Source organism: Oryctolagus cuniculus, chromosome 4 (genome assembly GCF_051225735.1).
Source record: "Oryctolagus cuniculus isolate XC-2025 breed Fujian yellow rabbit chromosome 4, ASM5122573v1, whole genome shotgun sequence".
Classification (NCBI taxonomy): domain Eukaryota; kingdom Metazoa; phylum Chordata; class Mammalia; order Lagomorpha; family Leporidae; genus Oryctolagus; species Oryctolagus cuniculus.
The window spans coordinates 14,908,137-15,052,315 of NC_142870.1; the positions used below are offsets into that span (position 1 = coordinate 14,908,137).

General features: G+C 39.0%; 3 protein-coding genes and 2 pseudogenes across 3 annotated transcripts; 2 read left to right on the forward strand and 3 right to left on the reverse strand.

Moving 5' to 3' along the window:
• Window positions 1-71,068: 71,068 nt before the first annotated feature.
• KRTAP15-1 (keratin associated protein 15-1) lies at window positions 71,069-71,882 on the reverse strand. Its single transcript, XM_002716683.5, has one exon. It carries the CDS (start codon window positions 71,836-71,838, stop codon window positions 71,386-71,388), a length of 453 nt encoding a protein of 150 aa, XP_002716729.4. The 5' UTR covers window positions 71,839-71,882; the 3' UTR covers window positions 71,069-71,385.
• Window positions 71,883-75,884: 4,002 nt separating this feature from the next.
• On the forward strand, window positions 75,885-76,737 carry LOC100342724 (keratin-associated protein 14-like). The gene has a single exon (XM_008267218.5). It carries the CDS (start codon window positions 75,914-75,916, stop codon window positions 76,415-76,417), a length of 504 nt encoding a protein of 167 aa, XP_008265440.3. The 5' UTR covers window positions 75,885-75,913; the 3' UTR covers window positions 76,418-76,737.
• A 4,040-nt stretch (window positions 76,738-80,777) lies between these two features.
• LOC103350640 (keratin-associated protein 13-2-like) lies at window positions 80,778-120,788 on the reverse strand (annotated as a pseudogene).
• Window positions 90,149-90,672, forward strand: LOC127482985 (keratin-associated protein 13-2-like; annotated as a pseudogene).
• Window positions 120,789-126,106: 5,318 nt separating the features above from the next.
• Window positions 126,107-126,951, reverse strand: LOC100342466 (keratin-associated protein 13-1). Its single transcript, XM_002716681.6, has one exon. The coding sequence runs from the start codon at window positions 126,934-126,936 to the stop codon at window positions 126,385-126,387; it is 552 nt and encodes a 183-aa protein (XP_002716727.2). The 5' UTR covers window positions 126,937-126,951; the 3' UTR covers window positions 126,107-126,384.
• Window positions 126,952-144,179: the final 17,228 nt, after the last annotated feature.

A 144,179-nucleotide genomic window follows, 5' to 3' on the forward strand; every position in this document is an offset into this window, starting at 1 on the left:
ATTTTTAAAAAATGTGTACCCATTGAAATATGTTGGTATAGTCATTAAAGACATCCTTAGATTACTCCCTGGAAGAAATCACTGTGAGATTCTGACTTACGTAGTCTACATTTTTATTTCTCTCCCCAACACCTGCACAAGAACAGTAATAGGCCTATTTATTCCTTCTGGGACTGTATTGTAATTCTGGATTCAAAAATATATACTTTTAAAAAATCCTTTGAGGTTATTGTTAAAGGATTATTAACATTCAATTAACTGGATATCTTTTTTTATTAGGTTCAGAAGTTGGCCTCTCTCTCTCTCTTCTGAAATTCAGAAATGCTTGCTTTCCAGAGATACAAATCTTTTAAACATTACCTTTGTTAAAAAATTAAAATTAAATATAAACTACAAAACATTAGAAACATTCTGAACTAGATGAGTTCAATGTAGGACTCAAACAGCTCAGGAGTCAAGTTTAACTTGATGTCTTAACATCATGTAAGCTTTTTCTTAGTGATATTTGACACTATTTTTTAAAGGCACACATTTAAGAGAAAAAATACCATCATGCTTGCCTCAGATGATAAAGGGTAGGCACGAATGTGGAAAAATACAGACGTATGCAGTAATGAAGTTCAGATGTCATCTTAAGGTCATATAGCTGCTTGATTGCACTGTGCAGATGCTCTGAAGCCTAAACAAGGTCAAATTTATGTGAGTCTTGTTGTAAGAACAATCTTTGAACTTGCAGTTAATATTTCTCATTATGGATACAAATTAATCATAGGACTCCTAATTGAACTAAAAGTTAATTTAAAAGATTTTTTTTAGATGAAAGGTAACTTCATATATACTACCAAAGAGACTGTAATATTTGTTTCATGCAATTTCTTTTGAGGAGTGAAATGAATTAAGTAAATGATTTGTCACACCCACAGCCTTGTGTGTAAGATCTCAGCACTGTTATTAGGTTCATACTCATGAAAACACACTACCAACAGCAAACTAAGTCTTTCAACTTCTGATCTTATGCACTACTGCGGCAGTTACTGTAAAAGCCCAAATTATGGCTATGGAGGCCTCAGTAGTCTGGCTGTGACTATGAAGGCCACAGATATGGGTTATCCATCATGTTATGGAAGATACTGATTCTCTAATTTTTTCTTATGAGCCTGATATCTGACTCCATGAATTAGTTTGCTAAACTGACTTTAGTCATTGGTCCAGCCAAGATTATGCTGAATCTGTTAAAAAAAATTAGCACCTAAAGAGTTTCAGTACATTTATAAATAAATTGCTCCATCATATCTTCTAGATTTCATTAAAAAACTCTGTTGATCTGAGATAGCAAATACAGCATTTATTTAAGTTATTTAGCTCAATTATATTTGTTACTAGGTATAAATACCACAAAATATCTAATGTGTAGATCAATATACCTTCTTGTGTATTAATTACATACTTCATAGTTAGGTTGATAGATACAGACATATAATTAAATAATTTTGCATTAAACTGAATAATTATTACTGAATTATATAATGGTTCCCTTGCCTTTCATTAATTAAAAAAAGTGTGGTGGGACAGGCATTGCGGTACAGTGGGTAAAGCCGCCTCCTGCAGTGCTGGCATCCAGGCTGCTCCATTTCCCATCCAGCTCTCTGCTAAGGCCTGGGAAAGCAGTAGAAGATGGCTTAAGTCCTTGGGCCCCTGAACTTGCGTGGGAAGACAGGAAGGAAGCTCTTGGTTCCTGGCTTCGTATTGGCACAGCTCTGACTGTTGTGGCCATCTGGGGAATAAACCAGTAGATGGAAGACCTTTCTCTCTCTCTGCCTTTGCTTCTCTGTAACTCTGCCTTTCAAATAAATAAATAAAACTTTAAAAAAGTGTGGTAATTTTTAGACCTAAACTCAACACAAATTACAATTCAAGTAGAACATTTTAAAATATCTATTTATGCAAATAAGTAAGAGAGGCTTGTATGTTTTCAATTTCACATGATTCTTTTTATTGATGCAGTCCACAACACAAAAATAATCTGGCCCATCTTTTAAAATTTGTGCTTATTCAACCCTTTTGTGGCAAGAAAAGAATACTTGGAGACTAAAATCATTTAAATACATGTATTATTATAATATTTAATCAATTTAGTTCTTTATGTCATAGTTCCTCTGACATGAAATAATTTTTCATTTTCTTTGTTAGCAGGATTGCCATTCTCATGACAGTAGAGCTTTTTACAACCTAAAATGGAAAACAAACATTCAGATTTATTCAAGAAACAGATCCCTCTGAAACTTTTCATGATGAGATCAAAATTCAGCCAAATGAGGTGTTTTTTTTGTTTGCTTGTTTGGCTGGTTGATTTTTCATTTTGTTTTGTTTTTGCAAATTTAACATCAAAATGGCATATTCATGTAATAGCATAAACTGTAGCGGTTCTTTCTCCTTTCCTCCTTCCTTTCTTCCTTCCTTTTTCATTTGTTAGAATTTATGAAATTCGCAATACTGGTTAAAAAGAAAAACAACAGAAACTGAAGCTGGACCTCACAAGACACATTGTACAGTGCTGCCCCCTATAGTAGAAGTGAGAGAATGCTGGATAGCCCAAAATATCCCAACTGTCAGATCAGAATGAGAAAGCAGCACACTTGTATCCTGGTGCTCATCTCCACTAAGGTGATTCTGTTTTATATCACAATTTCAAATATGAATGCCATTTGGAAAGTTCTTGGAATGATTAACTCTTGAGGTTTTTCATTCTTCGATTTCATATCTCAGTTAGATACATTTATATACATCATACAAAATATAGTTATTTTAATAGCTATTAACCACTACAATGTCTAACTGAATTATATAGGCAAATTGTGATATCCTAATCATGCATTAGTTGTGATGCTGTATCTTCAAAATGAATCACCACTGAGAATTTTAAATGTAGTTTATCAACTGTTTCAAACTCAGATGAGAAATAATAATGAAATGATATTTGGATAAAAGAGATAGGAAAATGATGAGTTAAGCCATCTCCTGCAATTTGAATATAATAAATATGTGATATTGAGCCTTACAAAAGTGGCTTGTTAAAGTGTGTTTGGAAGTTTGTACAGATGATGGTAACTGTGGTAGCAACAGTAAATTTTGTTAGAATTCCTTATTAGTTCAATAAATTATTTTTAATTTCCTAGTCTATTGTTTAGAATAACTGAATATTCATTTTAGGAAATATATCTTTAATAAAATGCTTGTAAATCTCACAAAACTCAGCAACATGTTCACCGTCAAATAAATTAGGTAGATTCTCAGTGTTCCAAGTCAAGAGGCAGGTATTACATGAAGATTAATCATAGATAGGATAAACCCTGGACATAGCTAACTAATATTTTAAAGTTATAAATCAATATTTATTTGAACATAAATAAGATGGCAATTGGTATTAAAAGTATAGGAAAAATATACTTTGCGTTAATATTTGAAAAAACAATAATAGCTAACCAATTTAATGAAGCCAGTTGAGGAACTCATGAAGATTAAGCCAACTTTATTGAAATAATGTTGGTTGATTCTGTGATTCTGTGTTCTTTCACAATTGTGCCTTCATTTTGAATATCTGTGTTTTAACAGTTTTATTTATTATCTGAATGGCAGAGTGACAGGGAGACAGGAGAGACAGAAAGTGCATGAAAGAGAGAAAGAGAAAGAGAGAGAGAGGTATCTTCCATCCATGATATCACTCCCCAAGTGGCCCCAACATCCAGGTTGGCCAGGCTGAAACTAGGAACCAGAATCTCCATCCTGGTGTCCTGCTGAGTGGCAGGGACCCAAGTCCTTGGGCCACCATATCCTGCTTTGCTTCCCAGACCCATTAGTAGAAAGCTGGATTGAACACAGAGAGGCCAGGACTTAAAGCAGCAGATACACAGGATGCTGGTGTTGAAAATAGCAGCTTAATCAGCTACGAGGCAATGCTGGTCCAGATGATCTCGATTTTAAGACACAATTTTAACATTTTAGTAAGCCTTGGAGGTTGGGACAGTTTTTGAAAATGATTATTTAAAGAACAGTTAACATCATCAGTAAAAATCATTAATATTTCTTAAAAACCAAAAGGTACCGAAAAGAGACATAAAAATAAATGTTATGATAAAAATCAAGAAAAGATAGAAATGTTGATTGAGGCCAGTGAATCAAAGTCAGATAGAGAAAAATATTGTCAACTTTAATCTTTCACAGGCTGTTCCTTGTAGGTATGGATAGGACAGGACAGGAAGAAGAAAAGCTGAAATGAAGATGAAAATTAGGGTAGCACATGCATTAATGAAGAAGAGTAAAGAAAGGAAGGAATTGGCTACAGCACACACACACACACACACACACACACACCATAAGGGCAGTTGTAATAGGGAATTTTAGCAGAATTTTGAGCCTATTAGCAAGGAAAGTTGGAGGACTTGAAATGAAAACTGAACTGCCTCTCTGATAAGCCCACTTATGAGGTGGACTTTGTGCCCTCAGTTTCTGAAATTAATTGCTATATTAATACAAACAAAGGATTATGAAGCTCTTGTGTAAAGCCAAAAATACTTTAAAGGTTATTATGATTAAAATGCTAAAAATCAACATGTAAATAGCAACTTGACACAGAAAGACTTTAAAGCCTCTTTGATTTCAAATATTTTCATGTATTCTGAATATAGGCATTTCTAATGCCTATATATCACTATAATAAGTAATATTGAAATATTGAAATAAGTAATATTGAAAAATATGGATTTTATTAACATATGTAACTGAAGAAATTGTTGTGAACAAATAGTTGTGAATTAAGCTGTAGATGGACTTATCAATTTAGGAGATAATATTATAGAGGAGATATCTAATTATAAAAGGAACATCATCAAATGTAGATGATGTAATATACCTGGTAATGAGCAATTCTTTTTAGGGTTTAAAAGGTGTGTATTTTGAAGAGTCAGCTCTTTCTTCTTATAAAGGCAAAGCAATAAGTTCAAGGACTTCCTGAAGAGACATAAAGTAGCAGAAATATTTTAATAACAAAGGCCTCCTTCAGTGTCAGGAGACAGCATATTAATGAGTTGAAACATGAAATATAAAGCATAGAATAACACAAAATGAGGGAATATATGTGATTTATCACTTGGTCTGCACAGTGTGTATAAGGATCTCATTATACATGCTGACTTTCAAACTCAGGGTTTTACCTTGAATAGCAAACTATGTACACCACCCCTGACTGCCATGAACTACCATGGCAGTAACTGCAGGCAACTGGGCTGCAGATATGGAGACTTTAGTAGCCTGGTCTATGGCTATGGCCTTGGATGTAGCAGTTTCCACAAACTGGGCTATGGCTCTGGAGGCTCTGGCTCTGGCTATGGAGGCTATAGATAGAGCTGCTGCCACCCATCATACTATAGAGGCTATGGGCTCTCTAGCTGGAAACTCAACACTCCAGGCAATAAGAAGATAACTCAAATTTGATGCAATAACTTAACCCAGTAAAATCACCCAAGACTCAGTCAAAACTAAGAGCATTTAACATCTAAAATTCCAAGAATACATCTTCCATAAGCATTTGCTTCATATATCCTGATGTTTCATATTTGTGCTTCATTGCTGTAGTTCTTCACTGTTCTCCTACAATAATTTATTACAACTTAAGACAGCATATATGGGTGTTCACTTTTATTTGACTCAAAATAATCAAAAGGATTATTTGTAATTGTATCCAATTGACAAGGAAGAAGGCATACTACTATATAGTATATATATACTATATAGTATGCAGAATAAAATAAGTATATATCTACATATGTACAGCTATATATTTATAAATACATATGTACATGTATGTGTATGTGTATATGAATATATAAACTTCTTCCAAAAGTATGGCCTAGAACCCAGAAGAAAACATTTCATTTTAATTAATTTAAAGACTATGTCATAAAGTTCATGAAAAGCATTTCATTTTAATTAATTTAAAGACTATGTCATAAAGTTCATGAAAAAGTAGAACTAAAAGTGTCAGCTTAATTTAGTGTAAATTTCCTCATAGGAAGTGGAAATTCACATTACGAAAAATCCATGCACATCTTTCAACTTTCTTTGTGCTAACATAAATTCATATTTCAAAACCCATTTTCCATGATTTATCAAAATACTCTCATATATATGTAATCTGTCACATTCAGTTCAAAGGAGGTCTTTTTTCTTCCAAACACCAGGCCATGTCTTTTCCATGGTAATGTTTTTAATTAGAAAATATTGCTGTTTAGATACATCACTTTATATTTTTATAAACTTTCATATCTGAATTGAAGCCAACATAAAAAATAAATCTGTTTTGCCGAACTCTTTTATGAGTTCCAATAGTCTCTTAGTAGAGTTCTTTGGATTCCCTAAATAAAGAATCATATGATCTGCAAAGAGGGATAGTTTGATTTCTTCCTTCCCAATTTGTATCCTTTTTATTTCTTTTTCTTGCCTAATGGCTCTAGCTGAAACTTCCAGAACTATATTGAATAGCATTGCTGAAAATGGGCATCCCTGTCTGGACCAGATCTCAGTGGAAATGCTTCCAACTTTTCCCCATTCAATAGGATGTTGGCCGTGGGTTTTTCATAAATTGCTTTGATTGTATTGAGGAATGTTCTTTCTATACCCAATTTGCTTAGTTTTCATCATGAAAGGGTGTTGTATTTTTTTGAATGCTTTCTCTGAATCTATTAATTATATGTTTTTTCTTCTGCAGTTTGTTAATATGGTATATCACATTGAATGATTTGTGAACACTGAACTATCCCTGCATACCAGGGATAAATCCCACTTGGTCTGGGTGGATGATCTTTCTGATGTGTTGTTGCATTCTATTGGCCAGAATTTTATTGAGGATTTTTGCATCTATGTTCATCAGGGAAATTGGTCTGTAATTTTCTTTCAATGTTGCATCTTTTTCAGATTAAGGTGATGCTGGCTTCATAGAATTTGGGAGGATTCCCTCTTTTTCGATTGTTCTGAATAGTATGAGAAGTACTGGAGTTAGTTCTTCTTTGAATGTCTGGTAGAATTTGGTAGAATTCAGCAGTGAATCCATCTGGTCCTGGGCTTTTCTTTGTTGGGAGAGCCTTTAATACTGTTTCAATTTCTGTCTCAGTTATGGGTCTGTTTAGGTTTTCTATGTCTTCCTGGTTCAATTTAGGTAGGTTGCATGTGTCCAGGAATCTATCCATTTCTGATAGATTTCCCTGTTTGCTGTCATACAAGTCCTTGTAGTGATTTCTGATGATTCTTTTTATTTCTGTGGTGTCTGTTGTTACATTCCCTTTTTCATCTCTGATTTTATTGATTTTTGTCTTTTCTTTTTTAGTTAGTTGGGCCAATGGAATGTCAATTTTGTTTATTTTTTCAAAAAAACAGCTCTTTGGCTGATATTTTGTAATTTTTTTATTCAATTCTGTTGATTTCTTCTCTATGTTAATTATTTCTCTTCTCCTACTAGTTTTGGGTCCAGTTTGCTGCAGTTTTTCTAGATCCTTGAGATGCAATGAAAGCTCATTTATTTTTTGCCTTTCCAGTTTCTTGATGTAAGTGCCTTTTGCTATAAATTTTCCTCTTAACACTGCTTTTGCTGTATCCCATAAGTTTTGATACGTTGTGTTGTTATCCACATGTACTTCCAGAAAGTTTTTGATTTCTCTTTTATTTTCTTCAATGACCCAGTGTTCATTCAGGAGTGTGTTGTTCAGTCTCCATGTGTTTTCACACACTCTAGGGATTCCTGAGTTGCTAATTTCCAGCTTCATTCCACTGTGGTCTGAGAAGCTGCATGGTATGATTCCAGTTCTTTTGAATTTCTGAGACTTGCTTTATGGTCTAGTATGTGGTCAATCCTAGAGTAGGTTCCATGTACTGCTGAGAAGAATGTGTATTCTTCAAGTGTAGGATTAAAAGTTCTGTAGATAACTATTAGATCCGTTTGGTCTATAGTGTTGATTAAATCTGCTTTTTTCTTGTTGGTCTTTTGTCCGGTTGGTGTGTCTACTTCTGAAAGTGGAGTATTGAAGTCCCCAAGTACTATTGTATTGGAGTCTAAGTCTCCCTTTATGTCCCTTAATATATCTTTTAAATAAACCTGTGCCCTGTAATTAGGTGCATATACATTTATAATAGTTACATCTTCCTGTTGAATTGATCCCTTAATCATTATATAGTGCTCCTCTTTGTGAAAAAATATGAGTTTATTTGGACTCTTCAATGTTAAGAAAAATATTTATTAAAATGAAGCTTATCTCTGAATATACCTAGGAACTGAACTTCTTTTTTAAATCTCTATGATTGTAACTTTCTGGTCTACCATGGTTTACACGGTATTGTCCTTCCATGTTATTAGCACACTGGAATAGTGGGCACCTCACCAAGGAAATTAAAAAATTGCTGGCATCTCCTGTGAAGTTATCCACATTGAGGTGATGGCTGACTTGCACCTTTATATAACTTAACCAAGTGACTTTCAATTCTGACCCTCATTAAAGAACCAATCATTAGGCACAATTTTAACGGCTCAGCAGTTAAGATGCTGCTTTGGATACACTCATCTAATTTTGGAATGGGTTCAAGTCCTGGATCCACTTCTGATTCAGGTTTTTGATACTAATGCACAGTTAGAAGAAAACAGACCATGTCAATAATTTATGTCATTGTCACCTGGCTCCTGGCTTCAGATTGGTACAGCTCTGGCCTTTGCAGCCATCTGGGAAGTGAACCAGTAGATGGAAGACCTTTCTCTCCCTCTCTCTCACTGCCCCTGCTTCTCTGTAACTCTGCCCTTTCAAACAAATGGTTAAATAAATAAAGCAGTAAATCTTACAAAAAAGAATGAATTGTATATTAAATGAAAATTGATGAGTTCCTCCAAAGAAACTTTACATATTACACAATTTCATTTGGTCGCTATAGCCTAATGACTAATGGAAGAGGACACGTTAATATGTCAAAAGAAATATTAATGCATTTATTAAAAATGTTAGCCTAAAGACATTTACAAATGCTGTTTAGGATGTGCAGCAGGAAGCACTCATTCATTGCTTATAGGAGTACAAGGTGGTCAGCGATTTTGGAAGACAAGCTGCTGGCTTCTTACAAAGCCTACTATATAGGCTAGCAAGCACACCAATTGGTATTTTTTCACATGAGTTGAACACATGTGTCAATATGAAAACCAGAGCACAAATGTTTATAAAATTTTTATTCAAAATTATCAAAACTTGAAGCAACCAACATGCCCTTCAGTATGTAAATTGGTAAACAAACTGCAATGTATTCATACAATGGAATATTATCCAGTAATGAGAAGAAATTAGCTTGTAAGGAAGGACTCTTCAAAGCACATTGGGCCAGTGCCGCGGCTCAATAGGCTAATCCTCCGCCTTGCGGCACCAGCACACCGGGTTCTAGTCCCAGTTGGGGGCACCGGATTCTGTCCCAGTTGCCCCTCTTCCAGGCCAGCTCTCTGCTGTGGCCTGGGAGTGCAGTGGAGGTTGGTCCAAGTGCTTGGGCCCTGCACCCCATGGGAGACCAGAAGAAGCACCTGGCTCCTGCCTTTGGATCAGCGCGGTGCACCGGCCGCAGTGCACCGGCCACGGTGGCCATTGGAGGGTGAATGAACGGGAAAGGAAGACCTTTCTTTGTGTGTGTCTCTCTCTCTCTCCCTGTCCACTCTGCCTGAAAAAAAAAAAAAAGCACATTGCTAAGTCAAATAATTCTATGTTAAAAGAAAACCGTGTTTTGATTCCAACTACGTGACATTGTAGAAAAGGAAAAAATATCCAAACAGTGAAAAGATCAGCAGTTGAGAGTGGCATCGTGGCACAACAGTGTAAGGTTAAGGCTCCACTTTCAATGCCACCATCCATACTGAAGAGCTAGTTTGAGACCCAGCTGTTCCTCATCCAAACCCCCTTCCTGATAACGCTCTTGGAAAGACAATGTAAGATGGCTTGGATGCTTGGGCCCCTGACACCCATGGGAGAGGCCAAAATGGTACTCAGGGACCCTACTTGGGCCTGGTTGTTATGGTCATTTAGGGAATGAACCATCAGAGAGAAGATTCTCTCTCTCTCTCTCTTTCTCTATCTTTCTATTTCTTTTTTTAAATATTTATTTATTTATTTGAAAGTCAGAGTTACACAGAGAAAGAGAGGCAGAGAAACAGAGAGAGATAGAGAGAGGTCTTTCATCCACTGGTTCACTCCACAATTGGCCGCAACTGCAGGAGCTGAGCCAATCCAAAGCAAGGAGCCAAGAGCTTCTTCCAGGTCTCCCATGTGGATATAGGGGCCCAAGCACTTGGCACATCTTCTACTGCTTTCCCAGGCTATAGCAGAAAGCTGGATCAGAAGAGGAGCAGCTAGGACCTGAACTGATGCCCTTATGGGATTCCAGCACTGCAGGCGGCAGCTTTACCCACTATGCCACAGAACCGGCCCCTCTATCTCTCTATTTCTACATTTCAAATCAATTCTTCTTAAAAAAGATAAGCAGTTGTCAGAGTTGTTAGGATATTAGGAGACCAGAAGAAAGTACATGTGGCAAACAAGGGCAGTGAAAGTGAAGTTATTCTATATAATACTGCAGTAGTGTTTATATGACAATAAATTTGTTCATACCCAATATAAATGCTGAACTCTACTTTAAAATTATGGATTTTTATTCATAATAATATATCAACATTTGTAACATTTGTTCATTACTTGTGCTAAATATACTAGCATAACACTAATACAAGATGCTAAAAAAGGGGAAAAGTGATCAATTTCAGTTCACAATTGATCATAATGAAAGGACTAAGAGTCAAAGGGAGCACATAAACAAGTCTAGTACCTGCTAACACTAACCGATAGAATAAATAAAGGGGAGAGTGATCCAACATGGGAAGTGAGATACTCAGCAGACTCATAGAATGGCAGATGTCCTAAATAGCACTCTGGCCTCAGAATCAGCCCTAAAGGCATTCGGATCTGGCTGAAAAGCCCATGAGAGTATTTCAGGCATGGAAAGCCAAGACACTCTGGCAAAAGATCTCTTTGAGTGAGATCCCAGTGGAAAGAACAGGTCTTCAAAGAAGGAGGTACCTTTCTCTGAAGGGAGGAGAGAACCTCCACTTTGACTATGACCTTGTCTAAACAAGATAAGAATCGGAGAACTCAGAGGGCTTCCATAGCCTTGGAAACTCATGACTGGAGCATAGGGAGATTACTGATGCCATAGACAGGAGTGTCAATTGGTAAAGTCAACAACAGGAATCATTGTGCACTTACTCCTCATGTAGGATCTCTGTCCTTAATGTGCTGTGTATTGAGATTTAATGCTATAACGAGTACTCAAACAATATATTTCACTTTGTGTTTCTATGGGGGTGCAAACGGTTGAAATCTTTACTTAATGTATACTAAACTGATCTTCTGTAAAAAAAAAAAAAAAAAAAAAAAAAAAAAAAAAAAAAAAAGAAATTATCAACTCCCAACTTGACTCTCACTGGGATTAAACATGACAATAGGTCTGATCTGATTTAATCATCATTAAAAAAAATCATCTATTATTTTTCACTTTATGTTTCTGTGTGGGAGCAAACTGTTGAAATCCTTACTTAATGTATACTAAGCTGATCTTCTGTATATTAAGATAATCGAAAATGAATCTTGATGTGAATGGAAGGGGAGAGGGAGTGGGAAAGGGGAGGGTAGTGGGTGGGAGGGACGTTATGGGGGGGAAGCCATTGTAATCCATAAATCGTACTTTGGAAATTTATATTCATTAAATAAAAGTTAAAAAAAAACTCATTATTTAGTGAAGTAGTAAGCCTGTTTACTTTAATGTAAATTTAAAATATGTTGTCTCAAAAATTAATAAAAGACAGATGGGGCCAGTGTTGTAGTGTAGTGGGTAAAGCCAACATCTGTGATGCCAGCATCCCATACAGGTGCCTGTTCAAGTCCTGGTTGTTCCACTTCTCATCCAACTCTCTAATAATGTTCCTGGGAAAGCAGTGTAAAATGTTTCAAGTACTTGGGCCCCTGCTCCATGTGAAAGATCCAAAAGAAGCTCCTGGCCCCTGATTTAAGACTGTCCCAGCTATGGTTGTTCCAGCAGTTTGGGGAGTGAACCAGCAAATGGAAGATCTCTGTGTGTGTGTGTCTCTCTCCTTCTCTCTCTGCTACTGTGCGTTTAAAATAAATAAATAAATATCTAAAAAATTCTGGAACTTTAAAAAACAGAAAAGACAGAGAAAAGAAAGGTGGGTAGGAGGGAGAACGGGAAGGAAGGGAGGGAGTGAAGAAGGGAATATCATTATGTTCTTAGAATTGTGTTTATCTGTCACGCTGAATCCATTAAAAACTAATTGAAAGAGATGCTTTAAAGTAATATGATAGATTCTGAAGCTTTGTATTTCATCCATTTCTTTGGTTTGATTGTACATGAAGCATAGCAATCCAAGGAAATAAAGAGATAAAGAAAGAGTTAATTAAAAAAAAAACACTATTTCTTGGTCTATTGGTTAAGATCCTGCTTTATACATCTTCTTTCCATTTCAGAGTGCCTGGGTTTGATTCCTTGCTGCATTCCAAATTCCAGATCCTGAAAATGTGCAACCTGGAAGGCAGCAGGTAATACTCAAGTAATTGGAACACTGCCAACCATATGAAAAACCTAGATTGAGTTCTCAGCCCCTAGCTTTGGCCTGGTCCAGCCCCAGTTGTTGCAGGGGAGTGAACTAGTATATGTGAGATTCTCTTTTTCTCTCTCTCTCAAATAGATAAATAATTTAAAAATGCACCACTATCATATATGATTGAATAATATGCCTGTCTAAAAGGACACAGAGGGTATCATATGATCTTTTCAGGATATATAAGTACCCCTGTAAACATGCTGGCATTCACATTCAGAAGCTTTTCTTGGAAAAAAAAAAAAAAATTCACCATCCCTGACATCACAAGCTATGACGGCAGCTGGTGTGGAGGCCTGGGCTATGGCTATGGCAGTGGATGTGGCAACTTCAGCAGACTGGGCCATGGCTGTGGCTACGGAGGCTATGGATATGGCTGCTGCCGCCCATCACACTACAGTGGCTATGGCTTCTACTGAGATCCTGCCTCACTAACCCAACATCTGATGCCTCAAGAGAATTACCTACATTAACCAAATGCAACAAACAAGGTCACTTCTGACCAAGCCAAGCTGAATATTTAGCACCTATGATTTTAAGTATATTTATCCTCTTGCAATTCTCCATGTTGTGTCTCTTGGTGATCCAAATCTATATTTTCATATCTATGAAGTTTATTAATTTACTTTAAAATAAATAATGCTAATGTGAAATGGCATGTGTGGCATTTACTATTTAATTTTTATTTGATTGCTCTCTTATTTTGTATTTCCCTTCTTGAGTGTTTTCAAATAAACAATGTTGAAATAATGGCCAAATATCCATATAATTACTGCAAGTGAGATAATGAGGATTAAATCACTGTTCACATAAAACACATATTTTTAATTTTATAATTACAAAACTTACTTTTGAAAGACTTATTTATTTATATATAAGGCAGAACCACCAAGAGAGAAGGAGACACACACACACACACACACACACAGAGAGAGAGAGAGAGAGAGAGAGAGAGAGAGTTCTTCTATCCATTGGTTCACTCTCTAAATGGTCACAACAGCTGAAGCTAAGCCAGGTTAAAGCCAGGAGTACAGGACTACCTGTACCTCCCACATGGGTGGCAGGGACCCAAGCAATCTGGCAATCTTCCATTGATTTCCCAGACAAATTAGCAGGGAACTGGATCAGAAGTGGAGTAGCTAGGACAGCAACTGGAACACAAATGGTATGCCAGTGTCACAGGTAGCAGCTTAACCCACTGTGTCATAACACAGGACTGTATTGAACTTCTTTATCCAGAGTTAGGCAGAGTTGAACAAAAGTAGCTAGTACAAAGCTAAATTTAAATAGGATTATAAATATTAAGATTGTGACAGGATGGCTTTGAGTTTAATGTTTTCCCACATGACATAACCTGCCCTGGTGGTTATAGGTTATCTTGCTCGGTTGCTTCAAAGCAAGGATTGTTCCTTTGAGGGAAACAAGTTACAGATACCAGTCTGCTCCTCTGGCTGTAACCAGCATATTTCTGGCTTCTGAACTTCTGCTTGCTTGCTTGATAATGGCAAAGGCCACCAACATGTAGTCTCTGCCCTTAAAAACCCCCTGCCACTGCAACGCGGGGCTGTTTTCTCTGGACTTGTTCTGAGAGAAGGCAGTCGCCAGCTGACTAACAGAGACTCCTTATTTGACCTCAAAAGTCTCACTGTGTTTGTTTGTTTGTTTGTTTTCAGTTTTTATTTCTATGCAGACAGTGGGAGGGAGAGACAGAAAGGTCTTCCATCCCTTGGTTTACTTCCCAAATGGCCACAACAGCTGGAGAGCCCCAGTCAACTGCTGCACAGTCTGAAAAAATCATAACCATGCATCAGCAGGAAACAAGGAGAAACAAGAGAAAGAGAAGGAGTGAGAAGGAGAGAGAGAGAGGGAGGGAGGGAGAGAGGGAAGAAAGGAGGGAGGGAGGGAGGGAGCTATGTTTTTAATTGGTGTGCCCCATAACATGGTGAATTAGAAAAATTCAGATTTGTTTACTAAGCCCAGGAATATTTATTCAATCAACTAGTAAAATCTACCCTTTCAGTTGGTCTAATAACTTTACATTGACTAGATGAGACTATTAATAGCTCAATGATTTCATTGGAAAACCACATTACTTAGTTTGACAGGCACATCAAATAAAAGAATGTCTAAATGACATGTAAGCATAAAAAATTCACAATACCATTGTTTATCAGATGAAACCAAAGTAAGGGGTAGGTGTTTGTCTCAACTGCTTTAAGTTGCCTCTTTGGACACCTGTGCCTATATTGGAGCACTTGGTTTGAGTTCCTACTACTTTGCTTGCAATTCAGTTTCCCATTAATGTTCATCCTGGGAGGAAGCAGATTATGGCTGAAGTACTTGAGGCCCTGCCACCCATGTGAGTGATGTGACTTGAGTTACTAGACTTTGGCATTGACCTGGTCCAGCCCTACCTGTTGTGGGCATTTGAGGAGATAACCAGTTGGTGAAAAATATATCTCTGCCTTTCTCAATGTCCAAATATCTCTGTCAGTTTTTCATTAAAATAAAACTTAAAAAATCAAAGTATAATATTCAAATAATACTATATGCCCACAATAGTAATGCAGTGAAAGAACTTGAAAATTATCCGTGTGGGTAAAGATGTGGAACAACAATTAGGTTTAAACAAATAGGTTTAAACTTCAAGTAAAGGACATATCTGAGTTAAGCTTTTCCATGTTTCAGGTTAGCTTTAAGTGTAGTTGACTGGGAATCATCTTAGAAAATTTTGTTTTCAATGATTATTTTCTCAATCATGCCTTTCTACATCAGACCTATATTTTGGTTGATTGTGAAGAAATTCCCAGTGCTATCACTTGCTATGTGAATTTCAGAGTCTTTGGATGTACTCTCCACATTGAAACTTCTAATTGTAAATAGAGGCTAGTTAGCTATTTCTTGCAAGAAAAGAAAATGAATATATAATAGGCAAAGGGAATTAAAAGTTAAAACAATTATTTTAAAAATGAAAATATATATAAAGATTTGAAGATTAGATAAAATATATGAAAAGAGAGAGAGAAAGAGAGAGAGAGAGAGAGAGAAAGAAAGAAAGAAAGAAAGAAAGAAAGAAAGAGAAAGAGAGAGAGAAAGAGTGAGGGAGGGAGAAAAGGAAGGGAGGGAGAGAGGAAGGAAAGAAGGGAATATCATTATATTCTTAGAACTGTGTCTATGAACTACATTTATTCTGTTCTTCTTGTATCAATATCACATTAGCTTGGACAAAATAAAGTAACCAATGATAAAAAAATCATAAATATTTTACTATCTCTCCTAATTCGAATCTCTTCTGGGAATTGGGAGGTCACATGTACAGACCAGGGAAAGACAATGAATGCTATCTGTAATGGCTGGGGGAGATGTAACCTATATTTGTGATCCACCTTGAATGGATTATATGCCAAAGAGGGAATCAGGCTGTGAAAAGAGATCTTAAAGTTTGTAAGGCTACATATAAAATAGATTGGAATATGGTATTTTGTCTTTAATGTTTTAATAGTATGTCATATTGTTAAATCAAAATGGATTTTAAGAGTATTTTTCAAGTAAGTAAAACAAAAAAGAGAAAAGTGGTTATTGTCGCTCCCCCTCTTCATGGAGGAATGACACTAAACCCTGCCTAGGCTTCATATCCGAGTCACGGCACCATTATGTCGCTCCCCCTCTTCGTGGAGGAACGACACAGGACCCTGCGCTGTTCTTTCGTCTGCTCGGCCCTCCCCGGGTTTGCTGCTGGTTCTTCCCGGGTTGGCTACTGTCCCTTCCACCTCCGTGGAAGGGCGGTTCCCCCTGCCACATTCCCCACTTCCGCAGGGGAGCGGCACACCGCCGGCCGGCTCTCTCAGGGGCTGCACAGGTGTTCCCCTTAGATGTTCCCCTTAGATGTTCCTGGTGCATGCCGTCTCTCTCCTCCTTTATAGTCCTCCTCCGCCAATCCTAACTCGGCTGCCCACACGCCGAGTACGCTGCTCTCCTCCAATCAGGAGCAAGTCCTACAGTTTATTGGCTGAACTGGAGGCAGCTGTGTAGAAGCTGTTTTCTTCTCTCCCAGCGCCATATTGTGGGAGAGCAGATGCATAGAATAAGTCTTAATTCCAGTAACTTAGTCTAGTCCGAGTTGCTCCCCACAGTTATGATGGCCTATGTTCTGACAATAAAAAAAAAAAAAAAAAGTGAACGGCTCTATTTCAATATATTTTTTTCTTTAGTTCTTTACTGGTATACTCAGCAGGTGAGTGATACCCCCAGGCTTTCAAAGGCTTCTTTCCCTTTGAAAAAGAATCTGATTGTGATTTATAAGATACCTTTGAAAGTGTACAATATTACAGAGACTTGAATTTAGCCAAATACTTTCATTAAATCATAAAGAAGTGTAACAATTGAAGGAAAGACAGAGATGAGGCATACTCACCTTCAAAACATAACTATCAATTGTGTTATGCAATGTGTCAGTGAAGACTTTCATCTGTGGTCTAATATGTCCAGACATGCAAGATATAGCAACTTCTTAGAAAAGTTATGTGTTAGCAGACAACAATATAAATTCATATCAAGTGAGGGTACTACACAAAATTAACCTGAAATTAGGTGAGGACTATTTTATCTCATAATCTATCAGAATATATAAGCCTGCCCATGTTGTTGCTGACATTCAAACTCAAGATCATGCCTTGAGCAGCAATCCAATTTACCGTGCCTGACACAATGAGCTACTACCATCCCTATCACAAAGTACTGGGCCATGGTTATGAATCTAGCAGTTTCTATAGACTGGGTTCTGGAGACTATGGCTATGGCTACTGCTGTCCACTATGCTATGAATGATGCAGATTATTTGGATTCTACTAAACCACTGCCCAAGTATTCAAAATCTTAAATTATAAGGAAGTGTATAATCAGACTTCGCTTATTGGGCAATAAAAAATTATACCAAGTTAGCACCTCATAATTTCAGAAAATTTCAAAATTTTTCAAAATTTATACTTATATCTCCATCATATTCCCAGTAACCTCTACTTTTGTTGATCACCTTCCAATTAAATGCTCTAATTAGAAAACCCAATGTAATTTCTGTTTCACCTGTGACACTCAATTATGTACAAGTGATGACAGTTCCATTCTGCTCAATTTTCAGTGAGGGAAGCTATTCCTTGGCTAAGTGTTTTTTTTTTTTTTTTATGTGCCTTATAAGCATGCATATGATAAGTAAATAGGCAGTTCTGAAAAAAAGATAATTCTACATTGAAGTATAAAGTTTAAAATCATTAGAATTATTATTTAAGTTTTATTTCATTTATTTGAAAGGCAGAGTCAGAGGGGGGGGAGAGAGAGAGAGAGGGAGAGAGAGAGAAAGAAAACTATCATTCATCCATTAGTTCACTCCCCAATGGCTGCAATGGCTGGACTGGGCCAGGCCAAAGCCGGGAGCCCAGAAATCTATCCAGGTGTCCTATGTGGAGAGCAGGGCTCCAAGTACTTGAGGCATCTTCTGCTAACTTCCCAGGCACATTAACAGGGTGAAGGATCAGAAGTGGAGCAGACTTGTCTTGAACTGCTGCTAAGATATGGGAATGTTGGCATCTCAGGTCAACTTAATATCAATATATCAATCTATATATTTACATATCAAACATAGGCATTTTATGAAATTTGCTTCAAACTACTCAATTTATAAGTATCATGATGGAATTTTGATTTGGAAATAAATAAGAACAAGATACCTGGCTGATGACAAGCTTTGGAAATGAATACAAAATAAAATGTAAAGAGAAGTTTGATAAACAGAACTGATGTGTGAATAAGGCAAAGAGAAAATAAAGGAAGAAAAATGAGCTCCTTGGTTTCGCAAGTGAATTTTATTATGTAGATAGCTCAAAGGATATTTTGCAGCCTGATATATAACATCAAAATAGCTTCCTATTGTGTCTATCCATTACTTTGTATACATCACAGATGATCAGGTTTATTTACTCAAAATATTTTTTCATTTCTTAATCTGAAAATATATTTGCAATCAAGGAATTTGCTGGATTTATCTATTTGATTCTAGAGGGAGGTAAGAATAACAATCCATAGAAGAATATGAAGACAAGATAATACTTAATAGGAAGTCACTAATGAAATTGAATGATACAAAATTCTTAATAATGAATTTTATTTATGGAATTTTTAATTTTATGACTAAAGGACATTCTTTTTTTTTCATCAAAAAAGAAGAATGTAATGAATTCACTCTTACTAGGCAGCTAAGCAATTTCAAAAATTTTAATGAGTGTGTGCCTCTCCTTGTGTTAACAAACAGACTAATGAGTTGCCGCAGGTAAATTAGTAACTTTTAATGATACAAAATAGTGGTTACAGGTTGTATCAGACTTTCTACTCAGGGTATATAAGTGTCTCCTAACACATGCTGACTGACATTCAAACTCAAAATCGTGTCCTGAACAGAAACCCACTCACCACTTCTGACACCATGAGCTTCTACGGCAGGTCCTACGGAGGCCTGGGCTTCAGCTATGGAGGCTTTGGCAGCCTGGGCTATGGCTATGGATGCAGATGTGACAACTTCCGCAGACTGGGCTATGGCTCTGGACACAGGGGCTATGGATATGGCTCTGGCTATGGAAATGTCAGATATGGCCACCCATCTTACTATGGTGGCTATGGCTTCTCTAGCTTCTACTGAACTTGTGATCTAGTAAAACAACACTTTCTACAATTAATGCATTTGCTAAAACATTCCTAAGTCAGTCTTCTGAGGTTATCCTATGTTGTTTAATATATAAAATCTAAACATTTCAGAGAATTCTTTGTTATAAATGTTACATCATCTCTCCTTGAAGCCTTATTAGATTGCCTAACAGCTCATTTATGTTATATATTTTCAATAAATGATATAATTTGAAATAGAAAATATGGTTTCTATACCTCATTTATGTGTATATCCACATGTCAGTTTTACTAATTGTCAAGTCTGGTACAATACACATTCAATTATATGCATATGCTGCATGTAATACAATATATATGTTGACATATAAAATATCCTTAGCTTGAAAATAATAGAATTTTTATTTTTTTTCTCTTTGGGTACCTTAATTAAAGAACTTAATTTGACATTAAAAATCAACTATAAAATTTTAAGTATAATATACATTTTAAGAAATATAATTATTTTATAGTTTTCACATCTTAGGTGTTTCAATTTTTCAATGGAGTTCAAAATTATAAACTAATTCCCTCTTAAATATTTTATTTTCCTCTTTTTGCTTTATTGTTTAAAAAATAAAATGAGATACATGTTTGTTTATGAATGCTAGACATCTTAGTAAGTGTTTTTCAGAGAAACAGAACCAATGAGATACACATAAATAGATAGAAAGGATTTATAAGGAGGGATTTGCTAACACAATTATGGAGGCCAAGAAGTCCCATGACCTGCTTTTCACAACTTGGAGGCCCTGGAAACTCAGTGTTGTGACTCTATTCCGAGTGTGAAAGCCTGAGACCCACCGATGCTAATTGTCTAAGTCCCAGTCTGAGTCTGAAGGCCTAAGTAGGAGTGTGGGTATCCAAAGACAGAACAACAGAAGTCCCACTCAGGCAGGGAGCACATTCACCCTCCCTCCCTTCCCTTTTCATTGCATTCAGGTCCTCAACAGGAGAGTGGATGTCTGCCCATTAGATTCCACTCTGCCTATCAGTTCAAAGGCCAGTCTTTTCCACAGAAGCACACACAGATACAGAATTTTGTAAGCTAATTCACCATCCTTTAACCCAGTCCAATTGATACACAAAATTAATCATGATATTCATGTCACTAAATCTAATCAAAACAAAATTTCTTTCCATAAATCTCATAATCTGTACCCCTAATCTATTAGGGAAGATAAGCTCTCTTTAATAATAAGATATAATCCTATCTTATTCATAATCCGGTTTCATTTGGTTTGTTATGCATATAAAATAAATTTTAATAAAATAATTCTTTGACAAACTGAATAATAAAAGGTAAAATTTTGTCATACAGCTCATTTCATTCGCCCACTTATGGAAACATGTATTTTTCTTCTTCATCATCATCATCATCATCATGAAGGATTTGTAACCCAATAAGGACAATAAACAGATGCACCTTCACAAGGGAAAACACTGCGTAGCTTCAACAGATCAAAAGTACCATTTAATATAACATATATTCGACCTATAACTTATACAAAGTTAATTTATATATTGATACATTTATAATTTATATGTTAAATATATAAATATTGAATTTCAATAAAGTTTCATCCTTTTACAAAATGTCCCAAAATATTGTTCTCCTAAAACTTCATCATATTTTCAGGTAATTATGTGAACATAAAGATGTTTTTTTTTAAGTGCCTTTTTTAAAGATTTATTTAATTATGTGAGGATCAGAGTTACACAGAAAGAAAAGGAGAGGCAGAGAGAGAGAGAGAGAGAGAGAGGTCTTCCATCTGCTGGTTCACTCCCCAGAAGGCCTCAATGGCCAGAGCTACACTGATCCGAAGCTAGGAGCCAGGAGCTTGCTCAGGGTCTCACATGCGGGTGCAGGGGCTCAGGGACTTGGCATCTTCTACCTCTTTCCCAGGCCATAGCAGAGAGCTGGATCAGAAATGGAGCATCTGGGTCTCGAACCGGCACCCATATAAGATGCCGGCACTACAGGCAGCGGCTTTACCTGTATGAAACAGCACTGCTCCCAAAATATTTTTCATAAACTAAACAAAAGCAGTAAAATGGGAACAAAAATGGAACACAGAATTAAAGACTAGTAAGAACCATTTGAATTTTACAATAGTGTCCTGTAATTTTGCAAGCAGGAGTACTCTGAATATTTGATATTTCCCTATAATTAGCGGCAAGATTAGGATCGCAATCATGTTTTCTTGAGTTCCAGGTGCTCAAGTATAGTGTGCTATATTTTTTTTAAGATTTTTTACTTGAAAGTCACAGTTACACAGAGAGAGGAGAGGCAGAGAGAATGAAAGAGAGAGAGAGATGAAAGACAAAGTTACAGAGAGAGGTAGAAACAGAGTGAGAGGTCTTCCATCCTCTGGTTCACTCCCCAGATGGCCACAACAGCCAGAGCTGTGCTGATTCAAAGCCAGGAGCCAGGAGCTTCTTCCTGGTCTCCCACATGGGTGCAGGGGCCCAAGGACATGGACCATCTTGTACTGCTTTCCTAGGCCACAGCAGAGAGCTGGATCCGAAGTGGAGCAGCGCGTCTCGAACGGGCACCCATATGGGATGCAGAACTGCAGGTGGCGGCTTTACCCATTACCCCACAGCGCCGGCCCCTAGCGTGTCATTTAAATATATTTTCTCCTTAAATACTGTCATAAATTTTTCTGAAAATCTTTTTCAAATTATTATGTGAGCTAAACAATCACAACTGATATTATGGGTTTATTCATTTTCTTAGATTAATACCTGTGTTTCTTGAACATTTGTATTGTTCTGATAGAGAGACTTGAACCATTTAACTTTCAGTTTACCTGTTCCTAATGTGACTTACCAATGAGCAATATCAACATTCAACTATAGTTTAAAAGTATGTTTTTTTTTTTTCATTCAGTGTTATCATTGGTAGTGGTCTGTGTGCATATTCTACCAGAGTAGACTGAGCAGGGGACAAGGAGCTACATAACGCTACTGAACATTGAGTAGTACAGTTCGACTAAATAGACTAGAATTTTTACTGGATGTATTTTTCCCTTATTTGGATAACATTTTCTTTTCTTTTTTCTTTTTTTTAACAGATAGAGATAGACAGTGAGAGAGAGAGAGAGAGAGAGAGAAAGGTCTTCTTCCCGTTGGTTCACCCCCGAAATGGCCACTATGGCCAAACTACGATGATCCGAAGCCAGGAGCCAGGTGCTTCCTCCTGGTCTCCCATGTGGATGCAGGGGCCCAAGCACATGGGCCATCCTCCACTGCCTTCCCGGGCCACAGCAGAGAGCTGGACTGGAAGAGGAGCAACTGGGACTAGAACCTGGTGCCCATATGGGATGCTGGCGCCACAGGCAGAGAATTAGCCAAGTGAGCCATGGCACTGGCCCCATAACAATTTCATGGGCAGTTTTCATGAGGCTAGAAGCAGAAATCAATATAATTATTACTGTGCTTGACACCAAGTATAATCAATATTATCATATTTCATCCTGTTTAAGATTGCATTGATCCGTGTTTGAGGTGCGCGAAATGCTTTGAATTGATAATAAGAGGTCTTCACTTAACGAAATGAGAATATTTTTTATTCTTATAGAAACTTAGGTCATGAATTAAAACATATTCAAATATGATGGTAAAAATCTGATTTTGATATAATATGCAGACAAAAAATTATAATCACAGAAAGAAGATTCCAATGTAGCTTTATTTCACTGTATATATAAAAAATGATTTATTACATATTCTTCAAATTGCTTTTCCTGTTTTTTTAGCTAGTGAGTAAATTATGCATATTATAGCTCTGTGCTTTTTCATTTGATAATATATTTAGCATTTACTGTATTATTTAAAATTTTAATTTTTATCCCATATTATTTCCAAATGTAGAGACAGTCTCGTGCATCAAAAACAAACAGAAAAATTAATCAAATTCAGATGCTCTGACAGAGCTACCCAAGAAGAACATGAAATCCTTAATTGTTAATTATTCTACATGACTCATGGAAAATAAAAAAGTCATTTTATCAGTGATTTGATTTTCTGAAAAGGGAAATAAAAATGAAATTAAGTTGTGTCAAAGCAGCATAAGCCTTAAAAAGCAACATTAGTGTTGGTTTAAATGGTATTCTGACAGCTGAAATCTTGTGGGAGCACAGGTCCAGCCATAAAGCATTTTCTAGAATATTAATGAGTTTCTCATATTATTATGCTACATTTAGGCCTTGTTTTATTGTCAGTTAAAGTCATAGTTTTCATTCAAAAATACTTTTTGAGTTGCAACTAAATGCTTAGCTTTGTTCTGATGTTAGGTAAGACCAGTGGAACAAAGCTTTTGGGGAAAAAATATGTCTTCCAAATATTACACACAAATATCAACAGAATGATTATAGTCATACAAAATAAGAGTTTGTAGTCCCAGATTTCAAGACATGGGAACATCTGTGTGATTCTTAATCAGAGATGAGATCAGTCTTAGTTATTGTTAATTATATCTGTGGGCTGAGCTGAGGGATTCTGTGAATAGCAGGCCAACAATGATTCTGTGAATAGCAGGTCAACACTCTCTAAAGAGTTTCTGCATCTTTTTAATAATTCTAATTTATGTTTACAGAATTTATTGTTATTCTGTTGTACAAGTTAACTTACAAATTTGGATACTCTTAAGAATTGAAATATTTTAAAACAAGAAGTTTCAATATGTTAGAAAAATCTAGTTGATATCTTAGGAGACTGGCTGGTGATTGCCTGAAAACCAAAACTGGGCATAGAATAGGCAAAGAGAAGACAAAGGCAAATGCATAATATTGACTACAAACACCTAAATGGAAGGCATGCAGTGTCGACATTAGTAGATAGGTTGTAGCCAAAATCAGTTTACCTGCTTCATAGGTTTACCTGGGTACAATGATGAATAGTATAGGAGGAAAGTTAGGTAATGTTGGAAGCGAGATTTGAAAAAGATATAAGATCCACAGATTAATGAAAAAAGTTAAAGAGTGATTTCCCCATCCCCTGCTCTGTTGCTCTGTTGGGACTGGGGAACCTCGCCCGGGAGTGGAACCCCAATAAAAGCCTGTGAATTAATCGATTCGTCTGCCTGGGAAGATTTGTTACGCGCCGGACACCTTGCAGATGGTGCCGAAACACCTTGCTTGACCAACTGTAAGTAACTCCTCCCTTGCTCTCCCTCCCTCCTCTGGGTTGGCCCAGTCTCTGCGATCTCCGGCTAGCTCTCCGTCCAGACAGAGACCTCCAAATCATGCACACGTGGGCTCTGTTCTCCCAGCAGCTGTGGAGATGTCCCACCACTGGCTTGGCCCCGTAGAGGACTGACCTCTAATCCGTCTGCTGAAGTCTGGGACAGGGGACGCCTTGACCAAATTTCAGTAGATCCGGGCTACCAGGGAGACCATGGGATCTGGTCAATCCTGAGGGTGGGACTCAACATGCCCCCTGGCTTGCCTCCTATAGAACTTGAAGAAACTGGGACTGGCCCAGGACCTACGGTGTAAACACCTAATCTTCTCCACCCAGGCATGGCCTAATTACCTTGAGAATTTCTGCCGCAGGGAGAGAAAATGGTCAGAGGTCTCCTACGTCCAGGCTTTCTGAGACCTCCGCTCCCATCCTACTCCCTTTTCCCCTTCTTTCCTCTCTGCCTGCTCCACAGCCTAGGTCTTGCTGGCCAAGATCGGGCCCCCACCTTCTAAGGACGCCTCTTCTGTGTTACTGTCAAACTCTCCACCCTCCACCTTTTTGGACCCTCCTGAGTTCCTGGAGACCCCACAGCTAGCCAGGAACCTCCTGCCCCCATATGCACATTCTTCCTCCCTGCCCCACCCCATGTCCTGCCTCTCCCCGCCACCATTGCTGGAAGCCAGATAGCCATGTGGCCCAACCACTAGTGTCAAGCTCTCCACCCCCATCCTAATGGGATTCACTGTTCCTGCTTCCCTGGCCGCCCTCCAGCAAAGTTTTAAAAGGACCTGTTCCTGAACACGTGGCTCTCTAGCCTCCTCTGGTTTCCTTTCTTTGAATCTAGGAAGATCACTACCTTTGAAAATATTGCTTTCTAACTTGCCTAGTTTATTTTTGCAATTTATTTTAACAGGTTTCTGGGTAATCAGTACTCAATGAAACAGCAATGGGTAATTAGTACTTGTTTTAGATGAATGCAATTTTAATTGTTTTCAAGTAGAGATATATCAGCATCTTAAATCATTTAGGTGTAACTGCTAATTTATTGTAATCTTTTGTATGCTAAGCATGTTATATTCTATAAGAGTTTTTGGGTTACTTTATAAACTGTCCATGAAAAGAGTTCAACATTGCTTGGAGTAACTCAGGCTGAAATTTGATGTTACCTTAATCTTAATCTGAGATTTTTAACAGGTTATTTCAAAACATAAATCAAGGAAATTGGCAGATGGAAAACATCACAAGTATAGAAACATGCATTTGGTAAGGAAGGTTAAAAGGAAAGAGTTATTTTGAATAAAGAAAGGACAAGGTTTGTAAGATTGATTTCATCCTGATGGCTAGTTTACTCTAGACTGGAATGGAAATGATGGAATGTTTCAAGTAAGTTGAAGAGGGTGTGTGGAAGTCACAGACGGTTATGAAAGAAATCTTGGATCTTAATGAGAAAGCCACAGAGGCCTAAAGAGTTGGATGTTCTGTAAAATCCTACAGATGCTTTCAAAAAATGCTATGTGAAGTAAGCATGTGCCTCTTGTTGAGTTGATAATAAGTTTATAATTTTAAACGTGGCAACTTAAAGTTTTTTGTCATCCACAGCTTTATATATCAGATTTGCTGCTCATAAAATTAAAGTGTTGTTGGTTTTGTGCTTAGCTGTCTTCCTATAGGTTCTGATGCACTTTTTTCCAGCCACTTCTATTGTATTCAGTACTTTGGAGTGGTGCTGCAAACAAATGAAGCCAATAATGTATTATAGGTTCCAACTGAGTGAAAGTATGGTTAACTGAGGTTACTAAGAGCAGAAAGTAATTCGAATCAATTGGTAAATTAAAAAAACAGAGTTTAAAAAGCCAGTATTGACACTGCTATATTTGCTATCTAATGATTGAAACTGCTTTCTAAATTTTCATTTGATATTACTATTGTCAGTAAGTGATCTGGGACTTGAGCACCCCCTTGACTTGCATCCTCTGGTCTGCTTTAACAAAAACCATGAGGAAGAGAAAGCTAGGCATCATAAATGTAAAGATAGTTGGCAGCCTATTACAGGCAGCTCTGTATAGTGATCTGCCCTCAAGGAGACCCAACAGGCCAGTCCACTGCAGTGGCTTTCATTGTGGTAAGCCTGGGCTTCAGCAGAAATCAGCTTGTAAAGAGCCCTGGCATCTCCGCCAGCCAAGAGTTGGATCATTGAAAATGGACCTGCCCTGGAATCGAAGGACTTCAGGTCAGAGCCACAGATCTTACTGGCTCTAAGCTGAAAAGCCCTTCACTCGGCCCAGCTTCCAAGGTGACCACCGCTGCTGAGAGGAGACGGCCAAATAGGGTCAGCAACACTGCAGGCAGAACTGTAAATTTCCTGTTAGAGATGCCACCTGCCTTCTCCTGGCCAGCTCCCCTCCCAGGCCAGCTGGGTAATGGAAGTCAACAGGGTGCCTTCTCCAAGGAGGTTTCACACCTCCCTTAAAATGTACCCCATGTGAAGAGATAGTTAGGTCTGGGCCTCTTAACTTACAAGGCCTAAAGCCCACCAGATTATTATCAAGCCCCTTCTGTCAGGTTCTATTTGCCTCTCAATCAGCAAACTTAGTTGTGGCTTAGACAGCACCTTTCTTGAGTCCTCTAATAATGACTCTCCTTTGTTCTAGACCCTGTCTAGCCCACTTGGGCCTCATTCCTTTGTAATCATAACCTCTACTCTAACATCAATGACTCTACTCCCAACCTGTGTGTACTGATGGTCCTCTCCACTTAATGTCGTATACTTATTCAGAATTTCTCTACAGACAAACCGCTCTACCTGCAAAAGTTGAGTGGCCTTTCTCCTGGTCTTGGCTGGGATCAGATTTAAACCACGTCCATCAAACAATCCTCACAAGGGTCCAGAGACCTCCCTCATTTCCTCTCCTTTATGAAATCCTCTCATTGCTTTGTTAATGCCACTCTTAGTATCATTGGTTGCTATTCTCACCCTGACTTGTATACTACAGTGTCTGTTTAAGTGTTTACAGCAGGTGATAATGGAATGAACCAAGGCCTTCAGCAACCAGGCAGTCAACCAGATGCTTCTCCATCCATACATGCCTGTCCCTGTGGAGCCCCAAGATACCCACAGCGGGCCCCTGTAGACGACGTCCCCAGTCAGCAGGAAGTAGCCAGAGAGACTCATTGTCGCCCCCTTTCCTATCATCAAAAGGTCGGGATGGTAGCTTTGGGATCCACAAGGAGGGAAGGCCTACACTTCCGGGAATGGAGAGGCCTACTTCCGGGGAAGAAAGTCCTTGTCAAGGTCCCTGCGGGTGCCTAAAGGTCAACCAATGAGGATCAGACCCGCCTCAACCTTTAACTCCCATGCCCTGAATCTATAAAAGGAGCTCTCCCAATCTTTGACGTGCGACTTCCCTGGCCCTGCTCTGTTGCTCTGTTGGGACCGGGGAACCTCGCCGGGGAGCAGAACCCCAGTAAAAGCCTGTGAATTAAAAAAAAAAGAAAAAGAAAAATGTTAAAGAGAAAAATGCTGTACAGTGACAGACATAATCTATATTTGTGGCAACGTAGAGGCTAGAAATTACTAGGAAGAACAGATTCAGGATATAAAAGATTCCTGAAAGACTTTCCATTGGATAGTTTTTGATTACTTTGATAGACTTCCCACTTTTCAAAAAAAGATTTATTTATTTATTTCAAGGACAGAGTGACAGAAAGAGGAGAGAGAGGAAAGGGAAGAGGGAGGGAAAGGGGAGAGGGAGAGGATCTTCTACTTTTGTTTCACCACCCCACCCCCAAGCCATTGGGCTGGGTCAGGAGCTTGGAACTCAATTTGATCACCCACTTGGGTAGCAGGGACTCAAGCACTTAGGTCATCTTTCACTACTTTCCCATCTGCATAATCCAGAAGCTGAATTTGATGGGATGCTGGTGTTGCAAGCGGCTTAACCCACCACTGCCTCACAACATCGACCCCTGTGACTACCATTGTTCTATGTTAAACCAGAATAAATATTTTGGCAAACTGGCATATAAACCCAAGAAAAAAACATATTAACATGATGAAGCTCTGAAATTCTGCAAATAGGGTGACATTTTATTGTTGTTTTCTCTTGTATGAAGTTGGTAAAGCAAATCTTTCTTATTTCATACACTACAAAATATGGTTTTGAAAAAAAAGATAAGAGTGTTACCAGCCATTTCTTGAAATTTTGTAAAACCTATTATAATAAGTCTCTTTCTGTTTACAATGCTTGTGGTAACAATATATTTAATTTGAAATTCAATAATATGTAATGTTGGGGACTAGAGTTGTGGCACAGCTGGTTTGGGTCCTGGCTGCTTCACTTCCAATCCAGCTCCCTGCTAATATTCTTGGGAAAGCAGTAGATGTCACAAATCCTTGGCCCCTGTCATCCATGTGGGAGACCCAGAAGAAGTTCCTGGCTCCAGGTTTCAATATGGCCTACCCCTAGCCACTGTGGCCATTTATGGAAGGAACCAATGGATGGAAGATCTCCCTCTCTCTCTTTCTCACTTTCTCCCTATAACTATGCCTTTGAAATTAATAAAGAAATCTTAAAAAAATGAAGATATGTAATGTAACTGAGGGTAAGTGTTTGGTAAAAATGAATTTTATTTAGGGTTTAGTATACCTATACTTGAAATAAAAAGTAGTTTCTTCTAATGAAATTAAAACAACAAATTCAGGGAAAACCTAACTCTGTAATCAAATAAGCTCAAACAATCTTAATAAGCATTTTCAGGGGACAATATATTAACTAATTGTCTCAGGTACGCATGATTCATAGGATGATATAAAATGATGAACTCATGTTTTATCACAATCTCTGACCCGGGTTTTAAACTTTCCTTAAAATATGTTGATATTCACACCATGGATCTTGCCTTGAACAAGAAACCAAACTCACCACCCCTGACACCACTAGACACCACTAGCTCCAGACACTACTAGCTCCGGAGGTCTGGGCTATGGATATTGAGACTACAATGGCCTGGGCTGTGGTTATGGCTGTGGAAGTGGCAGCTTCTGTAGCTTGGGCTGTAGCTATAGCTAAAGGGGCTGCAGCTACAACTGTTGCTGTCTTTCATGAAGTGGAGGCTCTGGCTTCTAAGCGTCTACTTAATGAAGAGCAGAGAGAAAACATTCAAACATGTTTGGTCCTATCCTATGCTCTTATTCAGAAACATCTGCCCTATCTTCTGAGAACCAACTGATTTATAATTTGCTACCTACTTTTATGACTATTTGCTGTCCTTTGGTTTACAGAACCCAATAAAATTATTAAATATTATTAATAAGTCATTCTGATAATTTCTTCTCATTTTGGTTTAGCTTACTTACCATCATTCCCATGCTAATATCTTTCTACCAAGATCTTAGAAAGAAGTTGTAGTTTTCTAATTGATTCATTATTTAAAGTATAAATATTTTAGCTCTTTTCAATGAATTTGTTTTTACTACTTCAACATCTTCTGCAATTAATATATCATTAATTTACTTAGGAAGCAATGAGGTCTGTGCTTATGTAGTAGGTAATGTGTTTAGTTCACTATGATGCATAAGCTTAAGAACAAAAGGGTGTCATATTCTCAACAAATAATAGCCATTTGCCTCATTTACTCACTTTGGCTATTGGTCCCTCTCCAGTATGTATTAAATATTCCCAGAATTTCTAAGGGTAATGTCATTCTTATACATTGCTATTAGCTGAATCTTTCCTTGGTACTCTTGTCTTGCCAGGGATGCCTTTGTTTTATCCTAACCATTATCTTGGGAAAGTGGAGGAGATTGGAAGTATGGTTCATTTCCTGGCTTGAACCTCAGTCTACATTTGGCATCTGGTGATGGTCATTATGCAGCAGAAGACTGATCAACCTACCATGGCTATGATGCAATAGATCCTAGAGGCATAGTGTTCTACGGAAAGTAGGAGGAAGCAGAAGGAAGTTTTTCTGATTTGTTTTTACACTAGACCCTTTCATGAAGGTAGGATGAGATCAAGTCAAATGTTACTAACACATAAGATGCTTTCCTGCTAAAAGACCCTCTTGGTTGCCACCCCTGGCTCCATTACTCATTTACAGTCAAGGGACCTGGCTTTTAGATATCTTGGGATTTGTTCTCTCCCAGGGAGATCCTCAGTTTCTTCAGAGCGACTTTCTTTCAGTCTTCTTCTTCAAGGTTACTACTCCTGGGCAGGCATCTTGAAACCTCAGTCATGAACAGAGATTGAACCTTCATTTGTAAGCTACTTAACTAACAAAATGGCCAGAGAAACCTGTTCCACTAGCTTGATTGACATGACCAGACATGTCCAAATCTACTAAAATTAAATTTGAACCTCTGCTGCTATCTCTAAAAAACTCTTTTCATCCTGGTGTAAACCGAAAGGAAGAATAATCCAAGATCAACAATTTCTCAAAGAAAAACTGCTACCTTTTTACAAAAGTACTATACAGTTTCAATTTTGAATTAGGAAAACCAAACACAGATGTAAAGAAAAAATAAATAAGAAGGGAGGGGGGCAAAGTACTTTGAGAGAACCATTATTTGGAACATATTGTACTTACATGTGGTTGCACAATTGAATTTTCTTCAGATATTACATCTAACTAAGGATGACCTTGCATAATGTGTGCATTAGATTTAATTGCTAGTCTTACTTGAAAGCCTTTTTGATTTCTGATATGAACTGTCCAGATGCTATTAAATTTGATTTGTATCAAAATAAAACTAGTGTGTCTCATGAATGCCATAGCTTTTAGGAGCATACTGTAAAAGATATGCTTGCATTGGTTATGTTGTTAAAGTACTGGAAAATAAGGACATGAAACACATTTCTAAATTGTAGCCACTGAACAGCTCTTTGTGATAACTGAACTTTTGCAGATATAGATATAGATATATAGATATAGATATATAGATATAGATATAGATATAGATATAGATATAGATATAGATTCTATCATTAAGATAGTAGGACCTGCAGTTTTTCTGAATGTAAGTAGGGGTAAATCTCTGAGTAAAAATTACTGGTATTAATTTTGAAGAAGGCATAATTATTGAATGTATTGCTAGTGAACAGTGATTGTATAATTTAGGATCCCAGATTAATGTTGAAGAATAAAATTAGAGGCTGGCACTGTGGTTCAATAGGTTAATCCTCCGCCTGCGGCGCCTGCACACAGGATTCTAGTCCTGGTCGGGGCCCAGATTCTGTCCCGGTTGCTCCTCTTCCAGTCCAGCACCTGGCTCCCGGCTTCAGATCAGTGCAGTGTGCTGGCTGCAGCGGCCATTGGAGGGTGAACCAACGGGAAAGGAAGACCTTTCTCTCTTTCTCTCTCTCACTGTCCACTCTGCCTGTCAAAAAAAAAATAAAATAAAATTAGAAATTAAGTATTCCTTTGAAACAGGGATCCAAAATGTAAAATTTCTTACCTCTGTAGAAAAATATTTTAGAGACATAATCCTGATAATATCTTATTACAGTGCTAAAATGATCACAGGCACTCTAGTCATGAAAATCAATATTAAAACTTCTGAATTAATTAAAATTATGTTAATATGAAAGAACAGTTTAATGAATATTTTATCACATATATGTATAAAATAAAAATTCAATGTGAATTAAAGTCTTTCTTTTTATCTTGAGATATGTTTAACAAATAGAGTCATTGGCTGGCCTCTGACATTGGAATACTAAATTGAAGCTAGGGATCCACTGAATGCTCTAGCTAGACACTTGAAGATTCCAACGTAACAGCTTATAGGTTTGGATATATGTCTGTAAGCACCTTACTCTGGAGACTAAGAGACTAAGGACAAACTGTCCTCAAATAGTCTGTAAAACTTTTAAAAGAAATAGTTTAGGATTGTCTGGACAGAAATATGACTCTTATCCACTGGGTCCTTTGACTTGGGTAATGTGCCAAGAGGGTCAGTTTCCTCTTAGCCACCTGGAGCAACCTGGAGCAATCCCTTGGTTCTTTTTTTTTTTTTTTTTTTTTTTCCCATCCATGATTTAATTTAGTCTGAATAGTTACTGATTTTTTTTAAGTGAGGATTATTTTTTTTTACTTTTTCCCATATAAATCTTTTATTTAAGGTATAAAAACTTCATGCATTTCATAAATACAAATTTAGGAACATAGTGATCCTTCCCACCCTACCCAACCTCCCACTCACACTACCACCCTTCTTCCTCTTATTCTCTTTTTTTACTAAATCGATTTTCAATCACTCTATACACATAAGATTAACCCTACACTACTAAGTAATGAGTTCAAAAAATAATATGACAAAAAATGAAGCTGTTCTTCAACCATTGAGACAAGGGCTGTTCAAAGTCATCAAATTTCAAAGTGTCAATTTTCACTTCTATAGATTACCTTTTACGTTTTCTATTAGTTACCACAGATCAGGGAGAACATATGGAATCTGTCCTTTTGGGACTGTCTTATTTCACTAAGTATAATGTTTTCTAGTTGCATACATTTTGTTGCAAATGACAGGATTCTTTTTTTTTTTACTACTGTGTAGTATTCCATTGTGTACATATCCTAGAATTTCTTTATCTAGTCTTCAGTTGATGGATATTTGGGTTGATTTCTTTTTTTTAAGAATTATTTATTCATTTGAAAGTCAGAGTTACAGAGAGACAGAGACAGAGAGAGCGAGAGTGAGAGAGAAAGAGAAAGAGAGAAAGAGAAAGAGAAAGAGAAAGAGAAAGAGAAAGAGAAAGAGAAAGAAAGAGAAAGAGAAAGAGAAAGAGAAAGAGAAAGAGAAAGAGAAAGAGAAAGAGAAAGAGAAAGAGAAAGAGAAAGAGAAAGAGAAAGAGAAAGAGAGAAAAGTCCTTGATTTGCTGGTTCACTCCCAAAATGGCCACAATGGCTGAAGCTGAGCTGAGCAGAAGCCAGTAGCCAGGTCTGTCATGCAGGTGTAGGGGCCCAAGCACTTGGACCATCTTCTACTACTTTACTGGCTATGACAGAAAGCCGGATTGGAAGAGGAACATCCAGGACTCAAACTGGCACACATATGATGTGCCAGCACTGCAGGTGGAGAATTTACCCACTATGCCACAGTACTGGATTGATTTGATATCTTACCTATTATGAATTGAGCATAAATAAGCATAAATTGTACAGACAATTTTTTCATATGCTGATTTCATTTCCCATGGGTAAATTCCAGGAGTGGAATGGCTGAGTCATATGATAGATCTATATTCAGATTTTTGAAGTATCCCCATACTGTCTTCCACATTGGCTGGACCAGTTCACATTCCCACCAACAGTGGATTAGGGCAGCTTTTTCCCCACATCCTCACCAGCATTTGTTTTTTGTTGATTTCTAAATGGAAGCCATTCTAATGATGGATGTGGGGCAGGGGCGGGGGATTGAATTGAAACCTCATTGTGGTTTTGATTTGCATTTCCATGATGGCTAGTGAATCTGAGCATTTTTTCATGTGTCTGTTGGTCATTTGGATTTCCTCTTTTAAAACATGCCTGTTTAAGTCCTTTGCCCATTTCTTAACTGTGTTGTTTGTTTTATTGTCGTTAAGCTTCTTGAGCTCTTAATATACGCTGGTCATTATTCCTTTATCATTTGCATATTTTGTAAATTTCTCCCATTCTGTCAGTTGCCTCTGAATTTTGCTAAGTGTTTCTTTAGCATTGCAGAAACTTCTCAATTTGGTGTAAACCCATTTGTCAATTTTGATTTTGATTGCCTATGCCTCTGGGGTCTTTTCTAAGAACTCATTGCCTAAGCATGTTATGCAGGGTTTCCCCTGTGTTCTCTAATAATTCAATGGTATTGGGTCATAGATTGAGGTCTTTGATCCATTTTGAGTGGATTCTTGTGTAAGGTGTAAAGTAGGGGTTTGGCTTCATATTTCTGCATGTGGTGATCCAGTTTTCCCAGCACCATTTGTTGGAGAGATTTTCATTGCTCCAGGGATTGATTTTAGCACCTTTGACAAAGGTAAGTTGATTGTAGATGTATGGATTGATTTCTGGAGATTCTATTCTGTTTCATTGGTCTATCCATCTGTTTTTGTGCCAGTAACAGGCTATTTTGATTAGAACTACCCTGTAGTATGTATGAATCCTGGTGTTGTCATGACTTCAGGTTTGTTTTTGTGATATGATTGTTTTAGCTGGTTGGGGTCTCCTGTGTTTCCATATGTATTTCAGCATCATTTTTTCTATATCTGTGAAGAATGTCCTTGGCATTTTGATTGCTATAGTATTGAATCTGTAAATTGTTTTCAGTAGTATAGACATTCTGCTGATATTGATTTTCACTCCATTGTGTTCAGAAAATATACATTGTATGATTTCAATATTTTGAATTTGATGACTTCCTTTATGGTCTAGCCTGAGGTCTATCCTATAGAAAGTTCCATGCACTGCTGAGAGGAATGTGTATTTTCATCTATAGGATACATTTGGCCTTAGTTACTTTTGGCCTATGGGGTCAATTAACTATTGTTTCCTTGCTGATTTTCTGTGTGGTTGATCTGTCTATTGCTGAAAATGGGGTATTGAAGTCCCTCATTACTACTGTTTTGGAGTCTATGTCTCCCATTAGATCCATCAACATTTCTTTTTAGTAGCCAGGTGCCCTGTAATTGGGTGCATATACATTTATTAGAGTCACATCTTCCTGTTGAAGTGGTCCCTTAATCATTACATAGTGTCCTTCTTTGTCTCTTTTAACAATTTTTGTGTTAAAGACTACCTTGTCTAATATTAAGATGGCTACACCAGTTCTTTTATGTTTTCTGTTAACATGGAATATCTTTTCATCTTTTTACTTTCAGTCTGCATATATCTTTGTTGGTGAGATGTGTTTCCTGTAGGCAGCTAATAGATCAGTTTTGTTTTTGAATACATTCAGCCAATCTATATCTTTTAACTGGAGAGTTGTGTCCATTTACATTCAAGGTGACTATTGATAAGTAATAACTTGGCCCTGAGATTTTTCCATAAATATTGTTGTTTACTTTGGATTTCCTTTGTACTTTTACAGGGAGATTTTCTGCCTTCAACATCTTTCATAGTGATGATCATGTTTCCATGTTTCTGTTTTTCTGTGTGTAGCACATCCTTAAATATCTTTTGTAGGGCTGAATGAGTGGTGACAGATTCTTTCAATTCCTATTATTGGAGGTTTTTATTTCACCTTAACTCATAAATGAGAGCTTTGCATGGTACAGTATACTGGGTTAACAGTTTTTTTTCTCTTAAGATTTGGAGTATATCTTGCCATTCTCTTCTAGCCTGTAGGGTTTCTAATGAGATGTCAGCTTTGAGTCTAATTGGAAATCCTCTGAAAGTAATTTGGCATTTCTTTCGTGCACATTTTAGAATCTTTTCTTTATGTTTTACTGTGGTGAATTTGATTACAATTTGTCATGGTGAAGATCATTTCTGGTCATGTCTGTTAGGGATTCTGTGTACTTCCTGTACTTGGATGTTCCTTTCTTTCTCCAAATTAGGTAAGTTTTCTGTAATTATGTTACTAAAAAGTCCTTCTAATCCATCTCTCTTTCCACACCTCCAGGAACCTCTAAGACCTGTATGTTTGGTCATTTGATAGTATCCCAAAAATCACTGACAATGTCTAATTTTTCTAATTTCTTGGTTTTTTTTTTCAGTCTCATTGAAAAATTTTCAGATATATGTCTTTTACTTGAATCTTCTTTCCTCCTCCTCACTGAGTCGTTGTTAAGGCTTTCCATCACATTTTTCTTTTTCTTTTTCTTAATTAAATATGCAATAGAAACCATTAGTTCTTTTTTTAAAAGATTTATTTATTTATTTGAAAGTCAGAGTTACACAGAGAGAGAAGAGGCAGAGAGAGAGAGAGAGAGGTCTTCCATCCAATGGTTCACTCCCCAATTGGCTGCAATGGCCGGAGCTGTGACGATCTGAAGCCAGGAGCCAGGAGCTTCCTCTAGGTCTCCCACACGGGTGCACCGGCCAAAAGACTTGGGCCATCTTCAATTGCTTTCCCAGGCCACAGCAGAGAGCTGGATTGGAAGTGGAGCAGCTAGGTCTCGAACTGACGCCCATATGGGATGCCGGCACTCAGGCCAGGGCATTAATCCACTGTGCCACCACGCTGGCCCCACTATTGCATCTTTAATTTGCTCTATTTAACCCTTCATTTTTAATACTTCATTTTGATCTCTTTTTAAAATCTCAATTTCTTTCTTTTTTTAAAAAAATTTATTTGACAGATAGAGTTACACAGTGAGAGAGACAGAGAGAAAGGTCTTCCTTCCATTGGTTCACCCCCCAAATGACCGCTACAGCTGGAACTACACCAATCCGAAGCCAGGAGCCAGGTGTTTCTTCCTGGTCTCCCATGTGGGTACAGGGACCCAAGCACTTGGGCCATCCTCCACTGCTTTCCCAGGCCACAGCAGTGAGCTGGACTGGAAGAGGAGCAGCTGGGACTAGAACCTGGTACCCATATGAGATGCTGGTGCCATAGGTGGAGGATTAACCCAGTGAGCCATGGCGCAGGCCCCTTAAAAACTCAATTTTTTGAGAAAAAATATCATTTATGTCATGTATGAATTTCTTAATTCATGGATTATAAGTAATCATAGATCATTTTTCTTTTAAATTTTGTTTCTGATGTTATTTCAATCTCTTCATCTTCAAATTCTAAAATTGAAGTGTTGTTGCTTTCTTTTGGAGATATCATGTTATATTCCTTATTTTTGTTTCTTGAATTTAAGAATTTATTTTTGGGCATTTGTGAAGATTCTTGGTTTTCATTTTTTTTTTTTTTTTTTTTTGTTCCCCTCTAATGGCCTTTATCTTTGGACTATGCCTTTGTGGGTTAGTGGATTGTCTGTTTTTTTTTTTTTTTTCACTGAATACCTTGGAATGTACTAGGTGTGGCCAGGGAGCTCTATTCAGTGCTCTAGGGTGAGAGGAGTGTCTCAGGTGACATGGCCCCGGAGGCGACATCTAAGTTGGGAAGTTGGGTGTGGTAAATCTCCTGTTTTTTTTTTTTTCTTTTTTTATCAGAGTTGTTGTTTTGCTCAACTCTTGACATAGTCTCATGTTCTCCTCATCTCCTCCAAGGAGACCAAAGCCTGGGTGTTAGATCATTCGGTGCAATATTCATCTGCCCTGCTACAAGAACCACATTAAGGATTTTCTCACATTCCTCAGTGTGAGCAGGGATCCTGCAGCAATGCCCCTCACTAGGCTATCAGAGAGCCCCGAGCATGTGGAGCCACCCACAGTGACTGCCCAGAGACCACACATGCAGTGTTTTCACAGTCTCAGCACACAAGGCTCCCACATTCACTAACACCAATCACCCTTTTCAATTTTCCCAGCCAAATTCAAATGTCACCTCTTGGCTTGTTGCTGGACACAGACACAAGCTGGTGTAGCTGTTATGGATGTCCAAAATGGCACCAGCCTTCTCATCTAGTTACAAGATGCCAATTTCGGGTGATTGGGGAAAGAGAAATGTGCACCCCTTTTTTTTTCCCTCTAGAGTGACAGGTACACTGTCCCCTACAGGGCTCCAAGCGAGACTCATGCCAGGCTCTTCCTACAGCTTTATCACAAGTGGCTTGGCTGCTGCAGTCTGGTCTCACCTTGCTTTCCAAAGCGTGCTGAGACTCTCAGCTGCTGGAGTCCTGTGTTGTGTTCATGTTGGTGCTGCATGTCCACACCCTCCACCTTAGATATGCAGTGTCCCTCTGACTTACACGGAGTTTCCTCTGGAGTTTTCTCCTTAACTCCTCCCTGAGACTGCACTCTTTCCACTTTTTTTTTTTAATTTCTCCCCCTAGTCTAGAGCAGTAAGCTTATTCCCTATTCTACCATCTCAGAGTCTTGAGGGCTATTCTCCCTTGATTCTTTACCCGTACATTCCTTACCTATTCCCAGAAAATTAATCAGTAGCCTTCTTTTCAGCATATTATATTTCTGAAGATGCAACCAGTCATGTTCTACAGAAAATAATACCTAACATGAGAGGAATTTACTCATGCTTACTTAAAACTTGGATTTTCCAGTGTATGTTCACTGTGCAATAATAGAGAAAAATCTACTGACATGGAACAACATGTTCCATGTCAAATCATGACAAGAATTTGGCCACTTTGTAAGACATCCCAAGACTCATTAAAAGTCACTGGACTTGTGAATCCTAGGACTACATAATAGACATTATTTGAATAAACCTTATACTAACCTCTTTACAGAACCTGTGTGTTTTGGCTTGAAAAGAACATTTGGATTCTGTTGTCCAGTTTGTGGTTGACAACGGTGCTGGGATACATACAACCACTCAGGTTAGAAGTTGGAGATACTTCCTAGGTCTCTTCTATCAACTCTGGATTTGGGTAGTTGTCTTGTGCTATGTCTTTGACACACACTTGAGGGGTTTTCATTGTGTTGTGCGAGTAAACTTGCTGCCCATGATTCCAGTATCCCATATGGAAGCCTGTTAATATCCTAGCTGCTCCACTTTTCAGAAAATATTTTATTTATTTATTTATTTGAGAGGCAGAATTATAGACAGAGATAGTGAGAGACAGAGAAAGGTCTTCCATCTACTGGCTTACTCCCCAGATGGCCACAAGAGCTGGAGCTTGTTCACTTCCAAAATGGCCACAATGACAGAAACTGAGCAGACCTGAAGCCAGGAACTAGGAGCTTCTGGGTCTCCCATGTGGGTATAGGGTCCCAAGCATTTGGACCATCTTCTATTGCCTTCCCAGGCCATAACAGAGAGCTGGATCAGAAGAGTAGCAGCCAGGAAATGAATTGGCACCCAAATGGGATGCCAGCGCTTCAGGTGGAGGCTTAGCCTACTATGCCACATACAGACCCATGCTCTGCTTCTGATCCAACTCCCTCCTAATGGCTTGAGAAAAGCAGCAGAAGATGGCCCTAGTCCTTGGGCCTTTGCCATCCACGTGGGAGACCTGCAAGGGAGCTCCTGGCTCCTGGCTTTATCCTGTCCCAGTTTTGGCTATTGCAGCCATTTAGTAAGTAAACCAGTGAATGGAAGAGAGCCCTCTCGCTCTCTGTCTTTCCCTCTCTGAAATTCTGCCTTTCAAATAAATAAATCTTTAAAACACACACACACACACACAACTTCCTTCAAAAATGTTTTTCCAAGAACTTTTTGAAGTGTCTGTGTATATGAGTACATGTCTATATATTTATATATAATTTATCTATTAATTAGTTTATTTTATATCAATTGTATAATGTCCATAGTAATTATTTTTCAAATGCATTCTAGCCTATGCTTATAAATTCCTATCTAATCTGTGGACTCATAAAATGCCAAGCTTTTTTTTTTTTTCTTAAATAACCTTTGCTTAAAATGTCTCCCAATATTTCTTTTACATATTACCCATTATTCAGCTATTTAAATTAAAAAATGCAGAGGTCAGGCATCTAGAGTAGTGGTTAAGATGCTGGCTTCGATGTTTGTGTCCCCTATAAAGCTCCTGAGTTCAAGTACCAGCTCTGCTCCTGATTCCTGGATCCTGCAACGCACACCCTGGAAGGAAGCAGGTGATGGCTCACTTGCTTGAATTCCTGCCACCCAAGAGGGAGACATGAATTGAGAGCTGACTGGCTTCGGTTTGGCCCAGCCCTCATCACTGTGGACATCTGAGGAGTGAGCGAGTAATTGGGAACTCTGTGTCTCTGTTTCTGTCTCTCCTTCTGTCTCTCAATTAATTTTAAAAAAAGAGTACTTAATGTACAAAAATAAAACAATACAGCACTCAATATGATAAAATAGAAAGAGATCTAAGTTTAGTTAAAAAGCAAGCTACAGAGGAGCATGGGCCAAAGAGCATGGACCACTAGTTATGATATTCATCAAACATTGAGATAATTAATTCTTGTTATTAGTTAAATGAACCCTAGCTGTTGTCTGATGTTTGACCTTATATTAGCTAATTCTTCACCTCAGATTGTCTGATGTTTGTTTTTGGTGAGTTTAAATTCATCTTCACAATGCCAAGAATGTTATCTTCAATGGGGTGCTTTTGATACCAACAGTGACTGACCATGCCAAGTGCTAATGCCTCTTCCTCACAAAACCCTCCCATGACACCTTGTGGACTGCAATCCCTCACAGAGCTTCTTCACAGTACTTACCACCAGTTGGATGTTGTAGACTAGGTTGTTTACTCACGTAGGGAATATAAACTCCATGTGGTGAAGACTTCACCTTCTTTACTCACCTCTGCATCATAGGAACCTAAAAAATGCCTGTACCCCAAAAAGTATTTAATGAAGTATATGCCCAACAAATCTATCATAGCACTAATCTACTGATTATATATGTATATATGTTTCCATGTTACATTATGCACCCTTTCATTATAATAACATAATGTTACTGAATAAAAACTAAAAATAAGGTATAAATTTATACAGACAAGCAGTTTTATTCATCTTTCCAATAAATATCCACTAACTACCTACAATACACTAACTACTTTGGTAAGCACAGGGGCATAATAATAAGCTAGTTTCAACATAACTAATATTATAACATTTGTTAAATTGTTTGGTTTCATGATTGTAATATTTGGACTTCAAATATTATAAAGTATTATGCTATTATTCTTCTGATGTAATAGGTGAAGAAAGTAAAATTTGGAGACTTTTGATAACTTATCCCAAGTGATATAATAGTGAATTTTGAGGTGAGAACAATCCATGATAAGTTAAAAAGTACAGATGTTATGACCATAAGCATAAATTTTTATGCACCTGAAAAGATTGGACAAGTCACACTCTTTGTAAGAATGTCCTGTGTTTGTCATAGGGGACCGTTAGTCACATCAGAGAATCAGAGGCTGCAGCCAAAATCCCTAAGCTCCCTCTTTTACTTTCCAAAGTTACATTCACCTACTTTTTATCAACTCTTTCTGAGGAAGTTTCCCTAATTTTTTCTATTTTTCTGTTTCATCTTCTAGCTAATTTGTAAAGGACTACTTTAAAGGTTTATGGAAAATAGAATTAAAAGATAATTTTTAATGCAAACATATTTAGAAAATCATGCATTGCTTTTTCATAATGTGCATTTCCCATGAACATCTTGAATACCCCTAATATACTGTATTTGGTCTTCCTAAGTTAAAAATCCAGCTTTAGCTTACAAAAAAAAAAACTGACTAAATTTTTTTCTTTCTCTTTATATTTTGTTCTTCTAATATGCAAATGCTTCATAGAGGTTTGAAAACTAGAGCACAGTATCCTGGGGCAAAGATGGTCGTGTCAGAGAGGTCATTTCCATATTTGTTCATGTAAGGAAAGAGTGAAAATATGAGGTTAGTGAACAATGGAGGAAATGAAGTAAGGGGATACTTCAAAAAGCTTGTGGAAAACTTGAATTAAAAGGCAAGTTTATTTTGGTGCAAAGAATTTTAAAATCAATAGATTTTTTCATAGTTTTCAATGAACCTTTTGAAGACCACTTGTATAGTATGTGATCTAATATATATATATATATATATATATATATAATTTACTGCCACTCTTATTTGGATATCTCTGTATTTGACTTTGTAGATGTTTTTATTGCCATCATACAGTTGCAAAACACACAACTACAAATATCAGGGTTGTACAACACTAAGTTCCATACTCACACATCTCAGAACTGGAGAAAGTGAGATAGCTTTTTTGGGTTTACTCACATGACTGCAGGGTGGTTTTCTGTCTGTTAGGGTAAATTAGAGATTTGGCTCTGCTCCATATATATCTCATTCTCCAATTAGTCTGGGCTGGATGTGTTCTCATGTAGATGGTGAAATAGCTGCCTGCAAGCACAAGTGTGCTCAGAACTGGCATGACTCTATGTGCTAAACCATGTTGAATGACTGAGCCAGGAATCATGGAAGAACACCCCACTGTTATATTTCAAGATAATAGATGAGGCAAGGGGTGAAGCTTCATATTGAAAAATGAACTCCACTGTCTAGCCTGTCCTTTTGGAAATTCTTTTCCTTATCATTTATATGTCGTATAATCTTATCCACTAAGCAATCAGTTGACTCCTCTCTGCAAACTGTTGATACTCAAATCTGTATTTCCAAACTGATGCATTATCAGACTCAATAAGATGCCAGGCAAAATTTGAATTTCAGATAAATGCCAAAACTACTTTAGTGAAAGTACAGCCAAAATATTACATGAAGCATGCTCATCTTAAATAATGTGATTATTTATCTAAAATTCAAATTTAACTGGTACTCTACATCTTTACTTCTTAAGTATGGCATCTCTCCAATTCTAAGTTTCTTCTGATATTTATCTTCCTGAAGAATATTTCCAGGTGCTTGTTTACAGAAACAGCCAGGCCTCAACAAGTTCTAACCAATAGGTTATTCTTCCCACACGTGTAGCCTCCCTGCCTCACTACTCTCTTATTTTCAGCATTTCTCTCTAATACTTTAACATTAAAATTTCAGATTCAGGAAAATTATTCACTGTTCCTCTCTCTCTCTTCATTCATTGGCTACTGTATTTCTTCAATGTTGCCAATTATATGTTCCCTGAAGAGGTTCCATCAGCTCCTTCACTCATTCTCCCCAATTTCAGAACTTCTTAACCCTTTATCATAAGACTTTTTATTGAAGTTTCTCCTAACTCAACTTTTACTCCATTCACATCGTAAGATATGGCTATTATAATCTGGAAGCCTCAAATTTAATGTAAGGATGCTCAGCTTTCAATATCAAGTTGACTCTTGATTAACTCTATGACCTGGAGCTATTTATTTTATCGCATATTTGTTGCCTGTAAATAAAAAATAATGTCATTGTTTTTCCTTGTATTGTGGTAAGAATTAAATGAGCTGATGTTTGTAAAACATAGGAAGAATAGCCAGGTACAAAGCAGATAGTACACATTGGACATAGTAATTGCTATATTATCATAATACTTTATCTTCTTAAAATATAGTTTCTCCTGTTTTATCCCATAGAAACAGCTATTCATCCTATAAAGGTCTGCCCATGAAAAACACCCTGAAATCATGGTCAGTAGCAAATTAACAGTTTATCCTCAATTGTTTTCTTTCCACACAATTAGTCTGGTACTATGTGATATTGCTTATCTTTCTCCATTAATCAATAGTGAACTCTTTCATTGAAGTCTAGATTTACCCAACTTTAATGGCTGTAAATTGAAATTCCTTGCAGACTTGCAATTAAATGTCATTATTACAATATTAGATGTCTATTAAACTTGATATGTTCCCATTTTAAGTAGCATTTTTCACGCTATATTTTCCTGTTAAAACATGAACCGAAATGGTTTTCTAAAAAAAATTTAAACAGTTCATGTAAAACACTTCATTGCTTCCTAGGGAGACTGTAAATACATGATATATGTACAATAAATTATTAGAACACCCCCCTTCCCACTTCCAACAGTTAAATGTATTGAATCAAGAATCTCAAGCCCATGGTCCCTCCCTGGCTACTTGCTATCTCCTTTGCTATTCAAAGATAATAGGATATTACTTTTTAATAAGAAAAGAAGTAATTCAAGGAAAGATACCAAACCATTAAAACTTAGTTTTTAAAAAATTAAATTAATATAATGTGAATAGATTTCATGTATTTCATAATTACAGCTCTAAGAATTTAATGATACTTCCCTGCCAACCTCCCTTCCTCTTCCTTCCTTCATTTCTTTTAATTTTTGTGAAAGCATGCTTTCAATGTACTTATGATTACAGGCTAAATGCTCCACTAAATAAGGAGTTCAACTAGTAAAAATTTAGTATTGTTCTAGAAGTAAATATGAGGAGAAATAGGTGTATCCACTAAAAAAGAGTCCAACTAGTAAAAATCTACTTGTGTTCTAGAAATAAATGTAACAGCTATGTCAATGACACAGCAATAGCTTTGTTAGGATTTTTTTTTTTTTTTTGACAGGTAGAGTTATAGACAGTGAGAGAGAGAGAGACAGAGAGAAAGGTCTTCCTTCCATTGGTTCACTCTCCAAATAGCTGCCACAGCCAGAACTATGCCAATCCAAAGCCAGGAGCCAGGTGCCTCCTGCTGGTCTGCCATGCTGCTGCAGGCGCCCAAGCACTTGGGCCATCCTCCACTGCCTTCCCGGGCCATAGGAGAGAGCTGGACTGGAAGAGGAGCAACCGGGACTAGAACCCAGCACCCATATGGGATGCTGGCGCTGCAGGCGGAGGATTAGCCAAGTAAGCCACGGAGCCATTCTGTTAGGATATCATTTTTGCTATTATCGCCATGGTTGTCTTTATCCACACCACTGGGGTGAGTTGTAGTTGGTGTCATCTTTTCTGTTTTTTTGAAGTCACTTCTTTAGATAGATTCACAGTCATCATTTTCTCCTTGTTTAACTGTGAAGGATCCAGTACCAAGAGGAACATTTGTTTAGCTCAGCCTAACTAGCTTATTTAACACATCACTAAGAATAATGGGAGAAATTGTCTAGATCACTTTAAGGTCTGCATTGAGGGCTACAATACTTTCTCCTTCTTTTAAAATGGGAATAAGTCTTAAACATTGTGCAGCACTCCCCCCAAAAATGTCATAAATTTCAAAGACTCAGAGCTAATTTAGGGTAAACTTACATGGTTTATTTCACATCTAATTCAGTCCAGATTATAAGTTAATACATGGTCTTCTCAACTAAGTGAGATGAGTGCTACAGAAATCTTTTTTAATTTTTGATTATCCCTCCCAAACAACTCCTCCAGTTTTCTAGGATGACTAAAATCCTCTGGATAGGCCGGTGCCGCGGCTCACTAGGCTAATCCTCCGCCTTGCGGCACCGGCACACCGGGTTCTAGTCCTGGTCAGGGTGCCGGATTCTGTCCCGGTTGCCCCTCTTCCGGGCCAGCTCTCTGCTGTGGCCAAGGAGTGCAGTGGAGGATGGCCCAAGTGCTTGGGCCCTGCACCCCATTGGAGACTAGGATAAGTACCTGGCTCCTGCCATCGGATCAGCGTGGTGAGCCAGCCTCAGCACACTGGCTGTGGTGGCCATTGGAGGGTGAACCAATGGCAAAAGGAAGACCTTTCTCTCTGTCTCTCTCTCTCTCTCACTGTCCACTCTGCCTGTCAAAAAAAAAAAAAAAAAAAAAAAAAAAAGGAAAAAGAAAAGAAAAGAAAAAAATCCTCTGGATACAAATCTTCACCTAGCTTCAGGTCAAGAAACAGAGCCATGGTTAGAACTGAAAAAGTGCAATACATTTTTCCCCTTGACCCTGACATCATCAAGGACACCATTGTTGAGAAAGGAGACAGGAGGAAGAGAAAATGAAGGGAACTACGAGCCAGAGATGCAGTGTCAGGAGGACAGGCTCACTCCAAATGACACAATGAGAGAACTCACCCTCAGGAAATGGCATGTAGAAATTGACATCTTGAAGATGGATGTGGCAGGAGTGAGAGGTAGAGATGAAAAGGAGACATGATTTTCCTTATGGTCAAGGAGTCGACAAAGATAAACCGCCTGTTCAGAAACAGTTTCCCAAGCTTTGAGGTTACCGAGGTGTGTTATAGCAAAGGCCTATAAGAGGTGTCTATTTTGTTCCCCATCTGTAAGGCGTTGTGTATCAGGAGTGAGGCAAAATGATAAAACACAGGCTCTGGAGTCTGTTTACCTAACTCCCGATCCATATGCACTTCATATCCATGTCTTTGAACATATCATCATGTAAGCCCTCTAAACCATCTGTGAAATTAGCGTAATAATAGTATCTATCTCACTATGTGATTATGTTAAATGAATCCATATATCTACAGCTTCTGTCACATAAGATATGTTAATAAACAGCTAGTATTCTTACTATTATTATTGCCAGTGAAGGATGTGTCTGTCCCTGGTACTCAGTTGAAGTGGTTAACCACTTACTGGAGGTTGGTTTTGAATAATGATGAACAGACCATGATGTCTACATGAAATATCTTTTTAAAGAGAATATCAGAAGCAGTCATGTATAATTAGTGAACCAAAATAATCTTTTGAAATATGGTTAGAGTATTACCTCATATCCTGGAGTAGATTTATGAGAATCTCAACAAGGGTCAGATAAAAGACAAGGCTTTGAGGATGGAAAAATTACCTCTAATAGGCACAAAGTTGATTAAAGGAATAACTAAATTAAAACATGTTAATATGCAAAAGGCCCTCCTTTACTGGAATAATGAGAATATTAAAGGCTTTGGGGGGCTTAGGTGCTATTTGAGATGCAAAGACTTCAGATTTTACCAGCCTTACTTCTGACGGTTTATAAATTCATTGTGCAGAGAGTGACATTTAACATCAAGTAATGTGGCTTTTACTACCCAACTGAATTTATTCTAATAAAAAGAAAGCTATAGTCACTGGTAATCTAGGCTTCTCCAAAAGCTTTGGGATGTGTCCTGTGACCTCAGCAGCTTAGGCAATTGATCTAGTTTTGGCTGTGGGATGACAATTTTGGAAAAAATGGCAGGAGTACTATTATGGTCTCTGTCTGGTCATAGACAGTATATTTTCTCGGGAATCCATTTAACATCCATGAATGAGATGCTAACATTTAGTATTCAAGAGTTACGTCTATCTTTATTTCATCACTGGGAAATTTTTGGATCATTTGTAGACCAAGATATTTAAAGCATGACATTTTTAATTTCTCAAACTATTTTAGTGAATGAGTAGCTCAGTATTAAATTGTTGCAGAATAAGTCTCGACTCTGAGACCTTAGGTGTTGTGTTACAGTCATCTCGGCTGCCTAACTGAAAACTCAAGGAGACTACGTGGAGGGAGGTGTCTACGGGAAGGAAGAAGTAAACTCATGAAGTAGTCTCACGATGGTTCTTTAGGTGGATTCTTTTGTGTGAGGGTTCTAACATAGTTATGTTCCTTTAATAATTAGGTCACTCTGTGGCTATGGACAATGCTTTTTTTTTTCTTTCTCTCTCTTTTTTTAAAAGATTTATTTGAAAGTCAGAGTGACATAGAGAGAGGAAAGGCAGAGAGAGAGAGGACTTCCATCCACTGGTTCACTCGCCAGTTGGCCACAATGGTCAGAACTGTGCTGACGTGAAGCCAGGAGCCAGAAGCTTCTTCTGGGTCACCCACGTGGATGCAAGGAAACCAAGGCTTGGGCCATCTCCTACTGCTTTCCGAGGCCATAGCAGAGAGCCATATTGGAAGTGGAACAGCTGGGACTTGAACCTGAGTCCTTATGGGATGCTGGCACAGCAGGCAGTGGCTTTACCTGCTACACCACAGTGCTGGGCCCCAACTTTTTTTGAATGTCAGAAAATGTGGGAATACTATATATTTACATACATAAAAAGTAAACGCATGACAAATATTCAGGATCAGCATAGAAGGCAACTTAAAATCTCAGCTTGTGTCAGTCAAAACATTTTGACCAAGAAAATGATCACATAAATTGATTTTGCATCATGTGGAACAACAGTACATTAATTTTAATTTTTCTCTAATAATATTGATATATGAAAATTTCCTTGTCAGGCCAAAAACAATATAATTAGGACAAAAGACTTAGAATAGTAAAGAACAAAAGAATCTCAATAAAGATTACAGCGAAGAGCATTAAAATCAGGCTTCATAGACAGCCTGATTGACCCTTTTGATTGTTTTAAGTCTCAAATGTAGAAAATCAGTTTTATCCCCAGCTCATGAAACATGGTGGTTGTACTTATGCAGTAAAATTTTTAAAAAATATTTGCTTACTTTCTATTTGTGAGAGACAGTGGTGGGGATGGAGAAGGAGAAGAAGAAGGAGAGGGAGAGGGAGAGGGAGAGGAAAAGAGAGAGAGGGAGAGAGACAGAGAGAGCATTCCAACCCTCTGGTTAATACCCCAAATGTGTACCATGGCCCTGAGAAAGGCAGGTCAAAGTTAGGATGGAACTCAATCCAGGTATCCCTTGTGAGTGGCAGGGATGCAGGTATTTGAGCCAATACCTGATGCATCTCATGGTCTGCATTAGCAGGAAGTTGGCATCAGGAGTGAAGCCAGAATTCCAACCCAGGCACTCAGATATTGAATACAGGCATTCCAATTGGAATATTAATGGCTACACTATTAAGTCATGTTTTTTTCATTTGCTTGGCCTTGATTGAATTATTCAGAGCATTCTTTTTTAAATTTTTATTAATATAAAGATAAAAGATTTCATGTATTTCATAGATACTGTTCTAAGAAGATAATCATACTTCCTTCTCTCCCCATCTTCTTTCCTTCCCTTAGTGTTTCTTTGATTTTTGAAAAGAAATTATTTAAATTTACTCTATAATCACAAGCTTAATGCACTACTAAACATAATATTCCACAAGTAAAAAAGTAGAAAGATCACGGTTCCACAGGAATATAAACAAAGGCTACAAACAACAATCCAGTCACAAGATGTCCATTTTGTTCCTACACAATTTTTTTGATTCTGTTTTAACTGCCAAACATCAGAGAAAACAAATGATATTTGTATTTTCAGATTGGCTTATCTCACTAATCATACTGATTTCCAGCTGCATCCATTTTGTTGCAAAAGACAGGATTCCATTTTTGCTTTTTACAGCTGAGTAGTACTCCACAGTGTGTATATACCACATTTTCTTTATCCAGTCATTAGTTGATGAACACGTGAGTTGATTCCATATCTTAGCTATTGTGGGTTAAGCTGCAATAAACATGGGGGTACAGATAACTCTTTCATATGCTGATTTCATTTCAGTTGGGTAAATTCCATGGCCTGAGACAGTTGAGTCATATGGTAGTCAAGTTAAATCTTTCATAAAGACCATGCGAAACATGATTTTTCTCTCTCTTTTTTTCAAGAAATTGTGGTATATATATGACAATTTCTTTATCCAGTCATCAGTTGATGGACATCTGGGTTGATTCCATGTCTTAGCAATTGTGAGTTGAGCTGCAATAAACATGGGACTAGAGATAACGCTTTCACATGCTGGTTTCATTTCCTTTAAGTAAATTCCCAGAAGTTGCACAAACTTTTTCAAACAACTTTGTGCATGTGTGTGAGTGTGTGTGTGTGTGTGTGTGTGTGTATGATAAGCAAGGGGAAGCAAGAAGGTTCTTCCACTTTATGAAACTCATTCAATTTCTTGTCCTTTTTATCACAAAAGCAATAATTATGAATATAGCATTTGAAAAAGCAGATGTGTATGTATTGTATCAATAGAAGTCTATATTACATTTTGAAGGAAGATAATGTGTCTGAAAGGTTATTTCAGAATGTAACCTAAAAGCAGGAAAAAATCAACAGGAAAGTACTTTGTGTATCAGTTGATAGAACGTTACAGCTGGTTATTTCAGCTTGAGTGTTCATCGGCTAGTGTCACTGATGTTTTGAAGACATGATTCCAAATGCACCTCATCTACGTCTTTTTTGTTGAAACCCTAAAGGGAGTGAATTGAATCTTCAGATATCAATATGAGAGGTGAAGAGAAAACAGAAAAAATATTTTGCTAAATTGCCTTACTCTTGTCATAAAAAGTTAGCAACAGTAACATAGTATGAAGGAGTCCGCTAGTTTCTCCTCTATAACTGAGTGCTCACTGGGAATTAATCACAACATGTTTCATCTAGTGTTTAAAAAAATCAGCTTCTGGTAAGTTTAATAAACTCTTATTTATATAACCAATGTTCTTTTATTTGGAAAGCTTTTGTTTAATAAATATAAATTTCATGGGTACAGCTTTTGGAATATATTAGCTCTTCTCGCTATACTTACCCTCCCACCCCCAGTCCCATCCCACTTCCTACTCCCTCTCCTATCCCATTCTTAATTAAAATTCACTTCTAATTATCTTTATATACAGAAGACCAACTCTACACTAAGTAAAAATTTCAACAGTTTGTACCCACACATACACACTAAGTGTAAAGTACTATTTGAAGATAAGTTTTACCATTAATTCTCATAGTACAACTCATTAAGGACAGAGATCCTACATGGGAAGTAAGTGCACAGTGATTCCTGTTGTTGATTTAACAATTGGCACTCTTATTTTTGACGTCTGTGATCATTCGAGGCTCTTGTCATGAGCTGCCAAGGCTATGGAACCTTTTTTTTAAAGATTGATTTATTTGTTTGAAAGTCAGGGTTACACAGAGAGAGGAGAGGCAGAGAGAGAGAGAGAGAGAGAGAAGAGAGAGAAAGAGAAGTCTACCATCCGATGATTCACTCCCCAGTTAGCCACAACGGCTGTAGCTGTGCTGATCCTAAGCCAGGAGCCAGAAGCTTCTTCCAGTCCTCCCATGCGGGTGCAGGGACCCAAGGCCTACAGCCATCTTCCACTGCCTTCCCAGGCCATAGCAGAGAGTTGGATTGAAAGTGAAGTCCGGGACTCAAACCAGTACCCATATGGGATGCCGGTGCTGCAGGCCAGGGCGTTAACCCACTCTGCCTGCCCCTGGAAGCCTTTTGAGTTCACAAACTCCAACATTATTTAGACAGGGCCATAATCAAAGTGGAAGTTCTCTCCTCCCTTCAGAGAAAGATACCTCCTTTGATGGCCCCTTCTTTCCACTGGGATCTCACAGAGATCTTTCATGTGGGTCATTTTTTGCCACAGTGTCTTGGCTGTTAGGAGGTACCTCCTAACTAGTAAGATGGCATTAGTACCACCCAATTTAATGGGATTTGGAGTCTCATGGCAAGTTTTTAGCTTTATCCTTAGGGGTAAGTCCGTGGGAATGTATGCCAAACTGTACATCTCCTCCCTCTCTTATTCCCACTCAATTTTTATAGTGACCAGTTTTCAATTGGATTTAAACACCTATGAATAATTCTGTGTTAAGTAAAGAGTTCAATCAATGGTATTAATTAGCTAAAGAACATAGTAAAAAGAATAAAATAATAAGCTGTTCCTTGACATTCAGGACTAAGGCTGATCAAATCCTTGCTTCTCATAGTTCGGTTTCACTTCTATAGGTTTCCTTTTAGGTACTCAGTTAGTTGTCACAGATCAGGGAGAACATATGATTTGTCCCTTTGGGACTGGTTAATTGTTCTTATCAAACTGAAAAGTGCCTTGACTGGGGCTAGAAAAGTTGAGTAAAATTTCTAGACCTAAGTAAAATGACATATAATGCTCTCATCCATATTTGGTGGAATTCTTCCCTGCTGTCCAGATTCTATTTTCAGTGAAAGGTAAAGAAAATTCCATGGGTAGCTTAACAATGGGTCCTATAAGACAAAATAAATCTGGAGAAAAATGTAGAGAAAAAGAAATGTTTTACATTTTAATTTACATTTAATATAAGTGAATTATTTATTAAACAGCTATAAGGAAAATATTTTCATGTAAGAAAGTCATAATTGTAGAGAGAATCTATATCATGTTCTCATAATTCTAGACCCTCTAGAAGTCTTTGATACAGATAGGTTTATTGCTGTTCAGGTTTTTTTTGTTGTTGTTATTGTTGTTAAGGCAGAAAGATTTCAATGATAAGATATTCACACCAGATTACAATTGTTCTGTCACCTCTTTCGAAATCTCTAAAATCATTTTCAGAACCTTTTCATCCATTCCCTCTTGCCCTTATTACCCCCTAGATCTTATCATGATTTTTCCAAAACTACTCTTGGCCTGTCATCATATTATTCTTGGGTTCTCAAATTTCATGTCGACTAGTAGTTTCTACTTTAAATATTATTTATAGACCCATTGAGTACCATTTTAAACATGGAATAAGACTCTTCAAACTTTCAATTCATTATTCCTAAACCTAAACTCTATCCTTTGTGAAGCCTGACATTTCTGTTGAGAAAGAAACTGTTGCATATGAAGAAAAACACTACCTACTTTTCCAGGATTTGCATGCTTTGTTGGTTTTACCCCATTACTATTTCACCAAGATCTTTTAGACCTTACTAAGAAAAATTCCTAAAACAATCAGTGACACATCAAAAGTAATCAAAGACACATTAAAAAAGTTTTACAGTATTGCTTAATGTCTCAAGAAAAACTATTCATTAGAAAAAATATCTTCCTTTTATGTATTAAAACAAAAAAGGAACTTTTGAGACTAGTGTAACATAATCTCTGTTATACATAAAGTACCAGTGCAGTCTTCTTGCCTTAGTCTACAAAAAGAAACATATGTGTACTTACTTCTCTTATACACACATCTTTATTACAATTTCAGGACACATCCCAATGTACACATTGAAAAACTTCTTTTTTTGTTTTGTTTTGTTTTAGTGTTTTTTGTTTTGCTTTGTGTTAGTGTGTGGTGCACCAATGTTCTACAGAAAGAGATTTGTCAGCTAGCTGATTTTTGACACTTGAACTTGAAGGAAACAGAGGTTGTGCCTCTATAATGGAAAACATGATTTTCTATGTGCCTTGCAGAGCATAGTCTTTGTGAGGTGAGTACTGCATACAGATCAGAGTTAGGCAATGTAATGAAGAACAGCTACTGACATAGTTTCTGAGGTGTGTCATAAATCATACCCCATTTGCACTCTGAGAATGTCTCTGAGAATGTCTCACCTTATGTTGGGGGTCAAGTGGAATACTCATCTCCTATTAAATTCAATGCAAACAACAAAGCGAAGCTTAGTAGCTGTGTTGTGGTTTATTTCTCAAGAGACCCTAGTAATTATCAATAAAAAAATTCCTATATTACTCTCAGAAAGAAATATATTTTTTACAAGTGTTGCCTAGCAACATGGTTTTCTTAAGGAACAAAAAACAACTGTAGAAAATCATCACTTTGAACACTATATTATTATTACTTTACTGAAAGGGTAAAAGAATTGGCAAAAGGTGCTACCACTTGTGATCTCACTGTCAGTGTTAAACTAGTAATGCTAGCCTGTAATTTCCAATATTTGTCCACTCATGCAACAATTCAGATTTCACTGTACACCTGTTTAAGCTAGGCCTACACCTTGAATATAGTATCAATCTTTCACCCCATTTAGAACTTCATCCACTGTTTCTTAAGGAGGTAGAAGATTACAAGTAAAATGAATGCCATATAATGTAATTTATATATTAGTTAGTGGCAATAAGTTTAGAAAGGACAGTAATGTTGAAATAAAAATGTTGTTCATTTAAGCAGTTCTATAGTTATATTGGGCGCAACACACTAAATACTACTGGAATACCCAGTATGTAATTGAAAAAAAAAAGATTGATCTAAATGTTGTATTAATTAATTAATTAATTTATTTTTTGACAGGTAGAGTTGTAGACAGTGAGAGAAAGACAGAGAGAAAGATCTTCCCTCTGTTGGTTCACTCCCCAAATGGCCGCTATGGCCGGCGCTGAGCCAATCCGAAGCCAGGAGCCAGGTGCTTCTTCCGGGTCTCCCATGTGGGTGCCAGAGCTCAAACACTTGGGCCAACCTCCACTTCCTTCCCAGGCCACAGCAGAGAGCTGGAATGGAAGAGGAGCAACTGGGATTAGAACCCAGCACCCATATGGTATGCCGGCGCCTCAGGCGGAGGATTAATCAAGTGAGCTGTGGCGCTGGCTCCTAAATGTTGTATTAATTTTTAAAACCAAAAATAAAATTAGCTTCAAGTAGACTTACTTACTTAATGTTGAGGGGAAAATAAATAAACAAGTGCCCATGAAACATGAGAGACAATTTTATCATAATTTAAGTTGCACACTCATACAGCAAAGGATCTCTTCTGGGAGTGAAGACAAGAACAGGCTTAGGTAGTCTCTAGCATTTCAGCATATGAAAAGGAGAGCAAGAGCAGAAGCAAAGGCAAAGGGATAAAAAAGCGACTGGGGAAACTGATGAGCAAATTGGAGTGTGGTAAGAAATGAACTGACAACAGCAGCTTGAAACAAATGAATAGATTGTTATGTGAAAGGAATGTACTGAGAAGCACAGGTTTGGAATTGAGACAGAGGCAAGCGTGAGTCATGGCTTCCAACATCATCAGCTTTGTGTCCCAGCACACGTTATCTGTTTTCTCCAGCTTCTGATATCTATCATGAAGAGTTGTGAGCACTGAGTAAGATGTTTCATGCAAAGCCCAGATCACATACCGAGAGAGCAACAGAGCCAGGTGATTTATACAAACTAGACTACACTGGAGAACTCGGTGTGTCAAATTTCAAGCAATAGTTTAGGTTGCAACTTATTTTCACACAGACACACTTGGTCAGTGTATTCAATATCTAGGAATTGCCTTCCTTCCCAAAGAAGTAGTCTCTCTTCCATATTTCTTCAAGCTTGAGAACTTCTAGTAATTTCACTGTTAATAGAGACTAGGACTTAACAAATATTCAGATACTTTCTAAACCTCAACAAACAAAATAATGTAAGCACTCTGAAAAAAAGAATCTAATGACAATCTTCAGTTTGAAAGGGAGTGGTCAACTGCAGCCACCTGGAGACAAAATTCCCTCATAAAAGATTGCTACAGATTTACTAGCTTGTTGTCCTACAGGAGTCAGGCTGAATATACCAGATTGAAAAATTTAAGAATGACAGAAGCAAGGTGTATTTTAGTACTTCCATCTTAAAATGTTCAAAACGTATTCAAATAAAAACAAAACCCACTGGGTCAATGAACACATGTTTGTTGAAGATAATATAAAACAGTTACTGATGTGCAGAAGTGCTTAATAAGTACTCTGAATGATTGACTCTGAATGTTGAATGGATAAATGAGTGAATGAACACAGGTTCAATTAAGTCCAGAGATTTTGGCTTCTGAAGTTAAGGATGCATCGTGAGTCTTAACATATACTGAAGTGTAAATAAATACACACTACTGTTATTACCATTGGCAAAACACCAGGGGAAGAATGGTTAGTACAACTGTTAAAGAAGGCAATTCTGTTTTATTATTCAAACCTGCTTTGTGATTCAATGTAGAATCTAAACTGATGTGGAAAGGAATTACACACAGGGGAGTCATTGCAATATTGTCCAGGAAAAACTCTCACTGTCTCACAGAAAGAGAAAGAAAAAGTGCCTGTGCAGAATGTGATGAATCTGATTGGATGTGAAGGTTAAAGGAGAGATTAAATATTATACCAAAGGCCAAAAATTTGAGTCATTGTAACTGAAATAATGATTTCTATGAATTCAAAAAGGAGATACAGCCATAAGTTCACATTTTTAACAAGCTACATTTGAATTATTTTAGTCAAAGCATGTGGCAAAAGATGCCTAGGAAGTTGCTGATATTTGGGGCATTTTCTTGGAAGAATAGCTGCATTGAAATGCAAACCTTCACATTGTCCTGCCAAATCAATAGTTAAAAATGTGAAAATAGGTGCAATCATCTTGGGAAGGAACACGGAACTGAAATAAAACAGAGCAGGGTGTTCCATCTTGAAGAAATAGATGAAAGAAAGTAGAAATGGAATCCACGGTGAAATGATGACATGAGATCCAGGATGATGCCCAGTCCTCCAAATGCCTCCTGAAAAGTTCAAAGAAGCAGGCAGCTTCAAGTAGAAGTCAGGGAAATGGTCCACTGGTGTGCAGTTTAGAAAGGACAAGTAAATTTAAGAAAAAGAGGAAATGATGAAGGTTGGTTATTAGCGTGGCCTTGATGTCATCGGACCGAGCACTTCAAGAGGTGGGATGTGATCCTAGCCAATAAAATATTTGTAAATTGAGACAGTGAGAGAATTTCATAGTCTGCACTTTTAATTCTGGTGCTGATAATTTTTATAAGAATCCATTTTGGTTTTCACTAAAATTTGGTGAATTCAAGGGGAAATTTGATTTAAACATCAAAAGTAAAAAGAGCCCACAAATATCATGTCTTCAAAAAGTTCATGGAAAAAATGCATACTGTGAAAAAAACTATGCATGGACTCCAAAAAAATTGTTTTCACAAAATAGATACCTTTAAATTCAAAATTTCCACAAACCTTTCAAAGTCTATCATATAACATGACTGCCTAGGGCAAGCCTATTATCTGAGTCAGCACTTCTATGTTCTAAAATCAGCATTACTATGAATATCTTAGGTTATCACTGATCTATTGACTGGACTTGGGAAAGGTACTGGAATGTAAACTTTCTGAAGTCAGGAATCTTCCATGGCTGACACATCATAATTTCTCAAACATTGTTCATTGAGTGACTAACTGATGTAGATGTCTTTTCTGACTCATTTCTATGGGTCTATATGCATATGTATCATATTCTTAATTAGATTCTATATATCTTCATTAAAAATGAGTTTTGTAGATTTTTTTATTCTTTTGATTTCTCACAGTTCCTTTGAATACATGGGACATTTTGTTTTGTTCGTTTGTTTTTGAGAAAGGTGGTGCCAATTAATGGGTGTTATGCTGGAAACTACACCCAAATCCCTGGGAATTTCTTTAGCCTCTTTTCTTCAGTCTGGCAGCCTCTATTCTGTCTCTTTCAAGGTGGTCCCCAATTCCTCAATGACTGCAAGATTTTATCTGTGAGGTGACTGGCTACTGTGTTCTTTCCAGTACCTTTATTTCCAGCCAAAACTTTCTCCCTCTACCGTCTTACAAGGGAAGTTCTTTCAGATGCAGTAGATCCAGCTCAATGAATGTTATCCTCTGGGCAGAGAAACTCTGACTTCCGTCTTTGAGTTATGATCTGGTTTGTGATATTTCACCATGTATAAAAACTGGTCACTTTGCTACTAATTCATAAAAGCTCTGAACCAAGGATAGCCCTGTGGTGTAGCTGGTAAAGCCACCACCTGCTGTTCTGGCATCCTGTATGGGTGCCGGTTTGAGTCCCAGCAGTTCCACTTCCAATCCAGAAATCTGCTATGGCCTGGGAAAGCAGTGGAATATGGCCCAAGTGCTTGAGCCCCTGTGCCCACGAGGGAGACCCAGAAGAAGCTCCTGGCTCCTGGCTTCAGATCGGCCCAGCTGCAGCTATTGTGGCCATTTGGGGAGTGAACCAGTGGATGGAAGTCCTCTCTTTCACTCTCTCTCACCTCTGCCTCTGTAACTCTGCCTTTCAAATAAATAAATAAATCTTAAAAAAGAAAAGTAAAACTCTGAACTCACTACTAAATCTAAAGAAATTCCCAATCAATGCCCTGGCAGTCTTTTGGAAATGGATTACCTCTGAATATTAGTAATTTACCATTTTTTCATTGTAATTGTAACCTAATATCTCTATCTTCAAAATACAATGAATAGCATTCATAAGGTAAAATCTGTGTACAAGTACTAGACAGACAGTAAAGCACTAAATGAAGGTTAAGCTTTGTTAAGATAATTATTTGAAAGAATTAAAGCTTGCATATCCATTTGATTGTAACCCTTCTTACATCAGAAACGTAAGTAGATACATTGGGAAAGTTAATTTTTATCACATTGATTTAAACTTTCATTAGTATATATTCCCAATTTTTATTATTTTTAGGATAGACTCTAATTTTTTTCTCTGATATTATTACATCTACAGCTTGTAATTTTATCTGATGAAAAACATGTCCAGAAACCAAAAATTTGCTGTGGGCATCTTGTGACCTGATAGTTGAACCTTGCTTTAGTAGAAGCTTTGTTCCATTTACTGAGAAGGAGACAATGAACTCTTTTATAAAGGAATGGAGAATTTTTAAGATAAGTTTAAATAGAAAGATTTGGAATTAGCTATCTTAATAACTTCCCTGTGGATAATATCTATCTCAAACATTTTCAAATTATAAGATAGATAGATGATAGCTAGATAGCTGATAGACAGATAGATGGTAGCTGATAGGATGTGATAGGATGGGATAGGATGGGCTTGGATAGCACAGAAAATATTAGAGTTATTGAAAGTTTGGCTGTTCAGAGACAGAGCCACAAACATAGATGAGTTTTTGAAGTAAAAAATAAAAAGTCTTTTTCAGTGTAGGTCATAACACAGAAAACCTCTTCTCTACAGGAAACTTCAGTGGCACCCTTTTGCCCTGACTGAAGATCAAGGCCCAGTTAAGAGGATGGGGTAAACACAGTGGATCTGGTCTTGGATACATTTTTGAAATCTTACATGGAAGGGAAAGTTGCAATTCCCATGCAAAGTGTTAGTTTTAATCTTGCAGCATTTGGAAATAGTTTTTTTCTGGAACTAGATAGAGCCTACTGCTTCCAAAACACCTAATTGCACAGAGGTTTCCATTCTCTCTACCTCATTAAGAAGAAACTGTCATGAAAGTTATTTAAAGGCAAAAATATGTTTCTTCGTCTTTATAAACCCAAATACGTGACATTTAATAAACATTAAAGTCCAGTGGGGTGGGGGAGAACTCCCTGTTTAAAAGCATATAAACTAAAAATGTAAATATAACAGTGAACTGCCTTTACATTTGTTGTCTGCTTTACACCATATTACAAATGTTTTAGAAAATTGCCTTCTTTAATTTCTAGATTAATCCTGTCAAATAGAGGTAGACCCCATTTCAGTGGTTTTCACTTTGTTGTGCTTCGTAGATGTGCTATTTTTATAAATCTGAGCTTTTTGTCATCCCTGTGTTTAGCAATTATAGCTGCATTGCTTTTCCAGTAGCAAGTACTCCCTTTGTAGCTCTGTGTCACATTTTGGTAATTCTCATATTTCACACTTTTTCATTATTGTTACATGTTACAGTGATCTATGATTGATGATATTTGAAGTTAATGCTGTAATTATTGTGGGGGCATCACAAATTGTGCCCATATGATATGGCTTGCCAAAATCAAGGGGGGACCTCGTCGAGTCTGACATGCTGTCTCTCTCTGTCACGTTGGGTGCCAAATGTTGCTGTGGATTCATTCTGAGAGGAGGAGCACAGTGCGGGCAAGAGGCATGGAGTCACCACACAGACCCTGGGAGTCAGGTGAAAGTGGGCCAGAGGTGAGCAGCCTGCAGACTTGTTTATTTCAGTTGGTACAGCAGCTTATATAGCCAAGGCAGCCAATCTGGTCAAGGGGCGGTTTATGCCCTAACCAATCACAGCCTGTTGCCAGGCAGTTTCCAAAGCCATCCAATCACAGCCTGTTGCCAGGCAGGCTCCATTGCCATGTGGTTTCCGAAGCCATTCCTGAATAACTGAAGCTCGCTTGCCAGCGGCCATCTTGGCATGGCCTTCTCATTCCACCACAGTGGTGAACTTACTAATAAGCTTTGCGTGTGTTCTGCATCCTCCCTCAACAGTGTATTCTGCTTTCTGTTTCCCTTTCTCTCAGGCTACCCTACCCTGAGCCACAAGAATACTGGAATTAGGCCAATTAATAATTCTATAATAACCTCTGAGTGTTCCAGTGAAAGGGATATTAGCATTCCTCTCACTTTAAATCAGAAGCTAGAAAAGATTAAGCTATGCAAAAAAGTCATGTCAAAGTCAGACGAGGCTGCAAGTTGAGATTCGTGTGCCAGATACTTAGCCAACTTACAAATGCAAAGGGACAGTTCTTGAAGGAAATTGGAAGTGCTACTCCAGTGAGCACACAAATCGCAGGAGGAAAAAAATAGCCTTATTGCTGATGTAGAGAAAGTTTGAGTGCTTTAGATAGAAGATGAAACCAGTCACAACACTAACTTAAGCCAAAGCCTAATCCAGATCAAGGCCCTAAAGCTCTTCAATTTTATGAAGCCTGAGAGAGATGAGGGAGCTGTCGAAGAATAGTTTGAAACTAGTGGAGGTTGGTTCAAGAGATTTAAGGAAAGGAACTGTCTTCACGATATAAAAGTGCTCGGTGAGGTAGCAAGGGCTGATGTAGAAGCTGCAGGAAATCATCCAGAGAAACTCACTGAGATAATTGATGAAGGTGACTACGCGGAACAATATATTTTTGGTGCAGAGGGAGCAAGCTGCTGCTGGAAGATGACCTCTAGGACTTGCATTGCTAGAGAGGCGAAGACAGTGTCTGAATTCAAAGTTTGGAAGCACAGAATGATTCTCTTGTTAGGAGCCAGTGCAGATGACAAAACTTACCAATCTTACAATCGTAGCGTCTTGCCTGTGCTTTGTATTACAATGGAGAAACTTGTATGAGAGCATATTTGTTTATAACATGGCTTATGAAATATTTGAAGCCCACTGTTGAGAAATGTTGCTCAGAATAAACAGTTGCTTTCTTTTATTCTTTTTTTTTTGAAATTTATTTATTTCAAAGTCAGAGTTACACAGAGAGAGGAGAGGAAGAGAGAGAGAGAGAGAGAGAGAGAGAGAGAGAGAGAGGTCTTCCACCTGCTGGTTCACTTCCCAATTGACTGCAACAGCCAGAGCTGAGCTGATCAGAAGCCAGGTGCCAGGATCTTCTTCCAGGACTCCTACATGGGTACAGGGTTCCCAAGGACTTAGGCCATCTTCTACTGCTTTCCCAGGCCATAGCAAAGAGCTGGATCAGGAGTGGAGCAGCCAGGTCTCAAACCGGTGCCCACATGGGATGCCAGCGCTTCAGGCCAGGGCGTTAATCTGCTGTACCACAGCACCAGCCCCAACAGTTGCTTTAGATATCACTGCCCATTGATAGTACACTTGGCTACCCAACAGTCCTGATAGAGGTACATAATTTCTCTCATGCCTGTAAACACAATATCCATTCTGCAGCCTATGGATTAAGGACTAATTTCAAATACCAAGATTTGTTATTTAATAAAACATTTCACAAGTCTGTAGATGTGATCATGATTCTTCTAAGTAGTCTGGGCAAAGTGGATAAAAAATCTTTCAAAAATGATTCACCATTCTGGGAGACATTAAGAGCATTTCTAGGGGCTGGAGTGACTCCATGAAATGAGCTGCCGGCTGCAATGCTTGCATCCCAGATTGGAGTGCTGCTTCAAGTCTCCGCTGCTCCTCTTCAGATCCAGCTTCCTGCTAAAGTGCCTGGGAAGGCAGCAGAAGATGATGCTGGTGCTTGGGCCCCTGCCACCCATGTGGGAAACTGGATGGAATTCCTGCCCCTGCCATTGTGGCCATCTGGGGAACGAACCAGAAGATATAAGGTTTCTCTTTCTATCCCTCCTTCAAATAAATAAAAAATAAAACTTCTTTGTTTAAAAAAGAACGTTCATTATTCATGAATGCAAGTCAAAATATCAACACTAACAGGAATTGGAAGAAGCCAGCTTCAACCCTTTGGGGATGACTTTGAGAGGTTCAAGGCTTCAGTAGAGGAAGTAAATGCAGCTGTAATGGAAATAACAGAAGGAGTACAGTTAGAAATGGATCCTGAAGATTTGGCTGAGTAGCTGATCTCTCATGACAGAACTTTAATAGATGAGGAGTGGGTTGTTATGAATAAGAGTGGTTTATTGAGGTGTAATTTACTCCTGGTGATAATGCTATAAATATTAATGAAGAGATGACATATGACATAATTTTATTTGCTAAAGCAGTGTTAGGAAAGAGGATTCACTGCAGTTTTGCAAGAAATTCTATTGTGGGTTAAATGCTATTAGATAGTATTGCTTGCAATGGAAAAATCTTTTGTGAAGGGAAGAGTCAATTGATGCAGCAAATTTCATTCTTCCGCTTATTTTAAGTAACTGCCAGAGCTACTCCAAACTTCAGCAACCACCACACTGATCAGTCAGCAATAACTAACATGAAAACAAGACCTTCACCAGCAAAAATATTCTGAAGGCTAGGATGACAGCTGAAAGCTAGGATGACTTTTTTTTTAATTAATATATGTGCATTTGTAGGCATAATGCTGTCGCAATGTATTTTACCACTGTATAGTGCAAACATAACTTTCCCATGCACTGAGAAACCAAAAAATTCACATGACTCACTTGATAGTAATATCCACTTTATTACAGTGGTCTTGTCCCTGGCCTGCAATATTGCTGAAGTATTCCTGAAGACGATGATTTTATCCAATTGTAAAAATGAAGAAATTGTGGCTGGATATAAGTTATTACAGATCATCTGCTCATATGCCAGAAAAATCACACCTGATAAGTGAGTTTAAAAGAAAAATAAATCAATAAGTAGATTTCCCAAGAAGAATGTGTGGAAAGCAAGAGATGGAATATTAAGTTATTCTTCCATAACCCAGTTCAGAGAATACTAAACTTTCTAATCTCTCTTAGAGATTATTAAGTCATATGGGTTCCAGAAAATATTTTTCAAAAGGGCACACATTTTATTTTAATATAATTCATATTAATATTTTATATGTTAAATTATTAAATATATACTAAATAAAAATATAAAACAAATAATGGTTGTGTGAATCCATTGAAATATAGTGCATCTTTGAGGATTATGGGACACTGAATAAAGTAAACAGAAATAATCTAATTCTGTATGATAGAATTTGTGCAAAATTGTGATGTAAGGACAGTTTTAAAGGAATAGAATGGATTTTTCAACCAATTGACAAGGATCTTTAAGCAGCATGGTACTATAAGCCTGAAAACGTATAATTTATAACCACAGATTTTCATTATTGTCTCAATAGGATGAATATTCTGAATGTAGCATATAAAAGAATAATATCAAAATTAGGGTAGGATAGATGGATGAAGGCTGGCTGAGTGGATAAACACGTGTATAGATATAAGAAGTCTGTTGACATAATTACGGAGGCTGGAGACCTAGAAGACTTCAAAGTGTAATTCCAATCTTAGTCTAAAGCCCCGTGAACCAGGAGAGGGATCTGGAATGTGGATCCCAATGCAATGGCTGAAAACTAGTGTGTCAGTTCAAGATATCAGAAAGGAAAGAAAATGGGAAACCCCTCCTCCTTTCACTTTTTTTTTTTTTTTTTTCTATTCAGGCCCTCAATAGATTGGATGGTTCTTTCCCAGATTTGGGAAGGCAAACTATTTTGCAGCTGAATCTGTGGATTCCAACACTAATCTCATGTAGAAATATTTCACAGAAACACTAAAAATTTATGTTTAACTGGATATCTGGGCACCACTTGATCTATACAAGTAGACACATAAAATTAACTATTATAATCATGCTAGCTGAAATTATAATCAGTTTATAAGAACATATGAATTCAACTATATCATGCCTTTTTTTAATTTACATCCTTAGGACCAAGAATAAATCCTAATTTATTAGAAGGGAAAACAAATATTTCTTTAAATGAGATATGTAGTCTTTAATAGGTGATTGCTAGCATGAAATGTTTGGTAGAAGCAACAGAATTGAATTGAAATGTTGAGATATTGAGAGGTTAAGGTCTGTACTATCTGATATGAAGCTTGAGAAAGAAGAGACAGCTTATGATCAGCTCCATCATTGCTAGTACAAACTGTCAGGGTTGAAGACTCTTGCAAAGCACATATAATGATTGTCAGAAATGCAATAACTCTCCTAAAAGGTCCAGGGCATAGTAAGAGTCTATAAACAAGCAAATGGCTATAATTGGTCTTGATTATTTAAAATATACTGAGAAAATAATCTTACTTTTAACACTTGATCTATGATGAACATTAGTTGGTGTGATCCCAATAGATAATGTTGACATTTTTAGGTCACAGAATCAAGTAACAAAAACTTTGTTTTCTCTAGTGGCAATAGAACAATGTAAACATAAACACAAGTGCTTTTTTGTGTTCGGTAGTGGAATCATGTTGGCTAAATAGCTCACTATTATTTTAGACTCAGGAAATTGAAGTATATTTATTCTGAAATCATTCATAACATCTTATTCATGCATAGAACTGTATAAAATTACATTCAGATAGTTCTATAATTGTGGCTATGACCAATGTTCACAGTTAAGAACTCCAAAGTTCATTTCTAGAATACTCAGTGATTCCATACATGAATAATTTTGTACTCAGGAAACACTGAATAATGTCTGGAGATTTCTTTGTTTGTCACAAATGGTGGATGCTAATGGCGTCTAGTCAGGAGAGGCACAGGGATGATCAACATCTTAAAATACACAATACATCCCAGTTCTAACAATTCAAGTATCAATAGTGCCAAGACCTGTGGGAACTGCAAAGAAAGCAAATGCTTGGTTAATGCAAGAAACAGAGCAGAAAGGTAGAGACAGATAAAAGAAGATTTAAAAAAAAAAAAAAAGATAGCAAGGGAATGAAAGAAACGTGAGAAACTTGATGGCCAGAAACAACATAAGATCAACAAAGTGCTGGGGAAAGAGTCAGGGTGAATCTCAAGATTTAAAAAATTTAAAAAAGACATTAAGTGGAAAATAAAATGTCACCGGTGTTGACTTTCACCTCTCTATAGCCATTTAGTGTCACCTCCAAAAATTCAGAGGATACATAGAGGATATACATTTCCAAGAGACCCCAAGTGCTCCTCACATTTACCATGATAAATGACTTCACATCATCATACAAGATCCTCCTGAAATAATTGAAAATTCCCTTCCAACTGAACACCGCATCTTTCAATTCTGCCTTATTTCATTGCACCTTTCCTTGTAGGGAAGGATTTGTTGTATTCTGTAGGAAAAAAATTCTTGACATGAAAAAAATAATTCCTCATAAATCGTAAGTCTCTCATTTTAGAGAAGAAGAAATAAATACTCAGAAACATAAGCAGATCCAGATTTATAATGCAAGGTAAATTCTATCAACTATCCCACTCAGAATCTCAGGCAAAATAATGTCTTGATCTATGTCTATTTTTATAAGCATAAATTAAAATTAGGTAATAAGGTTTATTACCTTAGGATTCTGGAGCCTGTGAAGTTCAAGATCAAGGGAACAGCATATGGCTAAGTCCTTCATGCTGCCTTATTCAATTGCAGGAAGTATCGTCCCTTGGTCTAAAGATAAGAGTATTAGATACAATTCTGGACAAACTAGCATGTTGTAGATGAAAATCAGTCACATGAGGAAAAGATCCATTGAAGCCTAGAGTGTCAAGAAGTGACAACCTTTCAGGGAAATGTGGGATAAACACATAATCATGGGAGTATCGGCTTCAGGATTATTAAGTATGAAATGGCAAAATTCATCAATGCTCAGAGTCATTCACTAGACACTTTTGTTGGGAAATTTCACATGTAGCAATCTAGTATTGCAGTTAAGGGCGTAGACTGCATTCCAAATAGGAAGGGATTAAGTAGACTGTCATTTTTGTTTTGCTGGGAAATTTAATTAACTGACCCAATTTCCTCACCTCTAAAGTGGAGATTATATTAGAACCGGTCTTAAAGAATTGATTGGAGGTTAAATACTTTATATTCACTTACAAAAAGAAAAATAATAATACTAGATTTATTTATGTTATTCAAATTATTCAAACCTAGGAGAAGTTCTGTCCAGCTTTAAAAGCATATAACATCTCGAATGGAAAAAATTTGATGACCAAGGAATGCTTTGAATGTTAAAGAACATGACAGCTATTTATCATGAAGTTTGGAGATCTCAAATGATGCTCTAAATATATAGGTGAAGCTAAAGAAATGGGCTGAGAAGAATTACCTGATATATTTTCACTAGAGTTACCAGAAATTTTGGAGTCTGTTCAATATATAAGGGAAAAGGTGGCAAACCTTTTTTTCTGCAAATAGTCAACCACAAATAATTTAGGCTGTTAGAGACACACGGATTGTTTCCCCACTACTCAATTCTGCCATTGTATAGTGAAACCCATTATGGAATACACAAAGATATGACTGTGGCTGTGTTCCAATACATTTTATCTACAGAAACATTATGGTGATTGAATTTGGCCCACCAGTTGTTGGTTTGGTATCTCTGATACAAAGGTAAATTGTATAGAATATCATTTGTTGTGTGATAGTGTTCTGTTGGCTATAAATCTATGTTTATGAATTTCTAAGGTATTTTATGTAAAATTGTAGTTATTTAGATCACTTCATCAATATTGACCTGTGCATTGAGTTCCATTTGATATCTTTATGTAAAGGATGTTACATGTTATTCTCACTTGGCTACAAGTTTGGCAGAATTCTCAAAGCCAACAGATAAAATTTTTAAATGACGTAACATTTTAATTGTGGTCACAACCCCCCAAAAAGGGGGTGACAGCAGTTATACAATTCTTGAGAACCTTACTCTCATTCACAGACATCTATACACTTATATGAGAGAGAAGTTTTCTCTGAAGTGACTTTCATTCTGGCAGGATGATACCATACCCTTCAAGCACACACATATACTATCCCTTCCCCTTTGTGAGAGGTTACAAGGACCACTCCTGTGTGGTAGCTTGTCAGAAGGAAAGACAGTACTCATTACATACAATAATAGCAATATATTTTCTAGGTGCTCAAGAAAGCTTGTTCAATGAATACCTACTTTGAAAGCAATTTTCTGAATGAATTATATAAATAAATAATTTCTGATGGGATATAAACCTATTGACATGACATAGGTCAATATTTCAGCAATAACCTGTTTTATGTTCAGTTTAATAAATTAAACTGTGAAAACAACAACAAATAGAATTTATCTAATGAAGACAAATTAAAATACAGGATGTATTCATTAAATGTGCCATTTTAGAAGAAAGGAAGGAAGGAAGGAAGGAAGGAAGGAAGGAAGGAAGGAAGGAAGAAGGAGAGAGAGAGAGGGAGGGAGGGAGGGAGGAAGGAAGGTAGGAAGGAAGGAAGGAAGGGAGAGAGGAAGGAAGGAAGGAAGGAAGGAAGGAAGGAAGGAAGGAAGGAAGGGAGAGAGGAAGGAAGGAAAGAAAAAGAAACAAAATCGTTTGCCCTAGTGCCATGCATGACATTAGGTAGGAAACACTGAGTGTTTCTTGGGCCAGCATTGTGGCACAGTAGGTTAAGTCACTACCAGAGACGCCAAATATATGGGTTTTGGAGTACCAGTTCAAGTCCTGGATGTTCTGTTTTTGATCCAGTTCCCTGTAAATGCTCCTAAGTGTTTCCGTATCTTCTTCATTTTGGTGGTTATTAAGACCAGTGGTCTCATTTTAAAAAACTCCTGTGAGTCCTTAATAATGGCTGGATAGAAAGACACCTGCTCTAGGACCAAAGCGTACTTCCACAGACAATGCAGTGAGTATGCGTGAGTTGTGTGGGTCTAATCTTATGGGCCAAAAGGACCATCTTCAGATCAATGGCCATGAAGGCCACCTCTTGGTGAGCAAGCAGATCTAGGGAGAAGAAGGTGGGATCCCATGTAGCATTGGTGGATATACATTGAGGATGAAGAGCCAGGAAGAAATCACCACTAATTCCGTCATGGAAACACTTCCATGCAACAGGTTATGAGAAGCGTAGTGAAGAATTAAGAAGGCAGCTTCTAGAAAACACAAACAAATCTCCACAAGGGAAAAGGCGAGCTTCCAGATGTTTACATTGCAGTCATCAGATTGCACTGTTGTCACAAGATATCACAGATTGGATCGCTCAAATGACAGATATTTACTTCTCATAATTCTAATGGCTGGGAAGAGCAAGATGAAGATATTGACCAATTTAGTTCATAGAGGGCCTTCTTCCAGATGGGCAGATGGTACCTTCTCTCTGTGTGCTCAGTATAGAGAAAGAGGAAGAAAACTGTCTCATGGCTTTTCCTATGTGTGTGCTAATTCCAAACATAAGCATTTTATTCTGATAACCTAATTACTTCCCAAGTGCACCTCTTCAAACACCAGCTCTCTAAGTATTAGGATTTTGATTCATGAATTTGTAGGAAGAGACACAAACATTCAGCCCAGAGCATGTGATGACTGAGGATATTTCCAGACCAAAGCAGAGTACTAACTAAGCTGAAAGACTGCATCCCTATTAAGCAAACCTGTAATATCACCAATCTGTGAAAAAGGCAAAACTACATGAATTAAATTCCTTGTAGTTAGGAGGAATGTTATTATGACTGAGCTTTTGCCGTGTCTCTAAAGAGGGGTGTTAAAAGGGAGACTCTGGGCTCAAATGGTTTAAAGTAGATCTTCAAGATGGATAATTAAGCAGAAATGGGCAACCTTATTATGCCATGGTGGATTAGAATGAATGTGCATAGCCAAGAGAGGATACTGGTATGCATTGCTTGACATGCTAACTGCTGCTTAATTAGGGAATTGCTTATCCGGGTATGAAGACCACCGTCTATAATAAATCAATCTATAGGAATTTCTTGAAATGTATCATGAAATGATTTACTGGTTTCATCTCCCATTTTCTCAGCAAAAGTTTATTGAAACAAACAACTAAGTCATGTTGACACAGGTATTCAAAGGCACCACTTTGAGACAGACTGCCTTACTTGTCATTTCCTTCCCTCTCAATCTTTCTCTTTGACTTGAACAGAATGAGCAAGGAGCAACTTGCAAATGAATGAGAAGGTATAGGAAGGAGGTGTAAAAAAAATCGCCAACCTGTTCCAAACCACCTGTGAAATCACATGACAGATCAGAGCTGAGGGAAATGGGAGTAGCTTTGATGTGGTTACCAGACTGGTTTTTAATTTACAGTTGATTGGACTTAACTACTAGTATGAAATGAAAGTGTTTCTTAAGATCTTAGTGAGATCTTAGATCTGCTCATTGTATTGTTCAGGGATTCGGGGAAGTTAAAACCTCCAGATCAAATGTGAAACTCAATGGTGTCAGAAAAATGAAGTAGTTTCCTGATTTTACCCTAGTGAATTCAGTTTGATAAATACATCCGTTAAAGTAAAAAAAAAAATAACTGTTAAAAAATATGGATTCTCTCTCATTTTCATTTGCAGTATTTCATGGGTCCTATAAATATTCTGTCATGATAATTAACTTTTTGATGAAAGAAAGGGAAATAAATTATGCCACGTGCAACTCATAGACAACTCCACATTATAATTCATTCTTTCACCGGTGTTTATCAGTGTTTTACTTTGCTTTAAATTGAACAAATATCATGAATATAAAAGCTCTTAAAATGTGCCTATCACAACTCCTGCTTCAGAAGGCATTATGGTCAGAATGTCATCAGCAGTCATGTATTCCAGTAGTTACATTTGTGCCTAGGTCATGTTGTCCTCTACTCCTGATCATTGACTGACCTAGCCAGGAATACTGAGGCAAGGTCATTGCTGGGAGATGAGGGACTCCCTTGATGGGTATCTTGCAAAACTTTCTTAGAGTTTCCCTGAGGACTTTTTTTAGCTCTGTAATCCCCCCTTCCATTCTATGAAGTTTATGGACATGCGACACACCCCTACAGTAGGATGGGTCTCAGAGACCTCTCCATTTTCCCTGACTGGTATTTTCACCAAGTCCTTTTCAAGTGTAATAACATTTGGTAGTTCTCCAATGGATACATTAAGTCAGAATATATGCTGTTTTTTTTTTAAATGAAGTAGTACTATATTCTTTCTATATTTTATAAAAATTTGACATGATTGCTTCACATACTCCTAGTGAAGTCCTTATTGTTTCTGGCTTTCCACTGAATCTTTTAAAATTTATTTATTTGAGAGAGTTATAGACAGAGAGGAAGAGATAGAAAAGTCTTCCATTTGCTGGTTCCCCTCCCCAAATGACTGCAATAGTCAGAGCTGGGCTGATCTGAAGGCAGGAGCCAGGAGCTTTTTCTGGGTCTCCCATGTAGGTACAGGGGCCCAAGCACTTGTGCCATTTTTCGTTGTTTTCCTAGGCCATAGCAGAAAGCTAGATTGGAAGAGGAGCACCCAGGACACGAACCAGCATCCATATGGGATGCCAGCACTGCAGGACAAGGTATAGCCTACTGTTTCACAGATCCAGCCCCTCCACTGAATTTTTTAAAGAACTATTTATTTATTTATTTGAAAGGCAGAGTTACAGAGGGGAGAGAAAGAGAGAGGGAAAGAGAGAGAGAAAGAGAGACAGAGAAAGAGAGAGAAAGAGAGAGAGAAATATCTCCCATCCACTTGTTCACTCTCCAAATGCTCACAACGACTAGGGCTGGGCCAGAATGAAGCCAGGTATCAGGAACTCCATCCATCACTCCAAAGTAGGTGCTGGGGCCCAAGCACGTGTTCTGTCTTCCACTGCTTTTCCAGGTACATTAGCAGGAACCTGTATTTTACGTGGGACAGCAGGAACTTGAATCAGTGCCCATATGGGATGCCAGTCTTGTAGGTGATAGATTAGCCCACTGTATCAAAACACCTGCCCCTTCCTACTGAATCTTATGTTTCAGTTCCCATTAGTGCACTTACCAAATTCTGGTAACTTAAAATTTTCTTGAAAGCAGAGACTTTGTCTTTGTTGAGCACAATGTCTGGTATATAACTGAAATGTAATACTTTTTTCTGAATTTCAAACTGCAAAAAATGTTCTGAAGGAAATATATGAACAAGTGTACTTATTAGGAGATCTAAATCTTTCAAGACATGAGATATGTTGTACAATTAAATTTCAATTCAAACTTCCTTTTTTCTGCCCAACAAAATACTAGGGAAACATATGAAACATAGAAAATCACAAAATGTTTACCTAATGAACACAGTTGCAAGTATGGGGTGACTTTATTACATGTATCATATAAGTCAAAGAAAACAAAACGCCAGTATTCATGATAGAGAAATAAGTTTATTTAAAATATATCTACTCAAAATAAACTTGGTTGAAAGAATTGTAGAATAATGAGAGAATCCGAGAAATATTTTTGAGCCCTGCAATGAGAATCAAAACTCAAGATACAAGGCACTTCAGATTTAGGAGCGGTCACAGGTCAAAGTTACTCTCTCCACGGTAAATCATATACTTCAAGGATGCTGTTGATGATGAGATCTAGGGATGAAGACTGTCAATGATCATAGATATTGTGAAGAATGAGGGTTAATGGTCCATAAAGTGCAGAAATAATCATGAATCAATGAAGAATACTTAGTAACTTGATCCAAAACAGCGAGAGCCAAAGGCTGGTTGGTAACAAGTAGAATGGGAGCTCCTGGATGAAAAATAACTTGGACGGAAGAAGTTGGACCCACAGCCCACAGAGTGGAAGCCAGTGTTTCCATAACCAAAAGAACCAAAACCAGCATTTCCATGTCCAAAAGATCCAGCGTGATTTGTCTGGCAGGGGCTAAAGAAGATGGAATTCTTTGGGTGGTAGAATGATGTGTGGCAGGGCCTGGTCACAGTGAAAGATGTCTGGAAGCCAGTGGGCTCAGAGAAGGTTTCCTGACAGGTACCTTGGAGAGAGGATCCCACCTGGTAGGTTCTTGGAGAATAGACTACATTGGTGGGGTAGAAAGAATCACAGGTGGAAACTGAGTTCCCCAGATAGTTTCCAAAAGAGCGGGAGGAGAAGTTTCCAGAGCTGCAGTTGTAAGACATGTTGCCAGATGTTCTGGGTTCAGCTGAGCTGCAGGGAGGAGTGAGTGTGACTGCTGCCTTCAACATAGGGACACTTATATACTCCAGCAATGGGTGTAGGACCATGTGCCCCATTTAATGAGAATACTTAATTAGGCTCCAGTCAAAATGAAATGCATTAACCTTCAAAGAACTTTTTTATGAATGCAGACTTGTAAGTGACAGAATTTCATTAGTTTTTCAAAGCAATTGTTCATGAAACAAAAATGCCATTTCTCATTCATCTAGCTCGGGTAAAATGAAAACCACCATAATTGTGCCTATAAGACTGATGTTTCATTAACCATGTGCATCAAGATAGTGGGTCAAGAGGACAACACAATGCGAATTCTGCTGTGGTTAAAGCTTTGAAAAGTACTCTGTAGCCTGCAAGGGACATTTATATTGCTTCAAATTAAGAAACTCAATTGAGAACAGAAAATAAAAACTTCAGTATCAATTCTTTCTACTAAATCGTGTCAAGCTTGTAGAAGAAACAACCCAATAACAACTTTAATTGGTAGAAATACTAAATGAGTGTCTGTCACATATGGTTTAGGTCTCCTTTCAACACAAGCAGCCACACTGTTCTTACATACACAAGTATTTAGAAATAAAGATGTTTTGAAAATTAAATTGTAAGCCAGAAATCTCTTGCTACAAAGTTGACTTGTTTCTTGATAGAACTCAAGAAAAATCTAGATTATAAATACCATCCATATCCCTAAAATAGAAGTAAATTTTGTTTGTTATAGAGAAGATCAACAACAAAAAAAGAATAAGCACTATATATAAAATATGGACCTTCATTCCTTTCTTTCCTCTCAGGAAGTGAAATGGGGTTTTTACTACAGGAAATAAAGAAAAGTAAGAAGTGAGAAGAATGTGTACCTTGTATAGACTTCACAGAAACATCAAGAATTTGAAGAATTCCTAGATACAGATGATCTTTATAAGGTCAAACAACATGACAATATGAAACAGAGACTGAGTGCCTTTGGGATGGCTGACACGGTGCAAGTGTAAAGTGGCATGCATGAGGGAGCTTCAAAAATTCATAGGTTGCTTATAACTAATACATGGAAGAGACATCATCTGAATGAGAGAAAAGTTATCAGACCAAAAATTAATATCCACTGTATATCAGGAACTCAAAAACTCAAAAAACAAAAATCTAGCTAAGAAATTGGCAAAGGACTTGAAAAGACACTTCTCAAAGGAAGACATACAAATGGTCAACAAATATATGAAAAAATGATAAGCATCACCAACCATTAGGGGAAATATAAATCAAAAACACAATGAGATTGCCATTCCATCCCTGTTAGAACAGCTATTACCAAAAAGACAGAAAATAACAAATGTAGACACTGATATGGAGACAGGAGAACACTTCGCTGGGAATGTAAATGAATACCTCCACTGTGGGAAACAGGATGGATATTCCTTATTCTGAATAGTTTACAGCAATACTAAAACTTCAAATATAAACTTCTTTGTATAAACCTATAAAACATAAGTGTTTTAAATGTCCATAAATGTTACAGATTGGACATGTAGAAATAGATAAATGAAAATAATTGGGGTAGTTGGGGCTCACTTGGTTAATCCTCTGTGGCTCCGGCATCCCATATGGGCGCCGGGTTCTAGTCCTGGTTGCTCCTGTTCCAGTCCAGCTCTGTGGCCCAGGAGGGCAGTGGAGGATGGCCCAAGTGCTTGGGTGCCTGCACCTACGTGGGAGACCAAAGAAAAGCACCTGGCTCCTGACTTCAGATCGGCGTAGCTCCAGCCATGGCAGCCATTTGGGGGGTGAACCAATGGAAGGAAGACCTCTCTGTCTCTCTCTCTCTCTTTCACTGTCTAACTCTATCTGTCAAATAAAAAAAAAATAATTAGGGTGGTGGAAGCAAGAAATAGAACTGCCACATGATCCAGTGATCCCACTACTGATTATAAATCCAATAGAAATGAAATCATTGTATGAAAGACATACCTGTTTCACCATGTTATGGCCAAGATATTGATTCAATCAAGGGGTCATCCAGATGAATGAATGTGGTATACATACACAATGAGATATTATTCATTCACAAAAAGATGATATCCTGGCATTTCCATTAAAATTGATGGAACTGGAGGACATCATGTTAAAAAAAAGAATCGAGACATACAAAGACAAGTACTGCATGCTCTGCCTTACATGGGGAACCAAGAATCTCAGTTTGAACACAGAATACTGATTATAGGAGGCTGGGAAAAATGGGAGGGGTATAGAAGGAATTTGGACAATGACTGCCAAATCAGAGTTAACAATACCTTCCTAGTATTATACAGAGTAGGGAGGAGACTAATTCACAGTAAAGCTACCACATATTTTATGAAGCAAAATAGAAGGAGCTAATAAACCACAAGCTAAGACACATTCTATGAAGTTAGGATTAGTGAGTGGAAGTTTAAGCTGAAAATGTAGAACAAGTGACTTTTTCAGGTAATGTGATTCCATCTTCATGGGATTGGGAATATCAATCATGATGTTATAAATGGGATTCCAATCTGATAGAAGACCAAGTGTAGGCTGTATGAATCTGGACATTTTCAGTACAGAAATCTATATCTAATCATGTTTCATTTATAAGGTAACATGGTTTGCTCTCTATTTTATGTAATAAACAATTCTTGTGAGAATCTCAATTAGATGTAGCAAAAATCATTCTAGTAGATTCCAAACCTTCCATTTTATTTGTAAATAAAATATTGAACATCAAAACATACACATAAATATTTAACACAACTAAATTGAATTTGCTCATTTCATTCAATGTCATCTGTTCTACTATAAGCAATCTCTGTGGAAGAATGCTCTATGAAATCAGATATTAAGTAATTTTGACTATACAGACATTCCTGTTCTAAAGTGGTGTGAAACGCTTTTCTATGAAACATACACGTCAAATGCACAGAAGCCACAGCAAGATAAAACTTTTCAATCTCTGCTCTACCTCAAGGTATCAGTCTTCATTACACTCTCACATGGAAGTAGAATAAAAGTCATATAGCAAGAAAAAAGATGACCACGATTGTAGAAATTTTGTAATACTTGTCAGAAACATCTGAAAACAATTTAAGTCAAAGTGATGTATGCTGCTTCCTGAGGCAAAAGAAGAATCTCCTTCCACCCAATATGTCAAGGCCATTACCTTAGAAACTGTCTGTGGAAAAAGGACATTTCAAGATTCTAGGGACTCTTGTTAGTGGGAAAGGCTGTAATTGGAGATAGAAAAGCATTGAACATTTGCCACATGTTTTGTTCTTATATTAATATTTCCTCATCATCTGAGAAGAATAATCTCTAACACTGCAAAAATCATAAAAACTGTGCAGTTTCTAACACAGCCATACAAAGAAAAATCTACAACTGTCTATCATCTGCACAGAGTTTTAAGCAGGAATGGGGGAAATAAATAAATCTCTCAGTTAAAATCGTACTGAAATTATCCAAATTGATATCTGATAAAAAATTAGTATGTCATGCATGTCACCGTTGCTGCTTTCAGATGACACTATTCATTAACTAAGATTGCCACTTTGCTGCAACAATCGATGCATGTTTTTGTTTAAAAGAAGTGACCGTGAATAAATCCATAAGAACTTTGTTAACCAGATGGCAACAGTTTTGAGACAGATTGTGAAAGGCGTATGAATTATTTTTAATTAAGCCTGCTTCCCTCAGCCCATACACTGCCTACCTCTAAAGCAATTCTCTGAGTGATCTGCAGGCTGACCTTTGCTAAAGGAAGATGAATAATAGCTTTGAAGATTCAACACTATTACCTGAATTCCAAGGCAGGAACATTACTGCGCATTGCAGTTTAAAACCACACAGACTACAAATGCATGACTATGGCGATCTTTTCAATTCAATTAAAAGCAGCAGGTAACTTGTTTTCATGTGCCCTAAGGATGACACACCCACTCATCAGGGTATATAAACGCCACAGTCCAAGATGTGACATTCGCACTCCGAACCTTGTCATTGTAAGTCTCGCCTTCTGCCACCATGTCCTACAACTGCTGCTCTGGAAACTTCTCCTCCCGCTCCTTTGGAGGTTACCTGCGCCATCCAGGCTCTTCATGTGGCTCTTCCTACCCCAGCAACGTGTTCTACAGCACGGACCTCCAATCTCCAAACCACTACCAGCTGGGATCTTCTCTCCATAGCAGCTGTCAGGAGACCTACTGTGATCCCAACAGCTACGAGGAGTCCTGTGGTGTGGTGTCCAGCCCCTGCCATACATCCTGCTATCGTCCGAGGACCTCCATTTTCTGCAGTCCCTGCCAGACGACTTTTGCTAGACCTGTGGGCTTTGGGTCCAGGGGCTTTCACTCTTTTGGTTGTGGCTCCCCATTCCTGGGCTGTGGATCCCATGGTTTCCAGTCAGTGGGTTGTGGTCCCCGCACTTTCTCGTCTATAAATTATAGATCCAATTTTTACCGCCCAACCTACTTCTCTTCCAGAAGCTGCCAGTCCATTTCTCACCAGCCAACTTGTGGCTTCCACTGATCATGAATTTAAGGAGTCAGAAATTTAAAGCTGATACCCAAGATACCAAGATCTATACAATAAATATCCTATCTTATCACTAGTCTACAAATTTGACGTTTACTGTTACTCATCATAGATTAGGAATAATTTAAATTTCAATCTCTTGAAAACGGATCCATTGGGAAAAGATGCCAAAACTGCTTCCGTGTAATTATACAGACATGCAATCCTGATTCTTGCTTCTTTTTAAATGTATCTCCTTGTGGTTTCTCTTACTGAATCATTTTAAATTTTACAAATGGAAAATACAACTTTAAATAAAATTATGTTGCATGATATCTGCATTTCTGCTTTAATATGGTTTGCGGGGCCGATGCTGCGTCATAGCAGGTAAAACCACTGCCTGCAGTGCCAGCAACCCATATGGACGCTGGTTCAAGTCCTGGCTGCTCCACTTCCAATCCAGTTCTCTGCTATGGCCTGGGAAAGCAATAGGAGATGGCCCACACCCTTGGTCCACTGCACCCTCCTGGGAGATGCAGAAGTTCCTGGCTCCTGGCTTTGGATTGGCGCAGCTGTGGACATTGCGGCCAGCTGGGGAGTGAACCAGTGGATGGAAGACCTCTCTCTCTCTGCCTCTCCTTCTCTGTCTGTGTAACTCTGACTTTGAAATAAATAAATCTTTTTTAAAAAAATGATTTGCTTTTTTGCCTTCAAAACTATTTAAAAACAACTGAGTTTTTTTGTATCTTAGACTTATTATTCAAAACTTTATCTTTTTAAAATATTTATTTATTTATTTGAAAGCATTACACAGAGAGAGAAAGAGAGGCAGAGAGTGAGAGAGAGAGAGGTCTTCCATCCGCTGGTCTGCTCCCCAGTTGGCCGCAATGGCTGAAATTGCGCTGATCTAAAGCCAAGAGCCAGGAACCTCTTCCTGGTCCCCCATGCAGCTGCAGGGGCCCAAGAACTTGGGCCATCTTCTACCCCTTTCCAAAGCCATAGCAGAGAGCTGGATGGGAAGATGGGAAGTGGAGCAGCTGGGACTTGAACCAGTGCCCCGCTACAGCACAAGCGCCAGCCCCTCAAAATTTCAACTTTTATGAGTGAACTTACCCAGTTTCCTTTCTGATTTGGAAGAAATCTTTTCATCATCCATGTTTATCGTACTCATTAATGCTTCGCATGGTGGAAGGAAGAACACATATTTTTAAAACTACAACAAGCTAATAAGCTGTGACCTACTTTATAGAGAGACAGAAACTTCAGTATTTTATGAAAAAATGATTATAACTTACAATGAGTATTAAATTGACTACATCACATAATTTGGGAAGGAAAGTTAATTTTATAAAATATTTTTTAAAGTATGTGAGAATTTGAAATGAAGACATACAGTAAGAAATCAGATATTAGAAAGGTAAATTGGATAAGGTTCCTGTTCTCTCAGCCATTCTGACAGATAAAAGATCCAGTTTCTCAATAAAACCTCACACATCCCAAAATTTATTAGCAAGTACACCCCAAGTTGTTCATATAATCAGTTCTATAAACATGATGAGATACGAAAGTACTCTTGCTTTTCTACTTGCTTCATTGATAGCACTTGTTTGAAAAACAAAACAAAATGAAAAGTTCAAAAACCAGTGCAAGCTTTCTCTATTAGAGGATTCAACAAACCCTCCAGGAGCCATTAATTACAAACCAGAAGTTATACCATAAGCATTTGGTCAAGGGCAATGCTATTAAAGGTACAAAATATGAATACATAAAACACATAATAATAGCTTAGATTCTTAACCACAGGGTAGCCATAGATCTATTTATTCTTTTCTATCTCAGCAGTGGCATTTGCCTCTGTTTTTTTGTTTTGTTTTGTTTTGTTTTATATATTATCAATAATCTTATTAACATATGTGATGTATTGTTTACAATAATATATGAATATATACATATTCACTTTTTTTGACAGGCAGGGTGGACAGTGAGAGAGAGAGACAGAGAGAAAGGTCTTCACCCTCCAATGGCCGCTGTGGCCGGCGCGCTGCGGCTGGCGCACCGTGCTGATCCGATGGCAGGAGCCAGGTACTTCTCCTGGTCTCCCATGGGGTGCAGGGCCCAAGCACTTGGGCCATCCTCCACTGCACTCCCTGGCCACAGCAGAGAGCTGGCCTGGAAGAGGGGCAACCGGGACAGAATGCGGTGCCCTGACCGGGACTAGAACCTGGTGTGCCTGTGCCGCTAGGCGGAGGATTAGCCTAGTGAGCTGCAGCGCCAGCCTACATATTCATTTTATTTATTTGAAAGGCAGAGTTGTACAGAGAGAGGGAGGGAGAGGAGGGCAGAGTCAGAGAAACAGATCTTCCACCTACTGGTTCACTTCCCAAATAGCCACAACAACCCAGTCTAGGTCTGCAAAAAGCCAGGAGCCTGTAGCTCTATCTGCATCTCCCATGTGGATGGGAGGGGCCCAGGCACTTGAGCCATCTTCTGCTGCTTCCCCAAGTGCGTTAGCAGGGAGATAGAAAGGAAGTAGAGCAGCTGGAACTTGAACCAGATCTCTGATATGGGATGACCACAGCATAGGCGGCGGCTTAACCCACTAAGCTAAAATCCCAGCCCCCTGTATTTTATTTTTTGTATGGTTTCATCTAATAGAGTAGAAGCTTCATGTACAATGAATAGAGGTTTTACATCAATTAATTGTTAAAACCGGAAGATACAGTGTCTCTTCATGTCTGACTTCTCATAATGCAAATAGAATAACCACTTTTATTTCAAAGAGAGCTTGCAGAAGGATCAGTTGAGAAACAAAGACTATCATAAATGATTGATAGGACAGTTTCCATGCTCAACTCTTGGTGGAGGTTCATTTTTTTTTTTTTTTCAGACCTAGCCAGCAGTGGTGCTAAAGCCCTTTCTAGCCAGCAAAATATAGTGACATACACCAAGTCAACACTAGGTGGAGGTAGTGGGAAACTTGAGAAATCCAGATCGGGCATACATGACGTCGGATACGAAATTGAGGCTGACACAAGTGCATAAGGAATAATCCAAATGCTCTTGCTAAGGGGATTGGTCACATATTTTGTTGCTTCAATCTACAATTATTTTGTTGTTTATTGATGTCTTTTTAAAATTATTTATTTATTTGTTTATTCCACTGAAATGGGGAGAAAGAGAGAGATAACTCCCATCTTCTGGCTCACCAAATGCCCACAATAGCCAAGGCAAAGCCAGTTCAATCCTAGGAGCCAGTAACTCCACCTGGGTACCCCACATGGGTAGCAGGGACTCAAGTACTTGACCTATCACCTGCTGCCTTCTAGGGTACACATTAGCAGAAAGGTAAAATCAGAAGTAGAACTAGGACTCAAACCCAGGCATTCTGATCTGGGATAAGGGCATCCCAGGTGATTTCTGAATCAGTTTGTCAAAATACTCTTTTCTTATTTAAATTAAAGGAAAAGGTCCTTTTTGGATAATGAACCACAATAAAAATTGATTTCTATTTTTAAAAAAATTAAGTATCGAATTTCTACTACAAAAGCAAATTGATAGTGAGCACATAATTTATACAACAGTATGATGACATCCAACATGAGGTTATATATCATTGACAAGTGAAGTAAAACATATAATTTTGTGGAGCATATATCAATATTCACTTCAAAAGTGAATCTTTTAGAAGCGTTTTCACTAGCAGGTGCAAAAGATATGCCATTATGTCATTTTATGCATGCATTTTCATTTAGGTAAATAACTTTTAAGTAGTTCTCATTTATGTTGAAGTCTAAGTCTCTCTGTTCAGCAGGAGTTAGTATCACCTGCTGACTGCATTTAATCCTAACTAAGACCACTGTGAGTTTCCTTACGCATGTCCAGAGGTGAGACTCAGGAATATCTCACCTGTGGGAGTTCCTGGCACTTATGCCCACCAACAAAGAGCAAAGTCCTTGTTCTTACAACTTAACTCTCATTTTTCTCTTGACTGAAAATCCACTAAGAGATACTGGATGTTTAGTTAAGTTTTAATCTCAGTATACAGCACATTTGAAAAATATTTCTTATTTTCTGAATTTATAGTTTATCTACTAACTTCTTTGTTTTCTTATATTCATATAACTATGTTTTTCACCCTCAAATAATCCTCACTGCTGGTTTCAAGGCTTCACATGCAAAACACTATGTCTTACAAGATATTATTACTTCCTGTAGGGTATATAGTCAAAGTCAACAGAAATTTTCTCAAAGCTACCAAATTATATGTGCCCAAAAGCAATTTAGAGAATAACATTGATGTTCATTGAAATTTCCCAAATTCTTGAATACAAAAACTGCAGGCAAAATAATAATGACTTAAGACAATATACTTGGATATCAGATTGCATACATTTATTATATTAATTTTTTTGCTTTGAATTGCAGTTTAATGTAAATCAAATAGCATACATCTATCAATCATTTAGATATTAGGATTTAATCTTGGATTACTCCTTAATTTTAGAGTCTGCCAGAAGATGGCGATGCAAGAAGCAGGTGATGGAAATAAAAAGAGAGTGGCAGGTGGTGAGAATGAAAACATTGGCTGTATTGAGTAGAGATCTTGACCTCAATAGTCAAAAAGACACAGACATGTAGCAAGAGAATCACTAAGACCAAGATTCACAGGTTGGTCTCTAACAAGATGACTGGCAGGTCCTAGCAGTAAAATATCTTGGGAAACAGAATCTGGAGCCATAGCTCAGGGAAGGGAAGCCACAGACTCTATAACGCTGGAGTCTGAAGTCACTGAATCCGCAGCATGGGGAGTAGCAGCTCCTTGATCCACAGCCCAGGGAATAAGGATGTCCAGATCCACAGCGTAGTGGGTGGCAACTGCTGGAACCAAATCCCAGAAACCCAGCGTAAGTTGTCTTACGCTGGTAGGGACTGTAGAGCACGGAGGTCCTCGGGAGGTAGCAAGGCATCTGGAAGGGTCTGGATACCACACAGGAGGTCTGGCAACTGGTGGGCTTGTAGCAGGTCACCTGACAGTCACTGTAGAGATAAAAGCCCAGCTGGGAGGTGCTTGGAGAGAAGAGGTTAGTGGTGGGGTAGGAAGAGGAACAGGAGGAGGAGACTGGGTAGCTCAGGTATCCTCCAAGGGAGCCAGAGAAGTTTCGAGAACAGTGGTAGTTTTGGAGTTTGAATGTCATCCTTTTGGACAAGGGCATTTATATACTCTCAGCGGTAGGTGTGGTACCCAACAGGGTCATCTCTTACGTATTTGTGCTCCCTCATTTACTAGGGATAACTCTGCAATCTCTGTAATTGCAGTCACATTGGAATAGCTTTCCACATACTGTTTTATGGATGTCATGAGTCTGTTGTTGCAGCCAGAGCTAATGAAGCACTTCCATGTCAGAAATGCTGTGACTGTTTTACATGAATGCTTGTCCCATCATGGCAAGGGAGTTCCTCACTTTCCCTTTGTTACCTTCCACCTGCACCTGTTTTCTATATACTCACAGCTGGCCCTGCTGGTGGACGTTTTCTTCCCAAAGAGTGTGGAATGAGATAAGTTTTTCACCTGATACAATAGATCAATTTCCCTCAGGAGTAAAACACTCATGAAAACCATCCACCTTGTCACTATTTATTTCCGTTCTCCAAATTACTGTGTGATAACAGTAATAAGAAGCTAATACATGAAGCACACCGTAACATAATGTGTCTCAAAGCCAACGAAGAAACACCAGAAACAGACAAAATCTAACGTCTAAGACAAAAGTGGCTAGAAAGTGAAACAGACCTTGCCATGGATTTAAAGGCTAGGTGACTAAATATGGTTTAGGGAAACATTTACAGAGGAAATCAATCTGGGCTGATCTGCAGATAGCAAGAAGCCAAAAACTTGCTTCATGGAGGGAGAGAGGAAGTGTGTTTTATGTTTTCTATTGTATTCTTAAATGATGATGGGTGTACTTCCAGTACTTTTAAATTAAAACATTTGAAATTAGCATATCTTATGAATTTTGATATATTCTCCTTTTTATCATTGACATTTCTGATTATCCTTTATCCTCTATTCTGTCTCTAGATTTTCATAGCAGAAATTTTCAAGGTTTTTTTTCCACTTGTATGGCAAGCACCACTCTTGATTTTCCTGCCTAGATATGTAGAATTTTTCTTTCCTGGTTCACTTTTTCTTCTGCACAGTACACTAATCTCTCTCCCTACCTCTTTCTCTTTCTCTCTCTGCCTCTCTCCCTCATCTCCTTATCACTCCATCTCCTGCTTATTTTTTTTCTGTGTTTGATTTTATATTTTCCTTTGTGCTTTGTCATATTGTATTGCTTTTCTGTTTGCCATTGGCAAACTAAGAATTCAAAAGTTGAAAACCTGTATAAAAGATTTATCAAATGCTTAGAGTATGAACAGCCATTTCATAAGTCCAGTCACAAAATATTCTGTGTTGAAAAGCAACTAGTCAAATTCTATTCAGGGCCAAAAAATTTACTTTCTTTGATAATGACACTACATTTTTTTTCTAATTTTGTCTTCTAGTAAAATCTAATTAGCTTATAATAATCTTAAAATATCAATTTTCCTCAAGTAAAATGTATAGAAATATTTAAAAGTAACATAATGTACACTTGCTAAAAGAAAAAGGAATGAGAAAAATCCAGATACACTCAATTCAAATAGACATTCTGAGATTCTCATATTTTCTGTTCTTTAAAACCAGGATCCACATCTTCTTTCTTCTAAAGATTTCTCTATTCTCTTGAAAGGCAGAGTTACAGAGAAAGAGAGAGATATCTTCCAAAGCTGTTTCACTCTCCAAATCTGCAGGAGCTGGGCCACTCTGAAGCCAGGAACCAGGAGTTTCTTTCGGGTCTCCCACATGGGTACAAGAGCTCAAACACTTGGGCCATCTTCCCCTGCTTTCCCAAGCACATTATCAGGGAGCTGGATTGGAAGTGGAGCAGCTAGGACTCCAACTGGAGGCCACATGGGATGCTAACGCTGCAGGTGGTGGCTTTACCTACTAAGCCACAACTTCAGCCCCAATCTACATCTTCTTGCTTTGTTCCTTAGCAAGGACTAACCCATCTCTACAATAACATGGGTACTGTACCATATCTGCTTGTTTGTCCCAACTATAACTGTTAAAAGTAACTTCAAGATAAAACTTAATAGCATCACAGAGAACATGAATTCATCTGACAAAACTGGGGGATTTAGTGAATTTGTCCCCAGTTTCTACAGCCTCCTTGTCCAGAGGACCTTCTCTCAATAAGTCAGTTAATATGAAAGGAGATTGGGGGGGGGGGGGCTGTGCCTTGGCACAGCAGATTAATCCTCCACCTGCAGCACCAGCATCTCAGATGGGTGCCAGTTCTAGTCCTGGCTGCTCCTCTTCCAATCCAGCTCTCTGCTATGGCTTGGGAAAGCAGTAGAAGATGGCCCAAGTACTTGGGCCTCTGCACCCATGTGAGAGACCAAGAAAAAGCTTCTTGCTCCTGGCTTCAGATTGCCACAGCTCCGGTCATTGTGGCCGTTTGGGGAGTGAACCAATGGAAGAAAGACCTCTCTCTGTCTCTCCCTCTCACTGTTTGTAACTCTACCCCTCAAATAAATAAATAAAATCTTTAAAAAATATGAGAAGAGGTTTTCTTCCCTTCCCTTAGCCTCTAGGTCTCTTAAACTTCACCCCCAATAAGCTGATATAAGGTTAAGAAGAATGTGTGGCCGTATCAACTTTGGACCTAATCGACCTCAGAGATAAAATTATTTGTTCTATAAAATATATATCCTCATCATTGCTAATTTTTACTGAGCTATTTGTCATAATTAAAAACTTGGATATTTCATATAAAATTTAGGACTCTAGAGTGTACATCTGGCAGCTTCTGACCATTTTTATGCAATTTCTCATCACAGGGCTATAGATGAAGTGTTTTTTGTTTGTTTGGTTGGTTTTGGTTTTTTGTTTGAGGTGTTTTTGCAGCACAATGATATCCATAGCTGAAAGTTACAACTTTTGGCACCTATCTACTTCTTTTAAAATTACCACTTAAGGGGCCGGTGCAGTGACACAGCGGGTTAAAGCCCTGGCCTGAAGCACCGGCATCCCATATGGGTGCCAGTTCTAGTCCCGGGTGCTCCTTTTCTGAGCCAGCTCTCTACTATGGCCCGGGAAAGAAGTAGAGGATGGCACGAGTCCTTAGGCCCCTGCACCCATGTGAGAGATCTGGAGGAAGCTCCTGACTCCTGCCTTCAGATTGGTGCAGCTCCAGCCATTGCGATCATCTGGGGAGTGAACAAATGGATGGAAAACCTCTCTCCTTGTCTCTACCTCTCTCTGTAACTCTGTCTTTCCAATAAATAAAATAGATCTTTTTAAAAAAGAAATTACTAGTTAACCCATACCTAACATGCTGACAATTTTGCTTTTACTAATCCTATAGTTGTTAAGCTTAATAAACAATAAACAATTCTTCTCAGACAAAAGATTTTCTTTAGCCATCGCTGTGGTGCAGCAGGTTAATGCCCTGGCCTGCAGCCCCAGCATCCCATGTGGGCGCTGGTTCAAGACCCGGCTGCTCCACTTCACATCCAGCTCTCTGCTGTGGCCTGGGTTAGCAGTGCAAGATGGCCCAAGTCCTTGGGCCCCTGCACCCACATGGGAGACCCGGAAGAAGCTCTTGGCTCCTGGCTTCGGATCGGCGCGGTTCCAGCCATTGCGGCCAACTGTGGAGTGAGCCATTGGATGGAAGACCTCTCCCTCTCTCTGCCTCTCCTCTCTCTGTGTAACTCTGACTTTCAAGTAAAATAAATAAATCTTTTAAAAAAAAGATTTCCTTTAATTACTATATAGGATAATTATTGCCACAAAATATGTTCTTTTGTATTATCTAATGTAAGTTAGAGGCTTTTTGAACACCGTATTTTCAAAGATATTTTCTCTTGGAAACAGTATGGCTGCTTTTCTTAAGCATGGTTTAGGGAATCCTAGGATACATTTCTCCCTATAAAATATCCTTTTTTTTTCCTCTAGGGATAGTTACATTAAAATTTTACAAGTTGGAAAAAACAAGAAAGGCTTCCCAATAAATGAATTAATGAGGCACCCATGTATTTGTTTTTCTATAATTATCTAGAAGCAATAATTAAAAGCATGAATTCAAATACCAGCTCTTTGTTTGGAAGATGATCCCACTAAATACTCCAGGGATTGGAAGGCATGCAAGATGATGGACACTTATAAGCCAGGTGCGACTCGGGGCAACTGAAGTACAATCCTACTGGTGAATTTCCTGCAGAGGGACTCAGCACATTCTTTTGAAGTGAACAAAATTTAGGGCAGAGTTTTACAAATGTCTTTAATTAGTCTAGAATGTTCCCATGATGTCCCTTGGGATATAGACAGGGAGTTGACACAACCTATTAGGTTGTCACCTTGAAAAGCACATGAAGATGAACTGGAATGAGATAGCACAGAAGAGAAAAGCAGAATGTTATTAAGGCACATGATGAGTTTAAGTAATATGTGGTGATGCCATGTAAAGCAAGTGTATGAGAAATGGAGGATAGGCCAGGCATTTGGCAAAGTAGGTAAGACACCTCTTGGGATGCCCCATCCTTTATCATAGTGCCTGACCTCATTCATGATTCCTATTTCCTGCTAATGCACACAATGGGAGGCAGCAAATGATCTCTTAAGTAATTGAGTTCCTGAAACCCCTGTGGGAGACCTGAATTGAGTTACTGGTTCCTCACCCTGGCTTGGCCTAGTCATAGCTATTGCAGAAATACGAAGTGTGAACAGTAGATGGAAGATCTCAGTCTGTCTGTCTCTCTGCCTTCCAACTAAAATAAATAAATAATTAAAAATACGAAATAGCAGACAAAGATATAAGGACAGACTAGATACCTACCACATAGCACTTGAATTTCCAGAATTTCAGTAGTTGTAATTTACTACAATTTAAATGTCTGTAACAGATATTTTAATTTTTTCAAACATTGAAAGGCAAAACCACAGAGAAAGGGAAAAGCAGTGGGAAAAAGATCTTCTATCTGCTGGTTTACTCCACCAACCACCACAACATCCTGCACTAGGTATGACCAAAGATAGAAACAAGAGAGTCCATCCAAGTCTCCCACATGGGAGCACTTGGGCCATTTTCTTCTACATTCCCAGGTGCATTATCAGGAAGCTGGACTTGAAATGAAACAGCCAAGACTAGAACTGGTGTTCATATGGGATGCTGTAGTCACAGACAGCAACTTAATCTGCTGTATCATACCACAGGATCCTGTAACAGATTTTAAATGATCATTCTCACTGTAGTTATTTACTCATTTTAATAACTCCTATATATTTTGAAAACAAATGCTTAAAATCACATAAAATTATCAATTGTGCATTCCTTCAAATTTTGAACCATTCTTCTCAACAAGAGTAGAGATATTTGGTAAAATACATACATTTGTGTGTGTGTGTATGCATGTGTGTGTGTATGCATGTGTTTGAAAACTTGAGAGAATTACTAAACCTCTGCAGTGACGGAGATACACCATGAGCCAGAACTGATGTCAAGAGAAACACATGCTCTGGAGTTGTCACTCCCTTAAAGTCATATGCTGACTTTGAGACTAAAGTGATGAAAATGCTGAGAAAATTATCCACCAACTCATAGGACTAGGGAAACAAAATTAGAATTCAGGTCCAACAAGAGAGTTATGGCCCTGGGAAACATCCCAGATTTAAAGAATCAATTCTTAGAAGTAAAATTGAATTGCAAACAGACAGCTGCTTAAGAAGACTGAAGCCCAGGTTTAAATGATCTCAATCCCTGATCAGATTAAAATTATCTAGATGCTGGTATCCTTATTCTAAGCAGCCTGCCAAGAAAAAACAAAAGTAAGTAAATTCTCTCTGAAATGCATTTTTACATGAAATATATATTATTCTTTCAAAACATGAAAAGAATATAAGAAAAGATGAAATCCAAGGGGACGCCAGAAAATAAAATCTGAATCACAAGAATCATATAAGACATCTATGCAAACCAGATGTTAAAGACGTACACCAAAAATTTAATTACATCAAGTAAGAAGAGATTGTTATCAAGGAATAATTATATCTAAAGAATGAAAGATGATGTTGGAATATTGAGAGGAAACTGAACATGGCATAATAGAACTTAATCAACATTTCAGATGTTTACAATATTGAACGTATTTGAAAAACTTGATATATGGTTTTTTAACAAGAGATGAAACAATTACACAGATAATTAGTAAACTGATGTTTGATCAGGTGGATATTTTCAACTAAATCACAAAGTGAAAAAGATTAAAAATAGAGTAAACGAGTTATATACAATCTACTTAAAAAATTGTACCTAACGTGTAATTAGAATATAAAAGGAAATGAAGGGAGATGGAGGCAAAAATAATATTTGAAGAGACTAACAGTTGGGAACTCACCAATATTGTTGAAAGCATCAATTTACATGTGAAATAGTAATGAGAAAAGTAGTGTTGATCTGTCCTGAGGTGGAGGTGGCTGAAAGATACACTTTAGCAGACATTGGACAGTCTGTATATAGGTTACAAAGCTAAATTCCAGATTTTTGTTGTTGCTGTTATTGTTTAAGTCATGAAGCAACTGAAATAATTTTCTGGTCTAAAATTTTTTATTTATTTGAGAGGCAGAGAAAAATAGAGTCCCATTTGCTGGCTCACTCCTCAAATGCCTGCCACAGTCAGGGCTGGGCGGAAATTGAAGCTGAGAGCCCAGAGTTCAATATAGATCCCTCAGGAGGGTGGCAAAGACTCAATTGTTAGGGCCATCATCACCTCCAAGGGTCTGTATTGTCAGGAAGTTGCAGCAAATCCAGAGTTGGAAATCAAACCCAGGTTCTCTAATGTGAGATGAGGGAATTTAACATCTAGACCAAGTGTTCACTCCCTGAGATAATTTTCTTTGTTAACTCTCGTTTGGCACACTCAAGACAAAATCTCCAGTCTGAAATCTTTGCTAAACATCAACCCAACCAATTTTTTTATTTAAAAAAAAGTGTAAACAAGAGTTCTAGTCCTGGTTGGGGCGCCGGATTCTGTCCTGGTTGCCCCTCTTCCAGTCCAGCTCTCTGCTGTGGCCCGGGAGGGCAGTAGAGGGTGACTAAGTGCTTGGGACCTGCACCTACCTGGGAGATCAGGAGGAAGCACCTGGCTCCTGGCTTCGGATTGGCGCAGCACGCCAGCCGTAGTGGCCATTTTGGGGGGTGAGCCAACGGAAAAGGAAGACCTTTCTCTCTGTCTCTCTCTCTATCTCACTGTCTAACTCTGCCTTTAAAAAAAAAAAAAAAAGTGTAAACAAGATTAAATATGTTCAAATGTTTCACATTTTTTTTTTCTTCCCCTGAAGTTTCCTTGAGAGAAGGCTGAGGGAGCTGTCAGACTGGGATGTGCATTTTACCTAATTAAGGAAGAGAAGGAAAAAAGTCCCTGCACCTGTCTAGGTAGGGGTAGATTCCTGAGACCTTTGGAGAAACTCCCAGAAAACGTTGGTCACTAAAGGAATGTAGTGTCTCCCAGGAATCTTATTCATTGTGCTCAGTCATGGACTGGGAGCAGCCCATGAAAAGTAAGGTTTCTGCATAAATGCTGTGTTTGATTTTGGAGCACAGGGACTAGGGCTATTGGTGAATTAAGCTTCCCGTAGCTTTAGGCTTGAAAAGTGAATTCCTCAAGCTAGCGCAAACTCAGACGAAAATGTATTAGGGGCCGGCGCCGCGGCTCACTAGGCTAATCCTCCGCCTGTGGCACCGGCACCCCGGGTTCTAGTCCCGGTCGGGGCACTGGATTCTGACCCCGTCGCTCCTCTTCCTGTCCAGCTCTCTGCTGTGGCCCGGGAAGGCAGTGGAGGATGGCCCAAGTGCTTGGGCCCTGCACCCACATGGGAGACCAGAAGCACCGGGCTCCTGCCTTCAGATCAGCGAGGTGCGCTGGCCGCAGCACACTGGCCACGACAGCCATTGGGGGGTGAGCTGACGCAAAAGGAAGACCTTTCTCTCTGTCTCTCTCTCTCACTGTCCACTCTGCCTGTCAAAAAAAAAAAAAAAAAAAAAAAAGAAAGAAAGAAAGAAAAAGAAAAAGAAAAAAGAAAATCTATTAGGGCGGCAGGATTCTTCTCAGACACATTACATCTAAAACTCAATTATCACTTGCTCTATCTTGAGGTTTACCACTCTGATTCTCTTCATAAGGGTCCAAATTGGTTGGTTTTCTTTATTGTTCTATGTATCAACATTATTTACTTTGTCTCCATTGAAATGTATCTCTCTGTACTGGATATAGACACATTGGGTAATAGCATGTAAGCAGTAAAAAATAAACTTGGAGAACTCATAACAGCCAGGAACAAAACACATGAAAATTATGCCAAGAGGAAAAAGAACCTGGAGTAATTGTGAACTGTAAAACAGTCATGGCATCTCTGACACAAGAGGAGCTCACTAGCTTTGTACTGCAACAGCAATATTCAGCATCCATAAATACCATAAGCGGAACACTATTCAAATGCAATTAAAAAGCTACACATATGGGAATGAGGGAGCACAGATATGGAAAGGATGCTCTCTTGGGTACCACACCTCTTACTTATACCATATAAATGCCCCTGCTCAAAGGTGGCAATCAAACTCAATTTTCTCAGTTAAGCTGAGCTGAACTCACATCTCTGTCATCATGTCCTCCAACTACTGCTCTGGAAATTTCTCCTCCCACTCATTTAGGAGCTCCCTGCACTACCCAGCCTCCTCTTGTGCCTCTTAGTACTCCAGCAGCCTGGTCCATAGCAGTAGCCTCTGTTTTCCCAGCAGCTACCAGTCGGGCTCCTCTCTCTACAGTGGCTGCCAGGACACCTGCTGTGAGCCTCCCAGCTGCTGGCCATCCCAGTATATAGCCCCTGCCAGACATCCTGCTACCGCCTGAGGACTTCCATACCCTGCAGTCCCTACCAGATGATGTACACTGGGTCTTTGGGCTTTGGGTCCAGAAAACCCTATTCTTGGGACTGTGGGTGAAAGAGCTGCTATTCTCCAGACTGTGGATCCAGTGGCTTCAGATCCCTGGGTTATGGAGTATGTCACTTCCTTTCCCGGGGTTATGGATCTGGAATCTACCGCCCAACCTATTTAGCTTCTGGGAGATCCCGATCTTCTTGCTACATACCCAAGTATGAATCATCCTACTGTAGAGCAGCTTGCTGAATTTTCACATAATTTAAGCAAAATGTCTCAGTGTCTACTTAGAGTGCCATGATAAGTAACCTATCTTGTCATCAATTCGTCACCCTTTCTTTGACATTAAGTGCTGGCTGACGACCTAGCTCTTTCAGAATGAAATTACTGAGTGATCAAGTCTAAAGTCAAATATCTGTACTTCTAAAACAAATGATTCATTCATATATATATATATATATATATGTTATTCTTGGAAAATGTGTGGAAGTTCAGTCATATTTGACATAATAAATTCATTCACTCTTGAATCCAAAATTTTCTTACTGTGTTTTATTAGTTTTCAACATTCAATTTGTTATCTGTCTTGGGAGCTACAGGATTTGAGTTCCTTTCCTAGGCAATCCACTTCTTTTAGAAATAGTATCAGGCTTGGCATACAGGGAGATTCTCTGGTCGCTACATGGGTCCAAATGACTTACACTGAATCTCAAAGATTTGGTTCCAACAGATGCCACTTCCTGGGTTATATTGGGCTGTGGATTGACTGACTTCAGATCCGTGAATTACAGGATCTGTGATTTCCATCTCCTGAGTTTCAGAGCCAGTGTCTAACCTTCAATATGTTTTCCCACTAGAAGAGCCCATTTACTTTGTCACTGGCCATTCTGTAGATCTGGCATTTACTAACTAGTTGAGTCATCAAACCCATTTAAGAAAAAATATTATTTAAAACAAATTACTTATTTATTTAATTTGAGTAAGGGGAGACAGAGAAGAAGAGAGATAGAGAAAGAGAAAGAGAGAAAGAGGGAGGTCTCTTATTTATTGTTTCATTCCTGTGGGGAGCAACCTGGACTGGACTGAGTTACTGGAATTAAGACTTGTTCTATGCATCTGCTCTCCCACAGTATGGCGCTGGGAGAGGAGAAAACAGCTTCTACACAGCTGCCTTCAGTTCAGCCAATAAACTGTAGGACTTGCTCCTGATTGGAGGAGAGCAGCGTACTCGGCGTGTGGGCAGCCGAATTGGGATTGGCAGAGGAGGACTATAAAGGAGGAGAGAGACGGCATGCACCAGGAACATCTAAGGGGAACATCTAAGGGGAACACCTGTGCAGCCCCCGAGAGAGCCGGCCGGCGGTGTGCCGCTCCCCTGCGGAAGTGGGGAATGTGGCAGGGGGAACCGCCCTTCCACGGAGGTGGAAGGGTCGGTAGCCAACCCGGGAAAAACCAGCAGCGAACCCGGGGAGGGCCGAGCAGACAAGGGAACAGCGCAGGGTCCTGTGTCGTTCCTCCACGAAGACGGGGAGCGACATAATGGTGCCGTGACTCGGATAGGAAACTTAGGAGGGAAGAAACGGGAAGAAATGGGAAAATATCGGAGAGAGAGACTAGCAAACAGCCTAGGGAAAAGCCGGACGAAAAAGGTGCCGGAAGAAGCTATTGAAAGCCTAGGCATAGACTCGAATACGGACTACGGGGGGAAGCTGGGAGAAATCTCTAAGATCGAAAGCGAAAGTGAAAGCTAGAACAAACAGATTTGGATACGGACTGTGGGGAGAAGCCAGGAGAAATGAGGGAGGAATATTGTTGGAAGAAAACTTAGGGAAACATACCGGGTAGAGAAAAATGTTAGGGAAATTGAAGCCGTGGGGGGCAGGCCGAGGTGGAAACGTAAGCCAGTTTGGAATTCTTTAAGTCAGCCCGGGGGGCAAAAGGCGAAAAGTTAAACCAGAAGCGGAAACGTAAGCCAGGTTGGAATCCGTCTGATTAGCCCGGGGAGCAAAGGACGGGAAGCCAAATCGTGGGGCGGAAACGTGAGCTGGGTTGAATTCGCCAGGTTAGCCCGGGGAACTTAGATTGAATGCTAGTGGCGGAGACGTGAGCTGGGGCTGTGTGACTCGCGGAGGCTGCCGCACGCAGAGAGAGCGTGCGGGGCACAAGTAGATAGGGAACGCTGGGCTAGTGCGAGACCTCGGAGTGCGCGCGAAGCCGGGAAGCTGCGAAGCCACGCAGATGAGAGAAGCGGGCTGAAGCGGCTCAGAGCCGGGAAGCCGCCGCGGGGCGGGTGCCAAGAAGCAGCCTCGGGGCGGGCGCCAGGAAGCCGCAGGGATAAGAGAAATAGAAGTTTAGAAGTAAAATGAGAGAAATAGGAATGCTGGAAGATAGAAGTAAAATAGGAGAGGTAGGAATGCCCGGAGATAGAGAAACAGAAAAATAAGGCCTCCCATCAACATGGCAATGAGAGAGCTTGGATTCGGTCTGCCTGATTAGGGAAGTGGTGAGCACCTGCGGGCGGCTAGCAGCTTATACGCCGCAGGTCACCGAAGACAGGCACGTTATTAACATCAATAGTCTCCCCACAATACCGCAATGAGAAGGCTTGGATTCGGTCTGCCTGATTAGTGAGGCGATGAGCACCTGCGGGCGGCTAGCAGCTTATGCGCCGCAGGTCACCGAAGACAGGCACGTTATCAACACCAATAAGTCATCCCACAACATGGCAATGAGAGAGCTTGGATTCGGTCTGCCTGATTAGGGCGATAAGCACCAGCAGGCGGCTCGACCAGAGTATGAGCCGCAGGTCACCGAAGATAGGCACGAATCAACACCAATAGGCCTCCCCACAATATGGCAATGAGAAGGCTTGGATTCGGTTTGTCTGATAGGGCTTGTAAGCACCTGCAGGCAGAGCAGAGCATGCGCTGCAGGGCACCGAACACAGGTACGCATCAGCGCCTAGAAACCTCCTCACAACATGGCGAAGAGAGGACCCGGATTCGGTTTGCCTGATTGATAGGACTTGTAAGAACCTGCGGGCAACTCTAGCAAGCAGAGCAGAGTGTGTGCCGCGGGACACCGAAGACAGGCGCGTATCAACGCCAAAAATAAAAAGAAAGGGGGATCTGTGGGGAGCAACCCAGACTGGACTGAGTTACTGGAATTAAGACTTGTTCTATGCATCTGCTCTCCCACAGTATGGCGCTGGGAGAGGAGAAAACAGCTTCTACACAGCTGCCTTCAGTTCAGCCAATAAACTGTAGGACTTGCTCCTGATTGGAGGAGAGCAGCGTACTCGGCGTGTGGGCAGCCGAGTTGGGATTGGCAGAGGAGGACTATAAAGGAGGAGAGAGACGGCATGCACCAGGAACATCTAAGGGGAACATCTAAGGGGAACACCTGTGCAGCCCCCGAGAGAGCCGGCCGGCGGTGTGCCGCTCCCCCGTGGAAGTGGGGAATGTGGCAGGGGGAACCGCCCTTCCACGGAGGTGGAAGGGTCGGTAGCCAACCAGGGAAAAATCAGCAGCGAACCCGGGGAGGGCCGAGCAGACAAGGGAACAGCGCAGGGTCCTGTGTCGTTCCTCCACGAAGACGGGGAGCAACAATTCCCCCAAAAGGGCTGGGTCAAGCTGAAGTAAGTGTCAGGCATTCATACCTCTCACTTTAGTAGCAGGGACCCAAGTACTTGAGCCACTGCTGCCTCTCGGCAAGCATGGTAGGAGAAGCTGTAATCAGGAGCTCAGGCACTCTGGTATGAGATTTGGTTGTCCCTAGCAGTAGCTTGACCACTGCAACAAACACACTCCGAGAAAAACAGATTCTCTGGTAAGATTGATTTTCTCTACTAGAAAGTGTCCTAAAATTATTGATCACCAGCTCCGCTTTTCTCTTAGTCCTTAAATACTGGCTAGCAAATTAACTCTGTTAGACAAGAGAGTTAATAAATAAACCAAGCTGCATTGCTGATAGTATTGATAGTTCTTGCGTTTCTATTTAAAATACATGGGAAGTCAAATAATGATGTTTCAATAATCTTTCCATTCCACTGTCCAAGTATGAAGCTAACATTGTTATTTACAAGGGCTGTACTGAGTAGGAATTGTATTGAGATTACTGTGACCTTGTGCTTTGAAATCCTCATATTGTGGAGGATGTACATAGATTTTGTTTGGGTCTTAAGTATTTTCTGCTCTTTAAGAAGGAGTGTTCTGGATGCCCAATGTTTCCAGGCATAATCTTCCTCTTAGGCATAAGCCAAATATGGTTAAATTTGTCCACTTAATGATTATGACATTCATCTCTGATAAACATGGATGAGAAGTTTTCTGAGTTCAAGAATACATTTTAGATTTACATGAGGAAGCCTGTGTATAAAGGAAATTCAAATGAAAGACTAGTCTGTGGGTGTAAATTTGCAAATAAACAACACCTATAAGCTATGTTTAGTGTCACTTTCTTTCATTTGTACCCAAATTACTATTTTTAATCTTCTCAAATCATATCCATTTTTATTAAGCAGGGAAAATATTTAGATAGAAAAAAAATTAGGCTTAGTATATGTGATTTTTTAAAGATTTATTTATTTATTTGAAAGTCAGAGATACACAGAAAGAAGGAGATGCAGAGATAAATAGAGAGATAGAGATAGAGATAGAGATAGAGATAGAGATAGAGATAGAGAGAGAGAGAGAGAGGTCTTCCATCTGCTGGTTCACTCCCCAATTGACTGCAACAGCTAGAGCTGAGCCAATCCAAAGCCAGGAGCCAGGAGCTTCTTGTGGGTCTCCCATGTGCGTGCAGAGGCCCAAGGACTTAGCCATCTTCTGCTTTTCCAGGTCATAGCAGAGAGCTGGAGCAGAAGTGGAACAGCCTGGACTCAAACCGGCACCCATATGGGATGCCAGCACTGCAGGGGGTGGCTTTACCTACTATGCCACAGTGCTGGCCCCAACATGTCGCTCCCCCATTCGCGGAGGAACAACACCAGACCCTGCGCTGTTCTTTTAATCTGCTTGGCTCTTCCCGGGTTAGCTGCCGGCCCCTCCCCCTCCGTGGAGGGGCGGCACCCCCCGCCGCTTTCCCCGCTTCCGCGGAGGAGCAGCACACCACCGGCCGGCTCTCTCGGGGGCTGCTCAGATGTTATCCGGATGTTCCCGGTGCATGTTGTCTCTCTCCTCCTTTATAGTCCTCTTCCAGCAATCCATGCTCTGCTGCCCACACGCCGAGCACGCTGCTCTCCTCCAATCAGGAGCAGGATCAGCTCCTGCAGCTTATCAGTCAAATTGATGAGGCAGGTGCGTAGAGGTTGTTTGCTCCCTCTATCAGCGCCATATTGTGGGAGAGCAGATGCATAGAATCAGTCTTAATTCCAGTAACTTAGTCTAGTCTCAGTTGCTCCCCACACCAACAGGTGTGAATTTTTACTTGGTTTATTTTCTAACATGTAAACTTAATCTATCTGAAAATACCCAAATTTTTCCATCATCAAAAATGACTGTTTCAGTTGTGTCTTGGAATCAAACTATATAGGCTTCTATTCTCTCACATACAAGTGTTATAAAAAAAATGAAGTACTATGATAGTATGATATTAACAAGATATACTATTTATATAGAACAAGTGATGTTCAAATATTTTCCTTCTTTATTTTATAACATCATAAAACATTCTCTGAAATTAGAAAAGGAACAGAGAGTATTAGATATTTGGCAAAAACCTAGTCTTATAAATGTTACACTCATCATTTTCTCTTTACTTCCTCTTTTTCTATTAAAGTAATAAAATATGAAATAATAAAGGAACTGTAGAGTTCATCAAACTCAATGTACTGATTCTACAGTGGTAGAAACTGAAACAGAAGAGTTGGAATTTAAAATCACATAGCAACATATAGGGCTATGAGTAGAACTATTAATCTCCTCTATTCAACTTATTTTACTGTCTTTATCCAACTGTAACATTCTGTCTCATCCCCTCTCTTCTGTTATTTGTCTCCTCTCTTTCTTCTTTTCATTTAACATGTTTAGGAAATAATCAAGATGTTAAAACAAAAAAGGGATAAAATTCACAAGCAATTATAAAGATTAAAATGGCAAAAAGTAAAATTCTCTCTAAAGTCAATTTGTTTCAGAACGTCATTTTTGCTTTTTAAATGATCCAAGTTACTCGTAGTCTTCACCCAGGAGAGGTGATCAAGTTTCATAGTCCCAAGCATAGATGGTGGCAGTGCTTTCGTAAGCAGCAATTGTAGTTCTTCTCCCAGCTGAGGTTTCTTCTGTTATTAGCTCCAGATTTCAGATGCAAGAATGGATAGTTTCTTAGCTTTCAGAAATGCACTAGAAATAATGCTCAACTTATGGTGTTTTTACATGGGTTTTGGACTTTCTATATGCAAAAGCCATGCACATTAAATAGAACCACTCTTCGAGTTTGAAGTTTGATCTTTTCCCCAGTTAGCAATATGCATTAGGTTTCTTTTTTGTGATACTGGGCAGCAGCAAGCTATGCATCCTAGTTAGCCCCATCATCAAGAGAGGAAACAACTGATCCTCCACAAAGCATTGTGTCACTAAGTCATGATGTTATGTGGTTAGGTTTATTAAATGCATTTCCATATTGTGATAGTTTCAATTTATGATGAGTGTACCAGGATGTAACCCTCTTTCCAGTAGAAGGGTTTCCACAGTGTCTTAGTTTCCTATTGGACTCTTAACGCATTTGATAAACCTGGTTTAAACAATACATATTTATTATTTATAATTATGTAGGTTAAACTGTTGATAGTCTTACCTAGGTAAACTCCAGATGTTGGCTAGGTTGTATTTTCAGAATCCATGTAGGAGAATCTATTTCCTTGTCTTTCAGAAATTCTAGATGCCACTTGAATGTCTCAATTATGCCTTGCTTTTTCTCTCTTCACATCCAAGTCAACTCATTCACATATTACACTCCTCTTATCTATTCTGCTATATTACTCCCACACAGGATATTTAAGATTACATTGTGCCTACCTGTGTAATCTAAAATAACTTCTCTAGAGTCAGAACATTATCAGTTTGAATATTATCTGCAATATAATGTCTTCTTTGCCACCTAAAGTAGCATATCTACAAGTTTCAGGATTTAGGATATGAACAACTATGAGAAGATATTATCGTTCCTACAAAAACCAGTGAACAAGAAACTATAAAAGCAACTCAATTGATGACACATAGGTGACAACAGTATGATGAAAGGCTCGTAAACAGTAAGATTCAATAATGTAGACTATGAATTTGTAAATACAAGAATCACCCTTTTTGTTGAATATGGTTATCCCATTTCAGGTTGATAGTCTAGAAAACCTTATGATTTTACAGTAAACTCATGAGTTGATGCCATGCTATTATCACGCTGGAAGCCCACCTTCCCTCATTCTAAGTCTCTGACAATACTCTATATGTCCCAGAATGTAGATTTTATTTTCTCTTTATTCTAGTAACAAAGGGTACTATGGAAAATTGTTTCTTCCAATTTTCATCAAGTTAATCCCACTCTCCACAATTAGCATGAGACCAGAAGGCACGTTCTTAGATGATGACCAGCTGCTTCCTCTAAGCCAACTTCCTTCTGCTGAATGCTTCAGCAAGTGCAGCAGTGGTGTGGATTTTGAACTCAGCAGCCTAGGTGGGATACACCTGCTACCCACACCATTTTAATTATAGAAGTGCTGATCATCTGTCTACCAACTGGTCTGCAGTTCTGATTTCCAAGTATTAATGTACTAAGATCCCTAGGATATTGTCTCCAGAAATATTTCTAGGAACTTGATTTCAATAATTTCTAATTATTAATGCTTACTTCAATGAGAGATTAGTGAACAGCTTTGTCGAAACACCCTCTCCAAATGTTCTTCTTTTTAATTTTTTTTTGTTAAATCTGTCTTCAGAGTGCATTGTCAAACATTTTTTTTCAGTATAAACATCTCTAATCTGAACTTCTTCAAAATCTGAAATTTTTTGGATTTGATATGATATACCTAGTGCAAAATCCCACACTTGGCTTGACAAGCCAGGTTACAGTTCAAACACAGGAACACTGAACACATGGTATAAAATTACCCTCAGTATATGTAGAAAAGATTTCACTGAAGCATAAATGATTTTTTTTGTTCAGACATGAGTCCAATCTTCAAAATACCTCGTAATGTCCATACAAATATTCCAATGTGTGAAATACTTTTGGACCCAAACATTTGAGACAAAGTATTCTCTATCTACACCATCAGGGTTTTTTTTTAAATGTTATTTAAGTTATACAAGTTTCATGTATTTCATAGATACAGATTTTGGAACATAGTGATACTTCCCTCCTACCCCCCCTCCCACCCATGAACCAAGACTTCTTCCTCCTCCCTCTCCCATTCCCACTCTTAATTTTTCCAAGGATCTATTTTAAGTTTACTTAATGACCATAAGGTTAATCCTACACTAAGTAAAAGAGTTCAACAAATAGTATGAAAAAATAAATAAAATTTTTCCTCAACAGAAGAAATGAGGGTTGTAAACAATCATTTAATCCCAAAATGCCAATTTCACTCATATACATTTCATTTTAGGTACTCTGTTAGTTACTTTGGATCAGGGAGGACATACAGTATCTGTCTTTTTGGGACTGGCTTATTTCATTAAGTATAATGGTTTCCAGTTGTGTACATCTTATTACAAAAGATAGTATTTCATTTTTTAGAAGTGAGTAGTACTCCATGGTGTATATATATATAACATAATTTCTTTTTCCATTCTTTAGTTGATGAACACCTGGGTTGATTCCATATCTTAGCTACTATGAATTGTGCTGAATATGGGGGTACAGATAACTATTTCAGGCTCTGATTTTCTTTTATATCATCAGTTTTTACAATGCATTAATTAAGCCTTTACCATGAGCCAGAATCTCTGTTGTGGAAATATTTTGTTGAATATATTAAAGACTTATTTATAGGGTAGGCATTGTGGGTCACTGCCTGTGAAGCTGGCATCCCATTATGGATACCTGTTTGAGTCCTGGCTGCTCTACTTCCAACTGAGCACCGTGCTAATAACCTGGGAAAAGCAGCAGAAAGAATGCCCAATTAGTAGGTGTCTTGCCCCAACATGGGAGACCAGGAAGAATCGCTTAGCCCCTTGGCTTTATCCTGGCCCAGCCCTGGCCATTGTAGCCATCTGGGGACTGAATCAGCAAAATAAGATGGAAATCCTCTCTCTGTCTCTCCCTCTCTGTCTGTAACTTTGACTTTCAACATTAAGAGGGAGGAGGAAGAGAGAGACACAGACAAAGAGAGATCTTCCACCCATTGTTTCACTCTGCAAATGGCCTCAGCAGCATTGTCTGGGCCAGGTGATGACAGAAGCCAGGAACTTCATCCTGGGCTCCCACATGAGTTACAGAGGCCCAAATACTTGGGGCATCATCTACTGCCTTCCCAGGCACATTAGGGAGATAGGAAAGTAGTATCCAGAACTCCAATCAGCACTTCAATAAGATGCCAGGAAAGTAATGATCGGATGAACACACTGGCTCCTATTGAACATGTTTAAAAAAAAATAAGATCTCATCTTTTCATTAATGCCTAGAGATGTATAATATTAAGAAAATATTTATAGTGTGTGTTCTAATTGGGTTGAATGCATAACTGAAAAAGTAATAAATGCCCATTTAATTATAATAATGATGACCTGGGAATCTTGTGTTCTTGATGTTGAATTATACATCAAGGAAACATCTCTTTGTCTTAGAAGTCAGGAAAAGTTTTCCATAGGTATAACATTTGAAATAGCTTTCAAGAGAAGTACATATGTGATGGTTGGAGATGTATTTTTAGAACCAAAATCTTGAGATATGCCTTAGGCTGCATTGGCTAGTCACTGAGAAAAAAGAAAATAATGAATTGAAGTTAAAACACAAGGTATTGTGGAGCCATTGTCTACAGATTTTTGAGGTTTGATTTAGTGCTACAGGCTTTATTTTTTTTTTTGTTTTAAAGATTTATTTATTTATTTGTTTGAAAGTCAGAGTTGCACAGAGAGAGAAGAGGCGGCGGGGTGGGGGGTGTCTTCCATCCACTGGTACACCCCCAATTCCCCGCAAAAGCCGGAGCTGCGCTGGTCTGAAGTCAGGAGCCAGAGCATCTTCTGGATCTCCCAGGTGGGTGCAGGGGCCTAAGGACTTGGGCCATCTTCCACTGCTCTCCCAGGCCATAGCAGAGAGCTGGATCGGAAGTGGAGCAGCCAGCATTTGAACAGGTGCCCACATGGGATGCCGGCACTGCTGGCGGCTGCTTAACCTGCTATGTCACAGTGCAGGCCACATGGCTTTCTTTTTGATTCTAATTAATTTGTTGAAAAGAATTTTTCTCATTTAAATTGATGTGATATTTGAATAAAATATAAAATTACAGCACACATGTAGATTACAGCACACATGTAGATGACAGCACACATATAGCTCCAATCTATAACTGTTTGTTCTGTTCCACTGATTTAAATATCTATATTTATTTCAATACTGTAATACCTTAATATTCATCTTGCAATTATAATTCTTGCTTTCAATATCATTCTCGCTCCTTTGAATTTTATAAATCTTGGGATTTTAAAAACATTTATTTATTTGAAGGCAGAGTTACGAGGGAAAGAGAGAGATCTTTCATCTCCTAGTTCACTCTTCAAATAACCACAATGGTTAGGGCTGGGCAAGGCCAAAGCCAGGCCCTGGAGCTCCATGTGAATCTCTGAATTGTGTGCCAGGGACCTAAGCACTTGGGTCATCCTCCACTGCTTTTCTATATGCATTAACAGGGAGCTGGATCAGAAGTGGAACAGCAGGGACTTGCAAGCACTCAAATGATTGCCTGCTTCTCAGGCAGTGGCTTAACCTGTTGCACCTCGGTGCTGGGACTAGATTAGTTTGTTTTTTAATACTTGCATTTTTTGGTTAGAATGTGTTGAATTTATAAGTTAGGTATAATAAACATCTTTCAATATATATCTTTCCATTTGTTGGATTCTTCTTTTTGCAGCTTATTGTTTTTAATGTGGGAAACTTGATATCAAAATATATTTTTAGAATCTAAATTTTAACACTATTATAACATATTTTAGATCTAATTTTCCATACATTTTTGTTTTACATGTATAAATAAAATACTTCTCTATAGTAAGTTTATAGATTTATTTTTAAAGATTTATTTATTTATTTAAAAGTCAAAGTTACACAGAGAGGAGAGAGGCAGAGAGAGAGAGAGAGAGAGAGAGAGAGAGAGAGAGGTCTTCCATCCATTGGTTCACTCCCCAGTTGGTCACAACAGCTGGAGCTGCACCCATCCAAAGCCAGGTGCTAGGAGCTTCTTCCGGGTCTCCAACATGGTTGCAGCGTCCCAGTGACTTGGACCATCTTTTACTGCTTTCCCAGGCCGCAGCAGAGAGCTAGGGAAGTGAAGCAGCTGGGTCTCGAACCAGGGACCATATGGGATGTCAGCGCTTCAGGCCAAGGTGTTAAACCACTACACCACAGCACAGGCCCAATTGATAGATTTCTTGCAATTTTTTTCTGTGTAAATGATCATGTCATTTGTGAATAAATAGTTTCACTACTTCCTTGATGATATTTGAACTTCTGTCTTTCTTATAGTGTTCTGAGATCTGCAATACAATGATTAGAAATGTTGTGACCATCTGGGTGATTTTATGTGTGTGTGAGTGCGTAGTGTGGGTGCATTCTCCTCTTCTTACAACATTAGAAAATATGGATCTCTTCAGTTTTAATTACCTGTTGACCAGGGAGATATGTGAAAAATGATGGCTTTTAATTGTCGCTCCCCCTCTTTGCGGAGGAACGACACCAAACCCTGCCTAGGCTTCATATCCGAGTCACGGCACCATTATGTCGCTCCCCGTCTTCGTGGAGGAACGACACTAAGCCCTGCCTAGGCTTCATATCCGAGTCACGGCACCATTATGTCGCTCCCCGTCTTCGTGGAGGAACGACACAGGACCCTGCGCTGTTCTTTTGTCTGCTCGGCCCTCCCCGGGTTTGCTGCTGGTTCTTCCCGGGTTGGCTACCGTCCCTTCCACCTCCGTGGAAGGGCGGTTCCTCCTGCCACATTCCCCACTTCCACGGGGGAGCGGCACACCGCCGGCCGGCTCTCTCGGGGGCTGCACAGGGGTTCCTTCAGATAGATGTTCCCCCTTAGATGTTCCTCGTGCATGCCGTCTCTCTCCTCCTTTATAATCCTCCTCTGCCAATCCCAACTCAGCTGCCCACACGCCGAGCACGCTGCTCTCCTCCAATCAGGAGCAAGTCCTACAGTTTATTGGCTGAACTGGAGGCAGCTGTGTAGAAGCTGTTTTCTTCTCTCCCAGCACCATATTGTGGGAGAGCAGATGCATAGAATAAGTCTTAATTCCAGTAACTTAGTCTAGTCCGAGTTGCTCCCCACATTTAATAATCTAGTTAATTTAGAAGGTATCTGCAGCAACACGTGCTCTGTCATCCCCAATGGGTCTAGGAACTCCCTTTTCTAACTAATCTAAGCTCAAGAAATGGAGTCTCTAAGCATAGCTGTTTACTTATTGATTTTTCCCGTAACAAGATTTCTATTCTGCACTCTTTAAACTTCATTATAAATCAGCTTAGCCTCAATTTCAAAAGACTAAAGAAATCTTTATTCGGGGATAGAAGAATTTTAAGGGAAACAATATTTTAATGAACTAAAATGTTGGAACTATTTTAAATATCAAAATCAGATGAAGTATGAGAATATATATAGATAAATAGGAGAAGTTGAAGTAAAGTAATCAAAGCAGAGAAGAAAAAATGTGTATCTTATGTCCGGGGGGCATCTTAATTCTGTTTACAGTAAAGTGAGATTTAATGATGAATGAGAGACAGAGCTCACAGTATAGGATGGATATCACCAATGTTGGGTGTCATTAAACAAAGATTTATAGTCATTTCATTCAAATTAGGGATAAACGCCTTCTAGTTGGATAACCTTCATCCACTCTGTTAGCTTAGTCACACTGCTTTTCTTCACTCTGCACTCAAACTGCAGAATACATTAACTGGGAAACTTTGTTGACTTCTCACACAGTTATCTCCTTGTTAGATTTTCTTGCATGTTGCAGAACTGCCCATTAACAGCACCGATCACTATAGTAATTAAACAAATTTGGCTAAAATCAATTAACTCTGATGAGTGATAATTCAGAGAAACAGGAACCAGGTTTGGAAATTTCTCAAAGTAGCATATGAATGAGTGTAACTTTCTTTAAAATATAACAAAATAACTGTTCATCATAAATTCCCTAAGACCAGGGCCAGACGAATAATATTTTATCACTGACTGTGACAGACAAACTGCTTGACAATGTGCTACTGAAGCATAACTAATAACAATTTAAAAGTGAAAAAAATAATGGAGGAACAAACCTGTTGTCTGTAATCATTACTGTATAAGAATAAATCAAATGAGTTGATGAAGTCAATTTCATAAAAATGACTCATGATGAGTTTCCTGGGAAACTAAGTATATTCATTTCTAGAAACTAGTACTACATGTTGGTTAGTAGAAATGTGACCACCAGTTTCTGAAAATAACATTCGTTGTGCAACAGGAGCTTGGGGCTTGCAGCCCTATAGTAAAGATTCATAGAATTTGTGAATGTAGTAGAATGGACCAGGAAGTCAACAAGAGAAACTGGAAGTCTGACAGGGACAGAACCTCTGAGAGGTCTCACAGGAATCTGATGGTGATCAAGGTTGCTTTTACACAGACCTGCAGGTCCAGAATCATTATTGGTAAGCTGCTGGAAAATAGGGAACACCATGTCTTGACACTGACAGATTTAGAATATTGCAGAAAAAAATGGGGGCCAGGGAATGGCTCTTTATACAGAAGTTTTCTTTATGCCATAGGGACAATTTCTTGAGTTCTGATGATAAAGTTTTTACACTTAGGTGCTTGTATCCTAAAATAAGATATTATGCTTAGCTACAAGTTAAAATATTACAAAAATTTGGGGGCCGGCTCCCTGGCTCACTTGGTTAATCCTCCACCTGCGGAGCTGACATTCCATATGGGCACCGATTCTAGTACAGGTTGCTCCTCTTCCAGTCCAGCTCTCTGCTGTGGCCCAGGAAGGCAGCAGAGGATGGCTCAAGTGCTTGGGCCCCTGCACCCACATGGGAGACCTGGAGGAAGCACCTGGCTCCTGGCTTTGGATCAGTGCAGCTCCTGCCATAGCGGACATTTGGGGAGTGAACCAGTGGAAGGAAGACCTTTCTCTCTGTCTCTCTAAAAAAAAATGCACAAATTTATTGGCTGATTGTCTTTCCTAATTGTATGTGAATACTTCATTGTATTATTGTATAATTACAAGTGAATCTGTCCTAAATTTATCTTTAAAAGAAAGTTTGGTTTTCTAACTCAAGCATTTACAGGGGACAAACAACACTTTCACATCTGAAATACACAGATAATTTTAATTATGAGAGATAGCTCCTGCTCCCTATCAAGCACCTTTTCATGATAGTGTCTTTATATCTGTTTTCTGAAAATCTAAGATGAATCCTACCCACATTTGGGGAGTTTTACATGAGGATGAGTTGGATTTTTACACTTAGAAAAATCATGAAAATTAAAGCAAAATAAAATTTATTTCCTAGGGGAGCATCTGACTTTCCCATTTCAATTCTGTGAGGAAGAGCTAACAGAAATGTTTACATTTTCTCTCATACTTTCAGTCCCTTTAGATTTACTAGTAAACATCTAAAAATTATTGTCTCAAGCAACCTGGGTTTGATGATGATGGCAGTGATTATGGGGAGGAGGAAAGCAAGGAAGAAGGGCAGGCAGAGGAGAGAATAGGAGACCACACAGTACAACCAAAACTAAAGAAATCAGGAACCATGGCAGCTGTCCTGCGTCTGCTGGCCTGACATAGAAACTGATCCTTCTGGGGCTCGAGTCTCTCATCTATGTATGAAGTAAGTTCCTTAAAGAAATGGCACTTTCATCAAGTCTATAATTCTCTCTGAGTTTCTATATTCTCATTTGTGGGAGGTCCTTAGAAGATAATGAATGAGGGGATTCCAAGATGGCATGTGATCCAGGGATTCTACCAGAGGGAAAAATCTGTTTCTCCACTAACTTTGAGTCTGGTAGGGTGGATTAACAGGGGGCGCAGTACCCACATAGGATTGTGAGGTGCCCTTAGCCTCTCAACACATCACAGGTTTGGTGGAGCACCCACAGGCAGCAGGATTTTGCCTCTCTGTGGATGAGACAGGCTAGTGATCAGGTCAGTGACTGTGACAGCCTTGTGTTCTGAGACTGGATATTCTGTGACTGCAAGACAGGACATACAATATAGCTGTGTCTCTAGGCAGTCAATGTGAGTGGGTGCACACACTCAGAAATCCCCAGTTGCCTGGAATGTGTCATTGCAACAGGATCTGTTTTTTGTTTGTTTGTTTGTTTTGTTTTTGTTTTTGACAGGCAGAGTGGACAGTGAGAGAGAGAGAGAGACAGAGGGAAAGGTCTTCGTTTTTTCCATTGGTTAACCCCCCCTCAATGGCCGCTGCGACCGGTGCGTTGCGGCCAGTGCACTGCGCTGATCTGAAGCCAGGAGCCAGGTGCTTCTCCTGGTCTCCCATGCGGGTGCAGGGCCCAAGGACCTGGGCCATCTTCCACTTCAGTCCCGGGCCACAGCAGAGAGCTGGACAGGAAGAGGAGTGACTGAGACAGAATCTGGCTCCCCGAATGGGACTAGAACCCGGAGTGCTGGTGCCACAGGCGGAGGATTAGCCTAGTGAGCCGTGGCGCCAGCCCATTGCAACAGGATCTCTGCTCACACTTAGAACTACACAAATCCTGGCCAGCACTGAGGCTCACCAGGCTAATCCTCCACCTTGCGGCGCCGGCACACCGGGTTCTAGTCCCGGTCCGGGTGCCAGATTCTGTCCCAGTTGCCCCTCTTCCAGGCCAGCTCTCTGCTGTGGCCAGGGAGTGCAGTGGAGGATGGCCCAAGTCCTTAGGCCCTGCACCCGCATGGGAGACCAGGATAAGTACCTGGCTCCTGCCATCAGATCAGCGCAGTGCGCTGGCCACCGCGCTGGCCGCGGTGGCCATTGGAGGGTGAACCAATGGCAAAGGAAGACCTTTCTCTCTGTCTCTCTCACTGTCCACTCTGCCTGTCAAAAAATAAATAAATAAATAAAAATTAAAAAAAAAGAACTACACAGATCCTTTGTGTTGTTCTTACAGTAGTACAGATGCATATTGCAAGCACTGTGGGCTAACACCCAGGTATTGATCACCTTGGAGTAGAGGAGGGAAGGGTGTGATTATGCCAACAGAGGTGATCATACTCTCCCACCTGCAGACAACAGAGATCTACCACACTCTGGATACTTGCTCCACCCTGGAGCACTGATCACAGCTCCCTGGCCACACTCAGCACATGCCTTAGAGTATTCACAGAATGAACAGACACTCCACTAAGCAACAGAAGCATAGATCAAAGATAAAAACCATCAGAGGAAAAAAAAAAAACAAAAATAATTATCAGAAATGCCTAAAAACAAATGCAGAAATTCAAGAAACAAGAATAAGGAAGACAACATGACCAATCCAATGGAACAAAACAGCACTTAAATATTAGTGAAGATGCAGAGATTGATGATATGTCTGCAATGGAATTCACGAGATTAATCATAGGAATACTCAGAAGCAATGGGAAGCAGTTCATGACTAAAGAAATAAAAACCTGGCATGAACAAAAATTTTCCCATTAAATTTTGATTTTGAAAGGAAATCTAAATGAAACATTAGAAATGAGAAATTCATTGCATCAGATAAAATGTAGAATGGAAAGCCTTAACAACAGCGTTGGTGATGCAGAAGAAATAATACCTGAGCTAGAAGACAAATTTTTGGAAATTTTTCAGTCAGACCGAAAAAAAAAAGAAGAAATTAAAAAATTAAAGCAGTGTTGGTGATATATGGGATACTATCAAACATATAGGTCAGAGGAGTTCCTGAAGGCATGGTAAGAGAGAATGGATTAAAAGACCTATTCAGTGAAATAATTATAGAAATATCCCTAATTGGAGAAAAAAAGGGACATTCATGTACATCATGCACATAGAACTCCTTTTAGATATGACTACAAAAGGCCTTCACCATGACACATTGTAGTTAAATTCTCCATAGTAAAACATTGAGAGTAGATTCTAAAATATGCATGGGACTTACTAAGGGTCTCCAATTAGACTGACAGCTTACTTATCAGAAATCTGATAGGCTAGGAGAGAATGGAGAGAGATAGTCCAAGTTTTTTTTATGTCCCCCAGAAATATTTTGTGTAAGAAATAAAACTTTAGAAACATAGTGATTCTCTCCACCATACTTGCCCTCCCATCCACAATCACACTCCTCTTTCTCCTCCCTCCCCTATTCTCATTCTTATTTTTTATTAAGATCTATTTTCATACACATACGATTAACACTACACTAAGGAAAGAGTTCAACAAGTAGTATAAAAAAATAGTTCCTCAACAGTTGAGACAAGGGCTGATCAAAGTCATTGCATCATAAAGTTTTATCCAATTGGTTGTGAACATCAGGATTTTATTTTTTTCTGCTGTGTAGTACTTCATAGTGTACATATCTCAAAATTTCTTTAGCCAGTATTCAATTGGTGGACATTTGGTTTGAATCCATATCTTAGCTATTGTGAATTGAGTTACGATAAACATGGGGGTACAGATAACTCTCACATATGCTGATTTCATTTTCCTTGGGTAAACTCACAGAAGTGGGATGGCTGAGTCATTTGGTAAGTCTATATTCAGATTTATGAAGTATCTCTATACTTTCTTCCACAGTGTCTGCACCAGTTTACATTCCTAACAACCCTGGATTAGGGTATGTTTTCCCCATTTCCTCACCAACATTTGTTATTTGTTGATAGCTGCATGAAAGCCATTCTAATGGGGCTGAGGTGAAACCTCCTTGTGGTTTTGATTTGCATTTCCCTGATGGCTTGTGATCCTGAGCATTTTTTCATGTGTGTGCTGGCCATTTGGATTTCCTCTTTTGAAACATGCCTGTTTAAGTCCTCTGCCCATTTCTTTCTTTTTTTTTTTTTTTTTTTTTTTTTTTTTTTTTTTTTTACAGGCAGAGTGGACAGTGAGAGAGAGACAGAGAGAAAGGTCTTCCTTTTGCCGTTGGTTCACCCTCCAATGGCCGCCGCGGCAGGCGCGCTGCGGCCGGCGCACCGCGCTGACCTGATGGCAGGAGCCAGGAGCCAGGTGCTTTTCCTGGTCTCCCATGGGGTGCAGGGCCCAAGCACCTGGGCCATCCTCCACTGCACTCCCTGGCCACAGCAGAGAGCTGGCCTGGAAGAGGGGCAACCGGGACAGACTCCGGCGCCCCAACCGGGACTAGAACCCGGTGTGCCAGCGCCGCTAGGCGGAGGATTAGCCTAGTGAGCCGCGGCGCCGGCCCCTCTGCCCATTTCTTAACTGGGTTGTTTTGCTGTTGTTGAGTTTCTTGAGCTCTTTATATATCCTGAATATTAATCCTTTATCAGTTACATATTTTGTAAATAATTTCTCCCATAGTATTGGTTGCCTCTTCACTTTTCTGAGTGTTTCTTAGGGAATGCAGAGATTTCTCAATTTGACGTAATCACATCTGTCAGTTTTGGATTTGATTGCCTATCCCTCTGAAATTTTTTCAAGAAGCCAATGTCCTGCAGGATTTCTCCAATGTTTTCTAATAATTTGATGGCATTGGGTAATAGATTTAGGTCTTTAACCCATTTTAAGAGAATTTTGTGTAAAGTAATGCTTCATATTTCTACAGGTGGAGATCCAGCTTCCCAGCACCACCTGTTAAAGAGACTGTTCTTGCTCCAGGAATTGATTTTAACTCCTTTGTCCAATATAAATTGGTTGTAGATGCATAGGATGATTTCTGCAGTTTCTATTCTGTTCCATTCATCTATCCGCCTGCTCTTGTCCCAGTACCAGGCTGTTTTGATTATAACTGCCATTTGTATGTTTTGAAATCAGGTATCATGATAGCTTTGGCTTTGTTTTTGTTGTATAAGACTGCTTTAGCTATTTGGGGTTCCATATGAATTTCAGCATTAATTTTTCTATATCTGAGAGGAATGCCCTTGGTATTTTGATTGGTATCACATTGAATCTGTAAATTCTTTTCAGCAGTATGGACTCTTTGGTGATATTGATCCTTTGAACCATGAACATGAAAGATTTTTCCATTATTTTATGTCTTCCTCTATTTATTTCTTTAACATTTTTTAATTCTCATCCTAGAATGTAGGCTCTATGGTTGGGTGACGGCGTTCTTTGACAAGAAGCACCAGAGACAGTTTCAGTGAACATGTCCATTTATTAGCATTTAGGCACAAGTTTTATAGGGCAGACAAAGGGGAGTGGCTAGCTCAGGGTAGCAATAATAATTCTATAGGATAAAGCCAATACTGCAGCAGCTATGCTTCTCCAATCAGCTTGAAGGTCATGTAGCCCGTGAGACTTCCAGGTGGTCTTATGTGTCTGTGCCACATCTGGGAGCTGTTTATTTAGCTGACAATTACAGGGACCCTCAACAGGAAGCGGGGATGGGGGAAATGTGCCTGGGGCCCCTGCCACCTGCCAGCACACAAGACATGGGTGGGCCTCAGTATGCTGAGTCTTCAACTAGGGTTTTTCCCAGGTGGGCATAGTGTGCCATGCCCTCTTGACCACCTGCAAAGGCTAGGCATGCAGTCTTCCAACCAGACACAGAATCACTCGCACTAGAGTTCATTCGCAACCTTGGTTAAATTTATTCCAAGGTATTTGATTTTTTGTAGCTGTTTTGCATGAGATTGATCTTAGAAGTTCTTTCTCATCCATGGCATTATCTCTGCATACAAAGGCTAGTGATTTTTGTGTGTTGATTTTATATCCTGCCACTTAACCAAGTTCTTTGAACTGAATTCTTCAGTTTCAATAGTTTGTTTTTATTTCTCTTTAAAGTCTCAATTTCATGTGAAAATTTTTCATTAATATTATGTATGATTTCTTTAGTTCATGGATTTGCTTCTGATTAATTCTAAGTAATCCAACAATCAATTTTTTGAATTTTATTTCTGACATTTCTTCAATCTCTTCATCTTTTTTTTTTTTGACAGGCAGAGTGGACAGTGAGAGAGAGAGACAGAGAGAAAGGTCTTCCTTTGCCATTGGTTCACCCTCCAATGGCCGCCATGGCCAGCACGCTGCGGCCGGCGCACCACGCTGATCCAATGGCAGGAGCCAGGTACTTCTCCTGGTCTCCCATGGGGTGCAGGGCCCAAGCACTTGGGCCATCCTCCACTGCACTCCCTGGCCACAGCAGAGAGCTGGCCTGGAAGAGGGGCAACCGGGACAGAATCCGGCGCCCCAACCGGGACTAGAACCCAGTGTGCCAGCGCCGCAAGGCGGAGGATTAGCCTAGTGAGCCGCGGCGCCGGCTCAATCTCTTCATCTTAACATTCAAATGTTTCAGTGTTGTGTTTCTTTGAGGGCTTCATATTGTCTTTCTTATTCTTGTTTCTTGTATGTCTGCATTTATTTTTAGGCATTTGTGGGGGTACTGTTTTTTAATCAGAGGGGAGGTTTTATCTTTTCCATTGGTGTATTCTGACACTCATCCCCTCTTCTCAGAGGAGACCAATGCCTGGGCACTAGCCCCAGTGGGTACAATATTTTTCCATGCTGCCACAAGAATCACACAAAGGATCCATTCAGTCCTCTGTGTTAGCATGCATCCTGGCACAATGACTCTCACCAGGGAATCAGGGAGCCCCAGTGTTTGGAGCCACCCACTATGACTGCTCAAAGACCCAACCACACCCTGCACCCTCCTACACATTACTGTCCTAGCACACATAGTCCCACTGTCAGGAGCACCCAGCCCTCTGTCAATTCTCTTAGCCAGATTCAGGCATCTCCTCTTTGCTGGTTTTTGGGCAAAAGGACATGAGCAGATGCAGCTGTTGTGTATGTACAAAATGACACCCACCCTTCTTGGCTAGTCAAAAGAATGCTGCTGATGGGATGGTTGGGGAGAAAAAAATGTGCCTCCTTTTTATCCTTCTAGGTTGGCAGGTACACTGTACCATACAGGGCTCCTAGCTGGACCCCTGCCAGGCTCTTCCCAAGGCTTTATCACCAGTGGCTTGGGCTGCTGCAGTCTCATCTTACGTCATTCTCCAAAGCTCTCAGATGCTGGGGTCCTGAGTAGGCGGGTCTACACCCTTCAAATAAGTCCACAGTGTCATTGTGATTTGGGTGGAATTTACTCTGGAGCTTTCTCCCTAAATTTTACCCAACATTGTACTCTGTCCGCTTGTTAAAACTATCTTCTCTTACACTAAAGCAGCAACCTCCTTCTCTATTTCACCATCTTGGAACTCAATCCAGTCCAAGTCTTAAGAGACAAAAAAAAAAATCTGTAAATCCAGAATACTGTACCCTGCAAAGCTCTCATTTATGGATGAAGGTGAAATAAATATTTTCTATAACAAAAACAAGTTGAAAGAATTTGTCACACACATCTGCCTTACAAATATGCATAAGGATGTGGTACACACAGAAACATAGAAGCACAGTCATCATTATGAAAGAATGTGAAGGCAGAAAATCTCTCAGTAAAAGTCTAAAGGAAATGCAAAGTAAACAATAGGAATAATTATGAAAAAATGTCAAGGCCCAGTCATTACTTATGAATAATGACTTTGAATGTAACTGGTCTAAACTCTTTAATTAAAAGATACAGTCTGGCTAATTGCATTAAAAAAACAAGACTCATCTATTTGCTGTCTACAAGTAACACACCTCATCAACAAAGATACATGCAGCCTGAAAGTGAAAGGATGTAGAAAGATATTTCATGCTGTTGGAAAGCAGAAATGAGAAGGTGTAGCCATCCTAATATCAGACAAAAACTGTTAAAAGAGACAAATAAGGGAACTATGTAATGATTAAGGGAAAAATTCAACAGGAAAATGTGACTATAATAAATTTGTATGCATCCAATGGCAGGGAACCTGGTTTTTAAAAGAAATATTAATGGATCTAATGGGAGAGAAAGACTCCAATTCAATAATAATGAGGGACTTCAAAATCCCACTTTCATCAATGAACACATCAACTAGACAGAAAACAACAAAGAAACAACAGAGCTAATCGACACTATGGACCAAATGGATCTAACAGACATTTACAAAACCTTTCATCCCAGAGTTGAGAGAAAAGGTAGAAGCATTCCCACTAAGACCCAGAAGCAGACAAGGATACCCACTCTCACCATTGCTATTCAATATAGTCCTGGAAATTTTATCTTTATCAAGGGATATAAACTGGAAATGAGAAGTTCAATTTATCAGTATTTGTAGATGACATGATTCTATATATAGGGTTACCAAAAGTCTCCATTAATAGACTATTGGAACTCATGAAAAGATTTTGGTAAAGTCACAGGATACAAAATAATGCACAAAAATCAATAGAATTTGTAAACAAAAGATATTTCCATGGCTGAGAAAAACTTAACATATCATTCCCATTCACAAAAGCTACAAAAATCGTAAATACCTTGGAATAAATTTAACCATGTAAGTCCAATATCTCTAAGATAAAAAATACAAGACATCAATGAAAGAAATAGAGGAAAAAACAAAAAACCTGGGGAAAATCTTCCATGTCCATGGATTGGAAGAATTAATATCATCAAAAGGCCCATACTACTGAAAGCAATATACAGATTAATAGCAATCCCAATCAAAATATCAATGATGTTCTTCTCAGATCTAGAAAAAGTGATGCTCAACTCTTATGGAAATACAAGAGACCTCAGATAGTCACAGCAATCTTACAAAACAAAGACCAAGCCATCACAAGATTTCACAAGCCAGATTTCAAGACATACTACAGAGCTGTTATAATCAAAACAGCCTCATACTGGCAAATAATATATTGTAGACCAATGAAACTACATAGACACTCCAGAAGTCAAGCTGCACGTCTACAATCAATTTATCTTTTACAAAGGAGATAACATCAATCCCTAGAGCAAGTACAGTCTCTTCAACAAATGATGCTGGGAAAATTGGATCTCCACATGTAAAATTATGAAACTTTACACAAAATTCCATCAAAATGGACAAAGAACTGAATCTACGACTATGGGTTCAATGCTAATAAACTAGCAATGTATAGTCAACAAATTGTTTTTAAACAGAAACAGGTGCAGTGGTTTGGTATCTTCCTTGATGGTTTGTGGTTTATTTCTGGAATGTAATTACCACTAATAAAATGAAGCAAATAAGCCGGCGCTGTGGTTCACTAGGCTAATCCTCCGCCTTGTGGTACCGGCACACCGGGTTCTAGTCCCGGTTGGGGCGCCGGATTCTGTCCCGGTTGCCCCTCTTCTAGGCCAGCTCTCTGCTGTGGCCAGGGAGTGCAGTGGAGGATGGCCCAAGTGCTTGGGCCCTGCACCCCATGGGAGACCAGGAAAAGCACCTGGCTCCTGCCATTGGATCAGCGCGGTGTGCCAGCCACAGCGCGCCAGCTGCGGCGGTCATTGGAGGGTGAACCAACTGCAAAGGAAGACCTTTCTCTCTGTCTCTCTCTCTCACTGTCCACTCTGCCTGTCAAAAAAAAAATGAAGTAAATACATGTGTTTTTCTTTCATTCCAGTTTTGTACATTTCTTAAGATACCCTTGCACATTCTTTTTGTCTTTGCCAGATTTTATGAAATTATGGAAACCAGTTATCCTGTAAGTGTAAGAAATTGGGACATCTTTTCCTCTAAGCATCCATTTTCCTCTGTTTAAAACTATTTGATTTTTTTTTTCAAAAAAGTATCTCCCACAGGTGTATTTAGCAGCCTAAAGGGGCTGGACATCACAGAGGATATCTGGCAGTTGATCTCATAACAGATCCACTGAAAGCCACTATAGACAGAGAAGCTCAGCGGGCAGGTGATGGGAGAACAGAGGTTAGTGTTGTGGACCAGAATGCTGGGGTAAGAAGAGCCACAAGATAAGCTTCGGTAGTGCAGGTATCCCCCAAAGGAGTGAAAGAAGTTTATCAGATTAGCAGTTGTAGGACATGTTGATAGGAGATGTGAGTTCAACTGAGTAACATTGAGAAAATTTTGATGGTTAAGATCATCTTGTGTACTGGGTAACTAGTATACTCTTTATCAATAGGTGTAGCATAGTAGAACTTCAATTACTTCATATTTCACAATCTCTTGTCATATGTGTGAATTATTAATCTTTGTAATTGCAAGTGATGCTTTACCTGTTATATTCATAAATGCTACAATTAAAACACAAAGCCAAAAAACATTCCTACATGGAAAATTCTAGCAGTATTGGTCAGTAGCATCCATCCTGTCATAGCCAGGAAAGTCCCACCTTTCATCCTTGATCATAACTCCATTTGATGCTCTTCCTGTTTCAGCTTTGACATTGCTTATGTCACTTTGCCTTTGTGTGAAGTGATCAGGGTCACAGCTTTGCTTTTTTCAAGGATCCTTCTAATGAATTATTCCAATTATCATCATATTTATACTCTCTAAATAGATAGATAAAATAGAATGGGAATGATGATTCAGATAACTATTCTTAAAAATTTATTAATTTATTTTAGAGTAGGAGTTAGAAAGAGAGAGAAATAGAAAACTTTCAAATGCCTGTACTATCTATCAATAGTCAGGTTGAAATCTGGAACTGAAGACTCAATTCAGGTCCACAACATGGGTGTCAGGAAACTTACTCTTCAGGAATCAGGACATGGAGATAAGTATTGAACCCAGGTATTCTGATATAGTATGTGGATCTCTTAAATGTTCTCTTAACCAGTAGGCTGAATGCCCACCCAAGTTAGTTATTTAATAGTGTATAAATAAAAGGATATAAATCTTAAGAATAATGTGAATATCTTCTCCCATTCTGTCAATTTCCTTTTTACTTTGTTGAGAGTTTCTTTTGCTGTGCAGAAGCTTCTTAGCTTCATGTAATCATGTTTGTAGACTTTCACCTTTGAACTGTGCTTCTGAAATCTTATCCAAGAAGTCTTTGCAAGACCAAAGTTTGCAGTTTTTTTTCCTATTTTCCCTCTAAGATTAATATCTGGAATATATGAAGGCCCCAAAAACACAGCAAAAAAATAAGCAACCCAGTTAAGAAATGGGCTAAGGATATGAACAAACATTTCACAAAATATGAAATAGAAATGGCTAATAGATGTATCAAAAGATGCTCAGGATCACCAGCCATCAGGAAAATGTAAATAAAACAATAAGGTTGGAGGTTCACCCTAGTTAGAATGGCTATCATCCAAAAATCAAAATCAAATGTTGGTGAGGGTGTGAGAGGAAAGGTACACTAATCCACTGTTGGTGGGAATGCAACCTAGTACTGCCATTGTGGAAGACAGTATTGCTATTCCTCAGAAATCTTAAAATAGCTATCATATGACCTAGCAATTCTATTCTTGTGAAATTACAGAAACAAAATTAGCTTATGAAAGAGTTATCTGTACCCCCATGTTTATAACAACTCAACTCACAATAGCTAGGATATGAAACCAACCGAGATATGTATAAACAGATGACTAGATAAAGAAATTGTGGTATACATACACGATGGAATATTACTCGGCCATAAAAAAGATGAATATGTTGTGTTTTGCAACAAAATGTATACTGCTGGAGACCATTATGCTTAGTGAAGTAAGCCAATAAAAAGTCAAATATCATATGTTTTGCCTGATTTATGGTATCTAAAATACAGAGTATAAAAGTAATGTATACAGGGGCCAGTGCCATGGCTCACTTGGTTAATCCTCTGCCTGTGGCACCAGCATCCCATATGGGCACCAGGTTCTAGTCCCAGTTGCTCCTCTTCCAGTCCAGCTCTCTGCTGTGGCCCAGGAGGGCAGCGGAGGATGGCCCAAGTGCTTGGGCCCCTTTACCCACTTGGGAGACCAGGAGGAAGCACCTGGATCCTGGCTTCTCATAGGCGCAGCACTGGCTGTAGTGGCTATTTGGGGAGTGAACCAACGGAAGGAAGACCTTTCTCTCTGTCTCTGTATCTCTCTCTCTCTCTCTCTCTCTCACTTTCTGTAACTCTACCTGTCAAAAAAGAATAATGTATATAAGCAAAATTGACATTTTAAGATTTGATTAGTGTTTATAGTCCTTGTCTTACTCACGAGGAACAGTGTTTTTTTTTTCCTTTGTGCTTGTGCAATTCTTTATTTAGTTAAGAGTTAAGCTTGTGATTATTAAGAAAATTGAAAGTATGTCATTGTAATAATTAAAATTAAAATAAGTAGGAGGGAGAGCAGGTCAAAGAGAGGGTACACTAGGAAGTATAATTAGGCTCTTAAAACTGTGTATATGAAATGCATGAAATATTCTCTTTTAATAAATAAATTAAAAATTAAAAGGAGAAAAAAGAATAATGCATTCTCAAATTTAAGGTACCCAAACAATGAATGGATGAGTACATGTCACGTAGCTCCACACTGATTTTCTATTGTCACATTATATAAATTATAAGTACCTTAATTAGCAATAATTCCTTGAACACAAGTTCTTTCATATTTCCTTAATTTGTTCCTTTTATTTAACATTCTTACAATTTCTCTCTTGTATTACTCATATCTTTTCTTCTTAAGTGAGTCTCCATGTCTTAGGAATTTTTTATCCTAATTTCCTTACAGGACTGGGACCTGCTGTGAACCCATATTCCATTAAGTGTTTTATTTCCTTTTGTGTAAAATACCTACAGCTCAAGGAATATGAGTTTCTCATTATTCCTGTAAATGTATAAAGAATAATAGATAGGGAAATTCTTCAAACTCTGTGTTTTACCTATTTAGAAAGATATAATATTTTGTTATTACTTTAGACATTATGAACATATTACATTGTTTTCTACAATACTTGACCTCTAAATTAAAAATGGTGACATAAAATGTAAAAATAAAGTCCAAAAATTTGCACTGAAATATAAATCAAATATTAATTTGTGATATGAAAAGCTTGTTTTGCCAGCTCTCTTTGGAGTCTTTGATCCAGCAATATGAAACCCCATATCTCATGAACCTCATTAATTCTCACCTAAGATAATTGGCTCTCTCCTTTTATACACATGTAAAGAATTAATTATATAGCGAAGTACTCAGTGGGATGAAGCAACATAGGCGGTTTTGCCTCCCAACAATGTGAATCAAAGAAAGTTATTCAAACTTCTACGTAAATTGTCCATATAACCTAATTTTTTTCCTATTCAGTTGTGTTTTATGAGTTCTTTATTTTTCTCCTTTTGTCAGAAAACAGCAAGGCTCCATATCTTTTGAAGGAAATACACTATATACTCCACCTGAGATTATTATTCATATAAAGTCTCTGCATGAAATGTAAGGACTCCAAGAAATTGCAATTTTGGAGAGGAACATATTTAAAGCTCAAAATATGTTAATTTTTAAAAAAATTATTTGACAGGTAGAGTTATAAACAGTGAGAGAAAGAGATAGAGAGAAAGGTCTTCCTTCCTTTGGTTCACTTCCCAAATGGCCGCTTCAGCTGGTGCTGCACCGATCTGAAGCCAGGAGCCAGGTGCTTCTTCCTGGTCTCCCAAGTGGGTGCAGGGGCCCAAGCACTTGGACCATCCTCCACTGCCCTCTTGAGCCACAGCAGAGAGCTGGACTGGAAGAGGGGCAACCGGGACTAGATCCTGGTGCTGATATGGGATGCCGGCGCAGCAGGTGGAGGATTCACCAAGTGTCCCACAGCCTCAGCCCCTCAAAATATGTTAATTAAGATGCACCAATTTATAACAGATTTCTAGTTTGCTTCCAGAAACGGTGACTTATAACCTAATCACTATAAAAGAAAAGAAAACTTGGCTCACTGCTTAATCCTCCGCCTGCGGTGCCGGCGTCCCATATGGGTGCTGGGTTCTAGTCCAGGTTGCTCCTCTTTCAGTCCAGCTCTCTGCTGTGGCCCCAGGAAGGCAGTGGAGGATGGCCCAAGTGCTTCGGCCCCTGTACCCACATGGGAGACCAGGAAGAAGCAGTTATCTCCTGGCTTAAGATCGGCGTAGCTCCAGCTGTAGCGGCCATTTGGGGAGTGAACCAACAGAAGGAAGTCCTGTCTCTCTGTCTCTCTCACTGTCAAATAAAGAAAAAAAAAGTGATTTAAGCAGCTGAAGTTCACAATGAAATTAACAGCATATATGGAAGCCAGAATGTGTGAGTTTATTAGATTTTTGTCTTTTTGATTTCAATCTATTTTGTAAATAAAATACATGAACCAGTTCTTTTTTTTTAAGAGTTTATTTATTTATTTGACAGGTAGAGTTACAGATAGTGAGAGAGAGAGAAAGAGAAAGGTCTTGCTTTTCCGTTGGTTCACTCCCCAAATGGCCGCCACGGTCAGAACTATGCCGATCCAAAGCCAGGATCCAGGTGCCTCCTCCTGGTCTCCCATGTGGGTACAGGGCCCAAGCACTGTGCCGTCCGCCACTGCCTTCCCGGGCCACAGCAGAGAGCTGGACTGGAAGAGGAGCAACCGGGACTAAAATCCGGCGCCCATAGGGGATGCTGGCACCGCAGGTGGAGGACTGACCCAGTGAGCCATGGAGCTAGCCCCAATGAACCAGGTGCTATTACTTCATTAATTCTAATCCATCTTAAATATTGATTTAATTAAATAATTTAGCAATTTCTTTGTTGAATTTATTCACATGATTTATTTATTCAATACAATACTGCAATATCTGTAACAAACATGGTTTTTTTTACCAGTATATGTAGATGAAGTAAATATATACAGTGAGTGATCAGAGTCAGAGATTTTGCTGAAGATAATGAAGATTAAAGATACTTTGTTTAGAAACTGGACATATTGCTCAAAAGATTTGGACCCTAAACAAGCCAGATCCATAGATTGTTGTGTAACCATAAAACTGGTAACTCTTAGAGAAGGTTGGACATCTTGGTCTGAATTCGTAATCTACAGAAGGAAAGCCACAGATTCCATTACTCATGGATATGAAGTCCTCAAATTCATGGCCCTGATACCCAGTGCAAGTTGTACGGCAGGGACTGCAGAGTGTGCAGAATTTTAACACAGGAGGAGAGCATTTGGAAGAGGCTGGATGAAGCACAGGGTATCTGGCAGCTGGAGAGCTTACAGCAGGTTTCCTGACAGTCACTGAAGAAGGAGGAGCCCAGCAGACAGAGAGGACAGTGGTGGTTAATTCTGTGGGCCAAAATTCTGTAGTAAGAAAAACCACAGGAAGAACATTGTTGAACTGGCAGGCCTCAGGAGAGCAGGAGCAAAAGTTTCCAGGGTAATTTTGTATGCATGTTGACAGAAGTGAATTCAGCTGATATAAATGAAGAAGTTCAGAGTTTCAATATCACATTCTGGAGACAGGTATTTTTATACTCTTAGACACCTACTTTCTGCACATTCAACTTTCCCACACCTGGAAGCCCTCATTTCTGTATTGCAATTCAATAGTATTTTCTGTTATGGCAGATGAATAATTCTCTATCCTATCTATGTGGGTGAATTCATTGTGTTATTATGGCACTAAGCCAATGAACTACTCCTATGGCAGCTCTGCTATGACTTGGTTGCATTAACGCCATACAATCATAATGAGAAGCACCCCTACTCATCTCCTCCGAGAAGACTAATGGCACCCTTGCTATATATATTTGCCCAATAATGCATAGCCCTAAGGTGTGGTTTGAGACAAAGATCATTTTGCCCTATGTCACTGGAAGAAACAACCATTTATGAGCAATGATTTTCCTTCGCTAAAGTTATTTGATACATATTACATTATATATTTCTGCTTGAATCTATCAGAAAGGGGGAAAATAAATAGAATCAATGGAATGAGAGACATAGTGGGTCACAGATATGCAACAGGTCAAGTGCTTAGAAGCAAAATCTCTAAAGAAGACTTTGAAACAAAGTCACAATGAATATCAGTTTATGCACATGTGAAAAGACTCAAAGAGTCAGGTCATCATTTTTTAGAATAGCAATTAAGATGGCCATCACCCACTTGAGAGCAATTGGTTCAATGCACTGACTCTGACTGCTAATTCCAAATCCTGTTAGTGCAAATCCTGGTGATGGCTCAAATAATTGGGGTCCTATCACCCACGTAGGAGGCCTCCATTGAGTTCTGGGCTTTCTGCTTTGGCCTTTGCCCACCATTGCCATTGTGGACATTTGGAGAGTGAAGCAACAGATGGAATATTTCTCTCTCTCTCTCTCTCTCTCTCTCTCTCTCTGTCTCTCTCTTTCTCCCTCCCTCTCCCTCTCTCCCTCTTCCTCTCTCTCCCCCCTCTCTTTTTCTCTCCCTCTTTGTGTCTTCCTCATAAATAAGTATTTATAATATAATATTTTTAAGCACAGTTAGATGATCTCGAGTTAAGGGAAGATAAGTGTTCTAACAATTCTTCCCTCTGTGTAATTCAAATAAAAGCAGATTCCATATCAACATAGTTCACAAATTTTCATATATTTTGTTCTTTTGTCATCTAATTCATCCGGAGATTCTTCTGTTCTGAAACAACTATCAAGAAGTACCTTATAGACATGCTTACCTTTCCCATCTATCAGACATTTTCTCCTTTATTTAAAAGCATGTCTTCTGAGCTCCTATTTAAGAGTTTTTTCAGTATAAAATATTTATCATTTTTTCAGTGTAAAATATTCAAATATATTCTTTTTGTAGCATTGTTCATGTCATCTACATTTAAATGGAATGGTGACTAATTTTCCCCAGTTGAGACAATAAGCTAATATGAAAACTTGAAATAATAAAAGATGGCTGAAAAAGTAAGTGAATTATGACTGAATATTTATTGCATAGATCATGAACGAGATAGTTTGTAGTTCTTAACTTATAGGTAGCAATAAACATTAAGAAATTTAGAATGCTCATAGAATATTCAAAAATTGCTAAAATATTAAAAGTATTCAAACATTAAAAATATACAAATATTAAAAACCAAAATTATTTTAAATATATTTATAGAAAATGATATTTTAATAGAATATTTAGGCTTTACTTGTGTCCCAGACTGCCCAGATAGAAAGAACCAGTGAGACTCACCGAAATGCAAAGAACAAAGAACTTTATAGGTCCGGCATACTGGAGCCTGGCTCCCTGTGCAACGCAGTGCTGGGAGACCAAGACCCCCTTCTTTTGGTTCCCAGGGTTTTTATAGTTCTTGGGCAAACAAGTATTACATCCACATTCCTTTCCACATATGGCATATGTCAAGTCTGCCCACTTTATTAGTTGCCCCGCATCTGGCCCTGTGGGGCCAAGAACTTTCAGGTGTCAGGCTTTGTTTTTTTTTTTCCACAACAGGCGTGTCCTGGACCTGGTCTGTTTCTTTCTCTTGTGAGAAGCCTGTCATGGCGTAGCTCTGGCCTCTCTACAGTCATTTCTTAACATATTAAATGCAGGAAATTTTCATTAACATGCTATGTTTATTTTCATCTATTGTTATGCAACTATATCTACAACTATTTTAATATATTAGTCTATATCTATATTGCATTTTATGTATATGGATATCTATTTAGAGACATAATTTACAGCTCAGTGTTAGGTTACAATATTTCTGAGAGAATTTGATTTAAGTTTTGGCAGGGAAAACTAAGCAACTTTGAATCAAGTTGATATAAAATATTGAAGTTGGAACTGAACTTTATTTTCCAGGAAGGGGTGAATATCTTTCCTGTATCCTGTTCCTAAGGAATTGATCAGAGTACCAAACAATTTTGGCTAAAAACATTGGAAACTTCTAACCTCTAAATTTTGTTATTTCAGCCTGTGAATCTCATCAGGCTCTTTTGGATTCAATTAATTTTTATTCTGAAAGGAACCATAAATTCTATGAAATTTGATTAATTGGTTTCTTTGACATGGTAATTCTGCCTAGTCTCACATGTATATTTTTGCCTTGATTTTCTGGACAAAAGATTTTATTTTTAAATTGTCTTTCCTTTGAAACTATTTTTAAATTTTATTCTCCTTAGATATAAGCTTGAACTTCCTACCTAATCATTGGATGGGAGATTTATTAAATATTAAAGAGTGATGAAAATAGTGAAAGTGGATTGAGAATGTCCAATTGCAAAATTGTTTTCATAGTTTGAGTTGGAGAGGAAGAAAGTAATAATTGTTGTGACAAAATAAATATCATTCAATGATGAAGGGACAGCTATGCATCAAGTACTTGTCATTAGCATGCCATATAAAATCTTATATTATATCTTAACTATTCAACTATATTTCCAACCGTGCCCCCATTTTAAATCATCTATGCTTTGCTTGTTCCATTTAATTATTCCTTCCAGACTTTTCCTCACCTTCTCTAACACTCTTGTGAATTTGCAGGTCCAAGATTCAGAAATCTTTTAGGTTATTTAGCATATATTCCTTGCTAACTTCCTATCTTTGTTTTGCCATGGTCTTGTATTTAACATGACTTAAATTGGTTGGGTGGGGGCTGGCATAGAGGCACAGGGGGTAAAGTTGCTGCTTGTGATGCTCCTATTCACTATGGGAAATAGTTCTTATCTGGATTGCTCCACTTCTGATCCAGCACCCTGCTAATGGCCTAGAAGGCCCAATCACTTGAGCCCCTAGAACCCATGTGGGAGACCTAGATGAAGCTCCTCATTCATGGCTTCAGTCTGTCATAATGTTTGGCTATTGCAACCGTCAGGGAAGGGAACCAGCAAATGGAAGATTCTCTCTCTCTCTCCGTGTGTGTGTGTGTGTGTGTGTGTGTGTGTAAATTTGACTTTGAAATAACTAAATCTTTTTATTTAAAATTATGAGGTATACCTTTCTGTAAATATTGTTGTGTAGTGTTAAAGAAAGTGTAGTAATATTTACCAAACATTACCTTAATCAGTTTTCTCCTCAGTTTTAATTATGTATTTAATTATTTATTTTTAACAACCCCGAGGGAATTTTAGATGGGGAATGCCAGTATTATTTATTTATTTTCATTTTTATTTGAAAAGCAGAAAGGCACAACCACACATTCACACACACACACACACACACACACACACACACCCAGAGAGAGAGAGAGAGAGTTCATCCATATGTTGGTTTGCTCCCCAAATGTGTGCAAAAAAACACCAGGGCTGGGTCAGTTTGAAGCCAAGAGCCAGATCTCAATCTGGATCTCCCACTTTGGTGGCAAGTATTGAAGTACCTGAACCATCTCTGCTGCCTTCTAAGGTGTTCATTAGCAGGACCTGAATCAAAGTGGAGTAGCCATAACTTGAACCAAGCGGCAACTCAACTGTATTGCCAAATGCTGTACTTCTCTTCTCACTTTTAGATTTGTTACTGAGAATTGTCTACACTACTTAGCCTATGGGAACAGATAATATTAACATTAAAAGAAGACATAACACTTCCACAATGTTATGTTCAAATACATATTAAATACATATTAAGTCATCATTTCTGATTATATGCAAAGCTTGTTTTCTTCTGTTTAATTTAGTTTTGAAACAGTAATAAAAACAAAGAGATGATAAAAATCTATTCTCTTAGAATTTTTGAAATATTAAATACTTTATTATGAACGTGTCATCGTACAGTATGACATCAATAAAACTTATTTATCCAGTCTATTTGGCTACTTTGCTCAACATCTCCACTTCTGACACATGGTTTGCTCAGTAGTAAAGACATCAGTGTCTCATACCAGAGTGCCTGAGTTTGATAACTGGCTTCTGACTCCAGCTTTCTGCTAAGGCTGCCTTGGGATGTAGCTGTGATGAGTCGAGTGATTGTGTCCCTGTCACCCACATGGGAGACTTGAATATAGTTCCTTGCTGCAAATATTTGGGGACTGAATAAGAAGACAGGAACTCCTTCTCTGTCCGTTTCTCTCTTCCACTCAAATACATGAATAGAAACATTTTTAAAATCTCCCCATTCCATTCTCCTCACATACCTATCTTCAATTTCTGTTGATAACTTTCTAGTCTGTTTCTACGAAATTAACTGTTTCAGATACTATAAATAATTGAGATTATATGGTATTTATCTTCCTGTGTCTGACTTATTTCAATTAACATAATGCCCTCTAGTCCCACCCCTGCTTTGTAAATGACGGAATTTCATTCTGGTTTGAGGGTTTAGGCTGTGGTGCGGTGATGTATATGCCAATTAGCTTCACTGAATCTTTCTACAGTTAAAAAAATGGATCAAAATATCACAGTGGCCCTTTTAATAAACACAGTCATTGTCAGTTAAATTGTGTGATGTTAATCCTCCACTCGTTTCATATTTGTTCCTATATGTCAGATAAGTGAATTATATTGAAAGCACGCCAGCAAGATGCAGGCTATTGACCACTTCTAAGCACAAATATTGGGTGACTTCAAAAAATTACCTAAAATTTATATGCTACCACTTCATTTGCCTAAAATACTTCTATCTTGTATAAACATAATTTTATAAATATAATATTTTCTCATTGTCTGCATCATTGTATGTGAATTTAAATGAATTTGCTTCCTTATACTTCTTGGCATAGTAATGATCAAAATTTTATGAGGAATCAATATCATTCCTGATGGTGAGATTTTAATTAACTGAAGTCACTATATTCAAAAAAAGTCTATACTTTCACTACCTGTAGTTTTTTTTTTTAAGATTTGTTTTATTTATTTGAAAGCCAGAGTTACAGAGAGAGGCAGAGACAGAAAGAGAGGTCTTCCATCTGTTGGTTCACTCCCCAGATGGCCACAACGGCTGGAGCTGCACCGATCTGAAGCCAAGAGCCAGGAGCTTTTTCTGGGTCCCCCACATGAGTTCAGGGGCCCAAGGTCTTGGGCCATCCTCCAGTGCCCTCCCAGGCCATAGCAGAGAGCCGGATTGGAAGAGGAGCAGCTGGGACTAAAACCAGCACCCATATGGGATACCAGCGCTTCAGGCCAGGGCTTTAATACTCTGTGCCACAACGTCAACCCCTACCTGTAGTTTGAGTAATAAAAATATCTGAGGCCTCCAAAAGTTTGGTCAGTTTACTCACCTCATTGATTTTTTTTTTAAAGATTTCTTTATTTATTTGAAAGGCAGAGTTACAGAGAGGCAGAGGAAGAGAGAGATAGGTCTTCCTCTGCTGGTTCACTCCCCAAATGGCCACAATGGTTGGAGCTGAGCCGATCCTAAGCCAGGAGCCAGGAGATTCTTCCAGCTCTCCCACATGGGAGCAGGGGCCCAAGGATTTGGGCCATCTTCTCCAGCTTTCCCAGGCCATAGCAGAGAGCTGGATCGGAAGTGGAGCAACTGGGACTCAAACCGGCGTCCATATGGGATGCCTGCCCTGCAGGTGGCAGCTTTACCCACTATGCCACAGTGCTGGCCCCTCACCTCATTGATTTTCAAAACCAATCTGTATAGATACATTGATAATTTCATAATGATTTCTTTAATATTTTAGAACCAAATAAATAATGAAACAAATCTAATATAGATTTAAATCAGAATCAATGCATTTATTGAGTAAAAATTTGTTTTTTCAAACAATAATGAGTAGTTATCCTATAACATAAATTTTATCTCCAATGAAGACTTTAGACTTTATTTTGAGTTAGTACACAAATTACAGATTTTCAGATGAAGTCTGTCAGCCAGGATTTGATGCCAGAGACAGGGTGAGAAACTGATAATCAGAAAATAGGAAGCTAAATAGGAAGACTATAACAATTATTAATAGAGGCATTAAAGACATTGGCCAATGGCATTAGAAACTTAATAAGATGATCAACAGACGCCGGATCCAGACCAACAGGTTGGCTGGAAACAAGAAGACTGGCAGGTCCTAGAGGCTGAGCAGGATGGGCGGCAGAACCCAGATCCATAACCCAGTGAAGGAAAGCCATGGACTCTATAACCCAGGGGTCTGAAACCACTAGATCCACAGCCTGAGGAGTGGCAGCTCCTTGGTCCACAGCTCAGGGAATAGGAGCTTCTAGATCCACAGCCCAGGGAGTTGCAGCTGCTGGATCCAAAGCCCTGAGACCCCGTGTAAATTGTCCTGCAGGGATTGCAGAGTGTGGAGGTCCTCCGGCGGTAGCAGGACGTCTGGCAGGGGCTGGACACCACATAGGAAGTCTGGCAGCTGGTGGGCTCACAGCCAGGCTCCTGACAGCCACTGTACAAAGAGGAGCCCGGCTGACATGTGCTGGGACATTGGAGTCCTGCACTGTAGAACGAGTTGTTTGGGTAGGAAGAGCCACAGGAAGACCTTGGGTAGCGCAGGTAGCCCCCAAAGGACTGAGAGAAGGAGTTTCCAGAGCAGCAGTTGTAGGGCATGGTGACTGGAGGTGGGAGAAGGTTCTGAGTTTGGATGTCACTTGTCACTGGGACATTTATATGCTCTCAGCAATGGGTGTGGCCCTTTACTTACAATGTCATCTTTTCCATAGTTAGACTCCCTCATTTGCATATACGTCACTCAGTAAAACTTCTTTGTAATTGCAGCAAACTAACACCCTTCATGTTGTATTTATGGGTGAACTCCTTTTGTTTTTACAGCTCTGTGTCAGTGAAATACACTTATGCTATAAATGCTATGACTGTATGTAATTAGTGTCTACTCCATCACAGCCAGGAAAGCCCCTGTTTTTTCCCAGGCTATGACATGTAAATCTGCTCCTGTTTGGGCTGGAGAATTCTTTCTTCCTAGGGTGAGGACTGTAAAGCAGCCATCTCCCTCTTGGTCCTTGACTGAGAGGAAGAAATCTGGTCTTAATAAGGAACCTTTTAAAGACTCCCTCACCACCAAAGCGTTGTTTCAAATCCTCCAATATAATTTCCATCTGTTACTTATCACCAGTGTTTACTATGTTTAGTCTAGATATGCCACATAAAACCAAGGCAAAGGAATTGAGAGATGACCAGGAATGAACAGCATCTTGCACAAACATATAGAACAAATTTACTATTCAGAAAAATGATGTGAAAACAAAAAAGAGAATGATATGGATGTAAGCATAGGGAAAAAATGTAGTAGATGTGATTTAGATGAGATAGGAAACAAGGAGCAATAGCAGAGGGAAAGGCAGGATTTTCCTGAGCCCAAACCCTGGGGATGAATGGTCCAACCTCATTTAAGTCTTCAAAACTGTTTTCTCTGGTTTAATATGGTTTGAGAATGCTCCCCAGGGGTTCTTGCGCTGGAAGCTCCATCTCCAGTGCAGCAGTTGGGAGGTGGAGGAAACGTTGATAAGGGTGTGCTAGTGGAAGATCATTGTGGGTTCTGTCTTTGGAAGTTCTTGTAGGACCCTGATTAGTTCTCATGAAAGTAAAGTGTTATAAAAAGAGCAAGACTGGCTCCTTTCCCGTCTCTGATTCTCTGCCCCTCGTGTGGTCACTCACACACACTCTGCATGATGCCATGAGACAGTTACCAGAATCAAGCGGAAGCTGGTACCATGCTCCTGGGTTTCCAGAACTGTGAGTTAAATAAACCTATTTTCTTCACAAATCAGTTACTTCACACAGTTGGTTATAGCAACATAAAATTAATGAATTTTTTTTCAAAATGGATCTAATTCTTGGCATTTATTTTGTAAAATGTCCTATGGTTACCCTCCCTATAAACATCTATAAACTCTCACATCAAAATTTTGAAAGATATCTGAAAATTTCCAAGGACATCTCATCTTCCAATTTTTTCCTCCATATATATATATATATATATATATAGACAGACAGAATTAGACAGTGAGAGAGAGACAGAGATAAAGGTCTTCCTTTATCGGTTGGTTCACCCACCAAGTGGCCGCTATGGCTGGCATGTTGTGGCCGGCGCCCTGCGCTGATGTGAAGCCAGGAGCCAGGTGCTTCCTCCTGGTCTCCCATGTGGGTGCAGGGCCCTAGCACTTGGGCCATCCTCCACTGCACTCCCGGGCCATAGCAGAGTGCTGGCCTGGAAGAGGAGCAACCGGGACAGAATCCCGGCGCCCCAGTTGGGACTAGAACCTGGGGTACCGGTGCCGCAGGTGGAGGATTAGCCTAGTGAGCCGTGGTGCCGGCCGCTCCATACATATTGTGCAAGATTCTGTCCCAGATTTCTTAGCAGAGATGGATCCTGGTTTTGTGGATCTTGAAGGGTGTAATATGTGGGGTCCTCAATTAAAAAACTAATGCATATTATAAATATAATAACAAAAATAAATATTAATTTTAATTTAGAATACAAATTAAAACTTCCAAACTTGATAAAAATTACAAATATCACAAAGACAAAAACATATAGTCATCGTCATTATCATCATCTAGTACTGTTCCATACATAGTCTTTGATCTCCTGTAAATGTGACAATGTCTATGTCATCATGATTTTTATCAAAAAGAACAAAATACAATTTAGTTTTCACCTAGAAATTCTATATAAAATATTTAAGTAATTTTGAAAAGACAAAAACATTTCTTTCAACATCACTGCTTGTTATTAGTAATGCCACATCTGTAACATGCTCTGTCATTTCTTCTTGTCAGTCTCAAGCCTTGAATTATGTTCATCATAAGTATCCCTAATTTACCTCCTCTTCTTTTCTGCAGACCCTGATGGTTATGGTGAGGATCAGCGGAAATGGATGCAAACCCTGGGTTTTAAAGGCCTCCTAACAAATAGCACAGCTGTGTGTTGTCCCAAACATTCTTCTGAGGTCCAGACTCCCTGGGGAGCTTTTCATCAGCTCCTACAGTGGTTAGTATCTCCACCTACTAAAGCTTTCAGAGTTTCATGACAAGGACACCAGAGGTAGAAAATATCTAGAAGTAGTATAGGCAGGCCTATACTCCAGGACTCCAATACTACCATGAAGGACTCCCAGGCTCCAGCCAGCTAGTTAGAACAGACGGGTCCTTCCAGACTCCCTGAAGAGTCCCAATAGAGTTTCGAGAAAAGTTAAACAAGGGAGTAGCCCTTAAGTTTAAGCTTCATTGAGTCAAAGGCATCTATGCCTCTCCCTGAATACCCAATCAGATTCTGAACATGCATTCATAATTGTCTTTCTGTGCTTTCAGAAACTCAAATGGGATGTCCAGAGCTCTATCAGGACACTCATCATGGAAGTGTCTCTCTTCAGCTAGGATCCCAATCTCACTTTTCATAATCAGAAATCATTACATGTGTTCTTATTGTTCCTTTTGTTAGATGTCTTTGTTCCTCTTTTTACAAATAAAAGCACAAAAGAAAATAGAAGATGTCCGATAGCCTTATTAGATTCTCTGAAAATAGCTTTATGTTTCCTCACAACTCAAGACAAATGCACGGATGTAACACAAACTAAGGTGAAATGTGTGATATTAGGAGCTTGAGAAATACCATGGCTTACGTCACTGAATTGCAATTCTAGTTACCAGAACATAATAAAATTATGTGACAGATGCTAAAATTATTAATGTTTCCTCAGTGTAAAAGTATTTTTAATTGCCGTTTTTTTTTTTAAAAAAAAACACATAACATTGCTACAGTCTTTGTATAAGTCAAAGGAATGATGAAGTGCCTGCTGTTTACAAATTTATCTATGATATTCTGTATCTCTACATTTCTCTCTATATGGGCATATGGTCTCCAGAATAGAAATCCTATCTCATGTAATGCTATGCATGCCATTTGTTCCTGAAATGCTTGTATTCCAAAGAAGTTTTTATCTCAATTGAGAGTGACTTTTAGTCAACAGGATGCAAGATTAGTGTTAATTAAAACAATAAAGTAAGAAACATTGTCTTCCATAATACAACCTGCAAGATGACCTCACAGGCATGCAGTAGTGCCCTCTCTTCTCCCTTTCAAAAATGTATTTATTTATTTGAAAGGCAGAGTTTCAGACAGAAAGAGGGACAGAAAAGTCTTCCATCCACTGGCTCACTCCCAAGATGGCTGCAATGGCTGGAGCTGAGCTGATAGGAAACTAGGAGCTAAGAAGAGCTTCTTCCAGGTCTCCCACGTGGGTTCAGGGGACCAAGCACTTGGGCCATCTTCCCCTGCTTTCCCATGCCATAAGCAGCAAGTGGGATTGGAAGAGGAGCAGCCAGGACTCGAACTCCTGCCCATATGGGATGCTGGTTTCACAAGCAGAAGCTAAATCTACTATGGCACAGCACTGGCCCCTAGTTAGTGTCTTTTAAATGGAGACTACTATCTGTTGATGTAGTGCACATATATGCAAAAACATAGATATCCCTGTAGAAATATATGAATAGATAGAAGAGGAGCAGTGGGCGTAATAACCAGTCCCATGTGAGATGCTGGTGCTGCAAGCGGAGGCTTAGCCCACTATGCCTCAGCAATGGCCCCAATGCCCTTCTCTTCCCTGACTAAATTAAGCCCTCTTCAAATCAGTGTGGTGGTGAGTGATGGAAATGATGGAGATGTCAGAGAACAGCTTTCAGGTCCTCAGCCAAATCCAGCCTCTACAGGTTTGCTTGTCTGCAATTGTAGAAACTATTGGATTTATATTAAACTCCAAATTAGCTGCCAATATTTAACAATTGGAAGGGTTCACATAAATATGGATTTTAATCTATTTGAGAACGTTCCAAAAATCTTGTGGCACTGGGTTCACATGCACAGTTGGCTGGAGCTGAGCACAGGCAGCCCCTCTATTTAGTTGAGTGCAATACTTTTCAATCCCACTGTAACAGCGCCTCTTTCCTCTCTTCTGTAAAGCCAAATTTCAGTATTTCAGTTGTCATTAGTCATCCTACCCCCACTATGATCATGTTCTCCTTGTTAATGTCTCTGTCATAGTGGGACAATGAGAAGTTAATTAAGAAGCTTTGGGCTTTATGAAAATCTGTGAAAACAAGCTACATTTTGTGCATTTGAAGAATATTCTTCCACATTCAATACGGAAATACAATGTGTGTTGAGGGATTAGAATATAAAACATCAATCATGAATCAAATCACAGGTTAGCCTCACCAACTCATTTATATTTATAATCTGTCTAGATCACATAGTGATTTGAAGTTATCTCCCCTAATTTAAACTGCATTATACTCAAGAAGAATGTGACTCAGTTTTTACATGCTGGACAAAGACTTGAATATTTAATGCTTTCTAAATATGCAACAGGATTAATAGTAGGTCATTTTAGGACACACAAATAAACTGAGTAATAAATAGTTGAAGAAAAGCAGATGATTGAACAACTAAGGCCACTCCATATGTGGTTCCATCATTGTTGGAAAACACTCCCTTAAAATCAAAGGATGAGCTTCAGAGTCATTTGCAGGCATGCAAATCAGCATAGGGCTTGTCTGTTCAAATATATAAAGTACAAAATTAAAAATACAGGAGAGAAAAAGTACAGGAGATAGCACCCATTTTTTGTTTCTAATATTATAATTCTTTCGTCACTGACAATTCTTGATTATAACAGGCTACATCCTCTCTTTATGCTGCTGTGTGCATACAATAGCTATTACAGATGCCCCCATTTGGGAGTGTGGAAGATGGATTTAGTGGAATTAATAACCATCCTGAAAGATGCAGCACCTTAGAGTTCAAACAGAGGCTGTGTGTCACCATCCAGTGACACTGTACAGATGGCCTCATGATGACTACTAATGGCTCCGTTCACCATAAATACCAGAGGGAAGAATAGCAATTTTGACAGAGTATGACAGCTGCAATTTAGAGGTAGAGTAAAAAAGGTTAGAAATCAGATGTATGGCATGTGAGTGTGAGTGGCACAGAAAAAATCCTGGATAGAGTAGGCACTCCATAGATACCTGGTGATAGAATGAAAAGGGAAGTTAGATACACAGATATCTTAAATGAAGAAGGTGATGTGAAGAGTAAATTCTATTGGCTCTTTCTTTGGGGGCCTGCAGATGAATGCTGGCAATCTGAGTAACAGATTTGGAAGCTTCTCTTCTTGGAAATAGAAAGCCTCAACAGTGGGTCTGATAAGACCATGGTGGGCTTGCATTCATCTAGTGGGGATCTGTTTCTGGCCTAGTGGGAAGGTGGTGGGGATGAAAACATCCAGAGGACATATGTGTGAGAACCTTTTCCTCCTTCAACTGTGAGGAGGTCTGGACTCTACCTGATCCTTGGGTGCCATCACCCCTCATTTCCTTCTTTCCAATGTCTTGTCTGGGAACTGAAGAAATGGCAAGTGGCAGACAGAAGCCAACTCAGTGCTTACTTTGTTCATCCAAGTCTTGGGAATTAACATAAGAGTAGGTGAGTTTTCTGTCCATGGATTCCATTTTCTCCCTGAAGGGAGGGACACACACGCACACACACACACACACGGGGTGTGGGGGGCACAGATGGTGTGGATAGAGAAAAGGACATAAGTAATGAGGAGTGGGTTACTCCAGGAGGTTCTGGAATTTCAGAGACAAAAAGTAGAAGACATGTGAAGTTTCATTGCTTCTCAGGCTTGTTCACCCTTCGTAGAAGGCAGAGCAGCACTGAATCTGAAATAGAAATGGGAGTCCTATGACAAATTGAGCCTGACATTCTCTGGAGTATACCCCTTTTATTCCTGCTCAGATGGGCGAGCTCTATGATGGGTCAAAGAGCAGAGGCAGACACCTGGTGGAAACAACAGTGTTTCAGAATCACCCTAGTGGGACCCACCTGGAGAGAATTCACTGTATAGGAAACCTTGAATTTAAAGTTCTTATTTTGATTTTTTTCATTACTAGCACTTTGCACATTTTCCCATTTCAGCACAAACTTTTATGATAATAAGATTTTGTTGTGGCCACATAGCTCGTGCTCAAAGAGTAAGTCCCTTGCAAGTTCTGACTCATCATTATAGATGAAGGTTCTTGATGTGATGGGTTAAAAGGTTTTAGGACATTGTTGAGTCCATTTATCCCAAAGGAGGTAACAGACACAGTATTCCTTCTTTCTCAATATTGAACCTGATATTGACATTTTAACTTATCTTAATATTAGAATGTAATTAATTTTAAAGACTTGGATTTCAAACAAACAAAAACAAGGTGATCTTAGGATATTGTGGAATGGATTGTTGGATCCCTCTGCTTAGTTTAAGAGATGCTTGTTAGTAGTGGAGAGTTAGTCCACAAGTTAAGATGTCTACATCCTCCATTGGAGTATCTAGTTTCAATATCCACCTAACTCCAGCTTCTCGTTAATGCAGACCCTGAAAGACAGTGATGATAGTTCAAGTAATTAGATCCTTTCCATTCCCATAGGAGACCTCAGTTGCTTTTCTGCCTTCTAGCTCTGACCTGGCCCAGCTCTGGCTATAGCAAATATTTGGGGAATGAGCTAGAAGATGGAATTCTGTCTCAGGGAGTCATTCTGGGGAAGGAACCTGCCATTGCAACATTGAGACTACATAACATAGAGACCCAATGTAACATGAAGACCTGAACCACCAGGTGATGGGGCTGGCACTGCAGCACAGCAGCTTAATCTCCTGCCTGCAGCACTGGTCTCCCATTTAGGCACAGATGTGAGTCCTGGCTGCTCCATTTCAAATCCGGCTTCCTGCTAAGGAGCCTGGGGAAGCAGTGAAAGATCGTCCAAATGCTTGGGCCCCTGCACCCTCATGGGAGATCTGGTTGAAACCCCTGGCTCCTGGCTTCCGCCTGGCCTAATTCTGGCTATTGTGGCCATTTAAGGAGTGAATCAGTGGAGTAAAGATCTTTCTGTATCTCCTTTTCTCTCTTTGTAACTCTAACTTTCTAACAAATAGTAATTCTTTATAAAAATGTAGATAGAAAGAAAAGCCATGCCACAAATCCTGACGCCTCCCCTTCTAGAACTGAGATCTGTGTCACAGATTTGCGTTCTCCGTATCTCATTTTTCTCATCTGTGCCATGAGAATATTAGTACCCCCTTCACTGTGTTATTATGAGTATTATATAAATATAGATAATTAGAGTATAAATAGCTGGAGTGTAGCTATTGTACTAATGTAGAATATAGATAACCGTTTACTCAAAACAGCAAAATAAAGTTCAAGAACAGCTGTTACAAATACTAAATACATTTTTATGGTCCAGGTCATTTTTTTGGTACAAAAGCATTTAATTTAGGATTAAATGAGAAATTTGGAATTTCAAGCTAAAATAAAATAGCACATAAAACTCAAGAGGGGAAGCATTGCTTTAAAGCTTTTTGGGTCAGTCAGCCTTCATCAGTGGTCAATAACCTAAGATTGTTCTCGCATGCAATTTCTTCTATTTTCCTTTCTAATTTCTCTTTATTTCTCATTTATATTCATTCTTTTTTTTACAGGCAGAGTTAGACAGTGAGGGACAGAGAGAAAGGTCTTCCTTCCGTTGGTTCACCCCACAAATGGCCACCACGGCCGGCGCCCTGCACCTATCCAAAACTAGGAGCCAGGCGCTTCCTCCTGGTCTCCCATGTGGGTGCAGGGCCCAAGGACTTGGGCCATCCTCCATTGCCTTCCCAAGCCACAGCAGAGAGCTGGACTGGAAGAGGAGCAACCAGGACAGAACTGGTGCCCCAACTGGGACTAGAGTCTGGAGTGCCGGTGCCGCAGGTGGAGGATTAGCCTAGTGAGCCATTCTTTATCATTTTTCTCTTCTCTATTTTTTCTTTGTGCTTGCCTCAACCGTCCTTCTGTATTTTTCTGTCTAAACCAGAAATAAACAGTTCTATTTGTTAAATTTGATTGAATAACTTTGGACTATGTTTTGAAGGTTACCACATAGTCCATGTGTTGGAAAATTAACCCTTAATAGGACAGTGTTGGGAGATGGGACCTAATAGCAGAGGTTTCAGTAGAAGGGTACAACCCTCATGAGCAGATTTTATTTCATTACTGTAGGAATGGGTTCATTACCCTGGGAGTGGGGTCTTTACAAAAACTGGATTCAATTCCCCATTCTCCCTCCTTCTCTCTTTCATCCGAGTGGTCCTTCCCACCTCTTATGATGCCACATGACTGTCTGTACCAGTGCAAGCACTTTGATCTTGGCCTTCCCAACCTCTAAAGCTGTGAGAAATAAATTTTGGTTCTTTATAAAGTGTCTCATCTGTGGTATGTTGTATGTTGTGATTATAGCAAAAAATACACCAAGGCACATTTTTTTAAGAATTTCATTGGTTAAATAAAGTTGGCTTTCTTCTACATTTATTTTCAAAAGTAGTTAGGTATTTTGATTTATATTCTCTTAAAATGATGTAAATTTAATTAGTTTTATTGGTACTTTATTTAATTGCAGAATATAAATTGTTGAAAAGCTTCCAGTTTCAATTTTAAATTTTGATATCTCAGCATCACAACACATTTTTTAACTTATTTGTTTATCCATTTATTTGAAAGGTAGAGTTACAAAGAGTTAGGGGAAAGAGAGAGAGAGAGGAAGAAGGAGAGGGAGAGGGAGAGGGAGAGAGAGAGGGAGAGAGTTATCTTCCATCTGCTGGTTTACTCCCCAAATATATCCAACTGCTGGAGCTGAGCCAGGCTGTATCAGGAGCCAGGAACATCAACTAGGTCTCCCACATGATTTTCAGGAACCACATTTTTGGGTCACTCTCTGTTGCCTTCCCAGGTACATTAGCAGGGAGCTGAATGAGAAGCAGATATGCCAGGTCTTGAATCAGGTACTCTGACACTAGATGCAGGTGTCCAAGTGGTGGCTTCACATGTTGCATCACAATGCCCTCTCCATAATACCTTCTTCAGGAGAGAATTCCCCGAAGTCGAACAGCTCCACAATGAGTTGCAGCAATGGCCCTGATGAAACTTTGTAAAAATTATATGCATTTGTATTCCAGAGCTCTTAGTCAGTTTTTCCTACAAAAAGGTCTTAGAATCCCTAGCTTATCACAACATTTCGTCTTAGTCTCCCATACTGAGAAGACCTAGAAGAGAGGGACTTCTTCAGTTAATCAAGAAGATTAGCTAAAAAAGTGTATCTCAGCATCAGTTAACAGCTCCCAGTGGACTTACAGGGATGTTCGTAAAAAAGATGAACATAGGCATTTTCAGTATTGACTATAATTTTTACTTGTTGTCAGATGAAAATTTATAATTGTCACTTCATAATCTATAAGATTTTGTTTTGTGGTTCCTTAGGAACCTGACATAAACCACATGGAGTCTTGTCATGATGCCATGGCAGAAAGTGAGAGGTAGCAGGAAGTCCTGCTGTGTATCCTTATGATAGCTGGCTTATTAGCCAAGACGATCGCCACCCTAATCCTATAAATGAGAAAGAAATGGCCATGCTTGCAAGGGAAAAATCAGCTTTCTTTTTAACTAGATAAAAGAAAAAAGTGGATTGTGAAAAACAGCATGCTTTTTTTTTTTTTTTGGTTACCTATTCCATCCACTGGTAATGATTTCCAAAATTATTTATGAGACAATTCACTGCAATTTCTCATCAATTCCATAGAAAATTGAAGGAAAACAATATCTAACAAAATCCTTTAGCTCACTTTGTATTTTTAGTGACTTCTTGTCTCCTGTTATGCATTGGATTGTGTCTCCCTCCCACAAAAAAACTAGATGTTGAGTTACAAAACCCCAGTATCGTAGAATCTACACACATTTGCCAATAGGGTACAGAATTAATTAAGGTAAATTGAGCTCATTAGAGTAGGTCCTAATCCAGTAAAACTGGCATCTTTACTAGAAGAGGAAATTAGGATAGAGAGAGACACACACACAGAGGCAAGATGATGGGATCAGACACGTGGAGGAGAGAGGCCTGAAGCATACCCTTTCCTCAGACTTCTCAGAAAGAACCAACCCTGCCAACACCTTGGTGTCAGACTTGCCAGGCTCTACAACTGTGAAACAATAAATTCCTATATAAGTTGTCCAGCTAGTGGAGCTTTGCTCTGTCTGGTTGAGAAAACTGATACACTCCCATCTGTCAGAGGAGCTCCTCTTACCCCAGGAGTTTGTTGGCCATGGAGACGCCATCGCTTTGCCTCTACCAAGAGTCTTCTGGTCTCCAGAGGGCCTGGCAGTTCTTTGGGCCCAACCTGTGCCTACTCACACTCACCCTTCCTCCCTGGCTTCTGCAGAGGACAAGGCTGTGGGGGTGAACTTGCAGATTCTGTGTTTTCCTGGCTCTGGAGTGCAGATCTGGGACCTCCCTCATCTGCCGTGATAGATTGGTTTCTACCACACCCCTATTGCTTCTCTGGGAAGATCAGTAACCTTATTCACAGTCAGTCTGTGATTGCACTTCAACAGGTCAGCATATTGCATTTTTCATATTTCACATTTTTTTTCTAGCTTTATTACTAAGGAGATTCTAGATCAGCTAAATTCAGCACTACCTACTGATTTTCAAAAATGAGGTCTCCAAAAGTCATCTTGAAGCATCAACTGAGGTGTTTTTTTTTATTTTTTAATTAACCAGTAACCTATAGTATAGCTAGATCTCTCCAAGTTGTTATTCTGAGACTTTCTCTCTCTTTCTCTCTCTCTCTCTCATCTGTGTATATGTGTATTTGTGTATATGTGTGTATAGTTGTCTTTCCTCTCTGACTCTCTCCTTTCTCATCCTCTCCCTTTCGTAAAACACATTTTATGTTCTGCATTATTGGACCATTATTTCCTGTGCGTCTCTAAGGAGCAGAAAGATGCTAGTTTAAGACAACTTCCTTAACATAGGAATTGAGTTTGTATTTTACTTAGTTATTTCACTGTGTTTATGTATCTTTAGTCACTTTCCTTTGAGATAAAAATTTGTCGGTCCTGCTATACCTTAGTAACAAAACTTACTGAAAGGTGTGGAGATTCTGGGCACTATGCAAGTCACATGTCCCAGATACTAAAATCATGGTCAGAGTTATTTTCTTAATTAATTTGCTATTTTCCCCTGTATATTTTCTTGTTCTCTGCCCAAACTTGGAGTTCTGAAGAGGATTTTTTAAAAAGCCAAAAAAGCTCAATGATAACTTCTTCCTAACCCTTAAGAAATAAGGCAGAATATAGCTAAGAAATGGACTTAAAACAGCTTTTCTTCTGTGCTAGGTCTTCTACTTCAGACCAAAGTGGTATCTTGAAGAAGCAGAATCCAATTTTAAACTCAGGCAGAATATAACTCTTCTCATCTAGAAATATGTTTCAGGTTCTCAGAAGGGTCAGAATTTTTTTTTTAATTTTTTGACAGGCAGAGTGGGCAGTGAGAGAGAGAGACAGAGAGAAAGGTCTTCCTTTTGCCGTTGGTTCACCCTCCAATGGCCGCCGCGGCCAGCGCGCTATGGCCGGCGTGCCGCGCTGATCCGATGGCAGGAGCCAGGTACTTACCCTGGTCTCCCATGGGGTGCAGGGCCCAAGCACTTGGGCCATCCTCCACTGCACTCCCTGGCCACAGCAGAGAGCTGGCCTGGAAGAGGGGCAACTGGACAGAATCCGGTGCCCGGACCGGGACTGGAACCCGGTTTGCCAGCGCCGCAAGGCGGAGGATTAGCCTAGTGAGATGCGGCACCAGCTGAAGGGTCAGAATTTTGAAGAATTTGTGAGCAGAATTGCTGTTAATAACTCAGATTGCAGTAACTTCACAAACCTCATCCATTCATTCATTTATGCGTCTATGGATGAACTGATCATTCCAAATTAGTAATATAGATTTTGTGAAAGGACTTGCACTTATAAGAACATATGGAATAGAAAGAATAGGTGGACAGATTGATGGATGGATGGAAATAAAATAATTTGTAGGAAGACAAACCTGAACTTCAATCTTAATTCCATCATGTGTGAAAGGTGACTTTATATAAGTTACTAAGTTGTTTGCCTCTACTTCTAAGCCTGAAAATTGTGAATGATGATGGCATGTATCTCATAGGGGAATTAAATTAGGTTTTTGAAAAAGTTCATGGAAAATGTCATTAAAAGATTACTTTAGGGGCTGGTGCTGTGGTGTAGCAGGTAAAGCCAACACCTGCAGTGCCAACATCACATATAGGCATCAGTTTGAGTCCTGGCTGCTCCACTTCTGATTAAGCTCTCTGCTATGCCATGGGAAAGCAATAGAAGATTGCCCAAGTTCTTGGGCCCCTGCATCCACCTGAGAGATCCAGAGGAAGCTCCTGGCTCCTGGCGTCGGATAGGCACAGCTCTGGCTGTTGTGGTTATTTAAGGAGTAGACCAGCTGATGGAAGACCTCTCTCTCTCTCTCTCTCTCGCTCTCTCTCGCTCTGCCTCTCTGTAACTATGCCTTTTAAATAAATAAAGCTTTTAAAAAGATTACTTTATTTTCCCTTGGAATTTTGAAGTTCTCCCATATATATGTAAAGTTCCTGTTGTGGCCTTTGAATATAGGTGGATTCTGTTAACTTTGTTCCCTTCCATCTAACTTCTCGGGTGCTCCATGTCCTATTGTCCTGAATTTCTTTCACCCAGGAAGTTTCTATTTACTTAGTAAAACATGTGAGACCAAACTTTCGCTACGTCTTAGTATTTTGTCTGGGATTTCTCCTATGTAGGTTTCTTAAGATTGTTAGTAGACCTAATTTTATCTTCTTATAGTTGTGTATGTTACTATCCGTATCCTTATAGCATGCAAACTAAAAATGAATTAATTAATTTTCAGATCAATTCTCAGAGAACTGTGCAGTTTGTGAATATATTTAAACAAGCAAATTGAATCATAAAATAGTTATATACAGTTCCATGGAAGAAGAATTATATATTTGAGGTGGATTTTCATGTTCAGCTCCTTGGAGTTCAGTTGGATCAAAAGAAGAGGTAACACAAGCTGATTTCTGAAAAGCTAAAGAATCAGGAAGGATATTAGTTTCTTTTCTTTTTTTTCAGGAATATGGAATATTATTGGAATCTTTGAGGCCTAGGATGGTGGCATGAAGCTGTCATACATCTTTAGTGCTGGATTTTCTTATTTAGGTTAATCATATACGGACAAATCTCTAACTTAAATATTTTTATAACATAATTGAATAATTGAAGCAAAACACAGCTCTGAAGACTCAAACAAAGCTACAATGGTACATATTTCCTGCTTTGTAGTTCATTGTAAAGAGTACAGTGGGACCAGAATTGTGATTTAGTGAGTAAAGTCTCTGTCTGCAACAGCAGCATCCCATACAGGGAAAGGTTCACTTCCTAGCAGCTCCCCTTCCAATCTAGCTCCCTGCTAACGGCCTGGGAAAAGCAGAGTATGATGAGCCCAAGTGCTTGGGCCCATGCCACACATGTGAGAGACCCAGATGAATCTCCTTAGCCCTGTCTTTGGCTTGGCCCTGCTCCAATTATTGCAGCCATCTGCACAGTGAATGAGCAGATAGAAGATCCTTTCTCTCTTTCTCTTTTCTCTCTCTTTCTCTGTAACTCTGGCTTTCAAAAAAAGAATCAGAAACCTGAATATAACCCTACCATTCAACCCAGCCATCCCACTCCTTGGAATTTACCCAAAGGAAATGAAATTGGCAAACAAAAAAGCTGTCTGCTCATTAATGTTTATTGCAGCTCAATTCATAATAGCTAAGACCTGGAACCAACCCAAATGCCCATCAACAGTAGACTGAATAAAGAAATTATGGGACATGTACTCTATAGAATACTATAAAGCAGTCAAAAACAACAAAATCCGGTCATTTGCAACAAGATGGAGGAATCTGGAAAACATCATGCTGAGTGAAGTAAGCCAGTCCCAAAGGGACAAATATCATATGTTCTCCCTGATCGGTGACAACTAACTGAGCACCAAAGGGGAAATCTGTTGAAGTGAAATGGACACTATGAGAAACAGTGACTTGATCAACTCTTGTCCTAACTGTTGATGTACAATGTAATACTTTATCCATTTTAGTATTTTATCTTTGTTTTGTTCTAGTACTATTGATTGAACTCTGTGATTAACACAATTATTCTTAGGTGTTTAAATTTTAACTGAAAAGTGATCCCTGTTAAATATAAGACTGGAAATAAGAGAGGGAGGAGATGTACAATTTGGGACATGCTCAATCGGACTTGCCCCAAATGGTGGAGGTAGAATCATGCGAGGGGATCCCAATTCAATCCCATCAAGGTGGCATGTACCAATGCCATCTCACTAGTCCAAGTGATCAATTTCAGTTCACAATTGATCACACCATAGGTCTAAGAGTCAAAGGGATCACACAAACAAGTCTAGTGTCTGCTAATACTAGCTTATAGAATCAAAAAGGGAGAGAACGATCAATCATGGGAAGCGGGATACACAGCAGACTCATAGAATGGCAGATGTCCCAAATAGCAGTCTGGCCTCAGAATCAGTCCTTAAGACATTCAGACATGGCTGAAGAGCCCGTGAGAGTATTTTAGGCATGGAAAGCCAAGACACCCTGGAAAAAAAAAAGACCTAAATGGAAGATCTCTGCAAGTGAGATCCCAGTGGAAAGAATGGGCCATCAAAGAAGGAGGTACCTTTCTCTGAAGGGAGAAGGGAACTTCCACTTTGACTATGACCCTTTCGGAATAAGATCGAAGTCAGCGAACTCAAAACTCTTCCATAGCCTTGGCAACTGATGACTAGACCCTAGGGAGATTACTGACGCCATAAACAAGAGTGTCAAACTGTTAAGTCAACAACAGGAGACACTGTGTACTTACTTCTCATGTGGGATCTGTCCTTAGTGTGTTATCAAATGTAAAGTAATGCTATAACTAGTACTGAAACAGTATTTTACACTCTGTGTTTCTGTGTGGGTGTAAACTGATGAAATCTTTACTTAATATATACTGAATTGATCTTCAGTATATAAAGATAATTGAAAATGAATCTTGATGTGAATGGAATGGGAGAGGGAACGTGAGATGGGAGGGGTGTGAGTGGGAGGGAAATTATGGGGGGGGAGCCACTGTAATCCATTAACTGTACTTTGAAAATTTATATTTACTAAATAAAAAATAAAAAAAAGTGATGAGCAATGGACATTTAAATCAGAATCAGCCCTTAAGGCATGCAGATCCGGCTGAAAAGCCCATGAGAGTATTTCAGGCATGGAAAGCCAAGACACTCTGGGGGAAAAAAAAAAAAAAAAAAAAAAAAAAAAAAAAAAAAACACCTAAATGGAAGATCTCCGCGAGTGAGATCCCAGTGGAAAGAATAGGTCATCAAAGAAGGAGGTACCTTTCTCTGAAGCGAGGAGAGAACTTCCACTTTGACTATGACCTTGTCTAAATAAGATCAGAGTCGGTGAACTCAAAAGCCTTCCATAGCCTAGGCAGCTCATGACAAAAGCCTAGGGTGATTACTGATGCCGTAAAAAAGAGTGTCAATTTGTTAAGTCAACAACAGCAGTCACTGTGCACTTACTCCTCATGTAGGATCTTTGTCCTTAGTGTGCTGTACATTGAGATTTAATGCTATAACTAGTACTCAGTATTTTTCACTTTATGTTTCTGTGCAGGAGCAAACTGTTGAAATCTTTACTTAATGTATGCTAAACTGATCTTCTGTATATAAAGAGAATTGAAAATGAATCTTGATGTGAATGGAAGGGGAGAGGGAGTGGGAAAGGGGAGGGTTGTGGGTGGGAGGGACGTTATGGGGGGGAAGCCATTGTAATCCATAAGCTGTACTTTGGAAATTTATATTCATTAAATAAAAGTTAAAAAAAAATTTAAAACACATGTAAAATAACACCAAAACCACAAAATACTTAGATATACATTTAACATACAGAATTGTGGCACTTCTGGAGTGAAAACAATATATTTCTGAAAGACATTAAATAATGCTTAAATAAACAAAAATATATATCACGCTTATCAAGCAGAAGATTCAATACTATTAAGATGCCAATTCTTCTCAAATTGATAATCAAAATGATATAATCTCAATTAAGATAATATCAGGAATTTTTGTAGAAACTGATAATAGTGAATTAAAATTTATTTGGAAAGGCAAATTCAAGTGGCAGGTAAAAATTGTAGGGACCAGTGTTGTGGCATAGTGGGTTAAGCCATTACCTGCAACACTAGCATCCCTTATGGACACCGGTTCAGCTCCTGACTGCTCCACTTCTGATCCAGCTTCCTATTAATGAGCCTGGGAAAGTAGCAGCTGGCCTAGCCCCAGCTGTTGCAGCCATTTGAGGTGTGAACAAATGAATGCAAAACCTCTCTCTCTCTCTCTCTCTCTCTGTCTGTCTCTCTGTGTGTGTGTGTGTGTGTGTGTGTCTGCTCTCACTGTAAGTTTGCCTTTAAAATAAATAAATAAAATAAATCTTTAAACAAAAAAACAATAGATGAAAATTGTGGTTGTGGTGCATGATGCAGACTAAGGGTGATCTCTTTCAAAGTGGAAAACAGCAGTGAGATAGGAATGCCAGCACAGGACGAATCTCAGTGAGGTAGGATGTCCTCTAAGAAAGCAGAAATCTAGAGCAGCATGTATGGTGTGTGTGGGAAAAGGTCAGGAGCAAATTGGTCCGGAAATTTCCCATCAAGTTCATTACCCAGTCCTGGGTCTTTTGATCCATACTTGGCAGACCGCTGGTAAGAGAATTTTGTAAGTAAAATCTAGTGAAGGGAAGCTGTTATGAGAAGGGGACTTTAGGGATTAGCCAATAAACTTATCTGGACTTCTGTGATTACTGCTGCTACTTCAT

Coding starts and splice junctions, on each gene's coding strand:
- LOC100342466 (XM_002716681.6), bottom strand. CDS start 126,936: ATGCCCTACAACTGCTGCTCTGGAAACTCCTTCTCTCAGTCCTTTGGG.
- KRTAP15-1 (XM_002716683.5), bottom strand. CDS start 71,838: ATGTCTTACAACTGCAGCTCTGGAAACTTCTCCTCCCGCTCTTTTGGA.
- LOC100342724 (XM_008267218.5), top strand. CDS start 75,914: ATGTCCTACAACTGCTGCTCTGGAAACTTCTCCTCCCGCTCCTTTGGA.